The 117,846-nt window shown below is 46.8% G+C and overlaps 2 protein-coding genes across 5 annotated transcripts; both read left to right on the top strand.

The window, feature by feature from the left end:
• The first annotated feature begins 20,116 nt into the window (after window positions 1-20,116).
• PDLIM4 (PDZ and LIM domain 4) lies at window positions 20,117-34,985 on the top strand. The gene is given in 10 exon segments (XM_032625347.1): window positions 20,117-20,310; window positions 24,838-24,849; window positions 24,851-24,907; window positions 24,910-24,948; window positions 24,950-24,993; window positions 28,791-28,872; window positions 33,534-33,715; window positions 33,932-34,095; window positions 34,420-34,537; window positions 34,669-34,985. Coding segments are annotated over 10 exon segments (996 nt in total). The 5' UTR covers window positions 20,117-20,217; the 3' UTR covers window positions 34,874-34,985.
• Window positions 34,986-51,139: 16,154 nt separating this feature from the next.
• Window positions 51,140-100,798, top strand: SLC22A4 (solute carrier family 22 member 4). Of its 4 annotated transcripts, none has more exons than XM_032627781.1 (10): window positions 51,140-51,747; window positions 66,989-67,092; window positions 68,443-68,597; window positions 75,910-76,012; window positions 79,857-79,981; window positions 83,223-83,319; window positions 92,030-92,244; window positions 93,153-93,335; window positions 95,835-95,970; window positions 98,847-100,798. In XM_032627781.1, the coding sequence occupies exons 1-10, from the start codon at window positions 51,355-51,357 to the stop codon at window positions 98,920-98,922; spliced, it is 1,587 nt and encodes a 528-aa protein (XP_032483672.1). In that variant the 5' UTR covers window positions 51,140-51,354; the 3' UTR covers window positions 98,923-100,798. The 4 variants fall into 4 exon arrangements, with proteins under 4 accessions (XP_032483672.1, XP_032483671.1, XP_032483670.1 ...); XM_032627780.1 differs by having other exon boundaries at window positions 75,889-76,012; XM_032627779.1 differs by having other exon boundaries at window positions 75,841-76,012.
• The last annotated feature ends 17,048 nt before the right edge of the window (window positions 100,799-117,846 follow it).

Raw genomic sequence — 117,846 nt, 5'->3', positions numbered from 1 at the left:
AACCCTCATTAGACTCCACCAACTATTGCAGTGTCTCTCTCCTTCTCAACCACAGCAAAATTCCCCGAAAGAGCAGTCTGTCCTCACTTTGCTCCCACCCCTCAGAACCCTGCAGTGGGCCTTCTGGCCTCCCGACAAGACCAAACCAGATCTCAACAAACTCTCTATAACCTCCAAGTCTAAATTCAACAGCCACTCTTCAGTCCTCATCTGCCAAAGCCCCCAGCAGCACCTGACACCCCAGCAGTGTTTGGCCACTGTCTCCCTTGAACACTTTTTTCCCTCTGTTGCCACTAACCTCTCTGGCCACCTCTGCCCAAGCATCTTCGCCCCCAGCTCACCCGCCTTTCCCTCTCTCCCCATTAGTCGATAAAGGTTGGGGGTTCCTCAGAGTTCAGGCCTAGGCACTCTACTTTCCTCTCCTCTTTCTATAATTTCTTCCTATACACAGATGACACAAATTTCTCTCTCTACCCTTGCCCTGACTCCTGAGCTCCAGACGCGTATGAATGGCTGCTGAGTCTACATCTCCGCTGAGTGTCCACAGGCACCTCAATCACAACGTGCCCAGCACTGAGTTCATGCTCTCTCCCCTTCCCCCACCCCCATACCGCTCATATTCCCTGCTTCACTGAGGGGAGCCACCCGGCCACCTGCACCACCACCAGTTACCTAACTAGAAGCCTGGGAATCACCCTCAGCACTTCCCTCTGCCCCGTCCCCAAACCCTGTCCTTCCATATCCCACGTCCATTCAATTCTACCACCTAAATCCCTCTCTAATTCATTCCTCTCCATCCTCTTTCACTTGAATGTTTGCAACAGTTTTCCCGGCTGACTGTCCCCCCTCCATTCTTACTTCCTCCCGTCTCTCTTCCACACGGCAACCACAGTGACCTCCTCAGAATGCAGATCTGAACCCAATCACTCTCAGCTTCATAAATGCATTGTTCTTAGGAAAAGTCCTGAAAGTGGCCTATAAGGCCCGGCATGGTTTGGTCCCTGCTCACTCCTCTAGCCACACTGACATTCCCCTCCAGTCCCTCTAACTGGTCATTCTCCCTCCCCATTCCACTCCCAGGCCTTTTCACATGCTGTTCTTTCTGTCTAGGAAAATGTCCCTCCTCCCCAATTAAATCCTTCAGGTCCTCCCAGAGGGAATTTCCTCACTTCCCTGGCCAGGTCAAAATCTCCTGTAACAGCCTCTCATGTCCTACATGCTTCCTAACACTTGCCACAGTTGAATGTTCGTTTGATTCATGTCTGCCCCCCTCCCCCCACACACACCACTGGCCTGGGTGTATGTAAACAATGTGTGTTTTGTCCATCATGACATCCTCAGCAACTACGACAGAACTGGACTCAATAAATATTTCATGATTATATGAAGGGATGGGTGTCTCCTTAATGCCTTGCTCCACAAAACCATAGCCAAAGTTCTGACTAAAACTTCCACAGGGCCTCAGAGTCCTGGACCCCACTCATTCCTCAGTGTCTGCTTCTATTCCTCTTCTGTCTCTTATAAGGATACTTACTGGACTTAGGACTCACCTGGATAATCAGGATGATCTCACCTCATGATCCTTAAATTACATCTGCAAAATTCCTCTTTCTAAATAAGGTCACATCCACAGTGTCCAGGTATTAGGACATGGACATATCTTTTCAGGGCCACAATTCAACCTACACTTGACATGCCCTCATACCCTCCAGGGGCTCCTGGGCCCCTTATAAATCCTTGGCTCTTAGTTCTCCAGCCCAGGCCCACTCCAGACCCACATAGCATTTTCTTTGAGGCCACTTGATGGGTGAATTCATTATCTCCCCACATTCTACCTCACACTGCCCACACTTCCTTCCACCCCAGCATTTCCCATATCTCAGGAAGCAGAATCAACATCTCCTGGTCATTTCCATTTTCTTCCCCACCACATTCCCCCATTGTAGATCTTACCTAATAGATCGCTCAATCCATTTACTGCTCTCCATTCCTGTAGCCACAGCTCAAATTCAGGACACCACCATCTCTTACCTGGACGGTCCATCCTGGCCCACAGCTTTCACTCAGCTCCTTCCATCCTTATTTCACACCACAAGCAGAGTGATATTTTAACAGTGTGATTCTGATCATGTCATTTCCATACATAGAACCTCTCAAAGGTGTCCTTGCCACAAGGATAGACACAGATCTCACCAAGGCTGCCAATCCCCTTTATACAGCCCTGATGGCCTCTCTTATCATGTGTAGCCTCAAACTTGATGCTCCAGCACCTGAGGCGTTTTTCAGTTCCCTGACCTTTGACTGTGTCATTCTTCCTGTCTGGAATATTCCAAAAGGTTTTCCCTTTGGACCAAGCCTGAGCCAGGTCCCTGCATAGACCCCATAGCTCCTCGTGGATGAATTTCATGCAGGCTATCTGACTCTCATGTCTACTTCCTTCACCACTTTGCCTTCCTAGGAATGGGGGCTGCTTCTGTCCTGTTTACCACTATGTCTCCAGCTCTAGCATAGGGTCTGGAATCCAGGACCTAGAGAGGGAGTGGGGAAGAAAAATACATGAACGAATAAATGAATGAATGAACATCCTCCACTAATGTGGCCTCCAGCAGGCCTCACTAAGCACACCCATTTTGGGTCACTTACTAAATCAACAGCCATCTTGAGCAGCCATGTCACACTCCTTTCCCCCAAATCTACTGTGTAAATAAAGTCACACCTCCCTTCTGGTAATGGCTCTACCCTATTCATTCATGCATTCATTCCACAAACATTTGCTGGGCACCAGTTGAGGCCCTGGCTGGGGATTCAGGGACCATGAAGATCAAAGGGCTCTGTCTAGTGGGGAAAACTGGCAGGTGAACAGAGACCCACAAAGCAAACTTACCCAGGGAGGGAAACGCCCAGCCATTTCCAACTGGTGACAGAAGGTGCTACCTGCCTAGTCCCAGTCTTAGAGACCCTTCCCAAGATCAGGTATGCACTGCCACCACTGACCCCAGCCTGGTCAGGGGCATTGCCAAATGAAGCCCTAGCCCCACACTGTCCCTAAGTGACAGCCCTGGCCAATGGCTCCTCAAAGCAGGCTAGACTTGTCTGCCCACCACCCTCATCCCAGGAGAAGAACCTGGTATCTCTCCAGAAAAGGATGAAAAATATCTGTGCTGGTTGGACAGGTAACTGGATGAATGGGAGGGCAGGTGTGGTGCAGGCTTTCCCTCTAAACAGAGGCATCCTCAGCTTGCCCTGCTCCTGCCTTCGCCCACTCACCTGTGATCCCTGCCCTGGAGAAGAGGAAGGGACAGCTTCCACTGCCTGACACTGAGGCCTTCCTGACTGCTGATGGCACTTTCAGGGCCTGGCAACTACCACAGCATGTGGAAGCCTGGCCAGGGTTTATGAGCACCTGGTCCCTTCATGGGATTCCCCAGAGCAGGGCTCCCGGGATTAATGAATGCCGCAGAGGGTATTATACATACACATCTGTACCTTTCAGCATCGTCAGCAAAGAACTGTCTCACTGACCTTGGGACCAACCTCCCCTCCAGGTTCCTCCTTTAGGGACCAAGAAAAGACTGGATGTGTCCCAATTGACCAGCACTTTTGACTCAAGGCCAGTGAGAGAGGGTGCAGCTTGAGTGGGGCCACCTAGTGGTGGCCTTACTGCTTCAGAAATAGGGCCTTGCCAGGTAGTCTGGTCTTACAGCCTGGTATAGGACCCTGGGGTAGAGACAGAGAATCTGGCAGAAACCCCAGGAGCCTGCAATGCCAGCCCTGGACAGGGCCAAGTGGGTCCCCACAGAGTGCCCACCTGGTACATGCAAAAGATGAGGCAGGCCTCTTAGAATGCCAACAAGTCCCCTCCCAGCTGCCTCCCCCATGGACCCCTGCAGCCCAAGCAGAGCCAGCACAAGCTGGGCTGTCATTACAGGGTGGAGAGAGGCATCTGGCACCTCTGGGAACCATAATTATGCAGCAGGTCCAGGACAGGCCCTCAGGGTCGAGTCAGTGGGCTTTGACTTTGGCTTCCCTCCTCACCACACTCTCCCCACTTCCATCTTGAGCAAGGAGCTTCTGGGCTGGTGCAAATACCCAGAGGGCCAGGAGTTAGCTAGGTATGGTGCTTACAAATCTTGATAGTTTAATGCATACCGTGTAAATAGGTTTTTAAAAATTATTATTATTACAACACAGAAGTTCATCCCACCCCCACTCCCATCCCCGTCCCTCCTCCCCCAGCCTTGGGCTGGGTAGGGATTAGGGATGGGTGAGGATGAGGTGAGAATGGGGATAGTTATTGGACATCTGACTTAGCTACTGTTTAAAAGGCCGAAAGTTCAGTGGTTTTACTATTTTTTTCAGGCCTTGTCAAAATGTCAGGAAGCCAGTATAGCAGAGGGTAGAGAAGCGAGAGGTGATGCTGCAGAGGTCCCGGGGCAGATCATCCCTCATGGGCCCTCCAAAATGGATTTGGATGTCATGCTGAGGGCAGGGAGCAGCCACCCCAGAGTGGAAGCTAGGGAGGAGCAGGATCCCATTTGGGATCCAGGAAGAGCATCCTGCCTGCCTACTGTCGGGGAAGGGGGAGAAGGAAGAGCAGAGTCCGGAAACGACTGGGGACGGGGCTGGTGCAAAGTCTACATGACAGCTGAATGGCGATCTGAAGTAGGGAATGGCAATGCATAGAGAAAGAAGGGGGCAGATTTAAGAATTCATAAGGAGGTAAAACACGAAGGCTATGTTCATTCATTTATTCAACAAATATTTATTGAATGCTCTGCTCCCCATTCTGCACTCCCTCTTCAGGATGAGGCCCTACTTCACATCCAGAATGAGGTCTTTTCACCCTTGGCTCCCTCAGCCCTGCCGTTTCAAAGCAGGCCCTGCTAAAGGAAATCAGTGGCAGCCCTCAGAAAACACAAGAATGGGGAGCAAGTTGGTCACCCCCAGAGAACATACCAGCACCCTTTGGAGTTTTAGACTGACATGGAATCCTAATCACAGCGTCTGGTTTCCTCAGCTGTGAGGCTCCTTCTACAACAAGGTAACCACCCAGTTAATGATGGTCTTGGCACTAACTTACTAATGTCACCCTTCCTCTCCCTGTGCTTCATTTCCCCCTCCTATTTTTTAATCAATTAATTATTTATTTGGGGGGGTAAATTTATTTATTTATTTTTGGCTGCATTGGGTCTTCGTTGCTGCCCGTGGGCTTTCTCTAGTTGCAGCGAGCGGGGGCCACTCTTCGCTGTGGTGCGTGGGCTTCTCATTGCAGTGGCTTCTCTTGTTGTGGAGCACAGGCTCTACACGTGCCGGCTTCAGTAGTTGTGGCACGCAGGCTCAGTAGTTGTGTCTTGCGGGCTCTAGAGCGCAGGCTCAGTAGTTGTGCTGTATGGGCTCAGATGCTCTGCGTCATGTGGGATCTTCCCGGACCAGGGCTCAAACCCGTGTCCCCTGCATTGGCAGGTGGATTCCCAACCACTGCGCCCCCAGGGAAGTCCTCCCCCCTCCTATTTTTAAATGAATGTACTTCTGCTCTAGTGCTACGTGTTTCTAAGGAGCCTTATATCCTTTTTTAATGAGATGGATATCCATTCATGAGTGACCCTAGCCCAGTCAAGTTGTGCAAATTCTGTGCTGCACAAGCCTGGGGCTCCATCCACATCACAGACATTGTAGATTTGATTATTTATTACAACTTACCAGTAGATGGAAATAAAGTGAATTGCAAATGGGGTATTCTTTGCTGATTTGTAAAAAATCGCCATATGATTTGGTACATCTACCTCCACATAATCATAGGATCCTGAGTCACCCTTTTCGGTAAGGCCTTAAGGACCCCAACTCCTGTAGGCTGTCTCCTGTCCTCAACTATCCTGCCTGTATCAGCTCTGGTTGTGGCTCTGACTATCCCCCAGCCCCTTGAGTAGACACAGTCACCTGAACTTACTGGTGAGCCCTGTCCTCTGCCCGAGGGACACTGCCCAGGACTCTGACCCACCACAGGGAGGCCAAGGCACTCATTCCTCTGGACGCCTTGACTACCCCACACCACATCAAACACACTGCAGTACACCCACATCTCATATAAGTACATTTTATACTTCCCCAGTAAGAACATGGCTGAGTCACAGTTAACTAGTTTCCATGACATAATGTTATATTTGCTAGCATTTAGTATTTACATTTTCTTTTTTGTAGTTTTCTACATTTTTTCCTGTCTCCATCATTTGCATGAACCTGTGAGAAGCTTGATGATCCCTGTGCCTCTAGTGCTGAAAGACAGAATGACTTGGCCACAGCCTTTGGTAGGAGAATCTTTACCCACTGGACACGCAGGCACACACACACATGCACACAGGGATGTGCAGGCATGCACAAGCCTGTGGAACTTGGCCTCTCACATGAGGAGGAGGAGGTTCTGTGATCTGTACTCTGGCTCTGCCCTTAAGCTTGACTCTCTCTCACAACTTAATATTAACTTTGAAACAGAATCTGACTTATCCCTGACCTTGAACCAGTCAGCTGAAGCTTGGAAACAGAAAGATGTCCACTTCCATCATCTGCAGAAATCACACCCCCAAAGGGATCAGGGATGACTTGGACAGCGTATCTCCCTGGCTGAAGAGTGAGTGATCCAGATGGTGAAGGCACAGACATGGCTTTCCCACCGTGTCTAGCCATCAGACACTATCATGCATCAACAGTCTTGGAAGCAAGCATTATTCTCTCATCCCAACAGTCACCCAATATCTCTAGGCCAGGCTGACCCCCTGCCTTCATCAAAACCTGGGGTTTTATCTTTACTCCATCCCAGGACAATAGCAGTTATCTGTGTCCCTGGGCTAAGATGCATGGGGCCTCAAAACCCTTTGGGAGAATTCTGCTGCTCTGGTTCTGCCCAGAGAGCTGCATCTGCAAAAATGAGGATGGCCAGCAGAGGGTGCATGGAGCCCACCATGGGCCACCCAGTTAAAGGAGCAGTCTCAGCTTTGCTGAAAAAGCTCTTCAGTTCTTGATCCCATGCTCTACCCCTCCAAGCTGCCAAGGTTTAACTGGGACCCTTGCCTAGAACTGCATAATCATGAGCAACTGGGGCAGATAGAGATGTTTACCAGGCCATAAGGAATGCCTCCAATGCTGGAACCTCTAGTGGTGGGAAAGGCAGGGAGGATGTTGGGAGGGTCCCAAACCCCTTATTCAGCCATGGGTGACCAAGGTGCTTCACATCCAGTTAAGTTGACTTGCAGCCTTGGGGGAGACTCAGGCCATAGGAGCCAATAGGCCTAAAGAAAAACCAAGGGCCAGTAGTGCAGTGAAGTTAGGTAAGGAGATGGGGGAGGCCACTGACAGGACTCTGAACGTACCTAGAATATCATGGCTCCTGTTGAGATAATTCCTTTAAAGAGAGGGGCCAGAGGAGAAGGAATGGGCAATCCTCATCTGGGTTCCCCTGATGCTCCAAGTGCTTCTGTAATAGGGCAGCTAATGGAGGGAGCGTTCTCCTGGTACCAAGTGTAACCTAACACTTCTCAGACATCGTCTGTGTTGGATGGCTTCTGCTTGCTCCTTCAGATCCCTGTCTCTCTCCCTTCCCTTGCTCTGTGCTCCTGGCTGCTTACCCATATGGATGACATCAACAGGTGCTCCTGCCGTGTGACTCTTGATTAGATTCAACCAATGGGGAGTACCAAGAAATGGTCAGCCAGAGGGAGGAAATGGACTTTGGGGAAGTTGCCTGCAGCCTACACTTGAGGGCCTGGCTCAGTGACCTACTCAGCCTCAGGACTGTCTTTGAGCTGCCCTGGCTATACTGAAGGGCAGTCAGGCTCATCTGCTCTAGCAGGGCATTCACACTGGATCACTCAGCCCGAGGACTCAGAAGCCTTCTACACCCTCATTTACCCATGTCAATAAATATTTGCTGACACCTTCTCTGTGCCCAGTCCTAGGTGCCCAGGGACATAGATACAGAGATGAGTCTGACAAAGGCGTCTGACAGAGCTAAAGGTTTTTTTTTTTGTTTTTTTGTTTGTTTGTTTTGAGGAGGGTCAAGGACACAGACAGGAAACTGACAATGAATCCTAGGGGTTGAGGGAAACTGCAGAAGGGGCATCTCACCTGCTGAGTGGTCAGGTAAGGGAGTGGGGTTTGGGTCTCCCTGAGTAGTCAGCCAGGGGGAGTATTGGAGGTCTGGGGGACAGAAAGAACAAAAGCTGGGGTGGGGGTGGGGGTGAGGGAATTCCCTGGCGGTCCAGTGGTTAGGACTCTATACTCTCACTGCCGAAGGCCCAGTTCAGTCCCTGGTCAGGGAACTAAGATCCCACAAGCCACGTGGTATGGCCAAAAATTAAAAAATAAAAAGGCTGGGGCAGGGGATGACTAATTCACATGGAAGCCCGTGGTGGCCAGGCAGGGCCTCATTCCACCCACTGGAAAGCTAGTATCTCCTGCTTGAAATTCACAGACCCCTACTAGCAGGGGTGGGATGGCATGGGCAGCCAGTGCCATTTTAAACTTTTGTTTAAAAACTTCTTATTAAGACATAAGTAACATACAGAAAACTATACATATCTTAATATATAGCTCAATGTGTTTTGGATATATATAAATTCATATAAGCATCACCTAGATCAGGATATAGACTATTTCTGCAATATCAAAAGGTTCCCTTGTACCCCGTGGTAGTCAATAAAATCTCCCAAAGTTGACTACTATTCTTTCTTCTTTCTCTTTTGATTATTTTTGACAGATTTTGAATTTTATAAAAGTGAACATATACACTATATACTTTTATGTCTACTTCTTAAACTCAACATTATGGTTGTGATAGCAATCCACCTTGCTGCTTTTGGTAGTACATCATTCTATTTCATTGTTGTGTGGTATTCCAGAGTTTGAATATAACACAATTTACCCATTCTATTGTAGGTGAACATTTGGATTGTTTTTAAATAAAGCAATAAAGCTTTTAAATAAAGCTGTTCTGTATATGTTTGCACATGTATATTCTTAGCATACATTCTTATTTCTTAGTGGAAATAAACATTCATTTATGTAGACTATAAACCCAGGAGTGGAATTGATAGGTCATAGGATATGCATATATTTAGCTATAGTAGTTACTTCCAACCATTTTTCTAGGTGGTTGCACAAAATTACTCTCCCAGCAGCAATGTATGAGAGTTCCCGTTGTTCCATGCAACAATGTGGGAAATGCCCCCAGAAAAAGCCAGGGTAAGTGTGGAACTCACTACACATTATTCCCTTTCTCAAGGATCATAATCCTTCAATTCTTACCTGTATTGGTTGTTCTCCAATACCCTCAAATAGTTGTTCTTTATATTTTGTCCAATTTTCATAAATGTTTTTGGCAAGAGTATTAGTCTGATACAACCTACCACCATGGCCAGAACTGGAAGTCTTATTTAGTCCAATTCTGATGCCAGATTAGAAAATATTGGAAAGGGATAGGCCCCACTGGCCCAGCTGCTTTCAGCTCCAGCTTATATTCTTAGACACCTGTGGTATCAGATCCACATTCTGAATTAGGACTCCCTATTTTCCTTCCTCTTCCTTTCTTCTTTTAAAATTTTATTGGATTCCAAACACGGGTGAGTAATTGGTAATAGACTTACTTCTCCACCTAAACAACTATAAAGCTAGATAAAACATTTATAGCAACTGATTACAGGCACTGGACATCAAATAGACTCCGTCCTTGAGAGAAAGGAAACACATGAGGTGAATTCCACATTCACTAAGTTCTTTGCCTAGGGCATTTTCCAAACTACGCAGACGGAAGTGGAGCCCAAACAGAGCAATGGTCTCCCTGAGTAAAGGAAACAGAGATCAGAGATAGAGGATATTGAGGTGGCTGAACTTTGGGGGCAGGGTATTAAAGAGGAGGGAGCTGCATGGAGAAGGAGCTCTAGAAATCTGCATAGATGCACTCTTGAGGCTTTGTCTAAGTTGTACATGTGCAAGGAAAGAATCTTTGAGGCCTGATGGATAAAAACTCTGAGTCTGTGAACTAAATGGGGATTCCAGAGTTAACACAGTGCTGAGACCTGTTCTGGTCAGAGTGGAAAGACCTTGCTGAACACCCTGAGCATTTAATTAAAATCTTAGCAAGTCCATACCTTAGGAATAGGGCTACTCTAGCTATACAAATGCGTTAGTTTTACACCTGTTCTAACAAAGCCTCAACAGGATCAAATTAATCCTCTAGTAGATTTACTGCCTAGTGGAACAAACTCAACACTCTATAAAGAAGAGCATGGTCCAGACTCTCAACAATGTATTGTCCACAATTCCCAACATACAATCAAATATTACCAGACATATGAAGAAGCAGGAAAATATGATCTATAACCAAGAGAAACAATAATGAATAGAAACAGATTCAGAGATAACACAGATACTGGAATTAGCAGTTAAGGACTTTAAAACACCTATTATAAATATGTTCAAGAATTTTGAGTAGTAAGAGGGACATAACAAATGAACAGATGAGCCATCTCAGCAGAGAAGTGGAAACTGTAAAAAAGAACTAAATGGAAATTCTAGAACTGAAAAATATAATATATAAAATGAAAAATTTACCAGGTGGTCTTAAGAGCAGACTGGACACTGCAGAAGAAAAGTTCAGTAAACTTGAAGTTAAGTCAATAGAGACCATCTAAATGGAAACATAGAAAAAAAAAAGGACTGAAGAAATGTGAATAGAGCCTCGGTGAAGTGACCTGGAAACAATATCAAGCAGACTAGTATACATAGAACTGAAGTCCCAGAAGGAAAGGAGAGAAAGAGATTGCAGCAAAACTTCAAAAGAATAGTAACTGAAATACTAAATTTGATTTTTAAAATTATTAACTCACCATCCTCCAAAGCTTAGGATAATAAAACCCCAGGTGGGATAAACACAAAAGAAACCACGTCCAGGCACATCATAATCAAATATCTTAAAACCAAAGAGAACATCTTAAAAACAGTGAAAGAGCACAAACACGTTACATCAAGAAGAGCAATGATAAGAATGAACATTTACGAGTCATCAGAAGTAACGTAAGCCAGAAAACATGGAAACATAAGACGATATATTGCATATTAAATATGCTATTAAAAGCAACCTAGAATTCTATGTCCAGAGAAATTATCTTTAAAAAAGAAATGAGAAATAAAAATATTTTCAGGTTAAAAAAAAAAGCTGAAAGAATTCATCACCAGTGGACCTGCACTATCAGAAATGTTAAAGGAGGGGACTTCCCTGGTGGCGCAGTGGATAAGGCTCCACTTTCCAAATGTAGGGGGCCCGGGTTCGATCCCTCATCAGAGAACTAGATCCCACATGCATGCCGCAACTAAGGAGCCCACCTGCCGCAACTAAGACGCGGCGCAACCAAATAAATAAATATTAAAAAAACAAAAAGAAACGTTAAAGGAAGTTCTTAAGGCTGAGGGGAAATTATACCTGATGGAAATTTGGCTCTAAACAAGGGAACAGACTTGTAATAAGTAAATATAAAATATGTTTTCTTGTTTCCTAAATTATTTAAGAGACATCTGACTGTTTAAAGCAAGAATAACAACTCTTCATTATGGAGTTTATGACATTTGTAGAAGTAAATGTACAACAACATAGTAAAAAGGAAGGGGGGGTGGTAAATGGAAGTATATTATTGTAAGGTTTTTACATTGTCTAAGAAGCTACCCTTTTCTTCTTTATTTTTCATTTTATTATCTTCATCTTTCTAGTTATAAATACCATACAAATTTATTTATATAAAATTAAAACACTGTAGAAATACATAACCTGGAAAATGTAAATGTCACAAAACACTATCACCAGCAATAACTCTCAATAGTTTGCAGTATATTGCTTTGACTGTTTTTATCTATATATAACAGAAAGCCATATTTAAAGTATTTATCTTGATGAAAAAGACATTATAAAATATTTATCTATAATTTCTATCAGCCCTTTTCTGTGTTTAAGTATATGAATAGTTTATAAGAACACTCAGATCAGAAAAGCTGAAACATAATTTGTGAATCAGTTTGGAATTCATTTTATAGTATGGAGAAGTATATAGTATACAGGATTATAACCATACTTTTTGTATAGATAATAAATGACTCCAACATGTTTATCCTCTGAATTAAGATGTATCCTTTACCACATGCTATGAGCTGTCTTGTTCCATTGATATATTTGTCTTTTCCTATGCTGCACCGCACTCAATTACTTCAGCTTTATCACATATTTCAATGCCTGTAGGGCAAATCTCTGGTTTTTGTCCATATTTACCCTTCCTGTTGATCTTAGAATCATCTTGCCAATTCTCCTCACCCAAATAAATTTTGATTAGAATTACTTTGAATTTATCAATTAACTAAATGTAACATACTGAGTCTTCCAGGAACATGACATATGCCTCTATTTATTTTGTTTTCTTTTCTATTTATCCTAGAGCAAAACTTACATGCCTTCCATGTGCCCTAAGTCAGTTTCTAGGTATTTCTCATGTGTCACTGTTATTGTGAATGGTAAATTGTTTACATCATATTTTTTAATTAGTTGTGACTTAATACTTTTAAAAGCTATTAAAACCTGTATACATATACAAATATACCTTATTCTGCTCCATCTGACTAGATCCCTCTACTAGTCATAGTAGTTTTTCAATTGATTCTCCTGGATTTTATGAAGGCACAACCATAATAACATCTGGCAATAATGACCCTTTTGACTCTTTCCATTACTTATTTTTTTTTACTTATCCATTATTTCTTTTTTTCCACCTTATCATCCTAGTAAGGACCTCCAAAACAACACCGTACAGTAGTAGCAAAAGAGACATTATTTGGATCCTGACATTAATGGGAATTTTAGAGTCTTAAGTCCAATATTGCCTTTTGGTTTCTAGTGTATGTTATTTAAAGTGTTAACGTTTCCTTCTCTTCATGATTTTCTAACTGTTTGCTGTGAGTGGCTGGTGAATTTTATCAAATGCCTTATGAGATGATCACAGTGCTCCTTTTTTCTCTTTAATCTATTAATCAATGGATTTTATAATGTTAAATCAAGCTTGCAATCCTAGAAAAAAATCGCCAAGTTGATAACTATTTTATCATACTACGGAAGCCACTTTGTTATATTCACAAATTAGATGGATCTGCCATCTTCTCTGCAGGGGGCTGCCTGGGTGTTAGGATAATAAATAGATCTTAACAATAATTGTGGAAGCTCTCCATCTTGCACTGGCTCTGGAGCACCACCGTTCTCAGAGGGAGAATGCTTGTGTTCCTTATCTGGGCCAACAATGCTTCATGCTTGAATGCCCAACGTCACAGCTCTTTGTGGTCACTTGTTTTAATGCTAGACACAGCTACCTCTCAGGGCCTGCTGGTTCCAGAGTTCTGGGCAGGGCCCATTCCAACACTCAGTGCATGTCTAGTCCGGACCTGCCATTTTCCCTTCATCTTCCCTGAGTTGAGACGGTTCTTGCTTAACCCTCAGCACACAGAATGCTCATTATACATTCTCTGCGAGCAATCCTGGCTTCTTGTGTGGGAGAGGCAGCCCTCTACACCCCCCAGCCCCACCTCCCCTGTTCTTTGGCAAGCCTACCTTCCTGGAAATACAATGATCTCACAGGCAGCAAACAATCTGATCCAGTGTCATCTCAGCGGGGGCTCACATCACATATACACTCTTTCCACTGTGGGCGGGTATAAGAGATGTGGGGTGTGAGGAGCTCAGCCCCCAACACTGAGGGCTCTGCCCACTTCCCACTGCTGAGCCTGGGTCTGCACAGCTATGGACCTAGCCTTGGGAGGGAAAGTAAGTGGGAAAGGATTTTTTTGAAAATTCTTGGGAGGCAAAAAATAGCCACCCAGGACCTGAGGCTCACTCATGGGTCCTGCTCCAGTCCATTCACCCCATGGGCCTGGAGAAGCCTCAACCCAGCTTCACCCTTCCAGGCCTGTATTTGGCTCTTTCTGCTCTAATCCCCGTGGCCCCCCGCACCTGGTTTCCCACACACTGGGGCCAGCTGGTGACTGCTGCACTCTGCGGGCACAGCTCTGCCCCACTCTCCCAGCAACCGGGGTGGTCAGGCTCACACCAGGTGGCCACAGCTGGGGTGTCCCATTGCCAGGCCCGGAGGTGAAGTCAGCCTGAACAGTCCCTGCCAGCCCGTGACTCAGCCACTAGAGGCACCACAGGCACGACTTGGCAGAGCTGCGCTCCACGGGGCAGGGAATTTCACCAAGACCAGCCAGTGCCTAAAGTTGCTGGTGCTGTAGTGGGGTGGGTGGTCCTAGACATAGAAAGGATGCAGCTGGGAAGACAGGCTGGAAACAGGGCCATGCTTGCTGGACTCCTGAGGAAGGCTTCACGGCTTCCACCAATCTCACTGTGGTCCCCAAGACTCTTGGGTAGCCGGGGACAGAGGCCAAATCTATACCAGTAAGAAAACTACAAGGGGTAGGGGCTGTTAAGGTTCATCTCGAGGAGAAGGACTAGGAAGACTAGAATTTAAATCTCTGAAGTTATCTCCAAATGAGGCTACACATTTTTATGTGTGTTACAGACATTCAATTGTTTGATACTCAGGCTTAAAACAATGCCTGACCTATAGGAGGCTCTCAAAAATATTTGTTGAATAAATGACCAAAGCATAAATAACATATGCCATGATTCTTAAAACACTATTTTCACATTTTTTCCATTTTTATTTCACTGAGAGCTTAGAAATATGCAAGTGGCCAGGACCACTCCTGCTCTCCCTGAGTGGCCTGGGTGTCAGCTCTAATGGTCAGGAAGAGGAGGAAAGTCCTCAGCCAGGAGAACAGAGTATCCTGGCCAGGTCACTGCCAAATGTGAGTGTCTGTGGATGTGTGGACTAGGGTAGAGCTAAGCTGTGCCAGGAGTCCAGGCCCAGGGAGCAAGTCCCAAGTTGACAGACAAATAGAGGTGTGTGTCTCAGGAGCCCCAATGATTAGATTCCTGGGCTGCTTCCCATGCTTGTTTCCTCTCTGTCATGCCTGCACCTTTGGTAGAGCCTTACCTGCACCTGACAGCCATGTCTCTCCTCCTGAGCTGCAAAGGGAATAGTCCTGCTTATGCTAGAGCATGGTGATGATTGGGCCAGGGCCAAGAGCGTCCAGGGAACAAAATGAACAGTCCAGTTGCTCCCTGATCCCTCTGCTGTTCCGCCTGGAGAAGCTGATTTGTAAAAGGAGGTACTTTCTCTGCACAGGGACCAGTGTGGCTGGCTGATAGAAGCCTTCAACTCTCAGGGGAAGCTGGAAATTTGAGAACACCTGCACTGGACTTCTATTTTGGGGCTACAGGTAGAACTGAGGCATTTGGTGCTAGGAGAGGCTGGGTGATCTAGGGCAGGCTGCCTGCACCCTCTGGTCTGAATGAGAAGTAGGAGGGAGGGTAAGATGGGGGGTGTCCTTGAGGCAGGGGCTGAGACCATGGTGGCTTTGTAAGCTGCTTTCCTGAGGCCCCAGTAGCACAGCACTCAATTACATGGGCCTCACCGCCACCTCCCACAGCCTGTTCTGTCACCTCCCTGCCTGGGCTGGGCTGAGCTGCCCCTGGCTCTCCCACCTGTCTGCTGCTTCCCTCCACTCTTCCCAACACCCTCCACTCCCAGGCCTCAGGGCCAGGGCCTCCCTGGGCCCAGCTGGGTAAACCTGCCCCGCCCTGCTGCGTGGCAGTCCCTTTGTTGGGTCCCAGAGCAGATGGGTTTTCTCTGTAAAAACAGAGACAAAGCAGGTCTGACAGGGGTGCTATTGGGGATTGCAAGTATGACTGAGACACATCTAGCCCCTGGTGCAAGGGGCATGGCAATGTCACCAATGCAGCGTCTAAACCCCTGATCAACTGCTTAGAAGCTATGTGAGCTTGGGTTGGACGCTCACCCTTTCCAAGGCTCGGTTTCCTGAAGAGAATTGGTTCTGCTTTCGTGTCCGCCCTGGAATCTGGCTCTGGGCCAGTAACTAGGCTCCAATTGTTAGAATTGGCTTTCTCCCTGTTTGGACCTTCAGAGACCGGTTCTCTCTAGAGCCTCTAGCCTCTCAGCCCCCAGAGGAGGTGCAGCAGAGTGGGGAGTCCCCACCACACCTCCAAGTCTAGCGAATCAGGTCTAGCTAGACACACAGCAGGCACTCAATAAGAGTTTGTTGAGGGATCGAATGGCACAAAACTAGAGCTGGGAAACTCCCTTTGTCACAGGCATGCCCTCCCCTGTGTTCTGCTGCACCAAACGCAGCTCAAAGGCCAGCTTTGTTGCCTCCTTGACTAGCCTTGTCATCCCAGGATATGTGCGGCATCAGATCCTCAGCCAGCCCAAAAGCTACACCACCCCAGACCTTCCTTTTGGATGTCGCCTGGTGCCCATGCCCCTGGCTGCCTTCACCCCTTTCAGAGCTCCTCAAACCTTGCCTAGGCCTGCCTTGCTCCCTACCACTGTGGCGCCAAGCCCTGGTCCTGCAGAAGGCCCACGTAGCCCCTCCCCATCCAGCCCTGCCACAGACTGCTGTCCTGTCCACCCTACAGACTCACAGGTTCCTAGCCTTGACCAGCAGGCCTCTTGGAGAGCAGACCCCAAGGAGGCCAGAGGCCATGGGACCTGGGAGTTGGGCCACATTAGGCCACATTAGACCACACTGAAATGAGGGCTTCTCAGGTTCTTCTTTGGCTACCCTCTGAGCCCTGGAGTGGCCAGTACTGGGGAGTGGGCATCCCATGAAGAGGAAATGCCCCATCAAGATTCAGATCCCCTTGGAATCCAAGCTATTGACTGAAGGGAGAGAACTCGGCCTTGAAGGAAGGATGTATTGGCCTGAATGGAGCAGATTCTACCCAGAGACCTGTGGTCACGGGGCCAGGACAGGGCAGGTTAGGGTCTGAGCTCTCTGGGCAGCCCCTGGCACCTCACAGGAAGGTATCCTAAAGGGCTGCTCCATCAGCTTCATTACACACTCCACCCAGGGCTGCTTCCAACTCTGGATGGTCCCCGGGGTGGTCCTCAACCTCAGCCTGAGGTTGTTCTTGTTCTGGCCCTTCCCTCCTGCTCACCCTGGGCTCAGTCCCAAAGGCATCTTCCAAGGGCATCTGCTCCTGCTGGAGCCTGCCAGTCCATTGGGGAAAAAGCATTGTAGTTTCTCCCGACCTTGGACAGACCTGGCCACACACAGCAGACCTAGGCATAGTGCCCTGAGCTACTTGGGGCTCCCTTGAAAGACAGGGCCACTGAGTGTGCCTCCAAGACAGCAGGAACAGAAGTCTTCCCCCTCCTGGGCCCCCTCATGCCCTCCCTGCCTCTCTCTGGGCTGTGGCCTGGGGGTGAGCTGTGATAATAATTCCCGTAACGGTAATAATATTACCGTTACTAACACATGTTTTTGAACACCCTCTGTGTGCCAGGCTCTCTGTGGGTGCTGGGGAAACGTAAATAAATAAGATAGACACAGTCCTTGTCCCCATGGATGCCTCTACCACAGTGCTGGGCAGGCATAGGCCATGGCATATGGAAAGCACCCAATACGTTTGTGTTGAACGAATAAAGAATGCATGAAATGAGCAGTCTGGTTATACTCAGCCGCACAGATGCCTGGTGGGGTGTGCAGTGAACAAGTGAAGGCCACCAGGGCAGAGGTGAGGTGTGACTCAGCCACCACCATCCCCACCTTGGAGAAGGCTCCCAGACCCTGTAAATTGTCCCATGACCTGGTGCTCCAGCATGATAGAGATTCAGCAATACAGCAATCCCCCAGGAACAAGGGCATTAAGTGTGAAAAGGAAATTCTGAGAGTTTCCTGGAGGGAGTATTGGGGATACATTTGTAGCAGCTTGTCTAACCTGCTGTCCAGGATGCAGGGTATCTCAGGAATGAGCCTACAGTGTGGCCCCTAAGAAGGGCTGCTTCCAGTCTTCAGGAGCACAGCCTTGTCCAGGCCTGTGTCCTGTGGGAGGGTGCTGTCAGAAGTGGGTCTCTGATGTCCTCTCAAGACAGGGATGCCATCAAGGACCCACTGTGGGGGATGACTGGCATGGACCCTGGAACTACCCCAGAAACTGCTCAGTGAAATGGGGAAAGTTTATTCGCCTGATTCTAGAAGAGCCACTCCCCACCACACCCCTGTCTTCAACCCTCTGCGAGAAGGCTTCAGAGATGGATTACACAGCCTAGATGCTGAAGGGCTAGGAAAGTCATACTCGGGAGGACCACTTCTGCAAGGGGGTGATACGCTCCCCCACAAATGGAAGTAAACAGGAAGGTAATGAAGGGACTTCATGACGGTGGGTGGTGGGGTTGGCAGTCCCTGTGGGTGTGTAAGTTGGGAGAAGGAAGCAACGTCTAAGGAAGAGTTTCAGGAATCCACTATGGGATGCCTTGGGCAGGAACTTCCACAGACTCGTGAGGTCCCCCTCCCCACAGCAAAGCTCTGCACCATTTTCATTCACCACGGCTCTTGGAGTCCCGATGAGGTTTCTGACCACCCAGCCATGCTGTGCACTTAATCCCTGGACAGTCAGTGATAGTGATAGTTGCCCCCAATCTTCACATCATTCAATGGGGTCCAAGTCCTGGGGAGCCTCTGGCCTAAGGGTTCCCAAGAGACCATCCAGCAACCAACTCTCTTACTGGCCCTTCCACTCGGTCCCCATTGAGCCTAAGTCTGTACAGAGCTGAGCAGAAACCTTCTCCCTCACAGTATTGAGAGCCCAATGGCTGGCACTCCTTGGATATGTACACATACACACACACACACACCCATATACATCCTCCCACACACACACCACTGCCACACACACCACTCATGATTCTCTGCCAGCTGAACAGACAGTAGCACCCCGTCTCCCAGAGAGGCATCCATATTCCACCCTGAAGGGCACCCGCACTTCCTTGGACTACCCTAAGTTTGTGCCTCTCAAGCGTCCTCCTTCTTGAGGTGTTACAGATTCCATAGACACAGCTTACCCCATAACCTGTTAGCATCCCAAGGGCAGCATCCATAACAGAACTTGGACAAGAGGGCACACAGGGTTATCAAGAATGTCTAAATTAGGGGCCCCTCAGGGTCTGGAACGACAGATAGTGCCGCCCTGATGTAGCCAGACCAGAGTGTCCAGGAGGGTCTGAGAGTGGTAAGTGGGGCCCTGGCTAGGCCATGGCACCTGCAAAGGCTGTTCCTGGAGGACAATGGTTGAGAGTGGAGAGAAGACTAGCGAGGGTCCCAAGAGAAGGGCTGCCCCAAATTCCACTCCCCTCAGTACTTCACACACCTCCAACGTGGCACAGCCAAGACCCCAGCTACCCTAGCTGCTCCTTTTCTAGGTAGCCTGGGGAAACAAAGCTCCTTGCAAGGGAGGAAGGAAGGGGGTCATGTACACAGGGATAAGGCCTGGAAGGACAGGGCAGCTGGAGAAGGCCTGAGTGTCCTGGGGAAGCAATGACACCTGGAAGGACAAGACAGGGCACCTTGCTTCTAAACTCAAGTCAGCGGTCACCTCTTTCAGAGAGCCTTCCTGACCTCTCCAAATGAGGTTGGGTACTTTTTTGTTCCTGCTCCCATACTTGGCACTGCCCGCTGTCATCCTGGGTCTGTGACACTGGCCCAGGCCTGCTCAGGCCCAGGGCTCCCCATCAGTGCTCGTTCGCTGTTCAGAGGACTCCTCGCACTGAGGGGTGGGGTCGCAGGTTTGCCTGCCAGGACCTTGAGGAGGTTTCGGAGCAAGGCACGGCCCCATCCCCCATCTGGGCTGCCCCTGCCCCCCATCCTTCCCCGGGCTGGGGCGCCGCCCCGCAGAAGCGACTTCAAAGGGCCAGGCTTGAGCTTCCACAGCCGGGCTCCGGTCCGCGGCCCGCAGAGCGGAGGCCGGGGTAGGATCTCGGACGTCGGGGCCGTTCCAGTCCCGGCTCCCTGAGAACCTGGCGGGGGTGCCGGGCTGCAGGAGGCCGGGGCTGAGGGGCGGGTCCTCTGAGCCCCCCGAAGTGGGAGGGTCGGGTCGGCCGCGGGGCCAATCCCGGCGCGCGGGGAGCAGGGGCGGGGGCCGGGCGAAGGGGGGTACGGGGGCGGGCGGGCCAGGGGCGGGGCGCGGCGTCCAGGCGGCGGCGGCGGCGGCGGCGGCGGCGGCGGCGACGGCGGCGGCTCCTCAGTGTCCGGCTCAAGCTCCGGCCGCAGCTCCGGCTCGCGATGCCCCACTCGGTGACCCTGCGCGGCCCTTCGCCCTGGGGCTTCCGCCTGGTGGGCGGCCGGGACTTCAGCGTACCCCTCACCATCTCGCGGGTGAGTCCAGCGGCCACAGGGCGGCGGGGAGGTCCTGAATCTGAGACCCAGTCCTTACAGTCCGTCCACCCGGGACCCGGATCCCCGACGTCCTGGAGGCTCGAAGGCCAAGGGTTGGCCTCGGTGACCCACAGGCTGTAGAGGAGGCTTCCAGGCTGGGCAGCGTCGCCACAGACCCCTCCCCCTCCCGCTGGGCCTACCTGCCCTTATCCCTTGAAGGATTCCCCCCAGGAGTTCACAAACCAGCCTCCCTGCTGGCCTCATTCTGGGGGACTCACTGCAGGCAAAGTCATGGGCCAGAGATCTGGACTGATCTCCAGAGGCCCAGAGATGCTGCTTCGACTGAACCCAGCCCGAAAATTTCAACCGAAATGACTTGAGAGACTCCGCTTATCAAGGGTCCCTGCCAGTAGAGCTGAGTGATCCCAAGGAGGTCTGGGGTCCTCTCTGAAACTGAAGAAAGAAAGATCCATCCAGTTCCCCACTCTGGTTTTGGTCAGTCTCTCATCCATGACCTCAGTTGTCCTAAGGGGAAGTGACCAGGAGGAATTTTTGGCTTCCAGGGAAAGGGAGACTTGACTATGCAGTTGTGAGACCCCCTTGCCACAAGACACACAAGGCCAGGGGCCAGGATAACCTCCACCCAGTTCCTCAAGTTTCTGTGGCCATGCACTGCCCCAGGTTTAGGCAGAGGAGGAGGAGGAGGGGGCGCCACCCCAGGCGGTGGCTAATCTGAGGAGGACAGAGGAACAGAGGACATGACTTGGGCCCTGTCAGAGGGGGGTGACCAAACTGGGAAAGACAGGATCCTGGCCCAGCCTTGGGGTCCCATATTTGAAGGGCCAGAAGACGGGACTCAGACGCTGCCCCTGGGGGTCCCAGGCTAGGGGACAGAAGGGGAGAGAACCTAGGCCCTGCCCTTGGGGGCTCCCAGTCTGAAAGGAAGAGAGAAGGGGACCTGGGGCCATCCCTTGACCCCATACAAGCTGCTCTGGTCTTCGGGGCCCTGTATCGGGGGAACTGAGGGTACCTTCCCCCCAACCCTTCCGCCACCTCTCGCCATGGGGGCTGGACCAAGCTGGCTGGGCTTTCAGAGTCTTCTTTCCAGTTAAGGGGAAGGGGTGGGCACCTGGTGGAGCATGGAATCATGGAATCCCGTTTCTGGGGGCCAGGGTGACAGGCAGGCCCAGCTGTCCTGGGAGGATTCCCACATCTGCCCTCACCCCATGGCCACCAGGTCCTTTGGGGCTGAGTGAGGTGGGCCTTCAACACATCCAGGAGCCTTTCATCTCCCACTTCCCTGAGAGAGCCCTGCTGGGGGCCTGGGTGTGTGTGTGTGAGAGAGAGAGAGAGAGAGAGAGAGAGAGAGAGAGAGAGAGAGTGCACATCTGTGTCTGCCAGTGAGTGTCATGCTGTGTGTCCACCACCAAGGCAGGCTGTTGGGGGTGCTAGGCCAGCCGGCGGGCCAGGCACCCTGGGCGTGAGGCCGCTGACAGGCTAAGTGGCAGCGGCTGACGGCCGCAGGCAGCAGGGAGCAGAGACATCTGTTGCCCACGCGGCTGCCTGCCCGCCGAGGAAAGGCCTCCACACGTCACAGCGGCAGCAACAGCGGCGGCCTTGTTTGGAGCTAATCGGGATGCAGGCCGCTGGCAGGCAGACAGGCTGGAAAGGGTTTACCAGGAAGAACACCCCCGCCTTGTCCCCCCAAAGTCTCAGAGCAGCAGCTAAGGCCTGAGGAGCCAGGATGGCTGAGCCTGGGTTTGGGTGGGATCTGGGGAGATTTACGGGGCTGAGGAGACACAGGCCACAGCTTGCCCAGCAGGTACCTCAAGGGCAGGTCTACAGACACTGATTATATGTGGGAGTGTCCTCACCGAGGGGGTTCAAGACCGGACCCCTCCCATGCTTATGGGACTTCCCCCACCCAGTGGAGACAGCCACACTCAGACAGAGAGGAGGCTGGCTGCCTGGCAGAGCTGGGACTATGCAACCTCAGCCCACAAAGCCTCTGGGAGCCCCCCCAAACATTGCCCAGGGCTCCTTCCTCACAAACTATAGTGACTACTGGCCTTGGAATCCTAACGGGTTGTTGCTACCAGGTCCCTAGAAGCTAGTGCCTGGAATGAACACCACTAACTGTGTGCCCAGCTCCCTGTAGGGGCTTTTTGCCTCTAGGCCAGGTGGAGTGACACAGGGGCTTTAAATGTCGCTGCTCTAGGTGAAGGGGCTGGTTCACGCCCCAGCCTCCCAGCTGACTTCACCACTCCCCTCTCTCTTCCTTCTGTCTTTATCCTGCACTCAGCAGCCAGAAGGATCAGCCTGAATTCAACTCTGTCCTGCAATTTCCCTGTTTAGAATCCTCTCGCCTGGGCCTACAAGGCCTGTAGGTCTGGTCCCTGCTTTTCCCTCTGATTTCATCTCTTCCACTGTCTCCTCACCGATATTTTGGTGATATTTTTGTCACAGGAGCCTGCTTTTACTTTCACTCCCAGATGAGCCATTACACATGCTGATCCTTCTACTTGGGACACTGTCTCTCCCCTCACTCCCTTTTGCAGAAAAGCACACTGGTTAAGAGCATAGCATTTGGAATCGGTTGGTCTGGACTGAAATCCTAACTCTGCCGTTTATCAGTTGAGTGTCCTGTACTTCTCTGGACCTTGGTTTCCTCATCTAGGAAATAGGCTTGCCTTGAGGACTAATGAAACAATGCATGTAAAGGCAGTTGGAAGAGTCACGGTTTCCTGGCCTCATGCCCTCTCTGACCAGAGCTCCCAAGCTAACGGAACTGGCAGAGTCCCAGCCACCCCTGCTTTCGAGAACTTCCTCCACCCACAGGGGCCTGAATGCACCCCTTGTGCTGGCTGAGTCATCCTGCAGCTAGCCACCCCCCTGAGGAAGAAGACTCCTCTCCAGCATGGGGACTGGGGCAAAATGCCCCATCCCCAAAGCCTCTCTTTCTTCATCTGAAAATAGGAATGAGAACAGCCTCTGTCTCATCAGGTGGTTGAGAGGTTGCCATGAGCTAGTTATGGCTAAAGCACTGAGCCCAGGCCATGTCACAGAGCAGGTATCCGTGTAGGAGAGGGGGCCTAGAGCAGGGCCTTGGGGGGAGGGTGGGATGGTGCCAAGTGGGTGCCTTCCCTGGGAAGACAGGCCTGTGTAGGTGCCCATGCCCTACAAAGGAACATTAATGGTGGGCTGGTTGGCTGAGGGTAGCATGCTCCAGAAGAACGTTCCTTGGGGCAGCCTATTTCAGGGCAGGTTGCTTGGCAGTACCCACACCAGGACTCCAGCCAAGGAGCTGCCAGCACCTCAGCTTTGTCCACTCACTACAGGGAACTGGCTAAGCTGAGCCTGGCCAGGCCTCCAGGAGCTCCCACCCCCAACAGGGGACAGTGCCACTGACAGCTCTTGAGCCAACAGCTTGAGAGGCTGGGAGATGACATGAGGAGTCCCTAAAGTCTCTTTCCAAAGGCTGTGCTGGGGACCAGGGACAGGGTAAAGGATGTCCTGTTGCCTGAATTCCCTCCCGAGGCTGCTTACTTAGGCCTCCTGTGAGCTTGTTCCCAAACTCCATGTGGCACATGTCAAGGGACCGGCATTGTAGGAGGCTCCAGATGTGGACACTGCTTGACCCTCTGGGATCAACCAGTGGCACTGGGGTGGCCTTTGTGCCTGTCCTCCAGAGGAAAGGGAGGTGTAAATTGTGACCACGGGAGTGCAGGTCTGGCAGCTAAAAGTAGAATGGCCCTCGACTTGCCTGGGGATGGTGACAGCACAGAATGAAGGCACTAACAATGTTAGGGGAGAAGAGTGGTAAAGGGGGTTGCAACAGGGTACTGTGGGACCCCAGAGGAGAGGCTTCCAGGAGAAAATGGCCTCTGCTGTAGAGCCTGAGACCTGAAGGATGAGGAGGCGTAAGCTGGTAATTAGGGTTTGGGGTCAAAGGAAAAGTGTGTTCCAGGTAGAGGGAACAGAATCTGTAGAAGTGTGAAGGTGAGAGCTATCTGGTACCCGTGAGTACCCCTTGACATTCAGATGGTCTGGATAGAGTGTGGGGTTGTGGATGGTAAATGTGGAGGGGTGGGGATGAGAGGAAAAAAGGTCACTAAGGGTTTGAACATCAGGTCAAGGGGCTACTATGAGGTCTGTCTGGGTGGTGGCAATACAGCGTACATGTGGACATGTCCATGCTTTGTATCTGCTGGAGAGCACATATCCTTCTGTGTCCCTTGCATGTATGTAGGCTGCAATAGAGTGACATCCCATTTGTCCAGCCCAGATGGAAGCCCCTCTCATATGCCCTTCATACCTCACCAGACCTCCAAGTGCTGGATGTTGGGCTTGTTTAGAGCAGAGGCTTCAGCAAAGCCGTGTGGGAACTCAACTTGCCCACCCCACAGGTCACATTGGCAGCAGGGCTACACTGGCCCAGTTCTGACGTTGGAAGTGGGTCTAGAACAGAGCCCACAGCAAGGCCACATATATGACCAATGTCCAGCCATCTGGCTTGTCCATCCACAGGTCCATGCTGGCAAGCAAGGCTGCCCTGGCTGCACTGTGCCCTGGAGACCTGATCCAGGCCATCAATGGTTGATGAGCACAGAGCTCATGACACACCTGGAGGCACAGAACTCGCATCAAGGGCTGCCATGACCACCTCATACTCTCCGTGAGCAGGTACGTCACAGGGCAGGCTGGGGCCAGGATGATGCGGAGTGAATCAGGGGAGGCTCGGTTCTGGGTGGCCAACATCCTGGGTGAGCGGGCCTCACACAGCCTCTCTGCTTCAGTTCCTGGCACCCCCAACTCCTATGGAGCAGCACTTTCACAGTGAGGTTTGACAGGCACTGTTTGGAGATGTAGGTGCTTAAGAGAGGAAGAAGCCCCCATTTAACCTACTTGCTGGAACTATGTGGGGGACTTATGGCAGGGGGTAGGCAGCCCAAATCAGGTGCTGAACTAAGACCTTGAGTAGCCTCAAACCGGTGGGATGAGATGTGTGTGATTTCAGTCCTTTTCCCACCCATGAGTGACAAGCTTGAGGACCAGTTCAAAGAATTTTTATCGTTCAACACCTTGTTTAACTGTCAAACCAACTTCGATAAGGTTTAAAACCTAATATAGTCCTCCACTTTACACGTGAGACAACTGAGACTCAGAAAGTTTGGAGGGTGCTTCAAGTCACCCAGCAGAGCAATGGTGAAGCAAGATTTGACCTCAGGTCTCTCTCACTCCCAAAGACCTCCATTCCTTCTGCTTGACTGCTGACCACTTCTTACGGAGCCCCACAGCTGCCCTGCCTCAGCTGTCCCCACTATGGCCCAAACCTCTGCCCTGCTTAAATACTGGACTGCTGTGGACTGTGTAATGCTATACTGCCCATCAGGGAAGGGGAGGATTGGGGGTCACCCAAGCCATCTATAGCCCTGGACATGCTCCAGGATGGAAGGTATACCTGGGGCATCTCCAGCCTTGCTCAGGCTGATGGCAGTCGGACCTGGGTCCGGGCTGGGCGGGATCTCCATCCCCCTGTCTTGCCTAGATCCGGGTGGAAGTCAGACATAACTGCTCAGCTCTGCCACGTTCACTGTTAACAGCGACCTTTCCATGACCCCATGTGGAGTTGTGGTAGGTGAATTCCTCCCCAAACCACAACACGGCTAACCAGGCCTTAGAGCCAGCAGGGCAGGGTGTAATCCATGGGCTCAGAGCCGTTAAACATGGTGGGAAGCCTTCTGAAGTAGCCCCCCCCATTTATGTCTGGCCCAGGTCCGTGTTGAAGTCAGGACCCCTGACTCTGCTCTTGGCGCTGAGTGGGCCCAGCTGCAAGTCCAGGGCCTTGTACACTCCACCTGGCCCGCAGTGAGGAAGCTCTGTCCTGGGAGTTCAGCAGAGCTGGCCCTCTTCCAGACTTTTTGGGCTCTTAGGCTCACCAGATGACCTCTGTGAGCCTGGGTTTCCTTCTCCATAAAGCAGGATCACATTCATCACCCTCTCTGAGACCGAGGTACAGGCTGGCTGGGGGAAGCATCAGCACTGCTCTGCCCACGAGGGGCCTCTGAGGCCACCCAACTTGGCTGGGTTCCTGGGCCCTGATTCACCTCTGGCCTTGACTCTGCATGGCTGAATAAGGGAAGCCCTGATAGTAGTGGGACAAGGGGCAGGGGAGGCTCACAGGGGGCCTGATTCAGGAGGTCCACAGAGGGAATGATGTCAGGGGAGGGTAGCAGGGTCGGGGCAGGGTGGAGGTCCCCCTTGTTCCTTCCTTCCTTCCCTGGCCATTTGTTCCAAGCCAGGCATGGATGGAGCCAGGGGTCTACTGACCTGTTCCACACTGGGTATTTGAGCCCCCAGATGCTGCCTGGCCATGGAGCAGGTGAGAGCACACTCTCCTATCACAGATCTGGGTTCTAGTCCCAGCTCTGCACTTGAGAACTGTGTTGTCCTAGTGATTTAATATCAGACCCCTTAGCTTCCTCAACTTCAAAATGGGCGATCTGGGATTGAGTGAGGATGACATACAGGGTCTGCTCCGTCAGGATAAAAACCTGATGTCCTGTCCCCCAGCCCCCTATCCCTAATTCTCACACATGCAGATTCTGGGGGATCAAGACACAGGGGCCACCTTGATCTTCTGGGCCAGCATCTCTTCTCCTGGGTGCCTTCTCACCTGCAAGGCCTCTGACCCTGCTCTCTATCCTGCCTGTCATGCCAGGACTTATGCCTGAGCCTCCAAAGACAACCCCCAACATGGGGTCTGTGGAAGATTGGCCTGGTGAGCTGCTTGGAGGGAGCTACTCTGTGCCAGCACTCCCAGAGCTCTACCTAGGCCAGCTTCCCTACCTGCCCTCTTGCGTACAGAGGGCTGTACTCCTCCAGACTTCTCCACAGGATGAAAAGTGAAGTAAAGGCCCAGCTTCCCCGCTATGCTTACTTTGTCTGGAACTCAGAGCCAGGTATCCAGCAATCCAAGCTAACCCATAATTTCTGGGCATGTTCTGTAGGTCCAGGACCTTCCTTGCATCAGCTGCAACCCTGGGGCCTCTGGTGAGGTCCCTGTCACCTATTACATGGGATACAAGATGGATTTGTACAGCCCACCCTTTGGTGGGCTTAAAGATGGCAGATGGAGCTACCTGCTCAGCCTAAAGTGTGGAGACCTGGGGGTGGAGGTTGACACATGAATAAGCCTCTCATTCCAATCTTATGCCTTTGGGCCACTCTGATGGCTCTGGGTACTTTGTACCCTCTGATCTTCAGACCGCAGGCTTGTACTTCTCTTCTGGGCAGGACTTCAAGGAAGTATAAGGCCAAATAGCCACACAAGATGTCCTAGGTTTATTCCAGCAGAGTTCTGAGTGCATAGAGACCATAGTTAGAGCTGTGAGTTAGGGCAGTCAGTTGGGAGCCTGGCTGAGGGGGCTAGAACCAGATGCCAGTGGGGGGTAGAACAGCAGAGCCTTGGGGCCACAGGCCTCTGAAAGGCTGTGGAGAAGAGAGGTAGCCTGCAGGGGACCAAGGAATGGGCAATGGTGAGGAAGAGCAGAGTGAGTGTGGACTACACGTGTAATCAGATTGTTAAAATCCTCTGCTGAGTGGGGGGACAGGGGCAGGGTTGAGCTGCTAGCCCAGTGGTAAGACCCCTGAGAAGACCTAGGAGGCCCTGTGGGGCAGAGTGGGGACATTATTCCCCTTTGGTATAACCAGCCTCACTCACACCCACCTGCCAATCCGGGGTCCACACACCCTCCTGGCCTGCCTTCTCACAGGACTACTCAGTGGCAGGACTGGGCCCCAGGCCTGTAGCCTCTCGGCCCTGCCTGCCCCCACTTATGGCAGGTTTATGATGTTTTTCTCCCTCCTGAGTGGTGTTTGGCTTTTGGTTTCTATGACGAAGCAGGAATTTCCTAATGGCCTGTTTCCCATCTGGGCTGGGCAGACATTGATGATGACTCTGCCAGCGGCAGCAGTAAGGGAGGTGCACCCCTCAGAGCCTCCATTCCACTTTTCCTAGGCCCACGGATGCCTGACTCCCAGGCCTCATCAGAGGCTGTGAATGGAAGCGGGATGAGTTGATGGGCTCCTAGCTGATCAACGTGTAAGGCCTGGCTTGCTCCGCCATGAGCTTGGCCCTCTTTATGCTGAGCTTCCATAGGCCACAGAGAGGGTGGAAAGGTGGGGAAGCTGCAGGGCTTCCTTTCTAGGAACCAGACCAGAGGGGGAAGGAGCAGCTGGTGGAGAAAGGGCACACAGCCTACCCCAGGTGAGTGGCAGATCTAGAGTTGTGTCTCCTTGCCACGAAGGCCAGCATTCTGGCGCAGGGGAAAGAGTTGGGGTAGTATCCTTATCCATGCAGGGTACCAAGCCTGGTCCTGGGTGGCCCTGGGCCCAGACCCCAGCGCTTCTTGGTCCTAGTTCCCAGGCATGGTGGGCTAGTAAGCAGAGATTTCTGACAATCCTAATTCCTGCCACAGGCCTGAAGGCAGGAGCTGGCCCAATACCCCAGAGGACAGCAAGGCTCAGGCACACAGGATCCACATCAATCCCGAGGCCCAGGTATGTACATATATATACCACCTGGCCTGGCCTGGCCTGGCCTAGCTCAGAGCAAGCCCAGAACAGAGAGGCCAGGCCTTGTCCATGGGTTTAACTGCATTGGATGTCCTCACTGTGGTTCTCAGATGCCCAGGTCAGAGACTGAAGCAGAAGGCTTCTCTGGGCTCTGTCCATGCCCCATCAGGGGCTCCCAAGGTGACAGGTACCTGCTGTGGGCTCTGTCAGTACTCTAAGCAGTCCTGGATTCTGGGACAATAGTGCCTGTGGTGGGCAGGGACCGGGCCAGGCCTTGGCTCAGGGCTACCACTTACCCAGCTGTGTTTCACTCTGTCGCCCAGTGTTGCCAGATCAGGAGGAAGTCGCCAGACTTGGGGGAGGGGTGGGGGACAGCCATAGGCTGTGGAGTGACCTCAGGCTATGGGGCACTCTTCTGTCTCATCCTAGCCTTGGGCACCTACCTGGCCAGAGCCAACCTTAGCATATAAGGCACTGCCTTGCCCTCTCCAAGACTGAAGTTTTCTCCTGGCCATTCCATGATCGCAGCTAGCAGACCTCAGGCTGCAGGCCTGTCTGCTCATTCACCTTTCTGTGTATGACAAGAGTCACAGCTATGGTGCTGTCCTCAAGGAGCGTGAGGTGGAGCCAGGCTGCTTTAGGGCCTCATTTTGCCATGGGCTTGAGGGGTGGCCAAGTGGGCAAAGCTGAGGTATCCAGAGTGAACTCGTTATTTCTGGGCCACTGAGTTTGGGCAAGGTGGAGACTCGACTGGTCTATGATGGAGCCAGAACTTGGGACCCAGCATGTGGGACCATGGCCCCCAGGGCCTGCTCATATCCACTGTCTCTCCACGGAGGCTTTGCTGTACCAGAGGGAATGATTTGCCATGGCCTCTCCCTCACCCCCTATCCCAGTCCCCATCTTTCTCTGACATTTGTTCCCTACCTTGCTTTTGCTGGCATCCCTGAGGCCAGGTGCTTACCATACGCAGGGAGTGCCCGTTCTGGAAGGGGAGAGGCACCTAGCAGTTCTGGGATGGAAGGAGCCAGGGGTCAAAGGAGTCCAGAGTAGGTATCTGACTCAAGGGGTCAGAGAGGGCTCCCTGGAAGAGGGGGTATCCAAGCCAAGACCTAAGGGTCTGGAAGAATAAGGGAGGCAAAGGGGCATGGAGAGAAGTGTGCCACATACAAAGTGAAGCACATACAAAGGCCCAGAGGTGAGATTGTGCACCGTAGGTTCAGAGAAAAAAGTCCTAGGGGTGGCAGGGGGCAGAGGTGAGGGCTGAGGGCACAGAGAGGCTCTCGGTTTCCTCTACCCAGGACCTCAGCTGTTCTTGAAGAGATTTGTGGCCACATCTGGGTCTCAGAAGCTTGCTCTGGTAGTTCCATGGACCCATGGGGACAGGGGCTGGGGGGCATAGACAAATCACCCAGACTTGACATGGACGAAACAGGAATAGCGTAGTACAGGCCCCCAGCTCGTGTGTGAGCCCAGCTCTCGTGTGTAAGTACCAAGATGGATAGGACAAGGGGGCCTGAGCTTTGGAATGTGAAGCTCAAGTCTGTTGAGTCCTCCAGGAGAGGCTCTGGGCCAGTGGGGCTGGGGGCTGGAGAACAGCTCCCTCTGTCCCACACTTTCCCTCACTGACCTCCTCAAGGGCCAGGCTGTGGGGCTCAGGCTGGAAGCGGGGGGATTTTCCACAAGCAACAGGGCAGCCCCTCAGCTGCTGCCCCCCTTTCGTACTTAAAAGGTCATGAGCTCCATGGAAGGGGGGACAGAAACACCCACATCCAGCCCCTGTAGGGCCGTGTCCTCAGGAACACAGATACAGGGCCCATTGTCTCCATACTGCTCCCAAGCTCTACCTGCAGGGGGGAGGGCGGTGGGCCCAGCTGGAGCCATCACAGGAGGGGAAGACGACAGCTGGCCCTAAGACCAGCACAAGGTACCCTGGCACTCACCAACTGGCCCACCTTCCATATAGAGTCCACCTTCTAGGCCCACCATATAGGCCCACCTTCCATATAGAGTCATTGGAGTCTCCTTCTCTCAGCCCTTACGTGGGAACACAGCCCAGAGTGGAGGAAGGATGGTGATCAGAAAAGGTTTCCCGGAGAGGGTGGCATTTGAACTGAGAACCAGGTGATAGGTTAAGGCAAGCCAGGTGCAGCAGGCAGCGCAGGACTCAGCCTGTCCTCTCCAGACCAGCAGGGAGCTGGAGCTTGACCTCTGGGAGGTGCCACCTGCTCACCTGGATTTAGTGCCCACCTCTGTCCAAGTTGAGTGTCCTAGATTCTGACCACAGTCATGCTGGAGCTGATGAGCAAGCTAGCAGTTACCCCATGCTGCTGACTAGCCCACTGAGACTTCAACAACCAAATCGGCAGCTGGCGGGTACTCAGACACGGGGAACACATGGTACCAGGCACACCATGGAGAAGGGAAATCCAGGAATGGGGGCTCAGGAATGCCCATGACAGCCATTCATCCAAAAATGGATGTGTGCCAGGCACTATGCTAAGTGCTTTGTATGCAACTGTCTCAATTTTATCTCCACGAGGAACTTATGATAGAAACCATCATCCCCATTTCACAGATGAAGAAACTGAGATTCAGAGAGGTGATGTAACTTGCTCAGTGAGCGAGTGATAGAGCTGAGACTCAAACCAACACTGAGGTCACCATGTGTGTCCTAACCACTGAGTTCAGACCTAGAGAGGCTGCTGCATGTGTGGCCATGAGAGGGGCGGTGGCTCTGATGATCCTGCAATAAACTCCCACACCCTGCTGGGTGGGGGTCAGTGAGGGCTTCCTCCCTCCAGGTCCCTCCAGCTCCCCCTTCCTGTTGAAGCCTGTTCTGTACGGGGCACAGCCCTGCCCCCATGGCCCATAGCCCATCTGGTCCCCATTAGAGGCCAGGCCAGCCCCGGCCTGCCTGCCCTGCAGACACATGTGTGAGAGTGCTCAGGTTTCTCAGAGGCTAAGGCTAAAGGTTTTTGTGCTGCTGTTGCCTCGTTGATGGGGGCCCACCTGGGCAGTGAGAGACCCCCTCTCCTTTGTCTGTTGGGGTGGGAGAAGTTGGGACACCACCCCCATTCAGTCACTCAGCTGCTAGTCTGCCCATTCCTCACGCCCCTGCCCAGCTCAGAGCCTGTAGAAAGCAGCAGCTTGGGCAAAGCCCTGCAGGCTCAACTGTGCCCCAGCTGGAGGCTGACCGAGTCCAAGGCTTGCTCTTTCCCTCTAGGGTAGGCATCCTTTCCTCCCCACCTAGCATCCCTGTTCACACTGTAGAGGGGAGGAAAGATTTACATGTCACCTCCCAGACTGAGGCTGAGAACAACTTCATGGCCTGGGCTCTTGGGTCCCACCCCAAAGTCAGGCTGCTCTGGCCACCAACTGTGTCATGGAGGTCACCATGGTCATCCCCAGCATGATCAGCACTGGCTCCGAGTATATGTAACTGTGTCTGTGTGATTAGGTGTATGTAGGTGGAGGACTGGCTGGTGCCTATGTGTTGCCTTCATGCATGGGTATGTCTGTAAATGTACTTGTGAGAGTGTGCATGCCTGTTATCACACTGCTGAGGGCAGGCTTGTGTGCCTGCAAGCGAGGGGCAACATGGCCCTGCAGCGACAAAGATCTGAGGTCCCAATTCAGAAACCACGCCTGCAGAGATTCTGACCTCTTCTCATGGACTGAGGAGGCGTTTTCAGGGCATTCTTCCTCAAATGTTTCAGCCGTGGCCATCAGGCTGGCTGTGGGGTGGTGGTGTGGGGAGCTTTGAGCCCTGGCCAAGCCTTTGCCCCTATCTGCTGTGTCTACAGAAGGCCACCTATTTTGGCCTGGGAAGCAGGAAATGGGGGAAAAAATACAGGCCTGGAGGGGGCTGACCTCACAATGGTACCTTTAAACCTCAGCCTGCTCTCACTAAAGGGTCTTGGGACACAATGATTGATGACCCTTCCTGGCTGCAGAACAGGAATTCCTTTTTTGCATTCCCAGCCATGGGCCCATCCAGTACCCAGCACAGTTCTGACAGGGAAGAAGACTTGGTATCAGGACCACCTCTGCAAGGAAGCCACACACTCAGAACCAGACATGCTGGCCTTAAAAATCTTCTTGGGGGCTTCCCTGGTAGTGCGCAGTGGTTGAGAGTCCGCCTGCTGATGCAGGGGACACGGGTTCGTGCCCCAGTCCGGGAAGATCCCACATGCCGCAGAGCGGCTAGGCCCGTGAGCCATGGTCGCTGAGCCTGTGCGTCCGGAGCCTGTGCTGCGCAACGGGAGAGGCCACAACAGTGAGAGGCCCACGTTATCACAAAAAAAAAAAAAAAAATCTTCTTGGGATGGTCCTGCCCCAACACTGTCCCCCATGGGCACTGGTAGTCAGAACCACCACAGGGCTCATGAGCCAACGTTGAGTCTCAGGGACTCAGGTTTTTGTGTCTGACTTTCCATGAGCATTTCTCATTTCTGCAGGGATTGAACCAGGTCCAAGGCTCAGCCATTCCCCACAAGCCCCTTCCCTGACCGGGCACCCGAGCAAGAGTAGCCAGCCAACACCCAAGAAGGCTTGGCATAGCAGGGCAGGGGTGGGTGTACAAGGAATGGCCAGAGGGCCTACCCCAGAGGTCTCCCAGTGCCTCAGGCTCCTCTCTCTCCTAGGATGGCAGTCCAGCGACAAGCAGGTGGCCCTCAGCCACGGGGCTTGGGCCAGAAGATGGCAGGCCAGGCCTGGGATCTCCTTACGGGCAGCCACCTCGCCTCCCAGTCCCTCACAATGGCAGCAGCAGTGAGGCTACTTTACTGGCCCAGTTGGGCACCCTGCACGTGTCTCCACCCCACAGGTAGTACAGAGGCATAATCTTTGATGCCATACCCAGATCCCATTCTAATCCCCGAGCCCTTAAAACTCACACCAGGTCCCATCCTGACCCTTAACACTTGATCCTTGGGTCTCAGCTGATTGCCTTCTGACTCATGAAACCACACCAGACCCTTGAGCTGGCAGAGTGAAGACTGGTACTGCAACCCTGTCCCTTAGTGCATCTTCTTTCGCCCAGCACTGACCTGGCCAGAGGCCTTTCACGGAGCCGCGACTGCGGAGTAGACCTGGGCTCAGAGGTGTACAGGATGCTTCAGGAGTCGGCCGAGCCGACGGCTGCGGAGCCCAAGCAGTCAGGCTCCTTCCGCTACTTGCAGGGCATGCTAGAGGCCGGCGAGGGCGGTAAGATTTTACCTCACCCGCCTTCCCGATCCCTGAGGTACCGAACTCCGCGCCCCCAACCAGCCCAAGCCACGCCTTTGCGACCCCACGTCCGGCCTCCCGGCCATTAGCCCCGCCCCCCGTGTCCTCAGCGCGCTCCCACACACCTCGCTGCGCCCGGGCTTTCTCATTCCCACCCAACCCCTGTCGCCCTTCCAACCCCCATCCCAGTCTCTTTGCCGGTGGCTACGGAAGCAGGGCCCAGCCCCACACTCCGCAGAAATGAAGTTTTTCCCTTTTCTGACCTCCGCACCGGGCTCTTGCCAATCGTGCTCTGGCTTTCAGGGGAACGGCCCGGGCCTGGCGGCCCCCGGAACCTCAAGCCCACGGCGGGCAAGCTAGGCGCTCCGCTGAGCGGCCTGCAGGGGCTGCCGGAGTGCACGCGCTGCGGCCACGGCATCGTGTGAGTACCTCCCCTGTCTCCCCCACCCGCCCCCCACCCCCGTGGTCCCCTGACCCCTCCCGAGGCCCTTAGTGGGGGTGTGCTCTCGGATCGATCAGCCCCTGACGCTGTCCTCTCCGATCACCCGTCAGGGGTACCATCGTCAAGGCGCGGGACAAGCTCTACCACCCCGAGTGCTTCATGTGCAGCGACTGCGGCCTGAACCTCAAGCAGCGCGGTTACTTCTTTCTGGACGACCGGCTCTACTGCGAAAGCCACGCCAAGGCGCGCGTCAAGCCGCCCGAGGGCTACGACGTGGTGGCGGTGTACCCCAATGCCAAGGTGGAACTCGTCTGAGCCGCTCCCGGAACCTCCCGTCCCCGCCTCTGCTTTTTTTAATGTCCCCGCGCACCCGTGTAAATATGTTTACGTGCTGCCTCTCTAATAAATTCCATCTGCTTGGCCTCAACCGTGTCGGTGCCCTGGCCTGCCTCCCTCCCGCACAGGCCATGGCTCCTGAGTGCTACACCTGTTCAGGTGCCAAGCATTTTCTTAGGCACTGGGTGCAAGGGGGAGCGAGACAGGTACTGTGGTGCCCTCAAGGAAGCCACAGCCTGGGTGGATGGCAGACATGAATCACAAGGGCAGTCCTGTTAATAGGGAAGCGAGGTGTGAGGTGCTAGAAGGGGGACGTCACGCCAAAGGGTTTGACCTGGATGGAGTCAGGGAAAGTGTCAGCAGAGAACTAAGGGATGAGGGAGGGAAGAGCTCTACAGCGTGAGGAACTGTGTGCAAAGATATGTCAAAGGCGAGCACAAGCAGCAAAGGCCCTGTGTGGGCACCAGCACGAGCGCGGGCGGCCCTTAGCAGCTGCAGGAGGGACTGCCCCGCGGCGGATAGGACTGGGGAGATCAGCAGTTTAGTTGGGGGCGGTATCTGCCTCCCGGCAATCTCAGCATTTCTCTCTTCCGGGTTTCTTCCCGTCCTCTCCGATCCCCCCGCCCCCGCCCACCCCCACCCCCCCACTGTATTCTTTCCTTCTTTCTCCTTTCCCACTCTCCCCACCAGGGAGCGCGCAGGGCGTGTGTGTGTGTGTGTGTGTGTGTGTGTGTGTGTGTGTGTGTGTGTGTGTAAGTAAGATTTTAGTAGAAAGAAAAGAACACTCGCCTCCAGAGTACACGCCACTCCTTCTCCGAGGCCTGGCCTTTCACAGCTCGGTTGCACACTCCTGTAGAGACTCGCACTTTTAAAAAATATAAGTGATAGCAGAGTTGGTGAATTGTGGCTGTTCGCACTCGATGACGCATCCTGGACTCCGGGTCACGTGGATCTACCCTCTCCTTAGGCTGCTCGGAAGAGGAAGCAGCCTCGTTTATTTAGTGAGCCCCGAGTAATGGACGATTGTGCTATATTCAGTTTTGTACTATCACAGACCACAAAAGACTGTTACTGTTGCAGCAAAAATAGAAATCTTCTGATAAACAAAGAAAATAAGAAACAATGAGCAGGCTGGGGAAACAGCATAAACAGGCCTGAAAGAATTAAGCAATCTTGGTTATACTTCAGCTGTTACTACTAACAAACACTTGTCCTTCACAAAGCTAAGCAAAACCAATTACTCTCTGATTCCATATGAATTGTACCCTGCACCTGGCACTTACTCTTGCTGCATTCTCTTGTAGCAAATCACCCCTCTTAGCTGTTTACATTTCAGAAAGAAGGTCGCAGGCCGATAACCCAGAGATGAACAGACCCAATTACCAGGCTGCCTGACGCCAGCAGTAACTTTTAAAATATTGGAAGAAGAAGAATGCAAGACATTCACCACTTTGATCCTTTTCACTTACCATTTTCACTTCCCTGAACTGCGGGCACAGTTCTTGAGGCGCTGCATGCTGTCTTCCCTTGTGCATGGAAGAAAAATAAAGCCATCTCTCTCTTCCTCTAAAATCTCTGTCTCTGTATTTCTGTTCGGCATTGGTGCACAGGAAGCCGATATTTCGGCAACATTACCAATTCACACTCTCACCATCAGCACGTGACAGTGCTCATTTCCTCATGCTCTTGCAACACAGGGTATTACCAGGTTTTTATTTTTCATTTTTGCCAATCTGATAAGTAAAATGCGATATGTAATTACTTTAATTTGCATTTCTCTGATTACCAGAGATGAGCATTCATTCAACAAACATTTGTTGTGTTTGCTGGTGGGTGCTGAATGAACATGGAACAGAATGGTCTTCTCCCTCCAAGAATTCCTCTAAATCTTTCACTCATTTTTCTGAGGATTAACTTCTTAATGATAAATAGGAACTTTTCATATTTTTGCAAGAATCTTTGTTACTGGACCCTATTCCACTGAAATATTTTCTTATTATTGAAACTATCATATTGATTTAATTATTACCTCTTAAAGAGTTTAATGTGCTAATCTCTCCTCCTTGTTCTTCGTTTACAAACTTGCCAAGGTTATTCTCATACATTTCCAATTGTCCAGAGATTTAGACTCAGTATCAGGCTCTGGAAAAACAGACAACAAACCCCTTTGAACCGTGACTGGGGTTGCCCTGATTCTAGAGACTCACTTGGGGAGAACTGGCTAGAATCCTTTCCTCCCAGAGAATACTGTGATCTGTGCTTATTCTGCATTTATTCAGGTTGATGAAATAAAAATTCAGATTTTAAGGCAAGACCAAAAAAAATTTAAACATAAAACGTTTTCTCTGCCCTTTAGCCTCCTCCCTCCCCCTAGTGTGCACTGCGCAGCTTCCATGTGGGTTAACTAGACCTCCCCAATGGCAGAAATACCTCCTCAACCATAAATATCAATTTTTCTCCTGGTGCCAGCCATGTAACTCTTAGAAGGTAACATTCCTTTCTCAATCCTGTAAGGGGTCATGATGACACACCTCCACTTGCCTTGTATGTGCCTACCTCTTTGGTGAACTTTATGTACAATGCCAGTGTATAATTTCCCTTAAAGATAGTGATTGGTGCAGAATGGACTGGTCAGACGACCTGGGTAAATAAAATACTGGGCCACACCTAGTGGAAGTTCTTAGCTTAAATACTTACTTATGACCTTATTAATGTTACTCCATATATTTCTTCTTTTTTTTTTTTCTTTTTTTAACCGGTACGCGGGCCTCTCACTGTTGTGGCCTCTCCCGCTGCAGAGCACAGGCTCTGGACACGCAGAATCAGCGGCCATGGCTCACGGGCCCAGCTGCTCTGCGGCATGTGGGATCTTCCCGGACTGGGGCACGAACCCGTGTCCCCTGCATCGGCAGGCGGACTCTCAACCACTGGGCCACCAGGGAAGCCCTCGATATATTTCTTATATTCTGCCTATTTTGCCAGATTATTGTTTCTTGCATTACCAAATGTGTGACTGAGCCTCAGATAAAATTAATGATTAGGCAACTTGAAATGGCTGACTAATATATAGATCTATAAGATCAATGAGTGTGATAGTGTAACTCTAGATATGTGAAGAAGCAACAAGAGGGAACCATTTCCTGGACCATAACAGACTAGTGAGATAGGCAGTCCAGAGGTCTTTGGCTACTGTTAACAGGGCCTAGTCCAGTAATAGCACATTGAGTGGCCTATCAATGAAATCCTCGACTGACCTGGGAATGAACATTCCTAGTGTCATGGGACAAATTGGTCATGAAATGGCCCCCAGACCTCGGTTGAAATTAAGACTGAAAGGGAAGGGATTGTAAAATAAAGAATGTTGCCCACCATCCAGTTCTACAAGAATCAAGTCATTAGCCACTTCAGTCACTGACCTACAGTAGACCCTGAAAAGAATTCAAGGCAAAGATCAGGATGAGGCCCTCTGTGTTCTGGGAAAGGTGGTAGAACAGGCCTTCAGAGAGTTAGATATTTTCAGGAGAAATTTTTAAGAACCTTGATTCTTGCATCTTCTCATACTGAGAAAAGCACTAAAACCATTAACTAAGATGTCTGTTACTCATGGCTAGCAGCAACCTTCTACTGAGATGTGAGCTGGATTGCTAGTATCCACTTAAACAAAATCACATATATACTGACCTCCCCACCTACCTCTACGAACAGTTCTCAGAGCGCTCTCAGACTGTCTCCTGGGCTATAATCCTCAGTTTGGCTCAAATAAAATCTTTCATTTCTTTCTTAGGTTGACTATTGATTAACTTCTTTCATTGACAGAGTGTTGTGAAGTACTCTGGTATATTTTTATTTCCATTTTCTTCTTATAGATCTTGTGTTCCTGCTTTAATGAGTTCCTAGGAATTTCTTCCAAGGCTCCTCCCGCGGACCCCGCCCCTCCCCTCCCTCAAGGAGCACAGGGCAGTGTGCAAGTGTCCTCTGAGAATTGAGTGGCTGGAGTCTTGTGCCCTGGTCCTGCAGGCCCGTGCAGTCTGCAGACAAGGTCAGGCACCACCCGCTCATACGGTGAGCAGAGGACTGGCCCGCAGCGGGGGAAGCTATTTGGCTCAGGATCTCCAGTGAAAAAATCCTGTAGCCTCAGGCACAGGCCCTCACCCCTCTCCCAGACTCAAACCTGCTGAAACCTGGCTCCCCACTCCCAGCAGCCGCCCTTACCCGCCTTAATCCCACAGTCACCACCTCCCCACACGGGGCCTACCCACCCCAACTGAGGGGTCCTCCAGTTACCTAGGTACCATTAAGATCAAGATCAAGCAAAGCTGCAGCAACTGTTGCGGAGACTCAGCCTCTGTTCACCAGTGCTCAATAGAAACTCGGAAACAGAGTTTTGGGGTGAAGTAGAGAAGAATAGCTTTTATTGCTTTGCCAGGCAAAGAGGGCCACAGTGAGCTAATGCCCTCGAGACTGGGTGACCCACCTTGGAAGGGGTAGTGAGGAGTTTTATAGTGTTCAAGGAGCAGGGCATTATCAGCTTGTGGACAGTTCTCAGACTGGTTGGCATAAGGTGAAGTTTCAAGCACCATCAACCTCTGGCTTTAACCAGTCTAGGGTCTATGTTCTTGGGGTCAGCAGTTTCCATCTGGTGGGAGGGGGGCTGCTTCCTATAAAAACAGCTTAGTAATGTGTGTCAGGCCTTTATAGCTTTCAGGGAACTGGGAGTTCGGTGATTCTGCCATGTGACAGATTTATAGTCTAATTTTTACCATTTTCCCAGCCCAACAGCTATTCTTTGTTTCTACATCTTCTCATTTCCCAATCACTAACTCTTGAGTCAGCCTTTTACTTCAAAAGACAAGGACACAGGGGCTTGTACACGGTTTCACAACCAGATCAACCCTTGCCAAGGTAGGCATCCTGCGGGGGGGCGGGGGGCAGTAGCCAAGAGGAGTGGCGCCAGAGCTGCCAGTCTTCCCTGCTTCAAGGCCCAGGTTCTACCCAGTCCCCCAACTACCTCCTTTGCCCAGGGGCCCTGACTGACCCCAAATGTGCTGGACCATGAAAAGCTTGGGACAAGCTGTGGAACAAGGTCTTTGTGACCCAGGGTCCCAGTCCTGAGACGGGGCAGCTGAGTCTCCAGGAGGAGACACAGATCTAGGGTCCCCAATTCAGAAATCCCAGCCCACCTGCCCCAGACCGACCCCTCGTTATTGTCCCGAAACCTGCCCCTCTCTCACATCTTCACCTCAGGGGCCTTCAAACCAGAGGCTTGGACATCATTCTCTACACCTTCTCCCCAGCCATCCCATCCTACCCATCACTGTGTCTGGGGTTCTGCCTCCTAAGCATTTCTGGGGCCCATTTCAGGACAGCTGGAGAATTCTCTTATTCCCTTGCTTCATGGACCCCCTTCCCTGGCCAACATGGCCCCAGGGCCCTCAGGATAGAGCCCCTGACCGATCAATTGTAGGCCTACCATTTAAGGCCTCTTAGACTGCAGGTTGCTGACTGACCATGTGTCTTACTTCCTCTGCTACACAAGACTGTTCACCGTTCTTTGAGCAATCCTGGCTTTTCATACCCTCAGACCTTTTCTCAAGCTCGAAATGCCTTTATTCTTTCTTCTTCATTCAGCAAACTCCTACTCACTTTTTAAGGCCCAGCTCCACTGTCCCCTCCCCTAGAGCAAAGCCTTGGCCGGCCCATCCCCAGGCAAAATCAGTAGTAGTTCCCATCCACATGCCCTCCGTCCTACCCCTTCCATTCCTTCCTGATGCTTCTGACACAGCCTATGATCTCCTTGGTCAGAGCCTGGCCCAGACCTACCACCATCCTGCCCAGATCTCAGGTCAGGCATGGAGAGGTGCAGGGGCCCTGGGGCCAGCACCGACCCTCTCTCTGACACACACATACCTTGGGCCTCCCTGCCTCTTACCACTTTCCTCCTCACCTTGCTCTCCTAGTTTCTGCTGGCATACTGCCTAAACCCTCAAGAGGAGGTAAGGCCTAGAGGGCAACTGCCTCATTCCTGAATCCTCAACCTCAACCTCAACTCATTCATTCAACTAATTATTTACTAAGAATCTACTATGTTCCAGGCGTTGTGCTACATACTAGGAGACATTTTGAACAAACATATTTAAAAAGCACAGATGATAAGCAGTGGTTAATGGAAATAAATAGGATATTACAGTAGAAAATAAGGAGTAAGGGAGCATCTGTGTGGATATCTGGCAAACTGCATTTCAGGCCAAGGGAGCAGGGAACATAGAGGCCCTGGATGGGGCAGGGAGGAGGAGACATGTGCTTGCCTGTCCTAAGAACAGCGAAGAAATGTCTGGAGTAGTGTAAGTGAGGTGCCAGTAGAAGTATATGAGCTCAGAGAGACGTGGGGGTGGGAAGACTGGCCACGTTGACCTTGTAAGCCTCAGGAAGGACTTTGGCTTTTACTCGGAGAGGAGAAGCCAGAGGAGTGGCATGACCTGGGCTTTTATGTTTTAACCAGGATGACTGTGTCTGCTGTATGGAGAATAGACTGTAAGGGGCAAAGGTGGAAGCAAGGAGACCAGTTTGTAGGCATGACTGCATTCATCCCTGACTAATCCCTAACTAGCCCACTTCCCTCTGCCTCCATAGCTCCAAGCCCCAGTTCAGGCCCCTACATTCTCCTGCCTGGCCTGTAACAGCCTCCTGACTGGCCTTCCTGTCTCCCATCTGGCCCCTCAATCTTTTCTCCACCCAACAGCAAAGAGAGATTTTTTTTTTTGCGGTACACGGGCCTCTCACTGTTGTGGCCTCTTCCCCGTTACGGAGCACAAGCTCCGGACGCGCAGGCTCAGCGGCCATGGCTCACGGGCCCAGCCGCTCCGCGGCCTGTGGGATCTTCCCAGACCGGGGCACGAACCCGTGTCCCCTGCGTCGGCAGGCAGACTCTCAACCACTGCACAACCAGGGAAGCCCAAAGAGAGATTTTTAAAATGCAAATCTGACTATGCCACTCTTGTCTATTAAAGCTTCCATGGTTTCCCATTGTTCTTAGGACAAATTCTAAACTCCTGAACCCAGCCCACAAGGTCCCATGAGGCTCAGTCCCTGCTGAAATTTGCTGACAGCCCTGCCTCAGGTCCCCATAATTGCAGTTGTGCTGATCTGTAAATTCAGCTTCCTCAAGATCTTTTTCCAGACTCTTACAGGCTTCCTTGACCCTCCAAGGAGCTAGAAATGAAAACTGAGTCCTTCTTTCTGGTTCTCTGTGTGATAAGCTTTATTCTCCCACCTTGCATCTTGAGAACCAAGGAAAGGGGTGAGGGCAGGAGAAACCCAGATGCTCTTTCAAGCCAGCCCTCCCTTCCCGGCCAAGGACTCAGCCCCTCTTGGTGGCACAGAAGTCTGGCCCTGTGGTAACAGCCCATGAACAGCTGAGTTAGGGGTGTTGTGACCTGCACTGTGATGCCCAGAAGCCTGGGCTATGGGCCCAGAGAGCCCTGCTGACCACTCAGGGAGTGCCCTGCCCCCTCCTCCACCTGTGGGTCCCCCTGCCCAGCTTATCTGCACTGCAGCTCCATCCTGGGGCTCATTCTTACCCAGGGTAACAGCTTCTTGACTTTAGTCCCCATGCTAACCCCTGATTTGCTTTCTACAACTCTGGGTAATTTCCTGGTTTATCATTTTCTCACATAATGTTCAAAATTTTCCCACAAAATAGTCCTTAGCACCTCTGAAAAGAGGTGGAAGTCTAAAAAGAAATGAGGGTAGTAAAGGGGTCTGTAATAAGCAAGGACTGTTCTTCTGTGCCCCCTCTACCACAAGTAGGAAACTACTTGGAAACCAAATTTTATCTTTGCTCCTGTCTGATGTGGACCATCTGTGGCTGAAGGCAGAGGCTAGAAATCCCAGGAAAGGCTGCCAGAGGCCTTACCTGTTCCTGCAGGGTCTGGGGTTGGCCTCAGCCATGTGGGCTCAGAGACCTGACTGACCAGCCCTGTGAGCAGGTCTGTCTCCCCAGTCTGACTGGGTTAGCGAAGCTCAGAGGCTGAAGCACCACACCATACACCAGTTTCTTTACCAATATAGGCAGCAGTGGAAGGACACTCGGCTTCTCTCCAGGGTATTCTTGGCCTAAAGGCACATTTCATGGGAAGCCAGAGTGGTTACAGACTCAGAGGAAGTCTCAGAGGATGCAAATTGGGTAAGAAATATCATAGGAGCTAATATGTCCCAGGTCTTCATCTTCAAGTCCTTAGTGAACTGATATTACTCTTCTTTCATCTTCACATAAACCTGAAAGGAAGTACAGTTATTATCCTCACTTCATGGATGAGCTTAGAAAGGTTGAGAAACTTGCTGAGGTCACACGCTGGTTAGCTGATCTCCATGGCAAGAACACCCAGGGCAATCGCAAATACGCATCTTCCCTGAAGAACATTGTCTGTCCTACCAACGGCCTAGTGACTCTTGCCAGGCCACTTCTGAAGGGTGCTGGCCTATCTCTGCTTGTCAAGGTCCCTAGAACAGCCCAGAGTGCAGCTCAGATGCACCAGCTCTTCACACAGGGCCATGCTCCTCCATGGAGCATGGAATGGTGGAAGATGAGCTGAGTCAAGGTGACCCCTGAAGCTTTGGGTCTGGGTGTAGACAAGGCTGGTGCCCACAGCACCTGTTCATAAACTTTGGCTTGCACGAACCCACCCCCACACCTGCCTGACTTGGGCCTGGGGTCAGGTTCGGATCCCTGTGCTAAATGGGCTGTTCTGACTCCTCACCACCTCCCCCTCCCACTTCATGCAGTGCCTTCTCAGCCTGTGTTCCTGTCCACTCCCCTGCCTGTCCCTGAGGCACCAGCCTCCTCAAGCTTCTGGCCCAGCTTCTCCTTTCTTCTCCAAATGCTCATTCTCATTAGTGCCTTGGGTTGTTTGCGCTGCCTAATAATAGATCCCTTCCAAACTTCCCCTGCCCTCTTTTTGTAGTCTCACCCAGTCCCACTGGAATTAGTCTGGGAGGATAGAGCTCAGAGGCCCTGCCAAGGGATGGTTCTTCCCCTACAGGCTCAATCTTAAGCTGACTGTCCTACTGTGACTCCACTTAGGTTTGTACAGCAGAGGGAACTATACTCAATATTTTTTAATAACCTACAAGGGAAAAGAATCTGAAAAAAAAAAAAAATATATATATATATATAACTGAAATACATATATATTTTAAAATATAAATCTAAAAATATATAGTATATATATATATATATATATATATATGGAGATATAGATATTTATGTGTCTGGATCACCGTGCTGTACACCTGAAACTAACATAATATTGTAAATCAACTACACTTCAATAAAATTAATTAACTAATTAAATTTTTTAAATTAAGAATCTTTTAGGTCAAGTATGGTCTATCCTCTGCCAACCTTTGCAATCTCATCCGTCTGCCTTTCCCAACCACTGGTTTAGTGTTCACATGGCAGGTGTCTGGGTTGGACCAGATTGCCTGGGTGCCAGGGGGTGGCCCAGGGATCCACCCGCCCCACATAGTTGACTCCAAGCCCTTTTGGTCAGAAGGAGCAGAGGCAGGGTTTGAACCTATAAATGAGGCTGCCAGGGTCTAGCCTTCCTCGTGTTCCTGGGCAGCACCCAATGATGGGCAGCACAGGCTGCCTCCTCCATGGTCATATAAGTAGAATGACCACATAGGACTCCTCAAGCTCACAACTTCAGATATTCCAGGCACACTGTTTAGAGCAACCAGCCACTGATATAGCCACCAGCTTCTCTGGGGTATCCCAATCTCAGCTGTGCTGCTTACTTCTCACTTTCTGCTCCCGGACTCCTTGGATGCTGAGGCATGGAACACATTTAGAAACCTGCTCAACATGCATGGGTGTGCAATCTGGAAGTACTGGGGGGTTAACACCCAACAGGGCACACCTGAACCAAGAAGGGTGGGAACCTATGGATTAATGTTGCCTACTTCTGAATCTTAGACATTTCTGAGACACATTCCCCCAGGTCCCCACAGCTGTAAACAACCCTATGCTGTACCTTTGTACTTGCTTTTCTTCTTCTCTGTTTTACTCTCCACCATCCCTTACTCCTGTTCCCTTAGAGTCATTCCCAAATAGAAGGCAGTCTAGAAGGCAGACTTTCAAGGAAGGGACTCTAGAACTGGAACAGTCCCCTTTCAAACAGAGATAAGGACCCCATTACTGTTAGTAAGTAGGATGGTAATAATCCCAGCATGCAGTAGCATCATTTACCAGAACTCCTATGATTAGAGATTAGAAAGAGATGCAAGGGGAAAGTGAAGCATTGGCTTGTGTCAGCGCTTTTTAATCAGGGGCTATTTTACCCCCCAGGGGACATTTAGCAATGTCTGGAGACATTGCTAAATGCCTGGTACCACTAGGAGAGTGTACTATGGCATCTAATAGATAGAGGCCAGAGATGCTGTTAAACATCCCCAAATACATAGGACAGCCCCTCACAAGAAAGAATAATCTGGCTCAGAATTTCAATAGTGCCAAGATTGAGAAACCCTGGTTACGGCACAGAGAACATATGAGGACAATGGTGATTATAAGGATGATGGCCTTGACTGACTTTTGCTAAGTGCTTTAGAAGCCTTGAAAAAAGAAATGATAGTCCCAGGTCAGCCAACTCTAAACTCAAAGTACACTGTGAAAGCCAGGAGGCCTCCATAGAAGCTTTTAAAAAGACCTTTATCTCCTGCAGCCACAGGAGAGACTGTGTTGGAAATCAAACCCAGGGCTTATTTAATTGATTTAACTATAAGGGTAGGAGAGCTACAACAAAAGGCTGCATGCACAGCTTTGTTAGGTCTATGACAAAGTCATGGCCCTGATACAAAATACACGGAACCCTGGAACATGGAACAGGGACATTTGGGTCAGTTAATTGAGAATTTTTAATTCCTGGATTCCCCCAAACCTTCAAGGCCAGCAGCAGCAGCTCTCTTCCCCATACTACAGGAGAGTAGCCTTTCCTTGACTGGAATCCCTGCCAAGACTCCTCCTATGGCAAGTGGCTCCAGAGGTGACGCCTATCCTCCTCCGGATCCTCCCTACCTCCCCTCATGGTCTCTATAGTAGAATGAGGTTTCAGCATAACCTAAGTGGGGAAGTACAGTCCCTGATCCACAAGGAAATAGCATATATATTGAAAAAATGACAGGACCTATGTTCTGGTAGGAACAGGGGTAAAATGTGTGGGAATTTACTAATCTGGAAGCATTCTCTCATTACGCTGGCTTTAACATCCAAGCAAGGATACATAAAACCATCTTCATAAGCTTCTGAGATGGCTCTTTAGTACTTGGATACAATTATGGCCTATGGAAATGAGGTGGAAATGCCAGAGCTTTCTTGACAGTATCAAAGGAGTCAGAAGGCCCAGGGGAGTGAGAATGTTAGATTGTTTTTAACACGCAAGACCAGAGAACCTATCACCGGATTATATTCCCAAGCCAAGTTCATCAGACACTCCCTTCACTAAGGCAATACAAAATGCACAGGTGTGGATCTCTAGTGTTAGTGGGGATGGTAGGATTCTAGAATAGCAGAGGCTGGATGGTGACACTTAAACAACAGAGGCAGGGTGGATGTAATTACAGACCAAAGGGGCAACCAGAGGGCTTCAACCCATGGGATCTGTGGTGATGGCTAATACACCATGCTTTTCCTAGGAGTTAAATAAATGGGCAGATGACTATTACTTGACTTATATAACAACCTCACCCCCAAAAGGAAGAGCTAGTGATCAGAAGGCTGATGACAACTGCTACAATGGAAGATAGTGTTTCCTCATAAATTTCCCAGATCCAGGCCAGTTCACGAGCTCAGAGCCTATTAATTGAAAAGGAGTCCAAGTCTCTTTAAGGAAGAACCCTCCTATACTGCTAAAAGTATTTATGATAATTACTTCCCCAATCCTTCCCTGTAAAGGATCTGTGGCTATCTCAGACTACTCAGGCTGCTATAACAAAATACCACAGACTGGGTTGCTTAAACAATAGAAATTTATTTCTCACAATTCTGAAGGCTGGAAAGTCCAAGATCAAGTGCTGGCCAATTCAGTTCCTGTGAGAGTCTTTTTCCTGGCTTGTAGATATCTCTCTGGTGTCCCTTCTCAAAAGGGCACTATCCCATCATGAAAACCCCACCCTCATGATCTAATCTAAACCTAATTATTTCCCAAAGGCCCCATCTCCAACCATACTTCCACACTGGAGGTTAGGGCTTTAACATATGAATTTGGCAGGGGGGTAGGGGGGGGCGGGGGGGGACACAATTCAGTCCATAGCAGTGGCCTTTAACCCGAGTAACTCTGGCCTGAGGAAAGGGAAAGACCCAGAGCTGTCAAGAGCTGTTGGATACAGAGTATGAGCTGGCCCTGATACTAATGGACAGGAAGCACCATTAGGGTCCCCCAGTTATACTGGGGGCTCACAAAAGCCAGGTGGTAAATGGAGTTCTCCTGCAAGCAAGTCTAGTGGATTTAAAGATCCACACTGGATCTTTAGTAGTTCCCTGGTCCCTAAGTGCATACCTAGGAGAGATACACTTAGCAGCTGGCAAGACCCTAACATTTACTCCCTGTCCTATTAAATAAGAGAAATTATGGTAGGAAGGACCAAACAGAAGCCTCTAACACACCCACATTTTTGACCAATTTATTACATCAGAAGTAAAACCACCTCCTTGGAGGAATTACAGAGATTAGCACCAACATCAAAGGTTTTCTTCTTTATATCCCTCAGTATGGAGGATCAAAAGCTTTTTTTATGTGGGATGAATAGCAGTACATATCACTGTCTTGCCCTTAGGTTACGTTAATTCTCCGGCTCTCTGTCACAACATAGTATTTAGTGACTTTGTCTTGATATTCCATAGAACATCATGATGGCCCACTGTACTGATGACATAATGCTAATATATCATATCCTAGTGAGCAGATGTCCTAGTAAGACACATTCATACCAGAAGATGGGAGATAAAAAGTATGATTGAGGGCCTTCCATGCTGGTGAAGGTTTTTTTACCCTTTTGTTCCAGAGTGAGTTAAATGTATAGAAAAGTTGACAAAGTAGTAAAATGAAACCCTAGGACCAATATTATGGCCAATCTTATTTCATCTATATCCTCGCCCACTTCTTTCATTCCATATTATTTTGTTTTTGTTTTTGCGGTACGTGGGCCTCTCACTGCTGTGGCCCCTCCCACCACGGAGCACAGGCTCCAGACACGCAGGCTCAGCGGCCGTGGCTCCGCGGCATGTGGGATCTTCCCGGACCGGGGCACAAACCCGTGTCCCCTGCATCGGCAGGCGGACTCTCAACCGCTGCGCCACCAGGGAAGCCCCATGTTATTTTGAAGCCAACTGGTGAAGTTATTAGGGATCCAGTAGTCTGAAGCATGCCAGGCCATCCTCTGTAATGTAAAGGCAAGTTGTTGTACCCTGTACCCTCTACCACTAATAAAAAGACATAGTGCTTGGTGAGAATACTGCTCTAACCCATTTAATGGGTGCCTTGGAAGGCTCCCACCTTTGAGTGAAGCCCAGAGCAAGAGAGAGCTCTACAATGTGTCCAACTATAGTACAAGGTTCCCTGCCATTTGGTCCACATGACCCAGCAGAATCAATGTTGCTACAGATGTTCATGGTGATAAGGATGCTGGGTAGAGTCTCTGATAAGCCATAATAAAAGAGTTTCAGTAAGCTCTCTAGGGTGCCAGAGCAAGGTCATGCCTTCTGTAGCAGGGAGCTATTTGCCTTTTGAAAAGCAGCTATTTGGCTATACCTGACAATGGGACATCAAGGGTCTATGCAACTAGAAATATCCAGTAAGAGCTAGTTATTGTCAAATTCTATCAAGTCATAAGCTTAAGCAGGCACATAAGCAATCCATCATATAATAGAAATGGTAGAGTCAGGATCAGGATTGAGCAGGTCCATACAGTTCAGGTAAGTTAATGAACAGGTGGCTCAGACTCCATGACACCTACACCTCAGCTATACCAACACTTCTCCCTCAACTCAAACCTATGGTCTTATGGGGGTGGTTCTCTATAACCAACTGATAGAGGGAAAAAAGTACTCAGCCCTGTCTCACAGGTGCTACCAGCCAAAAAATGGATTGTTTACTGCAACATAGCCCCACTTAGGAGTGGCTCTAAAGGACAATGGTGAAGGGAAATCCTCCCAATGGTCCAGCTATAAGCAGTGTACTTGGGCATTCATTTTGTATGGCAGGAGAAGTAGTTCAAGGTATGGACTTACATATACTCATGGGCTATGGCAAACAGTTTTGTGAAGTAGTACCTGCTGGCTCTCACACATGTACACCCTGAAAGTGCAGGGGAGTCGACCAGTGGAGCCAGAACTAGTAAACAAATGCCTCCTCATTCTCTAAGGCTCTTTAGAAGGTCCCAGCTGGATCAAATCCCAATTACCCACAGCAATTAGGGTTGGGAAAAAGCTAAGGCAAGTAAAAAGAGTGAGGCACTTGCCTCAGGTGCAAAATTTAAGGGGGTGCCAAGAAATTCAATAATCAAGATAAATAATATTTTAACACAGTATTTTTAAAAATCAAAACCAATATAAAAATCCATGATGAACAAAACATCAAAATTTTAAGATACGATCAGTTATTACTAATTTTTTCCTTTGGTCTCAAGCTCTAATGTCACAGCACATCACTGTCGCTGATCCTGGTCAGTACCAATGACCAGTTCAATTACACAGTCTTGTGTCAGCCTTACCTCCTTCCCTGTTCACTCTACCTAGTCCTTCACTCCCTTCCTTGGGATCACTACTATAAATAAATGATCTCCACATAAATTCTTATCTCAGGCTTTGATTTTTTATTGGGGTACAGGGGAGGCTGAAATCTAAGCTAAGTAAGACAATGACCACAGGAAATATTGTTCAAAGAAGGATTCTTGTGAAAGGAAAGGGAAATGCTATTAACAATTCTACTGGACTAACAGGCATAAATCACAGCTGTCCTGGCACATCTAGACATATGGTCTTATTACACATAAGGAAACTGAGGTTCCAAGGGGGTAGGAAGCCCCTCTCCCTGTAGACTGGAGGCTACAAAAAATGAGGCAGAAACGTCTCCCACCTCTTAACCAGGGCCTGGAGGAGCAAACACACTTGTACAAAATCTCCAAAGAGATGGGACCTCAGCCTGTCAATCACATCTGCTTCAGGAACCCCAGGACTCCCACTGCAGGCCCAGGCTAGCTCACACAACAGCAGAGGGGCCTTAAGCCTGGACACGAGCAGACTGGTCCCTGCTCTGGTTACCCTGCCAGAACTGGGCAGCAAACTGGACCTTCTCCTCCTCCCTTCCTCCCTCCCTCTGTTACCGGACCATGGGGTGCCCCTTCTGCAAACTTGAGGCCTCCAGTCCAAGAAGACTCTGGCAGCCAGCCTCGATGAAGAGCCCCAGGGGATCAAAATCAGAGCCCAGGAGTAGTGACAGCTGGGCGTCCATTACCGTGCTCTCACGAAGGACCAAGCTCCGTGTAGTATGTTCTCCAGAGGCCTCAAAAGGATCCTGGAACGACCCGGTAGTCCTTGCTCCCCACCTCCCCTCAGTCCGAGCTTGTCTCTGACGCACCGCGATCTTGATCATCCCTGTTTCCCCCTTTTCCGGGCTGTCCCGAAGCCGCCGGCAGGTGACTGAATCCAGCTTGGGGGTTGATGAGCGCCGGGTGGGCGGGTGCCGGCCACTTGCGCTGCGGCGGGCCAGAGGAGAGGGCGCGCTCCTGTCGCCCCTGCGCCCGCAGAGCACAGGCCCCACGCACTCACCCGTCAGCGCACCGCCCGGGGCCCTCCCCTTCGGGCTGGAAGCGGCAGAGGACCCCTGCCGGGGATGAGGTCTGTGGCGACGCCGACAGCCAGGGTCGAGGCCCGACCTCTCAAAGACCTTGCTCTGGAGCCTCGACTCTTCCCATTCGCCCGCTCGCCCGTGAGGCCCTACCGGCAGACCGGGGCTGGGCGCTCAGCACCTAGGGGGCGCGGGGGCCGGGGATGGGGCGCGGGAACTGGGCCTATTTTCCGTACGGAGGCGGCACCGCTGACCTCCTAGCCTCAGCGGAGTGTCTGGCGGGGTCGCCGGGGGCGAGGAGCAGAGCACGGGCGGAGCTGCCCCGGAGCCCCACCCCATCCAGCCCGCTGCCTCGCCCTGCCCCGCCCCAACCGGGATCGGGGTGTGGTCCCGAGTTTCTACCGTGGCTTCCAGCTTTGCGTCCAGCTCCCAGGAACCTTCCAACGCCCGCAGTCCGTTTCCTGGGAACGGTGCAGGCCGCGCGCCTCGCTTTCCCTCAGCCGGCCTGGCCCGCGAGAACGTTCTGACACCCCCGGGGAACGCCTTCCACCGCGCGACACTGTCCGGGGAACGCTCTTATCATCCCTCGTTGCCAACTGCAGAGCAGCGGCGGGGAGCATGCAGGACTACGACGAGGTGACTGCCTTCCTGGGCGAGTGGGGGCTCTTCCAGCGCCTCATCTTCTTCCTGCTCAGCGCCAGCATCATCCCCAACGGCTTCAACGGTATGTCAGTCGTGTTCCTGGCGGGGACCCCGGAGCACCACTGTCGGGTGCCGGACACAGCGAACCTGAGCAGCGTGTGGCGCAACCACAGCCTCCCGCTGCAGCTGCAGGACGGCCGCGAGGTGCCTCACAGGTGCCGCCGCTACCGGCTCGCGACGATCGTCAACTTCTCGGCGCTCGGGCTGGAGCCGGGGCGCGACGTGGACCTGGAGCAGCTGGAGCAAGAGGGCTGCCTGGATGGCTGGGAGTTCAACCAGGACATCTACCTGTCCACCATCGTGACCGAGGTGGGTATGTGAGCGACCCGGTATCTGCATCAGTCCCCCTCGAGACACCCTGGCAGTACCTGGGTCAGCGTCCCCCACTCATCAAACCTGGCCAGCAGTCACCTGGGTTATACTTCCAGCACAGGTGTGCAGCCCAAGAGAGCAGGACTCAGGCTCATTCCCCATCGGTTTGTCTTGTAGGGAGGGGATGAAGAAGGGAGAAGGGAAGCAGTTGTCAACTGCCTTTTCCTCTGGCAGTTTCACAGAAGACGAAGTTGTTTCCCAAGAGCCTAGATACTGCCAACCCCAGGCTCCCCAGATGGACAGCCTGAGTCAAGTTCCTGTCATAGGCATGAGGAGGCAGTGTGGGGTTTGCTGCTGAGCCACGTGTAGACACAAAGAAGAGTCTTGCTGCTGGGCAGGGTATGGGCAGGTATGGTCTGTTCCCTGGCCACAGGCTTCTGGAAGCATCACGGGGTCTCCTGCTCTGCCATACAACTATGGTAAGGCTTGGGTCCTGTCCTGAGCCTCCAGTTTCTCTGAAAAGGAGCAGAAGGCCTCCTGATACGGGTGGAGTACAGGGAACTAGAGGAGGCATAACCCTGGCCCCAGGGCACTCATGAAGGGACAGACTCACAGAGACTGAGCATAGGGCCCAGTGGTGGACAGAGGCTCCGGCTTATGCCATTAGCCCCTTAGCATCCTAAGTGGTTTGGTGGCAGGATTTCTAAGTTTCAGCAGTCAGAATACACACGTACTTTGTCCTCTGCATTTCCTGCTTTGCATCTGGTAAGGGCCAGGAGATGCTATGTCAGGGCACATCTCCTTCTGAGGAGGGTATCCTCATAGACTAGTTTCCTGCTATTAATCAGGCAGGTAGGATTCCCAGTTTCTGGCCCATCCTCTGCACCATGTGAAAACCTGAGCATGGCCTCTGCTAGTCTTTTATCCCCTTCCCCAGCACTATGTGGCAATAATTAGACACCATGTCTGGCCTTGTGCTGAACACCAGGCTATACACATCTGGGGTGTGGGGTCTGCTTTTGAAGCTCAGATACCAACGGGAACACTGGCTGTGTTCGAGAGAGCTAACATCAAACCTGGTTAATAACAGGGTTCTGGAACCTGAATTCAAATACTGGCTGGCTTGTTGTGTGACCTGGGGCAAAAAAACGGCCTTCTCTGTGGGGGTAGCAGGGTGAGGAACTCCTTTAAGAAGGGATGATAAACTTGAACTGAGTCTGGAAATATGAGCAGGACTTGTCCAGGCAAAGAACATGGAAGATTCTGGGAATGAGATTTCATAGATCAGGGTGGCTTGGAGTTCAACAGATGGCAGGTGAGGCTAGAAATGCCTACAGGGGCCTGTCCACAGTGAGCCTTGTAGGAATGTTGAAGAGTTGAGTATATTCTGAGGACAGCAAGGAAATAGTAAGGGTTCCAAGGAAGGGGTAACATGGTCAGATTTGTGTTATTAGAAAGAACTGTCTCAAGCTGCTATGAAAATCAAGAAGACCAGTGAGGAAGCTGTGGGAGTTGCCTTGGCAAGAGATGGGTGGCCAGCTGGGAGTGGTGGCTCTTAAGTCTATAAGACCAGTAGAAAGTGGGCTCAGCCTATGGAGCGCCTCTGGATTCCTCCAGCATTGGTTCCATGCCTACCTTGGGCCCTGAGGTGGCCGTGCTTCTCTGGCTTTGATCCCCTAGCAGGGGCTCCTAGTGCTTACCCACCCTCTGCCCACACCTGATCCTGAGGGATCCAAAAGTAGGGGCCAGCTCACCCCACCTTAGTTCCTAGAAGTGTGGTCAGCACATGAGCTGGAGCTGGCCCTACTGGCTGCAGCCCTCCTTAACAGCTGGGTTGACCTGTCTCTTTCCCCTTCTTTACTGGTTTTGTTCACCTCAGGGTGTGAGGGGTAGGTAGCTGCTGGCTTACAAGTCCATAGCTATCCCTGTTGTACCCTGCTCACAAGGGCCTGTGGACACCTCTGGGGATGCACATCATCCGACACTCACACACATGCACCGGGATTTGCTTTTTTCAGCAGCCTTTCCCTTCCTTGCTACCTTTTTGGGTGCTGGGAGTAAAATAAAAGGCAAAGGAGCACTAGTGGTTGGGAGGAAGGAGGGGAGAAGCATGAAAGTGAGTCGGGGGGAGGTGGTTCTGCCTAGAAAGGTAGTGGCACAAGGAGGAGCTCTGGAGTCAGACAGGTGGGTCTGTTCTGACCCCACCCCCAAGCACTGGGCTGACTTAAATAGGTTGCATCACTGCTCAATCAATGCCTCAATTTCCTTATCTATAAAAGGGGACACAGCAAATGAAAAAATGCTCAACATCATTAATCATTAAGGAAATGTAAATCAAAACCACAATGAGATGTCACCTCACATCCATTAGGTTGGCTGCTATTAAAAACAAACAAAACAGAAAAATAACAAAGATGTGGAGAAGTTGGAACCCTCATGCACAAAATGTAAAATGGTGCAGCCACCATAGAAAACAGTGTGGCAGACTCAATAAATTAAAAATAGAATTATCATATGATCCAGCAATATCACTTCTGGGTGTATATTCAAAAGAATTGAAAGGAGGATCTTGAAATATTTGTATACCCATGTTCGTGGCAGTATTATTCACAATAGCCAAAGAGGTAAAAGCAACTCAAATGTCCAGCAACAGATGAATGGATAAATAAAATGTGGTATATACATACAGTGGAATATGTATTCAGCCTTAAAAGGAAGGAAATGCTGACACAATGCTACAACATGAATGAAACTTGAGAACATATGCAGGTGAAATAAGCCAGACACAAAAAGACAGAAACTGGGGCTTCCCTGGTGCGCAGTGGTTGAGAGTCCGCCTGCTGATGCAGGGGACACGGTTTGTGCCCTGGTCCGGGAAGATCCCACATGCCGTGGAGGCGGCTGGGCCCGTGAGCCATGGCCGCTGAGCCTGCGCGTCCGAGCCTGTGCTCCGCAACGGGAGAGGCCACAACAGTGAGAGGACCGCGTACCGCAAAAAAAAAAAAAAAAAAAAAAAAAAAGACAGAAACTGTGTGATTTCACTTATATGAGATGTGAAAGAGTAGTCAAGCTCATAGAAACAGAAAGTAGAATGGTAGTTGCCAAGGCTGGGAGGAGAGGAAACAGGGAGTTATTTAATAGACATAGAGTCTCATTTTGCAGATGAAAAGAGTTCTGGAGATTGGTTGCATGATAATGTGAATATTTTAACTCTACTGAACTGTACACTTAAAATTGTTGAGATGGTATATTTTATGTTGTGTGAATTTTATTACAGTTGTTAAAATGAGAATCATAAGAATGTCCAGCTATCCAAGTTGTTGGGAGGATTCGATGAGATCATGTGCCATGCTATATCCCTAGCAACCAGCAAAATGGGCATCATAGGTGGGTGGATGAGGAGTGGAAGGGCAAGACCTCATCACCTCTGGCTGCGCACCATGGGCATTGTGGGAGCTGTCGAAGGTCCAGGTTGCAGCCAGTATAATGGGTGATGAGACTTGCTGGAGGCAGAGCCCCTTTCCCAGGGTGGAATTCTAGGGCCCAGAGAATAGGACACAGGTCTGAATCTACTGTGCCAGGGGGAGAAATGGCCTCAGCTCCCCAACAAGATCAAGCGCAGGGGCCCTGAGTAAGTTTCTCCGCATCTCTCTGGCACCATACAGGTAGAGGGACCACCCTCAGATTGTCTCTGCTTTATACCTCTGAAGGGATCTCCTGATGGGCATACCCTTTGGGAAAGAGAAGCCCACCTGAGCCAACCCCCTGACCCTTTCACAGGGAAGACGGGTCAGCCAGGGACACCAAGGATGGCATTGTTTCTGCTGTGGAAATGCCTTTTAGAGAATGCCAGTAGGGCGGGAACCTGGTGTCTGAGTTGGGAACTGTGTGGGTGCGTCTGCCTATGTGTATAGGTGTAATAAGGTAGTTTCCTTCCTCTAGGAACTCATGGGTGGAGCTGCAGGCAGCTATGCCCTTCACCATGATAGAACGTCCAACAAGGGCCTGGGCCTCTGGAGGCACTAGCCTTGTGCTGTCTTTCTTGGGACCTGGGTCAGGGCTTAGACAGAACAGGACACATTGATTCTCCACCCACAACCCAAAGGTATGAAATAGGAACAAGGGAGCCTTATCCTCTACTAACAGGATGCTTATGGGGGGCACTAGGAGCAGCGAAGGCGGGAACGATGAGACAGACCGAGCTTGGCATCTGACTGACAACTACATGGGACTCCATGTGCCAGCTCATAGAGATGTACCTCTTTTGGGCCTGGGTGGGCTCTGCCAAAGGTGAAGAGTTTAGGCTGTTATCTTTCCATCAGGCCTGCAGGCTGCCCTGGAATACTGCTGGCTAGTGTGAGACTGGCAACATTGGCTGTTGGGACAGCCTGAATATTAACCAAGTTCACAACCCAGACCTGCCCTCTGGCAGATTCCAAAGGGATAAAGTGGGGACCTCTGCTCCAGCCAGTACCAACAGACTTTTATTTCCAGTCAGTGCTTCAGAAAGAGAACAAATAAAGGAGACTGAGGGGCTTTGCCTAGCTCTGGCCTGAATTCCTTCCCTGTTTATCAGCTGCCTCACGCCAAACAGTTTGCTGTTGCCTTTAAGCTCTGTTCCTCTGACAAACGCCACCAGGATCTCAGAATGTGCCTTTGTTTTGAGGCTGCTTCACCCGAACCTCCTGCCAAGTTTCTGGACAAACGGACTTTGGTCCATCTCTCCTGGTGGGCAGCAGAGCCCTCACACTTTGTCCAAGAGGTAGGGTGGTGCGTTGACAAAAAACAAGGCTTGGCAGAGCTGGTCAGAAGAGCTGCAGGTGCCTCAGGCTTCGGAAGGGACTGTTTTTCTTCTTTGTGACAGGCTATATTTGATTTATATTCAAGGCTAACGCAGGCCTGCCTTGTTATCTGAAGCCTTAGTATGGGTTTTAAGCATGTCTGTACAGTCCAAAAAAAGAAAAAACAAAAAAAAGGCAGGGATCCTCATTTGAAGTAGAGAGAATGGAGGCTCTGGGGAAAGGCTTGGCTGACTCACATGCCCTAGCGATTGGGCACGGACAGCGCAAGGCTGGTGGCTCCTGCTCTGTGTTTGCAGGACTGGAAGGCAGGTTCATAGTGGCACCTTCCAGAGTTGCCCCTTGGTGCTACGTGGCTGGCACAGACCCCCATCCTATTTGCTCTCATTTCCAGAGTGGAGCCTGGTAGAGCTGTGTTGGATCTAATGTCAGGACGCAAGTGGGGAGAGCCAGGTCCCTGAGTGCCCCTTCTTCCCTCAGGCCCCTCCATTCCATTCCCACCATCCCATTTAAACTACCTGGGTCTTCTGCTTTGGCTCCACCTCTGATGACCACAGAACTGAGGCCTCTCCACCTATGGGTGCTTTTTCTTTACCTCTAATATAAAGAAAAAAAGATACTGAGAACATTTTAGGATTTAGCCTCCCTCCATCTCCTGAGCTCCAAGTTGCAGAGGCTAATTCCTGGTGAGTACAGCCAGGAGACTTGGGGATCCCATCCTCCACTCAGCCCATATTAATATAGTGGCGCCTCTACTCCAGGTTCCACGGGCTGAGAATATTGAGGCCCTGGTTGCCCTTATCCCAGCTTATTGTAGAGTGGAGATTCCATGCCAGGAGAGGCAAGCCAAAAAAAGGGATGCTACCACCTCCAACCAGCCTCTAACTCATAAGGCAGGGGGTGTCATTCTGAGGGTACTTTCCCTTCCCCCCAGTCCTGGAGCAGGGGCTCAGAGATTTTCCCCAGGGGAAGAGTAGTCCATAACAACAGAGAGCTCTGAAGCTGTCCCCACAGGAAATAACTTCATTTGAAACAAGATGTGCAGAAGTTGAAGCCTAAGAGTGCTCTTTAAAAACAATGGAGACTGTGGTAGTAAACAATTAAGAGGAGACTGGTAGCTCCATTTGAGCAACAAGCTAACCTATAGGGCAACTAGATTACCAGAGAGAACCAGAAAAAGAGACAGCTCAGAGCAGTCAGAACAAACCTCAAAGACTTGCCTCAAAACTACTCCTTCAAAGGGGCTTGAATTTAATTGAGCTAGACTATAGAATGATTTGTGCCCCAGAGCATTGTTGAAAACAATAAAGGAATGAGCCAGTAATTGGTGGAGCCTAACAGCTAGGTGTGATATCAGCAGAGGCAAACAGCTTAATAGAAAAACTGGGAAAGAGACAGTCAAAAAGAGCCCTGCTAAAACCATTGTCATCCCAGGGTGACTGTGTACATGCCCAAGGCTGTGCCCTCTGAGGAGCAACATCAGAGGCTTCACACTGCAGGGGAAATAGTCTTCACTAAGGGTCCAGCCAAGTCATTAAACAAATAAACAAAGAAACAAAAACAAAGACAAGCACCCCCAGGGTTGGGGGGGCTGTTCAATGCTCAGAGTTTCCACAATATATTTCCTGAAATGTCCAGTTTTTAACCACAAATTACAATACATGCAAAGAAACAGGAGAATATAACCCAAACTCAGGGGAAAAAAAAGCAGGAAATAGAAATTTGCCTGAAAGGGCTTAGATGTTAGATCTAACAAAAACTTCAAAGCAGCCATTATAAATATGTTCAAAGAACTAAAGGAATTCATGTTTTAAAAAGTAAAAGAGGGGCTTCCGTGGTGGTGCAGTGGTTAAGAATCCACCTGCCAATGCAGGGGACATGGGTTCAAGCCCTGGTTTGGGAAGATCCCACATGCTGCGGAGCAACTAAGCCCATGTGCCACAACTACTGAGCCTGCACTCTAGAGCCCATGAGCCACAACTACTGAAGCCCACGTGCCTAGAGCCCATGCTCTGCAACAAGAGAAGCCCCTGCAATGAGAAGCCCACACACCACAACTAGAGAAAGCAGGTGCACAGCAACAAAAACTCAACACAGCCAAAAATAAATAAATTTATTTTTAAAAAAGCAATAAAAAAAAGTAAAAGAAGGTATGATAACAATGTCCCATCAAATACAGAATACCAATTAAGATATAAAAATAAAAGCTATAGGGCTCCCCTGGTGGCACAATGGTTGAGAGTCTGCCTGCTGATGCAGGGGACACGGGTTTGTGCCCCGGTCCGGGAAGATCCCAAGTGCCGCAGAGCGTCTGGGCCCGTGAGCCATGGCCACTGAGCCTGCGCGTCCGGAGCCTGTGCTCCACAGCAGAAGAGGCCACAACAGCGAGAGGCCCGTGTACCACAAAATAAATAAATAAATAAAATCTATAAAAAAGAGAATCAAATAGAAGTTCTAGAGTTGAAATATACAGTAACTGAAAGTTAAAAATTCACTAGAGAGCCTTAATAGTAGATTTGAACAGACAGAAGAAAGAATCAGCAAATTTGAAGACAGAGCAATATAAATTATGTAACCCAAAAAACAGAAAAAAGGAATGAAGAAAAATGAACAGGGTCTTAGAGAAATGTGAAACACTGTTAACCAGACCAACATGTGCATAATGGGAACACTAGAAGGAGAGGAGAGGAAGGAGCAGAAAAAAAAATAGTGAAAGAAATAATGGCTGAAAACTTCCCAAATTTGATGAAAAACATTAATCTACACAGCTCAGCAACTCAACTCCAAATAGAAGAAACAAAAAGAGTTTTGCACACAGACACATCATGGTAAAGTTATTTACAGTTAAACACCAAGGGGAATTTTTAAAACAGCAAGAAAAATAAGACACATACAAGGAAACCCCAATAAGATTTATATTTGGCTTCTCATAAGAAACAAGAGAGGCCAAAAGGCAGTGGGATAACATATTCAAAGTGCTGAAAGAAAAGACACATCAACCAAAAATGTTGTATCTAAGCAAAACTATCTCTTAAAATGAAATAAAGACATTCGCACACACAGACACACGCATGCATGCACACACAAACCTGAGAGAATTTCTTGCTACCAGTGTTGCCTTACAAGAAATACTAAAGGAAGTTCTTCAGGAATAATTTTTTTTTAATGCACAACTTATTCTCTGAAAACTACAAGGCATCTTTGAAAGAAATTAAATAAGATGTAAATACAGTAAGTCCCCTACATACGAACCTTCAAGTTGTGAACTTTCAAAGATGCGAAATCACATAAGGCGTGAGTGAAACTGCAGCTTGCCCTGTCTCTCATTGCTGATGATCCTTCAGCTCTACCATCTCCCACCTCCTCTCCCTCCTCCAGTCAGTAACTTTTCTTGCCTGTTCACTCCATGCCAGCCCCTGTATGCCAGCTGTTGTACTGGACTACTGTACTTTTCAAGGTACTGTACTGTAAGATTTAAAATGTTTTCTGTATTTTTTGTGTGTTTGTTTGTTATGTATTGTTTGTGTGAAAAGTATTATAAACCTGTTACAGTACAGTACTATATAGCCGATTGTGTTAGTTGGGTACCTAGGCTAACTTCGTTGGACTAGATGTGGGTCCAGGAAGATCCCACATGCCGCGGAGCGGCTGGGCCTGTGAGCCGTGGCCGCTGAGCCTGCGCGTCTGGAGCCTGTGCTCCGCGACGGGAGAGGCCACAGCAGTGAGAGGCCCACGTACCGCAAAAAAATTAAAAAATTAAAAAATAAATAAAAAACCCACAAGGAGATACATCTTAACACCCCTGGGATGGTTAAAATTAAAAAGACACACAATAGGGACTTCCCTGGTGGCGCAGTGGTTAAGGATCTGCTTGCCAATGCAGGGGACATGGGTTCGATCCCTGGTCCAGGAAGATCCCACATGTCGTGGAGCAACAAAGCCTGTGCGCCACAACTACTGAGCCTGAGCTGTAGAGCCTGTGAGCCACAGTGACTGAGCCCGCGAGCCACAACTAGTGAAGCCCACACACCTAGAGCCGGTGCTCCGCAACAAGCGAAGCCACCGCAATGAGAAGCCCGCACACCGCAACAAAGAGTAGCCCCCCTCACCGCAACTAGAGAAAGCCCACATGCAGCAACAAAGACCCAACCCAGCCAAAAATAAATAAATTAAAAAAAAATACACACAATAACAAGTGTTAATAGGAATATGGAAAAATTAAAACCCTCGTTCATTGCTGTTGGGATTGTACAATGATGCAGCCACTTTAGAAAACATTTTTCAAGTTTCTCAAAAGGTTGAACATAGATTTATCATATGACTCAGTGACTCTACTCCTCATATATACCCAAGAGAAATGAGAACATATACGCTTGCAAAGTGTTGTACACAAAAGTTTATAGCAGCTTTATTCATAATAGCCGAAAAGTGGAAACAATCCAAATGTCTATCAACTGATAAATGGCTAAATAAAAGGTGGTATATCCATACAATGGTATATTATTCAACCATAGAAAGGAATGAAGTACTGATATTTGGTACAACAACATGGATGAACCTTGAAAACATTATGCTAAGTGAAAGAAACCAGTCACAAAAGTCTATATATTGTATGATTCCACTTATATCAAATGTCCAGAGTAGGCAAATTCATAAATATATTAGTGATTGCCACAGGCTGAGGAAAGAGAATGGGAAGTGACTACTAATGGGCATGGGGTTTCTTTCAGGAGTGATGAAACCATTCTAAAATTAGATAGTGCTGATGATTGCACAATTCTGTGAATATAGTAAAAACCACTGAATTGTAAACATGAGAATGAATTTTATGGTGTGTAAATTATACCTCACTAAAGACCTTATAAACAAAAAGAATTAAGTAGCCAGCTTTTCCCCCCCAATGGTCAGGAAATTTCCAGTTTTAAGTCTGCAACTAAGTTATAAAGAAGAAATTGTGGGTGGATATATATACTATTATTAACTAACTACTACTTCCTCTTCTTCCCCCCGAATGAAAAATATAACTATAAGAGAACACATAGAAATCCATTCTTAAATGAACCATTGCTAGTTTTTCATTCACAGCTGTCTCTGAGATTGAAGTCCATTTATAAAGGGGTTTTAAACCTTGTGGTAAAAGCTTTTCTGGTTTTTAGTCATTGAATAGAAAGTTCTGTTTTCTAACAATCTCTTCTGCCTAGTCAGGTTTAAGTATAACCTGCTTTGCTTATTCATTAATGCTGTTTGTTATAAGTCATGGTTTTGGTTAGGACAAAGGCATGAGATTAGTAGAAAGGGAACTACCATTTAATGAGGCCTGTAATGTGTCACTGTCAGACACACTACTTACATCTCCTGTCCAATGCTCGTAACAACCTCAAGAGGGAGTATTATTGTCACCTCTTTGAAGATGAGAAAACAGGCTAATGGAGGTGAATGAGTGGCCCAAAGTCACACAGCTGGAAGTGGTAGAACCCAAGAGAGCCTGTGCTCTCTGCTCAACAGGAGGCTGCCTTCCAGAGTTCTCAGTTCTATGCAGGTCACAGGGATACACTTATCTTTATGATCCTTTATGGCTTTGGTAAAGGCTAAAATTGCTAGACTTTGGTTACTTGGAGAGTTCAAGGTTGAGGGTGATTTTCAAAGGACAGTGTGTGAGGGACTTCCCTGGTGACGCAGTGGTTAAAAATCTGCCTGCCAATGCAGGGGACACGGGTTTGAGACCTGCTCGGGGAAGATCCCACATGCCACGGAGCAACTAAGCCCGTGTGCCACAACTACTGAACCTGTGCTCTAGAGCCCGTGAACCACAACTACTGAGCCTGCGTGCCACAACTACTGAAGCCCACCCTCCTAGAGCCCGTGCTCTGCAACAAGAGAAGCCACAGCAATGAGAAGCCCGCACACTGCGACGAAGAGTAGCCCCCGTTTGCTGCAACTAGAGAAAGCCCGCGCGCAGCAACAAAGACCCAACGCAGCCAAAAATAAATAAATAACTGTAAATTAAAAAAAAAAAAGGACAGTGTGTGATACCACACATTTCCAAACTAATTTTCCATTACTCCTAATTGTTCAACATTCATTAATCGACAATTTGTTAAGCATCTACCACGTGCCTAGCCCTGTACATGCGTTAGTTATCTAGAATGATTATATGAACGTGTTCAGGTTTTAGAACTCTGTCCACCTGGAGAAGGTTGAGCAGGAGGTGCCTCTTTTCCTCTCTAGCCAGAGAGCACAGTGGCCCAGAACAAAGCCCACCCCACCCAGGATGGCTGGGCTTATGCATGCACATGTGCACACCTGATCTGTCCTGTAAAGTATGCTTGACCTTGAGCTTTGTGGAGGCAGTGACCATGTCTGCTTTGTGCCCCATACACAGTCTGGCCCAGAGCATGTGCTCAGTGATGGTTGAATAAATGGTTAAGCAATTCCTTTTACCAATCCACTAGAACTCAGGCTAGTCACTTCATTGCGCTATGCCTTCATTAACTCATTTGTAAAATGGGGATAAAGAGAATACCCATTTCACATGGCAACTTTGAGATCCCATGAGTAATACAAGGCACACAGTGAGCACACAATACACTGTACTTGTCCTTCCTATTATTATTACTGTTGAGGGCATGAGACGCATATTCTTCTAGGCCAGGAGTGACCTCATGTCCCCTATTACCTTGTGACGTGGTTTTTTGTTTTTTAAAGCAGAGCTGAAGGCTAGATGGCCCAGCCAAATGGAACTTATTCTGCTCTGTTAGGGAACATTGAGGATGAGACAGACACAGTAATCCTGTGAGAGCACATCCAGTGCCTCAACCCGGCACAGTTTGGGACATTCTACTCTTTGTCTATGGTGTGTGTGGGAATGTGGGTTATGTTTCAGTAATGGTGGTATTTGACCTTAAAGCACAGCTCCAGAGCAATGCCAGGCAGCTCCTCACCAGGCCATCAGCCATTAGCCTCTGAGCGGACTGTGTGTATGTATGTATGTTTGTGTGTGCGTGTGTGTACACACATGTGCAGAGACCCACGGGACAGTTCTGTCTCATCAAGGAAAAGGCTGTCTCCCACTGGTCCTGCCATGTCATTGTTAACCACAGGGAGTTCCCTGGGACCTGACTATTAAGGCCCCAAGACACACCCCTAGAAACCCCAAGGGACTGGGACAGGCAGGGCCTGGCCTCCTTAAGAATAGCCCCGTGGAGAAAACAGGCTGGCAGCTGATTTATTGGACCCCAGTTCCATAAGCCGCAGTGAAAACTTTATCTGCCGATCTTGCAGGTCTCTTGCAGCTTTCGAAAAGACTCTCTGGGTACAGTAATTCCCCAAGAGGGAACCCAGCCTTGGAACCAACCATAAGGAACCATGAGGTCCAGCTGCCTTCCCCTGCCAGTTGTGAACAGGATCTCCCTGCATGGTGTTGACAGGGCTTCTTGGGCCCCTCTTCAGGGAAGGAAGGGGGACCTAGAACCATGGCCTCATGGCCTCCAGTAGGAGAGCAATGGGGAGCTGGCCCTCACCTCACCCTTCTCAGCACCCAATACAGAACTCCTTTCCTTGCTCCATTCCCCAAAGAGACTAGGCTTGACCCACTATCAGGGCCAGCTTCATGGGCATCAACCCATGCAGTCACACAGGACCCCACACTTGGTTTTAATGCTCTGCTATTGATGTCTTGAAATTTTTTTTTATAAATCTATTTATTTCTTTTTGGCTGTGTTGGGTCTTCGTTGCTGTGCATGGGCTTTCTCTGGTTGCAGTGAGCGGGGGCTACTCTTTGTTGCGGTGCGCAGGCTTCTCATTGCGGTGGCTTCTCTCATTGCAGAACATGGGCTCTAGGCACGTGGGCTTCAGTAGTTGCAGCATGTGGGCTCTAGAGCACAGGCTCAGTAGCTGTGGCACACGGACTTAGTTGCTCCGCAGCATGTGGGATCTTCCTGGACCAGGGCTCGAACCCATGTCCCCTGCACTGGGAGATGGATTCTTAACCACTGCACCACCAGGGAAGTCCCAACGTCTTGAAATTCTTAATCATTTTTGAACAAGGGGTTCTGCATTTTCAGTTTGCACTGGGCCTGCAAATTAGGTAGCCAGTCCTGTTTACTACCTTTGCTCATGCAATGCCTGGCTCCACATCTAACAGCCTTCCTCTTTCCTTTCGTTCTCTAAGTGCTATCTATCCTGCCCAAAGGCAATGTCCTGACAGAAAAATATTTTTAAAAACACAAAGGAGAGCACATTATCTTTGGAAGAGCTTTTCTGCTTGACTGCAGATGGAATGGTGTTTGTTGATAATGGACACTTTAACACCCCTACCAAACTTGGGATTTTCTTGGCTCTGTCCAAGGCTAAAGGCGGTGGTGTGGGGGAGATCTTCTGCCACTAGTCCTGGTGTCACATTCCTTGAAGAAGTGTAGGGCGTAATAAACTCATTTTGTCTGGCCTTTGGAGTTCTTGTCCAAAGCGGGACATGGTTAAGTTCTGAGGCCCGAGTTGGTATTTACTTGCTATGACTTCAGGCAAACACCAGTCTCAGAGCCTAAGTTTACTCTTCTGCAAAATGGGTTATACTCCACATCCTGAGGCTCTGGGGCCGCAATCACTAACCTCTTTGTGTGTTGGGGCAGATCCCAAGATCTTTTCTGACACTTTGGTGAGTGAGGTTTTAGAAGTGGGTGGTCATTAATTCAGGTACATGTCTTGTCTACCCCTTCTGACCCGTGGCCTCGCAGGGCACATGAATCTGGCCATACAGTTTTGGAGGGTTTGTGCCCTTTCCCCTGAAGCCTATTCAGGTACCCCAGTTGAAGCAACACTACTCTGGGTGTGGGTTCAGACTTATCCTCAGTTGTGCCTGAGGGGTAGAGAGCAGAGTTTCTGGTCCACATTGTTTTTCTTCTGCAGAGCTGTGTTTGGGCGTCCCACCTGTAACCATCATTGTGAGAACAAGCAGAGGCAGATTTATGAATCTTGTTATTGTCTCCAGGATGGGGGTGTTCTCAAAGACATTATCCTCAACAACACAGAGTGGCCCCTTTGTGGAAGGAAGTATATAGGAGAGGCTTCTCTCAGGTCTCAGTACTCAGAAAAACTGAGCTTTTGCAGAATGAGTTTATCACTTTGCACACCATGATCCTGAGAGCTGAGCTGCTGGGATATTCAAAGCCAGATTTCAGGGCTTCCCTGGCAAGCAGACAGGCCCTTGGGCAGGACAGCCAGAGGTCAGTCTTACCACTGGCTTGCTTATTTTGTAGCCCCTCCTCCCCTGAGATTTTCATTTGCCCAGATTCCCTTAGCTTTTTGTTGTACACATTTCTCTTGTATGTATCCTTATAAATGCCTCTCTCTGCTGCAGATGGGACATGATATAAATGTGTGAACTCTTTTATAAATCTATTTCAGGGAAGTTGTGAGGATTAAGATCTAAATTGCTTTGGGAATGTCATGGGAGCAGCACCACTGCTGGGTGGGGCTGGGATTGGGTGGGAGGCAGGGGATTTTTCCTAGAGTCTGGATCATCTTGCCACACACGGCAACACCGTGACCACAGCCCCAAAATATTTATTGGCACCACCTGCTTGTTTTTTAATGAATGAAAGCTCACTGAACACACTGAATTTTCTGCAGCCTCCCCTTGAGATTTTGCTGAATTGACTTGAGAGCTGGAAACTGAAACTCTGCCTCAAACTCTCATTCTATGGGTTCACAAGCAGGGACTTGCTAGGGCTACCAGAGCCCACGGGCCCTGGGGAATGGGAGGGACCGCACTTCTGTGAGGGCTGCATGGGAAGGAGGGTAGAGGAGTGCAGAGGGGAGATAAGGAGCACTGCAGAGGGGAGATAAGGAGCACTGGAAAGGGGTGGGAACCCCACTCCTAGCACAGTGGAGCCCCAGATCAGGCCCTAGGTGTGGTCTACGGTATAAGTGGGCTAGGGAGCACAGGGTTCTCTGGAGGATTCTGTTCAGAAAATATAATCACAGGCCCCTGGGGACCACGTGCACTTTTCAACAAAGTAGAGGAATCTTTTACAACTGGATCATGTGACCATGCCCTCTACCCTGCCCTGCAGGCATTTCAAACACCTTCCCTCCATGCTGTGATGCCTTCTGAAGCAGAAATGGCATCTTTGCTTCATACTGCTTCACAGCTGAGGGGTCGCCAGTCAAAGCCGTGCCTCAGCTGACTTCTTAATACACGATGTAAGCAGGGCCAGAGGTATCACCCTCCCTTTCGGAAGAGGAGGGTGAGCCTCAGGCAGGACAGTGACTTGCCCCAGTAAATGGTAGCGTCAGGAGTCAACCCCAGGGCTGCGAAGCCTATGCACTTTGCATATAAGTGACAGCCTGGCACAGGGGAGGAGAGCCTGCCTGGCTGCCATGCTATGCCCTTGGAGCTGGGCTGGAGGATTTGGGCTCACACTTCACATTTTCCCTGGCAGTGGAGTCTGGTGTGTGAGGATGATTGGAAGACGCCCCTTACTACCTCCCTGTTCTTCGTAGGCGTGCTCCTCGGCTCCTTTGTGTCTGGGCAGCTGTCAGACAGGTAAGGGTACTGGGCGGGAGGAAGGGTGATTGTCAATTCATTGCCTGTCTTGGGGTTGGACTGAATTTAGGGTATTTTCACCCAGAGAAAGGGAGGCCCCTTAGGCCACCAAGTGAGTGATAGGAGGAACCATGATGTCTCCTCTGTCCTCTGCCCTCAGCCCCTTGCGGGGACCCATTGAAAAGTGGAGCCCTTATATCACCAAACCCCTCGAAAATGTACACTGCTGCCTCCCCACTGCCTCCCCACCCCACCCCTAGCTCTTGGATGCCTTGTGATCTATCCACAACCAGCCATCAGCCAGAGTCAGGGCCAGACTCTGGGGAGTACCCTTCCCTAACAGTGCACCCACCTCCGCTGTGGGTCAGGCCCCTGGCTGGACACTGGGGCCACAGAGCTGACCCAGGCTGGTTCTGGGCCTCCTGGGGCACAGAGTCAGGAGGAGACAGCATCGCAGCTCTGGGAGATGTGCCCTCACTGGCCCTTGAATGTTCTTGTGTATCAGAGCAGGGAGGTGGGAATGCTCAACGTCAGTCTTGGGGAAGGCTTCCCAGAGGAGTGGCTGTCCCTCCCCCAGTCATGAAGCCCAGTGGGACCCCAGACCCAACAGACTGAGAACTGAGTTTGGAAGATGGGGTGGGAGACTGTTCTGCTCATACCTGTGTTCCCTTCTAGCCATTGGACACTATCAGAAAGTCAAATTAAGACTTATAAAAAAAAAAAAAGACTTAAGCCAACTATAGTGTCATTAATGGATGTTGCTGGAAGCTACACTTTCCATAGAGCAGTGGTTCCCAATTTGGGATGCACAGTAGAGAATATTTTCAAGTCCCAATACCCAAACTGCATCCAATTGTCTACATCCGGACGATAAGCATGTTGGAAGGCAGGTGCTGGCACCGGTATTTTTTAAAGCTCTCTTGATTCCGGGCGCAGCCAAGGTTGGAAACCACTGACATAGAAGGACTCTTGGTTCTGGATTGACAGAATTCTCATGTTGTTGATGTTAGATGTATCTGCAATCTATACTCACATTCCAGAAATATGATGGCAGCTTCTACCTATGACTCATTCTAAAGAGTAGATTTCCACATGGTCCTTGCATAAGCTGCTCTGTGCTTTTGAGATACAGGAGGCTCAGAATCTCAGAAGTTACCTCCTGCGCAGATGGATGCCTGAGGCCTCACCAAGGAAGAACCTGGGAGGGTATGACAGGAAGGAAGCCTGTCACAGCCCTGAGAAAAACAAAGTCTGCAGCAATGCCTGACTCAGAGTTTCCACATGCCCTTATGACGGTGCTGCTGCTGTGAACTTCACGGGCCATGTCTTGTCCTGTGCTGTACTCTACAGGTTTGGCAGAAAGACCATCCTCTTCGCAACCATGGCTGTGCAGACTGGCTTCAGCTTCCTGCAGATTTTTTCCATCAACTGGGAGATGTTCACCATGTTATTTGTCATCGTCGGCATGGGCCAGATCTCCAACTATGTGGTGGCCTTCATACTAGGTAGGAATGGCTTCTGACCTACAGGGCTCCTTGCAACCCTCTGAGAGGCCTAGGAAGAGGGGGCCACTGGAGAGGGCACAGGGAGTGCTCTTAGCACAGAAAGGAAGCACCTCATCTCATAGGCTGTGCTTCCAAAATGTGACCAGCCTCGGGGATATATGTGCTGGTGGTGGAGGCTCTAGCCACAGGTGCTTTGATGGGTCGCAGGCAAGGCAGGCACGCACAGGGAGCCAGCTCCGTGCTGGGCCCTGAAATGTGACAATGAAGAAGAGCTGCAGCTGGTAAGAACCAGCCAGGTAATAACTGAGACACATTTCAAGAACACAGGGCTCGGGAGAGGGACAGACGAGGGGATCTTGAGGGAGAGACAGCCTAGGGGTGTCTTTGATCTGAAGCTTATGAAAGCTTGAGGTTTCTGCCTGGGCTGGGGCTAAAGGGTGTTCCTGGCAGCTGGGCATGGCCCATGGAGGTACTCAGGGTAGTTGGTGTGCCCAGTACACAGGTGGAGGAGGCACGTGCAGACAGGAGTCCAGTGCCAGCCAGCCATCATTAGGCAGATCTGGCCTCACCCCTAAGTCAGAGTCCACCCCCAGAGCATATCAGCTGCATGCAGGAACAAGCCTTACTGCTGAGAGCAGTCCTATCTCCTAGCAGCACCCTTGCTTCTGGAATATCAGGCTGCATGAGGGGGACTCACAAGCTAAAGGTCGTGAGGAGGACCCCAGGGCCTTTACCAGCTTTTCCTGGGAGGCAGCAGGGTGAGCTCCGGGCAGGGTGATAAGGGTCATCCGCAGGAGTGAGAGTCCCCAGCAGGCTCTCTGAGCCCACCTGCTCCCTCTGAGCAGGTGAGAGAAAGGGAGATTGGGGGCACATCTGGGATAATAGACACCAATTCCCATAATCTCCAGTGTGATCATATTTCCTTGTTGGCTGTCCCAGTTTGTCCCTATTGTCACAGCGTAATTACCAATAGTGCCCCTTTAATGTAAGTCTAATGATTCTTCTTGTCTCAAAAGTCTGCATCTAGTAAGATGATCTGGTCGCTTATGGATTCTGGATGACTCGTTGGCTTTTGAGATCCTGTGTTCTCTTAGTTGAGGGTGTGTACACCCTGTCACATTGCCAAGATGGAACTGTTCAAATTCTACTCCTTTAATTATTTGTGAAAGAGCCCCTCTCCACAGCCCAGCCTCAGTGTCCTGAAGAGGGAGAAGGGGAGGGTATGCTGAAGCCACACGGTCCCCGCAGAAGCACCCTCTTCAGCAGGCCCCAGCAGGATGAAGGCCTCCTCTCCTCCCTGCAGAGGGAAAGGAGGGGAGCAAGATTTTCTTAAAGAGGGTCATTTGAGGACAGGACCCAGAAAGCTTCCAGCCAGTGGTACTGGAAACTTGAGATTGGAGGAATTCAGGACAGAAGTTAATACCTCCTGATGCCTGATGGCCCAAGGACACAGGGCTCTTGGACACAGCAGAGCCTGTTGTTCTCATGGTTTAAACCCTGCAGATTCCTTGTTCCTTTTGATGACCGCCCTATACCTGGAAAGCCCAATGGGTAGCTTTGCTGGGCCAGAACATACCAGAGACTAAACAGAGGAATCTGCTGATGCCAGCAGAGCCCTTTAGGAGGACCTAAAGAGTCACCTGAAATGGAAGGGCACAAGGTCATAGTGAAGCCAGAGAAGCCCTGTCATTGGGATCAGGAGCCAGGTGGCGTCTGTGCCATGCACGGCATCCCCCAGGTCCTGCGGAATGGCAGCATTGAGACCTGCCTTTTCCAGGGGCAAAGGGTGTTTCTGGAGCCATGGAGCCTCCCCTGTGTGAGTGGATGCGGCCAGGAGAGCCCACCCCAGGCCTCCTGCAAGAAAGTCCCTGCCCCAGCTGACCTTGACACTACAACCAACTTCCCTCCCTGCTCCCCATGATGAGACGAGTGAGAAGGCCAAGGGGAAAGTAAGATCTTGTAGATCAGTCAGAACCTAGAGGTACAAGCCAGAAATCGGTGGGACGCTGGGTATAGCAGGCTCCCCATCAGCCTGGTCCAGGCTGTGGTAGGGTGCTCTGGGAGCCTCCCTGGCTATAGTGTTACTCTACTGTGCTCTGCAGGAAACTGCTGACTTTGTGCACCGGTATGAGCCCTCTTTATACTGGGTTCTCAGGCCTGAACGTTTCAGAGTGTCGCTGAGAACCAACCTGCCCCCTGGAGAAGGCAGACTCGCTCATCAGCGCCTGGGTAGGGTGGGTGGGGCAGACTCGGCGGAGGCTGACTTCTGGCAGTGCAGCAGCGCTCTCTGGTGTTCCAGACCTAGCATAGTCAAATTCTGGGTTTTATTTAAACTAAAAGAAACCTAAGCTTTGGATCCGGTCTGCGTTTTGTCTGGGCCTTCCCTTTTGCCCTCTAGCCCTAGGGAAGGGTTGGCAAGAGGCTGTGATGATAATCTCCTGTTTTAGGATTCTTCACATTAATTCAAGGAAGCTGAATTACTCCCACTCTGAAAGCAATGCAAAAATGCATCCTCTCCTCGCTCTGCTTTTTAACAATTATAAAGCCTGCCAGAGTCACAGGAGACAAGAAAAAGAAAGGAAGGAACGGTGCTACTTAAAGGAACAGAACGTGGATACACCTGGAAGTGAGGGAGCTGCCAGAATGATGCTTGTTCAGGAGGAAGTGACCACTCAGGACCAAGGACACTGGCCCTACCCACAATCTAGCTCCCCCTCACAATCTCCTACTGTTTTCCCAGAAACAACGCCTTTGACCTGTCCACAGCCTCTGGGTGAAATGCCAGCGGCATCCTCCTTTATCTCTCATAACCAGCTGCTTGAATTTTATTTTGTCTCCTGTCTTGACTGATCCATTAATTCAGTATTTTCCCAGTACTCCTAACATCAACCTCCTCTGCAATATTTGTTCCAGCATGCTGAACTATTTAAAGTTCTGCTTCCTTTGAGGTCTAAATGTATTCTTCCTTTTTGATAAGTACATAACTGATGGCATCTTCCTTTATAACTTTGGCTACCCGGAAGCTCAGGCTGTATCAACTATGCAGCCTTTATCAGCCACAGAGTTTTTTAATGGAGATATCGTTTGCATACCATAATGCTAACTCCTTTAAAGGTGTATAATTCAGTGGGTATCAGTGTATTCACAAAGTTGTACGATCATCAACTCTACCTAACTCCAGAACATTGTCCTCACCTGCCATTAGCAGTCACTCCCCCACACTCCTCTCTCCCCAGCCCCTGGCAGCCACTAATCTACTTCCTGTCTGTGTGGATTTGTCAATTCTGGAATGTTTCTGATAAATGGAATCATACAATATGTGGCCTTTGTGACTGACTTCCTTCACTTAATGTTTTCAAGGTTGGTCCATGTGGTAGCATGACTTCAGTATTCCATTGTATGGAGATGCCACATTTTGTTCATCTCTTCATCAGCTGATGGACAACTGGGTTGTTTCCACTCTCTGACCAATTTGGAGAATGTTGCTATCAACATTTGAGTACAAGTTTTTTGTGGATCTGTTTTCAGTTCTCTTGGGTATGTACCTAGGAGTGGACTTGCTGGGTCAGGTGGGAATTTTATGTTTTACCATTTAAGGAACTGCCAGACCGTTTGCCAAAGTGATCCATTACATATTTTTGTTCTTTTCTCCAAGGCATAGCTTTTCACCTTTCTTTGTATTTTACTTTAACGTTACCATTATTTTATTTTATTCAAATTATAAGCTACCTCAAAACCTTCAAGGGATGAGGTGGGATATAAATACATTAAAAAGGTGCTGAAATTTGCTGGCAGCCCTCGTTTGCACTGAACTGTGTGAGGGAAGAACCGGGGGGACCCAGGGAGGAGGAAGGACTCACTCCTGTCTGTCGTCAAGGGGCTCACATCTGGTCGGCAGAGGCAGCCATTGCAGTTGTTATAGAGAACGCGGGTCATGGCCTAGGAGTGTTGGGAGGAGCTCCTATAAATTTTCTGGGTATATGCAGAAATAGGAAAGGTTACTTTTAACTAGAATGATCTGTGAAAGTTTGTAGAGGAGAGAGAGGAAGCAAGGGAATATCTGCTGTTTTGATGAGAATTCGGAGTATTTTCCGGGGAGCAAAGAGAGCTTCTGCTGTCTTCCACCGGGTCTCTTGGTCAAAGGCACTGTACTTTCCAACATTCCCCTGACATCTGGCACATGTCAACTGTTTGAGCAGGATGAAAGAATTAATTATTCCTGAGTACCTACCACATGCCAGACACTTGACTAGGCCCTTTATCTACATTATCTCAGGCCTCATAACCATAGCTCCATGAAGTAGGACTTGTCAAAGTCACTCTAGTAGCAAATGAGCATCAAGGAGCCCAGGCTCTGCACATGACTAATGGAGGCCACTCCTATCCTAGGGCCCTTAGGTCCTACCCCATATCCTGGCAACTGCACCACAGTCTTGTTTCTTGAGCTGGGGTCTGCAGACCTCTGTTTGTCATTCATGGAGTGGCAGGTCCTGCCTCCAAGTGAAATGGATCCAGTGGTTCCTGGGCTGACTGCCACAGAAGGGCCCTGATCAACATGGTAGTAAGCCTGGCACTCTCTGAGTCACTCCCTCTTGGAGAAAGTGCTCAGATTCTGGTGGCAGTGACGGGCAGTGGGCAAACACTCCTGGCCAAGACATGCCTCTTTGGCTTAGATGTCAGAGTCTCACTCCCAAGTGGTACTCAGAGGCCCAACTAGACCAAGACTAAGTGGGCTTTGTCCTAGGAGTAAAAACCTAGGGGGTAAAGGAGGCCAGGACAAGGATCCCCAGTCAGCGGAGCCAGAAGTCACCAGTCACCTATCTCACTGCCATGGAGTTTCTGGCACCTGCAGGCCGTGAAACGTGTGCAGGAAACAGGACTCCTCTCCCAGTGTCCCTCAGAGGGGGCTGGTTGGCCTCTAGTGAGTTCAAAAACCAGCCCAGGTGGGGAAAACACAAATCCTAACTTCTAAAAGGCAGGTGTGGCCTCACCCATCTCCCACACGTCTCCACTAGGACCTCAGTTGAAGGACTGCTTGACAGGGCCAAGGCTTTGCTCCCAGGTAATTTTTTTTCCTGGACAGTATCCACAGGTCAAACTGATCAGGCTTAAAACCTGGCTGTCCCACTTAGTACATATGTGTGAATTTAGGCAATTTGCTTCAACTCTTTAAGTCTCAGCTGATAATGTATAAAATAGAAGTAGTATTAGTTCTTATATAATTGTTGTGAAGATTCAAAGAGATAATATATGTAAACACTCAGTCTGGAACCTGGCTCGAAGTGCCTCCTCAAAACACTGCTAGCTATGAAAATGATGATGATGGTGTTCAAGGCAGGGTGATTGTCTGAAAGGTCAGTGAGCAGGAAGTCGTGCTAACAAGGAACTATTCAGGTTTGTGCAGAGGGGTAGATTTATGAAGCTTCTGTCCCCCATGGGTACTCTGCAAAGTTAGAACAACTCTGTTCTGGCCTGAGATCCAAGCTTAGAGGGGGAGATTATCCAAGAATCCAGAGGTGTAACTTCTCTCTCTTCTCTCATCAGGGTCATGGAAGTGTGAGGGAGCTCCCTTGGTCTCATGAGTCTACAAGATTCTCACTTGGTCCTGGGCACTTTCTCTTTTCCACAGTCACATCCTCTGCTGCTTCACCTCTGGATCTCTGCTTAGGAATAAATCACCCCCTATTCATTCTCATGTCATAATAATCACAGCTGAAGTGTTTAGAAACCATGGCATGGTGAGTCTTCTTATGGAGTGGTAGGAAGGTCATTAATGAGGTAAGAAAATATCTGGAAACAACAGTCACGATCCTGAAAGAAGTCTGGCCCTATTCCTGGAAATGAGCTTAGAGGCTGAGAAATGCCCTGGGTGGTTAGGGCTGTTGTCTGCAGTCCAGGTTGTGAGGGGTACACAATCCTGGCCATTTCTATCAGTCTGGCTTTTAGAAATGGCTGTTCAAGAGGGAACCACTGAGGTACATCTTCAGTTATGCTGAGTGAAGAAGAAGAAGAGAGGTGAGGACAGGAACAGGTAGGAGGTGAGAAAGGAAAACCAACAGAAGTAGTAATTTTACTGCTTCTCTGGAATTAGCCCTTAATTCCTTAGCCTGGGTTCAGGGCATCTAAACACGATTGAAAAACTCTCTCTTGAAAGCTAAGCCTGAATGACCTTCGAATGATCTATTTTGTAATTTCTGGGCTGCTTCTCGGTAGTGGTGGGCAGATCTCAAACAAAAGACGGAGCTGTTGCCATTGGCCAGATCTCCGCCCTGGGGCAGAAGACCAAGAGTGAACTCTGGGTAAAGGGCCTGGAGTTTTGTGACAACAGAAGGAGCTTGTTCTTGGACTCCCTGTCTCAAATCAAGCACTCCAAGGAGCAGGCAACATCTCTGGAAGAAGTGGGGCTGAGCGATCCAGTGTGGTGCTGAGCAGAGCAGGAGCCTTTCCCAGAACAGGGCCGGATGCCAAGTAGTCTTGGACCTTTGTGGTGTTCTGGAAAAGCTCTGCGAGCTCCTTCTGTGTGTGGACAGCTCCAGGGCTGCCGCCTGCCAGGCGGGAAGAGCAGCTTCTTCTTGTCTTTCATTGGGCTGTATGGACTGTGACTGCCTGGGGCTGAGCCCTGGGCACAGTGTAGCTGCAGCAGAATTCAGTTCTGGGCGCTGGGGCCCTGCTCTGTGCACCTCCAGAGCCAGCTGGATCCTCTTTATCATTTCTCAGGGCTCAAGGGTGGCTAAGGGTGTCCTAACACAACTCAGTGACTGAACTCTCCACTGTTTCCGAGAGACCCGTGTCTGCTTATTTACAGTGGAGAATTGTGGGAAAGGCTGAATGCCCCATAATCCACTCGCCCTCAGAAGAGCCCCCCCCCACCCGCCTCGCCCCGGTCTCCTGGGACACCCTTTCTGCTCCTTACCCCGGGGCTCTTACTTTGGAAATGTGGCATCCTCAGAAGAGGTTACCTCTTAGGGCTGGGAGTGATGTTCCTATGACATGAGGAAGCCTTTAAAAAAAAAATCTGTGGCTCCTTTAAAATCTCATGAAAACTCATCCTTCTATGCGGTGGTAAGTCTTGGGTCACATCCCACCTTCCTCCACCCTGACCGCTCCTGCTCTGGGCCATGAGGCAAACACCTTTTCCCTTTTCTAAGTGGTTATGTTTTAAACTCTAACTGCCAGGTAATGATGTAAAGAGCAAATATTAAAGTGAGTTAAAATGCTAATACTCCTCCCTTGTTTTGAACAGGAACAGAAATTCTTGGCAAGTCAGTTCGTATTCTATTCTCTACGTTAGGCGTGTGCACATGTTTTGCAGTTGGCTACATGCTGCTGCCGCTGTTTGCTTACTTCATCAGAGACTGGCGGATGCTTCTGCTGGCGCTGACGGTGCCGGGGGTGCTGTGCTTCCCGCTGTGGTGGTGAGTGTGGCTCAGTCCCAGACAGCCCCCTGCTGCGAGCCAGCAGCCTGGAGCCCAGAGCCTGGGGCTGACCGTGGCGTGGGCTTGCTGGTCTCACTGGAACAGGCTGGGGCCTTGAAGCCCAGAGACCGTTTGGCTCTTTGGGGTGGGCCTATGTGCTGGGGTTTGATTCCCCACCATCCCACAAAGCACCATTCTCAGGAAACCCAGTCCCCCTGAGGCTCTCCCCGCCCCCCTTATCTGTTACTGGTGGTGATTGTTTGTGGAGATGGTCTGTTGGCTTTTGTTATTTTTAACTCTGCCCCCCTGCTCTTCTGACACTTTTCTCTCGCTAGGAAATCTTGTTCTCCTCATGGCTACAACTAATGTAACTTCCTCAAACTTCCCTGTCGCGTGATGATTAGCGTCTGAGATGTCACTGTTTATCTGCTTTGTCTTGAAGGGCGAGAGAACTCCTTCTGTTTAATGAGTTGTTAGAGAAAATGTTCTCTTCTCTCCTCCCACTACCCTTCAACCAAATTTTGGCACGTCAGTGTGGGAATAACAAAGTGTTGAGACACTGGCCCCAGTTTCACCCAGTATGGCTATGGGGAAGATTTTAGGTGAGAGAACAAATTAAGAATGATGGAATAAGGTCGCAGCCATACCCTTTTTGGGGAGGGATTCCCCATTTCTTTGATTTTTCCATATTTAAGCAAAAGGAAAGGGGATTTTTCCCATTATGGGGTGTGGTGCTCTCTCTCTCTCTCTCTCTCTCTCTCTCTCTCTCTCTCTCTCTCTCTGTTATTAATTAGTCCTGGTTTGGTTTCATGATGTCAAAATCAAATCTCCCAGCAGTGACTGGTTTTACTGAACTGCTTTATCTCTACTGGCTCACACACAATGAAAGTTTCTCTGATCATTTTTTAGAGCTCAGAGGTTAGACTAGCCCTCGTGGTTGCCCTGTCCTGTGGACACACTGCCTGAGGAAGTTTTCCTAGAAGGGCCTTCATCTTGCTGCGACTGGTTAGGCAGCCGTAGAGGCTGACAGGTAGTACATCATGACCTTGTTGGACCAGATGGCTCTTGTTAGACCACTCCAAACTACTGTCCTTTTATGACCTCTAAGACTGCTATGATTTACCAGTGCAGATTCTTGGCATGGGTGAGTATGGGGGAGAGAGAACACTTTTTTTTCTTACTTCCCTAGAATTTGAGAGACAGTGTGTTAGAGGTCAGATACTCTTCTGATTTCCTGACCCAGTCTGAGAGCCGGGCAAGTTTCTGGAATGAGAATCAGCCCAGCAGCATCATTACCATCATCATTACCCTCCATCCCTCTCTCCACAACCCCCCTGCTCACTGAATTTATTTTAAAAGATGTCTTGTCTTGAGTCTCTCAAGACACAAGACAAGATTATTCAAAGGTTAGTTTCTGCCTCTTCCAATGAATGATTTTAGTAATCTGTGTTCTTGGCTCTAGTTGTCACTTTGGCATAAGAGACCAGTACTTTTAAAATAGTTATAGTCAACTTTATACTGTATGATTCTACCAGAGAGTGAGAGAGAAAGAGCAAAAATAGAAGGGCCCTGACTGACCATAAGGGATTAGTAGGGATTTTTAGTTTGTGGGGCTTGGATCTTTGCCTCAGAACCAAATATCACAGCAAGGAACAGCTCTGATGGGTCAGCCTCTTGAATTTCTAGCACAGAAGGTCCATCCCACAAGGAGCTGCCTTACTCTTTCCCTGAGAAGAGTTGTTCCTCTATTGCCCATGGGGCTGGTTGGTAAGTGTTCCTAGCTGTGGGCACATTGTACCAGGGACAGGACTGCCCCAGAGAGAGGGCAACCCGGGGCCAGGACAAACATGCTAAGTGCTTGTCCTGAAAGTTTAACAAGAGTTTTACCATTTTCCTGTAAAATAAAATAGCTTCTTTTTGAACATCTTGTCCTTGAAGGTGGGACTTCCTGAAGCAATGCCCATCCATCCGGGTGGGCTGGGTTGATGTGGGGATTGCTTTGAGCTACTGTGACCTCTGCTGCCTACTTAATATGTATTATAGACTCTCCAGCAACACCCTTCCCCTGTTCAATTTGAATTAAATCTACCGAGAGGCTATAGTGTACAACCTTATTTGGCCCTCCACTAAACTTGAAATGATCAGCTAGACTTAATTCTTTATGCACCAAGAAACCATGGCAATTCAGAAGTAGAGATCGCAGCAATCCTGAGTACAGTGGGCTGAAAATGGAGCCACTGCAGGTGGTTTGGGGATTTTTTATGTCTCAAATTTCCTTTAAAAGGCTTGGCAGTAAGTGATCACAGGTACAAATGGACTATGTGTGTAGTGGGTGGGGAAGGAGCCCATAGGTGCAACATGGGAAAGCTTTGCAACATCTAGCTGACTAAACATTAGGAACCTGAGGACCAGCGATGGCACTCTGAGCTTGTAGTAAGAAAGGTAGGATATTTCTAAGAACAACCTGGTTGGGGAAAGATACCTCTCAGAAAGTAGAAGTGCCCATGCTGTATATAGTGGCTGTGGGGTAAGACCTCTAATTCTTCACTAATACAGTTGCCAGTAGCCACATGCAACGATTTAAATTAAAATTAATTAAAAGTACATAAAATATAAATTCGTTTCTTCAGTCACACTAGTCACACCAGCTCAATAACCACATGTGGTTAGCGGTTGCTGTATTGGATAGCACAGATACAGAACACCAGTGGAAGTTCTCTTGGACAGCACAAGCTCTAGTTACTAAAACGGAGTGGCCTAACATCATCACAGTTGCTACAGGGACCAACCAAGGGATATATTCCCAAAAATGCAGACTGGGTTCATTTTTTCAACCCCATGTGCTTGTAGTAGGCTAGGGACAGAAGCTGGCGGTTGGGTCTATTCGATATGTTGTGTTTTGCTCTGAGATAATTCCTATTGAGGCTTTGGAGGGCCTATTAATTATAGGAGGACTATATCTGCTACCTATAATTTATTTCTAGGAATAACTTAATACTGACAAATAAGTAAGGAAAACAAGAGCTGGCAGAAGATTGGCTAAGCAATTCTGAGAAATAAGATTAGGAAAAAATAGAAAAATTAAAGTATAATTAAAAATAAATAAGAAATAGAAAAATTAGGAAGATAGAAGTCAACCATGTGTTTGAGCATCAAGTTTAAAAATTGTGGATAGATTGTGTAATAAAAAAATATGTTCTAACTAACACAACATTGTTAATCTACTATACTCCAATATAAAAAATTTTTTTTAATGTTTCTAGGCATTAAAAAATAAGACCACATTGGCTGTGTCTGGTTTGGGTACTCACTGAGCTGAGAATCTGTTGAGAGCCATGCGGCAGCCCACAGGAAGGTGTCAGTGCACTTAACCTCCTCCTCTGACTGCAGAAAAGACTCTGAGAAACACAGATGCCCTCTTTTACCCAATAAACTTGTGAGCATCCACCAGCTGGGCACCAGGTGATTCTCCTAGGGATAGACACACTGAAAAAGATACTAGACTGTGTTTCTTTTATGAGCCACACCGTCTATGAAGTTGTGGGATGGTGTTCTCCAGGTGCCCTGGCTTAAACATACCCAGTTTAATGTTACCCCTTATAGTGTGGCTCTGGCTTCAAGTACAACTAATGATTCTGTCTTTTGATTTGATCATAACTTTGAAACTTGAAGGTGATTTTATTATTCCTACAAATAATGGAAATCTTATGAGGCCTCCCTCTTGATGTTCTTTAAAAAGACAAACTAGAATTTTACAAAATAAAAATTATTCGGGGGCAACTTACAGTTGATAGCATCACCTTGCTTACTGTGAAAAATTATAAAACATTCAAATGAATTTTAGGTTTATTCCTGAATCTCCCCGGTGGCTGATATCCCAGAGAAGATTTAGAGAAGCTGAAGATATCATTCCAAAAAGCTGCAAAAATGAACAATGTAGCTGCCCAGTGGTGGTTTTTGATCCTGTGGGAGGTAAGGATTTGCACATGTTTTCCTCCTGAGATCAGTTATGCATTCTTCTTCTTTCAAAGTCTTCTTTATTTTTTTTAAAATTTATTTATTTGTTTGTTTGTTTTTGGCTGCGTTGGTCTTCGTTGCTTGCCACACGGGCTTTCTCTAGTTGCAGCGAGTGGGGGCTGCTCTTCATTGGCAGTGCGTGGGCTTCTCATTGCAGTGGCTTCTCTTGTTGCAGAGCACGGTCCTCTAGGCACGCGGGCTTTCAGTAGTTGTGGCACATGGGCTCAGTAGTTGTGGCTCGCGGGCTCTAGAGGCGCAGGCTCAGTAGTTGTGGCGCACGGGGCTTAGTTGCTCCATGGCATGTGGGATCCTTCCCGGGACCAGGGGCTCGAACCCATGTCACGTGCATTGGCAGGCGATTCTTAACCACTGTACCACCAGGGAAGCCCCAGTTATGCATTCTTGATTATGGAATTTAATTTGATTCAATAGGTTTTGAGTGCCTATTATGTACCAGGCACTGTTCAAGGCCTTAGAGACACAATGATGATGAAGTTCTGAGCCCTCCCCAAAGGGCTGTGGACCAATTAAGTGCAATAATATATGTAAACTGCTTAGCATATAGCAAGTGTTGATTAAATATTAGTTTCCTTCCCTTTTGCAAGTTTATCTCCAACTTTTTATTGGTCTTGCTCCACACCATTGATGCAGCTACATACTGGTGATTTTTGAATGTCCAGATTAAGAGGGGAAAATGTGTTTGAGGGGGTATTCCACCCATGGGCTCCCCACTGTACTCTGAATCTCACCAAAGTCTGCTGGGAAGCTGTTACATGTCTTTAGTCTTGCCTATGTTGTGTCTAGAACCTTAAGGCCTGAGAGCACAGGCTGGAGGATTTCACCCCTGCAGGCAGGAGGCCACGAGGAAAAAGCAGATATTCAGTGGAAGCAGATTCGCTTCCTGCCAGTCAGTGAGGATTCACAGTGATCCTTGGCCATGCCTCGTGCCAGCTCCTAGAGAAAACAAGAAAAATTAGAGACATAAGGAGCACAGAATGTAACCAAGAGTGTTAAGAGGATTAGATGGAAGGTAAGTGATGACATGAAGGAGGAAGTCCCCTAGGAGTGGACACTGTGAGCCAGCAGAGAAAGAGAGTAGAGTGACTCAGGGCTGAAGAGGCAGGTCCAAACAAGGGAGGACACTTAGATGGATGGAGAGGATGGGGCAATGGCACTCCTGGCCAGAGGGTCAGGAACTGCTCAGGACACCTCAAGAAGACTATATGCTTCTTAATCTTTATGCTTGCCCCACCCAGGACTTTGGAGGGTGGCAAGCACGCCAGTGCTCCACCCTGAGGGCTTCCTCCATTCCTGGCCTTTGCGACCTCTGACAGAAACAGATACCCTGGTGATGGCTGGAGGATTAATTACAGTGGCTATGAGCCCAAGCTCTCAGAAGGCTGCCAGAACAAATATGTCTTAATCCTTTGCTCTTCAGATCAAGAATTCCATTCCCAGCCTTGGTCAATATAACCTGGATGCCTGATCCACAGGTCCTGTCTGTGCCTGGTACCACTCCCAGAACCTTCCAGGAGGACTGCTAGTTCCCAGTAGTTTATGCAGGGGCTTTCTTTGTTGGGATAACAGGGTTATACTGCCAGGGGCATGTTCTAGAGTTGTACACTCCACGTAGTGCAGAAGCAAAAAGGTAACATGGCTGTGAGCTGAATGAGGAGGTGTCTGTTTTCGGAAAGAAGGATGCTAATATTTGGGAAGCACCTGCTACAAGGGCAGGTCCTGGCACTCTTCCTTCCTTTGTAGTAAAAATTCCTTCCTCAGGCCTCTTACTGAACACACATAATAGGGCCACAGAGTCATTGTACTTTATCCTGAGGAGATAAAAAGGCTCCACCTCAGAGCCCTGTAACTTTTTAGTTTCAATTCTTTTTTTTAAATTGAAGCATAGTTTGATTTACAATATTGTGTTAGTTTCAGGTGTACAGGAAAGTGATTCAGTTTATATATACATATGTTTTTCAGATTATTTTCCACTATAGGTTATTAAAAGTTATTGACTGTAGTTCCCTATGCTATATAGTAAATCCTTGTTGCTTACCTATTTCATGTATAGTAGTTTGTATCTGTTAATCCCATAACTCCTAATTTATCCCTCCCACCCTCCTTCCTTTTGCCGTTGGTAATCATAAGTTTGTTTTCTATGTCTGTGAGTCTGTTTCTGTTTTGTATGTAGATTCATTTGTATTATTTTTTTGATTCCACATATAAGTTATATAATATTTGTCTTTCTCTGTTTGACTTATTTCACTAAGTGTCATATTCTTTAGATCCATCCATGTTGCTGCATATGACAATATTTCATTCTTTCTTATGACTAGTATTCTATTGTACATATATACCACATCATCTTGAGCCAGTCATCTGTTAATGGGCACTTGAGTTGTCTCCGTGTCTTGGCTATTGTAAATAGTGTATTGATAGTTTCAATTCTAATAAGCTTGATTATCTAGATTCCTAACACATGGCAAGTTAACTTCAGGAAATTAAAAGTAAAGGAAGGAAGCCCATCAACAGCGGTATGAAATTGCCACCAACCACTGACAGCTCACATCTTTTCCTTCAATGGTGCAGTAATTATAGTAATAGTTAAAATGTATGGGGCATCTACCATGGTTCAAGTACTATGCTAAGATTATATATATGATCTCATTTAATCTTCTCAACTCTTGATTATTTATACCCATTTACAGAGAGGTAAACTGAGGCTCATAGAGGATAAATAGTAACTTGCCCAAGGTCCCCCTAGTTAACCCATGTGTGTTCTGACACTGAAACAACAACAGGACAAGTATTAAAAGCAGATATGGACCTCAAGGCAGTTTGGGGCTATATGGCGCTACCCACTCAACAGGTCCTAAGGCTCAGTGTGATTAAGGTCACCCATAATGATGCCCATGAGTCAAGGCAAGGCTGTGTTAGCAGTCAGGCTTTATATAAAGAGACAGTGAAGCCAATGTTATATATTTTAAAGGCTTCTGTCTAAAATGGGCCACAAACATTTTTAAACGTTATAATAAGCATCATATATTTAGATGCCCTTATTCCCTGCAAATTCCAGACTTCTGAGCATATTGAAAGTGATGTGAGACATACATGCATAAGAATATATTGTCATAGCCAAAGATACTTCCTCACCACCTCTCAATCTCATGGTTATGTGCATTACTTTAACAACAGGAGCTATCCCCCGTGAAGCAGCAGAAAGTTTTCATTCTGGACCTGTTCAGGACTCGGAATATTGGCACAATAACAATTATGTTCTTGCTGCTATGGTAAGTAATAAGAGATCTGGAAATGAGACATACAGAATGTAAATATACAATTGATTTTCTTTAATTCAGGGGACAAGGTCAAGGCCTGGGTCTTCCTGAGGCAAAATTAAAATTTTAGAATTCTAAGTTATTTGGAAAGGCTTCAATTTAATTCATGGAACTGGATACTGAAAAAAAATGTCACAGGGAACAATATTTAGGTCTGCAATACTGTGACCCACTGGGAAATCATTCCCTGCTCCTCCTAGAGTTACTGGGATTAAAACTAATGATGTTCCTGATGCCTGAAGCTGAGACGCTAATTCAGCTCCTGCTTCCAGAAGCTATACTGAAAATTAATCAGTGAAGTTAGAATACCCTGAATCCCCACTGCCTGCATTGGAGTTTTGACAAGCTTTTTATACTTGCTCATAGGAATCTACCAAGTGATTTTAAGGCCTAGAAATAACGAACTGACTTTGTAGGCAAGATTTAATAATGTATCTGCCAAGAAATTAGGAAGAAGACAAAAAGAACATGCCTACCCCATGATGCAGCACAAAAAAATGACGGTAATCAGAACAGGTAGAAGATGGTGGTGTGGAAAGATGCAGAGTTCGCGTATCCTCACAACTAGGGTGTCTGCCAGATGCTGGTGGGGAACCCCAACACCCAAGGAGATGGGAAGAACCCCCAAGTGCACCAGTAGAACATGGGAGGACTGAGCGGGGGAAGGAGAAGTGGAGGCCAGACAGGACTGGCACCCCTGAGGGGTGGCTCAGAGTGGGGGAGAGGTTCCCACGCCTGGAGGGACCCTCGGGGGCTTGGATCAGGGGGAGCACACCCAGCGTTTCCCCTGCTGAATCGGCTGGGGAAGTCTGCCCAGCTCTCGAGCCAGGTCCTATGCTCTCAGAGGTCCCCTCCAGGCTGGGTTGGTCCTGGGGGTGTAGGAGGGAGGCTGGAAGAGAACAGGAGAGGCAGCTGGGAGGGGCCCTCCAGGATGGGAGGAGCAAGAGAGGAGCAGAGGGTATTTGCCCTACCCACTCAAGCCCAGGAAGCCTGCTGGGCTCCCAGGTGGGTTCCCCCATCCTCTGAGACCAGAGGCGATGGGCATGCCTGAGCCCCACCCCCAGTGCCCCCCAGGGCCTTTTCCAGCCCTGTGGGTCCTAAGCATAGGCCCTGCCCACTGCCCAAACCTTGCCCCTGCTTAGGCCCTGCCCTCCACAGCCAAGGCCTTTTCCACCTTTTTTTTTTTTTTTCCATCTCTTTTTTAATATCATGGCTCTGTTTTACCTTCCAGTTGTTGTTTCACCTATATTTTTATTTTTATATTTTTTCTAACATATCTGTCAGTTTCCTAGTCTAATTTTATTTTCTACTTTGTTATAGTTGTTTTTTGGGGTTTTTTTGCCACACCACGCAGCTTGTGGGATCTTGGTTCATGACCCAGGGGTTGGGCCAAAGCTCCTGTGGTGGGAGCTCCAAATCCGAACCACTGGACAAACAGAGAACCTCAGACCCCAGGGTATATTTATTGCAGTGAGGTCTCCTGGAGGTCCTCATCTCAGCACCAAGACCCAGCTCTACCCAACAGCCTACAAACTCCAGTATTGGAAGCCTCAGGCCAAACAACCAGTAAGACAGGAACACAATCCCAGTCATAAAAAAAAGGAAAAAAAATGAGACAGCAGAAAAATATGTCACAGACAAAGGAGCAAGGTAAAAACCTACAAGACCAAATAAATGAAGAGGAAATAGGCAATCTACCTGAAAAAGAATTCAGAGTAATGATAGTAAAGATGATTCAGAATCTCGGAAATAGAATGGAGGCACAGATTGAGAAAATACAAGAAATGTTTAACAAAGATCTAGAAGAACTAAAGAACAAACAAACAGATGAGCAACACAATAACTGAAATGAAAAGTACACTAGAAGGAATCAATAGCAGAATAACTGAGGCAGAAGAACGAATAAGTGAGCTGGAAGACAAAATGGTGGAAGTAACTGCTGAGAAGCAGAATAAAGAAAAAAGAATGAAAAGAATTGAAGACAATCTCAGAGACCTCTGGGACAACACTAAACGCACCAACATTCTAATTATAGGGGTCCCAGAAGAAGAAGAGAAAAAGAAAGGATCTGAGAAAATATTTGAAGAGATTATAGTGGAAAACTTCCCTAACATGGGAAAAGAAATAGTCACCCGAGTCCAGTAAGTACAGAGTCCCATACAGGATAAACCCTAGGAGAAACACACCAAGACACATATTAATCAAACTAACAAAAATTAAATTCAAAGAAAATATATTAAAAGCAGCATGGGAAAAACAAAAAATAACATACAAAGGAATCCCCATGAGGTTATCAGCTGATTTTTCAGCAGAAACTGCAGGTCAGAAGGGAGTGGCAGGATATACTTAATGTGATGAAAGAGAAGAACCTACAACCAAGATTACTCTATCTGGCAAGGATCTCATTCAGATTCGATGGAGAAATCAAAAGCTTTTCAGACAAGCAAAAGCTAAGAGAATTTAGCACCACCAAACCAGCTTTACAACAAATGCTAAAGAAACTTCTCTAGGCAGGAAGCACAACAAAGAAAAAGACCCACAAAAACAAACTCAGGGGCTTCCCCGGTGGCACAGTGGTTGAGAGTCCGCCTGCCAATGCAGGGGATGCGGGTTAGTGCCCCGGTCCGGGAAGATCCCACATGCCGCGAAGCGGCTGGGCCCGTGAACCATGGCCACTGAGCCTGCGCATCCGGAGCCTGTGCTCCGCAATGGGAGAGGCCACAACAGTGAGAGGCCCACGTACCGAAAAAAAAAAAAAAGAAACAAACTCAAAACAATTAAGAAAATGGTAATAGGAACATACATATCGATAATAACCTTGAATGTAAATGGATTAAATGCCCCAACCAAAAGACACAGACTGGCTGAATGGATACAAAAACAACACCCATATATAAGCTGTCTACAAGAGACCCACTTCAGACCTAGGGACACATAAAGGCTGAAAGCGAAGGGATGGAAAAAGATATTCCACGCAAATGGAAATCAAAAGAAAGCTGGAGTAGCAATACTCATATCAGATAAAATAGACTTTAAAATAGACTGTTACAAGAGATAAGGAAGGACACTACATAATGATCAATGGATCAATCCAAGAAGAAGATATAAAAATTATAAATGTTTATGCACCCAACATAGGAGCACCTCAATAAATAAGGCAAATGCTAACAACCATGAAAGGGGAAATCAACAGTAACACAATAATAGTAGGGGACTTTAACACCCCATTTACACCAATGGACAGATCATCCAAACAGAAAATAAATAAGGAAACACAAGCTTTAAATGACACAATAGACCAGATAGATTTAATTGATACTTATAGAACATTCAACCCAAAAGTGGCAGAATACACTTTCTTCTCAAGAGCACATGGAACATTCTCCAGGGTAGATCACATCTTGGCTCGCAAATCAAGCCTTGGAAAATTTAAGAAAACTGAAATCATATCAAGCATCTTTTCTGACCACAGTGCTATGACATTGAAAATCAATTACAGGAAAAAAACTGTAAAAAACACAAATACATGGAGGCTAAACAGTACACTACTAAATGACCAAGAGATCACTGAAGAAATCAAAGAAGAAATTTTTAAAAATACATAGAAACAAATGACAATGAAAACACAACGACCCAAAACCTATGGGACGCAGCAAAAGCAGTTCTAAGAGGGAAGTTTATAGCAATTCAATCTCACCTCAAGAAACAAGAAAAATCTTGTTTAATAAGATTTAATAAGATAGATTTAATAAGATTTAATAAGATAATAATAATAAGATTTAATAATTGGCATAAACAATCTAACCCTACACCTAAAGCAACTAGAGAAAGAAGAACAAAGAAAACGCAAAGTCAGTGGAAGGAAAGAAATCATAAAGATCACAGCAGAAATAAATGAAATAGAAATGAAGAAAACAATAGCAAAGATCAATAAAACTAAAAGCTGAAGCTGGTTCTTTTTTTTTTTTTTTTGCGGTAGGCGGGCCTCTCACTGCTGTGGCCTCTCCTGTTGAGGAGCACAGGCTCCGGACGCGCAGGCCCAGCAGCCATGGCTCACGGGCCCAGCCGCTCCGCAGCATGTGGGATCCTCCCAGACTGGGGCACGAACCCGTGTCGCCTGCATCGGCAGGCGGACTCTCAACCACTGCGCCACCAGGGAAGCCCTAAAAGCTGGTTCTTTGAGAAGATAAACAAAATTGATAAACCCCTAGCCAGCCTCATCAAGAAAAAAAGGGAGAGGACACAAATTAATAAAATTAGAAATGAAAAAGGAGAAATCACAACTGACACCGCAGAAGTACAAAGAATTATAAGAGACTACTACAAACAACTATATGCCAATAAAATGGACAACCACAAAGAAATGGACAAATTCTTGGAAAGGTACAATTTTCCAAGACTGAACCAGGAAAAATTAGAAAATATACACAGACCTATCACAAGTAATTAAATTGAAACTATAATTAAAAGTCTTCGAACAAACAAAAGTCCAGGGCCAGATGGCTTCACAGGCGAATTGTATTAAACATTTAGAGAAGAGCTAACACCGATCCTTCTCAAACTCTTCCAAAAAATTGCAGAGGGAGGAACACTCCCAAATTCATTCTACGAAGCCACCATACCCTGATATCAAAACCAGAAAAATATATCACAAAAAAAGAAAATTATACACCAATATCACTGATGAACATAGATGCAAAAATCCTGAACAAAATACTAGCCAACAGAATCCAACAACATATTAAAGGGATCATACACCATGATCAAGTGGGATTTATCCCAGGGATGCAAGGATTCTTCAATATATGCAAATCAATCAATGTGATACACCATATCAACAAATTAAGGAGTAAAAACCATATGATCATCTCAACAGATGCAGAAAAAGCTTTTGACAAAATTCAACACCATTTATGATAAAAACTCTCCAGAAAATGGGCATAGAGGGAACCTACCTCAACATAATAAAGGCCACATATGTCAAACCCACAGCAAACATCATACTCCATGGTGAAAAACTGAAAGCATTTCCACTAAGATCAGGAACAAGACAAGGATGTCCACTCTCACCACTCTTATTCAACATGGTTTTGGAAGTCCTAGCCGTGGCAATCAGAGAAGAAAAAGAAATAAACGGAATACAAATTGGAAAAGAAAAAGTAAAACTGTCACTGTTTGCAGATGACATGATACTATACATAGAAAATCCTAAAGATGCCACCAGAAAACTACTAGAGCTAATCAATGAATTTGGTAAGGTTGCAGAATGCAAAATTAATGCATAGAAATCTCTGGCATTCCTATATACTAACAATGAAAAATCAGAAAGAGAAATTAAGGAAACAATCCCATTTACCATCACAACAAAAAGAATAAAATACCTAGGAATAAACCTGCCTAAGGAGGCGAAAGACTTGTACTTAGAAAACTATAAAACTCTGATGAAAGAAATCAAAGATGACATAAACAGATGGAGAAATATACCATGTTCTTGGATTGGAAGAATCAATATTATGAAAATGACTATGCTACCCAAAGCAATCTACAGATTCAATGCAATTCCTATCAAACTACCAATGGCATTCTTCACAGAATTAGAGCAAAAATCTTACAATTCGTATGGAAACACAAAAGACCCTGAAAAGCCAAAGCAATCTTGAGAAAGAAAAACAGAGCTGGAGGAATCAGGCTCCCTGACTTCAAACTATACTACAAAGCTACAGTAATCAAGGCAGTATGGTACTGGCACAAAAACAGAAATATAGATCAATGGTACAGGATAGAAAGCCCAGAGATAAACCCATGCACATGTGGTCACCTAATTTACAACAAAGGCAGCAAGAACATAAAATGTAGAAAAGAGAGCCTCTTCAATAAGTGGTGCTGGGAAAACTGGACAACTATAGTAAAAGAATGAAATTAGAACACTACCTAACGCCATACACAAAAATAAACTCCAAATGGATTAAAGACCTAAATGTAAGACCAGACACTATAAAACCCTTAGTGGAAAACATAGGAAAAACACTCTTTGACATAAACCACAGCAAGATCTTTTTTGACCCACCTCCTAGATTAATGGAATGAAAAACAAAAATAAACAGATGGGACCTAATGAAACTTAAAAGCTTTTGCACAGCAAAGGAAACCATAAACAAGATGAAAAGACAACCCTCAAAATGGGAGAAAATATTTGCAAATTAAATGACAGACAAAGGATTAACCTCCAATATATACAAACAGCTTATGGAGCTCAATATCAAAAAAACAAACAACCCAATTAAAAAATGGACAGAAGACCTAAATAGACATTTCACCAAAGAAGACATACAGATAGCCAAGAGGCACGTGAAAAGATGCTCAACATCACTAATTATTAGAGAAATGCAAATCAAAACTGCAATGAGTTATCACCTCACACCAGTCAGAATAGCCATCATCAAAAAATCTAGAAACAATAAATGCTGGAAAGGGTGTGGTGAAAAGGGAACCCTCCTGCACTGTTGGTGGGAATGTAAATTGATACAACCACTATGGAGAATAGTATGGAGGTTCCATAAAAATCTAAAAATAGAACTACCACATGACCCAGCAATCCCACTACTGGGCATATACCCTGAGAAAACCATAATTCAAAAAGAGACATGCACCACAATGTTCATTGCAGCACTATTTACAATAGCCAGGACATGGAACCAACCTAAGTGTCCACCATTGGATGAATGGATAAAGAAGATGTGGCACATATATACAGTGGAATATTACTCAGCCATAAAAAGAAACGCAATTGAGTTATTTGTAGTGAGGTGGATGGACATAGAGTCTGTCGTACAGAGTGAAGTAAGTCAGAAAGAGAAAAACGAATACCGTATGGTAACACATATATATGGAATCTAAAAAAAAAAATGGTACTGATGAACCTAATGGCAGGGCAGGAATAATGATGTAGACATGGAGAATGGACTTAAGGACATGGGGTGGGGAAGGGGAAGCTGGGGAGAAGTGAGAGTAGCATCAACATATATACACTACCAAATGTAAAATATGTAGCTAGTGGGAAGCAGCTGCATAGCACAGGGAGATCAGCTCCATGCTTTGCGATGACCTAGAGGGGTGGGATAGGGAGGGTGGGAGGGAGGCTCAAGAGGGAGGGGATATGGGGATATACGTATGCATATGGCTGATTCACTTTGTTGTACAACAGAAACTAACACAGTATTGTGAAGCAGTTATACTCCAGTAAAGATCTATTTAAAAAAAAAAAGATTACATAACATTAAAAAAAAAAAAGAACTAGTAGGCTCCTGCTGCAGCTAGTCTAATTTTAGAGCCATCTTGTATTGCAATTAGAAGTTATCAATGACAGAGTTTATGCCCCTGAATTAAGCAAGTGTGTCCTGGGCATGTGGCTTTCCTCACAGTAGATCTCCTTAGTTCTTACATGTCAGCAGGTATCACTGATGCAAATGTACCTTGAGCAGTGGCACTACTGAGCCAATAATAAACTAATCACTAGTTTTATCTAACCTGCTCTTATTACCAAATGTGGAAAATCACTAAGATCCCAGAGCAATAAAGTTTCATTTTTTGTTTTGTTTTGGATTAGCCCTTGTGCTACCCAACCTAGTAGAGTATATGTAAAAAGATCCGACATTGTTCCTGAAAACATTTTTCAGGTGTCCTCTGCTTTTCAGTCATGTTGATAATAAGTGCATTTCTGCACAGGGGAGTTTGCATAGTGTAGTGTTTTTTCCACAGAGAAACTTTTATGTGGCCGTTAACTATAATGACAGGATATGCAGTGTGCACTCTGTGATACCTTTTATGGGACTTTCACTTTCTTCCCTACTAAAGTGAGTTTTACTAAATCAATTGGAATTTACTATAAGTGGATCCCACAGTATTACCTATATTTCTTCTTCTCCTCCTCCTCCTCCCCCTCCCCTTTGCCTTCCTCTCCTTCTCCTCCTTATTCTTTGGGGGGGGAAATGACATATGGATTTTATGTTCACTGATGTGACTGACATTCTTTCTTCAAATAATAGCTCTGAAGGAATGAGAATATACAAACTCTCCTATTGAAACTTGAAATTAACTAGATTAGGATAGGTATTCTTGAATATTGGTATATCTAGACTAGTGCTGTCCAATAGAACTTTCTGCAATGATGAAAATGTTTTATATCTTTTTTGTCCCTTATGGTAGCCACTAACTGCATGTGGCCACTAAACAATTGATGAGTGGCTAGTGCCAAAGTGAGGGACGAAATTTTAAATTTTATTTAATTTTAATTTATTTACTTTTTCTTTCTTTTTTTTTTTTTTTTTTGGCCACGCTGGGTCTTAGTTGCAGCACGCGGGATCTTTGTTGCTGTGTGCGGGATCTTCAGTTGCAGCATGTGGGCTCTTAGTTGCGGCATGAGGGCTCTTAGTTGCAGCATTCGGGATCTAGTTCCCTGACCAGGGATTGAACCCTGGCCCCCTGCATTGAGAGCACAGGGTCTTAACCACTGGGCCACCAGGGAAATCCCTGATTTATTTACTTTTAAATAGCCATATGTGGCTATTTGTAAGACAGCAACATCTAGACAATTTCCTGACCATCATGAAATTGTAAAGAGACTCAAGCCATCCTTTTGTCATTTTTGTCTTTTGTCTTTCAGGATGCTCACCTCAGTAGGTTACTTTGCTCTGTCTCTCAACACTCCTAATTTACATGGAGATGCCTACCTGAACTGTTTCTTCTCTGCCTTGATTGAAGTTCCAGCTTACATTACAGCCTGGCTGCTACTTCGAACCCTACCCAGGCGTTATATCATATCTGGAGTACTGTTCTTGGGAGGAGGTGTGCTTCTCTTAATTCAACTGGTGCCTGCAGGTAAGAAGTTATCCAATATTAACAGCTTACCAGAAAAGATCCACACCTTGACAGGGCTAATTATTAGTCCCTGTTCCCTACTTATGTAGCCTTTACATCATAAGTCATTCTTAAGTCAGTTATACAAGTGATAACTAACTCTGTGATTTCCCATGTTCAAAATTACTCCCTTCAAATAGTTAAGAGTTAACCTTAGAGAATCAGAAATCACCACCTGAGAAGGAAGAGTAATGCTCCCAGTCATCCCCTTCACAGAAACATTCACCTAAACCCTCAAACCTCTTTCTGAGTCATAATCCCAATTCCCAATTTCTTGGTACTTTCTTGGTATTTTCAAACCTTCTCTCTGATGTGTATATTCAAGTGTTAGAGTCGGTAGTACATGCCAGTTCCAGTATAAATTCAGTGATTTTTATGGTCTGTAATCTTTAAGTAGTTAGAGAGCACATGAAAAGATATATGCTTCTCTTTTCCCCTTATGTCTAACTTTCTCATATTGTTAAAATGTTAAGTCAACAGATTTTTGATATATAGTACTATGCATAGAAATATATATTTCTTAATAATAATAAACAGGATAAAAATGATTGGGCCTTCTCTTCGAAGATTAAACTTAACTGTATTAACATGCTAACAACTGACTATGAAACTGTTGTAATAAATAAAGGTGAACAAGGTCACAGAATGCATAAATGATCTAGAATAACAGAAGAGCGAAGCTCAAAGCAACCCTTCACGCTCCATCTTTGTCCATGTCCAATTAGTAAGGCTTTGAAGAGACTGTATAATTTGGGGAATATCTTTAGATTATAAAACATTTCTATACAAGCAAAAAGGACAATACAAGCAACTGTTAAGAAAGTATCACTTCTAAAAGCACCTCTGTTTACACTGGGTCTCTTTTCCAGATTACAACTTCTTGTCCATTGGTCTGGCCATGTTAGGAAAATTCGGGATCACCTCTGCCTTCTCCATGCTGTACGTCTTCACTGCAGAGCTCTACCCAACCCTGGTCAGGAACATGGCTGTGGGGGTCACATCCATGGCCTCCAGAGTGGGCAGCATCATTGCTCCCTACTTTGTTTACCTTGGTGAGATGCTTCTTATAAGTCTATTCTTTTTTTAAATATAAAAGTAATAGGTTTTCATTATGAAAAATGCAAACAGCATAGAAAGTACTAGAAAAAGTACAAGTTCACCTCTACTCTCTTAGTTCCCCAAATCACAGCCCTCAGAGGAACTACTGTTAACAGTTTGGTGAGTAGCCCTTCAGACATTTCATTTTGCACAACATATATATATATATATATATATATATATATATTTATATTTATATATATATATATTTAAACACACAAAATGATATCATAAATATTGTTTCACAACTTTTTTTAAACTTAACATTGTATCAGAATATTTTGCCATATCCGTATATATAGCTTTTTTAGTTAGTACATAGACTTCCAATGTATGTATACACATTATTTATTTAACCAGGTTCATGGATGAACATTTAGGCCATTTCAAAGTTTTTGTTACCATACATAACACTGCAATGAACATTCCTCTACGGCCCCCACAGCCTTTGTATATTTGGATCAATAGATTGCTGGAGCAATTTAAAAATTTCATAGATATCGCCAAATTGACCTCTAAATACTATACCAGTTTACAATCCAACTATCAATATATGAGAGTGCCTGTTTCTCCATATCCTTACCAACAATGGGGATTATCCAATTTTTTAATCATTGATAGTCTGTTATATGAAAAACGGATATCATTGTTGCTTTCATTTCCTTTTCTTCAATTATGAATGAGGTTGAGCATTTTTTCATATATTTATTGAAATTCTATTTATTTTTAAGAGATCTGACTGTTCATGTCTTTTCCCATCTTTCTAATGGTTTGTATCAAGTTTAGATATTTGATTTTGGGAGCTCTTTGTAATTGAAAAATTAGCCCTTTGTATATATATTATAAATATTTTTCCTAGTTTATTATTTCCACTTTGACTTCATGACTTTATTTGCATTGCTGGCAATTTTAGCTTTTATATGATCGAATTTATCAATCTGGAATAACACCACAGAGGGGCTTTAGTGGGATGTTCAGTGGATCTAGGATCTGGCACTCCAAGCTAAACCTCATCAAGAACTCTACTGGTGAGAGATGTAGACACAGCTCCTTATTCTTCCTAGTCATCCATTGGTTACCTACTAGTTCAAACACACACACACATACACATCCCCAAAGACATATGTGAATTCTCAGAAAAGGTATACTCTAAATCCTTACAGAGAAAGAGAGACATTTTCCACACAGCTGCCCTGAACACCTGAGAAAGTACATTATTATATAGAATGGTGTCGTTTCCCCTTTGTTCTTCCCTATACTTTCAAACCATGCTAATGTGGTCTAATGGTGGACCACTGGTACATAAGAAATGGAGAAGTCTGAGAAAGAACTTTGTATTCCACAGTAGTGGCTCCTGTTGGTGACACAGAGGCCTCAGAGAAGCTTCAAGATTGATATTTTTGGGCTTCCCTGGTGGCACAGTGGTTGCGAGTCTGCCTGCTGATGCAGGGGACGCGGGTTCGAGCCCTGGTCTGGGAGGATCCCACATGCCGCGGAGCAGCTGGGCCCGTGAGCCACAAATACTGAGCCTGCGCGTCTGGAGCCTGTGCTCCGCAGCAAGAGAGGCCGCGATAGTGAGAGGCCCGCGCACCGCGATGAAGAGTGGCCCCCGCTCACCACAACTAGAGAAAGCCCTCGCACAGAAACGAAGACCCAACACAGCCAAAAATAAATAAATTAATTAATAAACTCCTACCCCCAACATCTAAAAAAAAAAAAAAAAAGATTGATATTTTTTTGTCAAATAAAATTCTTGGGTGTGTTATTCCTCTGTAATCTCTGTATACAGAAGGGAAGCAAGATGAGGATCTATTATTCCCCTGTCTGAGTAACACCACATAAAGAAGAGGTGGAGTAGTTCTTCCAATTACATGTAAAACCGAGACATATAAATGCTGCAAAAAGAAACCACAGTGCCTGACATTTATTGATTTAAATTGGATTGAATATATTAATTAGGTTCTTTTAAGAGTCTCACAGCTCTGTGGACCAAGATTTCCACAGGAGCCTACTGGTTTGGGCAAAAGCAAAGGTCATATCAGTCATAACAGCCAGTAGGTGTCCCTGCAACATCCTGGTCAACCTCTTTCCCCTTGGTGTCCTCCCACCCCCCATCTCCAATGACCTCTACCTTAAGAGGAGAACTTTGGTAGGCAAAAATGTCTATCAAAGGAACATTTACCACACATGATTAAGTAGTAGCTTAGAGAATGCAGTTGACGTGAAAGACCTTATGATAATGCAAAACTGAGTAGGTGAATGATTATGGAAATTCGGAGGCAATGACATCTGCCAAACAGAAACTGTGGTATTTTGCACACTTTTTTTCTTCTGTAAATATTCAGGTTTAAAACTGCTCTCAAATACTGTTTGCCACCTTTACAAAATGATTCTCAAGAACATCTGGAGAAACCCTGTATCTAATTGATGTTCTTATGTCCTGTGCCTTACAGGTGCTTACAACAGAGTTCTGCCCTACATCCTCATGGGAAGCCTGACTGTCCTGATTGGAATCATCACTCTTCTCTTCCCTGAAAGTTTTGGAATGACTCTACCAGAGACCTTAGAGCAGATGCAGAAAATGAAATGGTAAGTGGAACTTTTAAAAATGATATCAGAATTCCTCAGAATGAATAAACATGAAAGAATAAATAGGAAAATTCTGAAAAGAAAGTGTAATAAGTGGAAAGTAGCTCTATCAGATAATAAAGGATATTATTAAGCAATGGTAATTAAAACAGTATGATGGTGGTAGAAGAAAAGAAATCACTGGAATGGAATAGAGTTCAGAATTAAATGAAGAAAATATGAGAATTCAGTGTGTGATAACAAGTAGCAATTCAAAATCAGTGGGGAAAATTTAGATTATTCAGTAAAAGGTGTTAGAACATTCAACTAGCCATTTTGGCTAAATAAAAAGCTTAACTCTTACTTCAAAATACATCAGGATAGGGCTTCCCTGATGGCGCAGTGGTTGAGAGTCCGCCTGCTGATGCAGGGGACGCGGGTTCGTGCCCTGGTCCAGGAAGATCCCACATGCCGCGGAGCGGCTGGGCCCGTGAGCCATGGCTGCTGAGCCTGCGCATCCGGAGCCTGTGCTCCGCAGCGGGAGAGGCCACGACAGTGAGAGGCCCGCATACCACACACACACACACACAAAACACATCAGGATAAATTCCAGAAAGATTAAAAATTGAGAACTGAAAATATAAAGTGATAAATGTAGCAGAAGAAAACATAAATATTTTTATAACCTTAGAGAAGGCCTTTCTGAGCATATTATGAAAAGCAAAGAGCCATAAAGGAGAAGATTGATATATCTGATTATGTAATTTTAGAAATTGTTGGTACAGCAAAAACGAAACCATAAATTAGAACAAAGGTCAACAAACCAGGGGAAAAATATTTGCAACACACAATGTAGACATAGAGTTAATAAATTTAAGATGCAAGAAGCTCTTAGAGATCAGTGGGAAAAAGACAAACAACTCAGAAAGAAAACTGGCAAAGGTCATGAACAAACAGTTTATAGAAAAGGAAATTTCAGTGGCAAATATATACATAAAAAAGAAATACTTATCCATATTAATTAAAGCTTAAAAAATGTCAATGTCATTTTTTGGCCTATGAGATTGTGCAAGGGTTTTCCTTCTGATATCAACCAATTCTGACACCAAATAGGTGTCCTATAATTTCATCCAATTTTGACTCTAATTACTCAGGGCTAGCATCAGACTCTACAGGTTAAAGGCTCACTCCCACAAGATAGCCTTCTCTTCAGATGCCAGCCACAAGCAATGGTTCCCCAAGGTTATCCACATTTCTGGCTATTGGGGAGGGGGAAATTTACCCTTTTACCCCTTTAAGGTCTTGTGGCTAAACTAATCATAAAATTGACACCAGTCAACAGGAGAAAAATAAACAAATTTTAATTCATTACACAGAGATCTCTCAGAAATAGGACCTAAGAAATGGCCAAAGCAGGAAGCTTTTACACGTTTTAGACAAAGAAACAATAAATTTGAGAGGAATTGACAGGACAAAGAAACTTAGGTTTGAGTGCTTAATTAGTAAGGAATTTAAGCAGAGTTTGGGCTTGTGTAGTAAATTAGTAAAGAAGTAACTAGGTTTGTTTATAGAGATTTCTTGGCCCAGCCCTGGAATTCCCTGTCTTTGGTAATAAGGATGTCCTTCTACCTCCATATGCAGGGATTGCACCTTTCACATGAGGGATTTATTCCCTGCTTTCAGGGGCACAGAGGAGGCCAGAGTTTCCTTTTGCATCAGCTGCTTCACAAGCAACTTCAATTCAAAATAATCAATATGCCATTGTGGCAAATTTTGGGGCAGCCTGCCCTGAGCTCCATCATGTCCAACTTGGCTACAAAGTCTGGTATTTCCACAACCCTCCTCTTCACATTCAGGAATTTGCTAGAATGACTCACAGAACTCAGGAAAACATTTTACTTACTATTACTGGTTTGTTCTAAACAATACAAATGAACAGCCAGGGGGAGATGTACACAGGGTGAGGTCCAGAAGGGTCCAGAGCACAGGAGTCTCCGTTCCTGTGGAGTTGGGGAGCATCGCCATCCTGGCCCATGGATGTGTTGGCCAATTCAGAAGCTCTCTGAACCCCAGTGTTTAGGGGATTTTATGGAAGTTTCATCACATAGGCATGATCAATATTGATTTGACCTCAGTCCCTCTCCCCTCCCTGGAGGCTGGAGGATGGGCTTCTAGTCAAGGCTTGGTCTTTCTAGCAACCAGCCTCCATCGTGAAGCTATCTAGGGACCCACTGAGTCACCTCATTAGAATAAGAGGCAAGACACTATTACCCTTGTCACTCAGAAAATTACAAGGGATTTAGAAGCTCTATGTCAGGAACCAGGGAAAAAAATCAAACATCTTTCTATGACATCATAGATTGGAAAACATTTAAAAGACTAATGGTATGGTAGGAGAAGTTTAGATTCTAGCGTGAAACTGAATGGCCTCAAATCCCAAATCTACTGAATAAACTTGGGAAATTTGCTTACTTTTCACTAAACCTTAGTATTCCCATCTGTTATATGGAAATAGTTTATATGGCTTTTGTGATGTTATATAAGATAAAGTGTTTTTAGTGTGTAGCCATGATAAAAGTCTATATGTGAGTGGATTCTGATCCCAAACTGAACATGTATAGCGAAAGATGCCCATTTTTTATAAGTTGTTTCTTCTAATGATAAAACTACTTCAATATCAACTTTAACTTACCAAGAACTTCATGCTTACCACTCTATTCTTTCCTCAGGAAAACTATAAAATCATAGAATACTAGCTCTAGACTCATGAGGTTCTTATTAGAGTTAAAATAATTACCTGTTCATTGACTGGAGAAATGTTTTTCAGTGTCAGTTTGGCATTTTGAGGAGGGGAGTCTTAAATATTTAATTTTCTTTAGCACTTATCTTATTTTCAGGTTCAGATATGGGAAAAAAACAAAAGATTCAATGGAGAAAGAAGAAAATCCCAAAGTTCTAATAACTTCATTCTGATAAAATTCCCACCCTATTTGGTGAACTGAAAAACGGATCCTAAGACTATGAAGACACTAAAGCCTTTCCTGATGAAATGGACTGCCTATGAAGATTAACACTAAAATGGACCTTGCTATTAAGAAATGCTTGTCATATGGCAAACTCTGGACCACGCTTACAGATAAGCTCCTTATTTTAAAAAACAAACCATTTCCAGAAAGTCCTCCGTACTAATTAATTCGATGAAATGGGTTTGCAGGATTTTTACAAAACGTGTTGGTCAAGGACTGGTAAATCCATATAAAGATTAACATGCATTTCCAAATACAAATACTATCCAAATTTTTAAAGAAGTCATTGAATTAACACAACTATCAGGCTTGGGTGTGTGTGTGTGAGTGAGTAAACCAGCAAGTTCAAAATTACAGTAGTTTTTGAAGTGAACTCATACACTGCTGTAGCCAAATGATTATAAGGAGTATTCCTATCCAGGAAATTTTATATACTACTTTGAGAGGAATTGATGGCAGATATTAATAGCATTTTACAAGTGAAATGCAGCAAGAGATCAAGTAGCCTGGCTTAGATGGCCTGTCAGCCTTTAAGAAGGGAACCAAGGCAGTTCCTAGCTGCAATTTCAGCAGCTATGGCTCACAGCCTATTGAATGGTCCACATTTGTGCTCTCTGTGAACACTTAACTAAGCTTTCTGTTCACTAAGACTGGCTTGAGAGACCTTTTTTTGGTAAATAGAGAATCAGGAAAACTGCAAACTAGTTAGATTGGTAGAGGTGGTTTGTGTGCCCCATAGCCAAGAGGGGTCAGCACCCAGGAAGAAGGCTGTCCAAGCCAAGAATCTGAAGAGCCTTTTAAAACAGTTCTTTCCCTTAATACATCCCTTCCTAAATCTGGTATGCAGTTGTATCCTCTTCAACCAGGGGTGCATCTGGTTCCAGGAATGAGCAAGGTAAAAGGTAAAAGCCACTAATGGGATAATGTATCAGCATAAACTCAGAAGATGAGTGTCAGCTCTGTGTCTCACCACATTTTAGGCATGCTGACATGGTAACAAAGCAAGAAGTTCGTCCTGGAGACCTGGGCAGCATGCTTTCACCAAGGGCGGCTCCTTTTGGAGCAGCACGTGACAAGCTACTGACCCTTTAACATATCAGTGCAACGGTGCACCTGTAGAATAGGCAGCCACTAGTTTTTAATATGCTGCTTGGTGGCATCATCTCCTAAAATTAATTATCCCCAAATGTAAATATTCACTATCTAAATATTTTTCAAAGGAACCTTTGATGTAACATCTTGGTAAACAATCCTTATTTCTTTAAGATCTTTATCTGGAACTTTTCTGATTAACTCAGAATTTTTCTTTATATTGCCATATTTCTAACACATATTTTATATCCTACTGACACATTGATCCCACCTTTTGATTGTTACTTTAAAATCCAGTAGAATATCTTAGAATAGTTTATGCTTTGTCATTGGGGACTCAGGTGCACAGCTTCATCCACCCAGTGCCTTTATCTTCCCCACTGATGCGGCCTGTCTGGATCACCTTTCCACCTACCCTGCCAGACAGTAGTAGCTGCCTGTCCTGCAAAGAACAGGCCCTGCTGCCTTTCAGGAAGCGCTCCTTGAACTTCCTTCCCACCAGCAGCGACTGTTCACTCCTCTGTGCTCTTCTGGTACTTGTTACCTTCACTCAGTTGGGCTCTTGTCTAGTTGTCCCCCCCGACACACAACATGTCTATAAGCCTCCAGGAGGCCAGGGACCTAACTTTGCTTATCTTTTTATCCGTTGCAGTGCTGCTTACTGTAGTGCTTTCTTGCATGTAACAGGCATTTGAGGATATTCATTTTAATTAAAATATTTTGTAACACTAGCGTGGTGAAAATGTTATGTTTGAAACATAGACACTTGAATTTTTAAACACCAAAGTATAAAATGCTCTTAAATTTTTTCTAAATATAAAAAGTAAGGATGTGGACTTCCCTGGTGGCACGGTGGTTAAGAATCCACCTGCCAGTGCAGGGGACATGGGTTCCATCCCTGGTTCAGGAAGATCTCACATGCCACAGAGCAACTAAGCCCATGCGCCACAACTACTGAGCCTGCACTCCAGAGCCTGCGAGCTACAACTACAGAGCCTGCGTGCCACAACTACTGAAGGCTGTGCACCTAGAGCCCATGCTCTGCAACAAGAGAAGCCACTGCAATGAGAAGCCCGCGCACCACAACAAAGAGTAGCCCCCGTTCACCGCAACTAGAGAAAGCCCACGCACAGCAATGAAGACCCAACGCAGTCAAAATTTTTAAAAATTAAACTAAATTTTTTAAAAAAGTAAGGATGTGATAATTGCCTTTTACTGCTGTTTGTATGGGTGTTTTATATTTTATAATAGTAAGAGATGACTTTTTAAAATCTGTTTATAAAAAGGCAACAAGTATACAAATGAATTACCTCTTTGGTAGTTCAAAGACCAAGTAGATGAATACATGCCAAAATAGTATTCGATTAATTTCAAGATATATTCCTGATTTTTATAAACTACTTTTAAAATTAGGTCTACAAGGCAACTACCTGAACTTGCTTATGAATATCAGTCTCAGACTGACAGCCAATATTACACTGCATGTTAGAGTGTAACATGAAACACTGGAAGCATCCCATTAACAGTAGTTTTATGGATACATGTTTTAACATCTTTTCAACATTTTTGGCTAAGTTTTAGTAACTATAATCATAATATAAAATATAGATAAGAAGTAAAACTATTAGAAAATAGATAAAATTATCAATATTACAAGGAACATATAATGATATTCTATTTTTAAAATCCAAGAGAATTAATTAAATCTAGTACCTAAGAGTTTCAATTTAAGTGGAGTCATATAAGAAGTGTCCCTAAATCAGCAACTTTCTATATACTAAAAATAACCAGCTAGAAAACATACTGGAAAAAGCCAGGTTCCATTCCTAATAATCATAAGAACATAAAATACCTAGAAGTAATCTCTAAACAGATGTATAAAACCTAAGTGAAAAAGTTATTCCATTTAATTAAGAGTTGAGTGGAGACATGCTGTTTTTTTGTTTTGTATTTTTATTAGGTTTTTATTTTTGGCTGCATTGGGTCTTCATAGCTGTGCACTGGCTTTCTCTAGTTAGAGACATGCCATTCTTTTTTTTTTTTGTGGTACGTGGGCCTTTCACTGTTGTGGCCTCTCCCGTTGCGGAGCACAGGCTCCGGATGCACAGGCTCAGTGGCCATGGCTCACGGGCCCAGCCGCTCCGCGGCATGTGGGATCCTCCTGGACCAGGGCACGAACCCGTGTCCCCTGCATCGGTAAGCGGACTCTCAACCACTGTGCCACCAGGGAAGCCCAAGACATGCCATTCTTGAATGTGTAGAATGAATTCTGTGAACCTGCATTCTTACCAAATTAATTCACTATTTTAGTATAATTAAAATTAATATTTCAATGATGTATTTTAGGAACTTAAAAAATAATTCTAAAGGGCATCTGAAAGAACAAATAGGCAAGATTGTCTAAGAAATTTTTGGAAAAGAAGAGTTGTAAGGTAAAATGTTCCCTCAGATTTAGAAATACAAAGATAAACAGGAAGGCCAGAAACAGACCCAAATGTTTATAAAATTGTAACATATGATAAAGTGTATTACAAATTATCAAGAAAAGGATAAAATTTTCAAAACTAGTGCTGGGACAATTGATAAGCTGGGGAAAAATAGCATCTCACCATAAAACACATACCAAGGGCTTCCCTGGTGGCGCAGTGGTTGAGAATCTGCCTGCCAATGCAGGGGACATGGGTTCGAGCCCTAGGCTGGGAAGATCCCACATGCCGCGGAGCAACTAGGCCCGTGAGCCACAACTACTGATCCTGCACGTCTGGAGCCTGTGCTCTGCAACAAGAGAGGCTGCGACAGTGAGAGGCCCGCAATGAAGAGAGGCCGCACAGCAATGAAGACCCAACACGGCCAAATAAATAAATAAATAAAAATAAGTAAATTAAAAAAAAACAAAAACACATACCAAATTCTAAATGGATTAAAGATTCAAAAGTAATAGATAAATAAGCTGAAAGAAAATACAGGTGATTGTTTAATCTAAGGATGGATAGGGAATTAAAGATAAGGTAAAATAGATTTTGCTATAAACTTTAAAAATTTTCTGTACACCAAAAATCTTAAAATTAACACAAATTGGAAAAATATATTGGACACAGCGTCCTTTCTGTTTATGCATCAATTTAAAAGTACCAGCTAATACTCCAGTTAAGGCAAATAATAAGACGGTTAAGTGCATCTTTGGAGATCATTGTTCCTGGGCCTAATTCTGGGTCTGTCATTTATCAGCTGTGTAGCCTTGAGCAAGTTATACAGGCATACCTTGTTTTATTGTGCTTTGCTTTATTTGTGCTTCACTGATACTGCATTTTTTACAAATTGAGGTTTGTGGCAACCTTACATTTTCGGATGATGTTTAGCATTTTTTAGCAATAAAGTATTTTTAAATAAATTTATTTATTTTATTTTTGGCTGCATTGGGTCTTCGTTGCTGCGTGCGGGCTTTCTCTAGTTGCACAAGCGGGGGCTAGGGGCTACTCTTCGTTGCGGTGCGTGGGCTTCTCATCGCAGTGGCTTCTCTTGTTGCAGAGCACGGGCTCTAGGCACGTGGACTTCAGTAGCTGTGGCTCACGGGCTCTAGACTGCAGGCTCAGTAGTTGTGGTGTAGGGGCTTAGTTGCTCCGTGGCATGTGGGATCTTCCCAGACCAAGGCTCGAACCCTTGCCCCCTGCATTAGCAGGCAGATTCTCAACCACTGCACCACCACGGAAGCCCCAGCAATAAAGTATTTTTAAATTAAGGTTTGTACATTGGTTTTCTTTTTTTTTTTTTTAAGACACAATGCTATTGCACACTTAACAGAATGCAGTATAGTGTAAACATAATTTTTATATGCACTGGGAAACCAAAAAATTCCTGTGGCTCGCTTTACTGTGATATTACGGTGGTCTGGAACTGGACCCGCAATATCTCCGGGATATGCCTGAGTCTTCCTAAATCTCAGCCTCTTCATCCATAAAAGGAGGCTAAGCAGTTCCATGGCATGATTGTGGGGAGATAATGCATATATTTAGTCTAAGTGCCTAGCAGACTTAGATGTTTTCCTCTATCTCACATCTCACTGAACTCAAAAGTTAATCATTATAGGGCTTCCCTGGTGGCGCAGTGGTTGAGAGTACGCCTGCCGATGCAGGGGACACGGGTTTGTGCCCCGGCCCAGGAAGATCCCACATGCCGCGGAGCGGCTGGGCCCGTGAGCCATGGCCGCTGAGCCTGCGCGTCCGGAGCCTGTGCTCTACAACGGGAGAGGCCACCACAGTGAGAGGCCCGCGTACCGCAAAAAAAAAAAAAAAAAAAAAAAAAAAAGTTAATCATTATAATCAACTTCCTTGCCCCCTTCCTTAATCCACCTTACTCTATCAGGCAAACTGCAAGGCTGGTTAAATACAGCCCCCCTCCTACTTCTACCGGTACCTGCACAGCTAGATGTAGCTGGGAAAAAAATATGCAAAACATGCTGACTGGTTTCATTTAAAATTAATCATCAGTCATCAAGAGGAACCTTACTGCTGACTGACAGTCATGCTCCACTGCCCTGGTCCATTCTCTATCCTTAATGACCTTTTTCTTCAGAACTCTAATATCTCCTCCCCCACGCTCACCCTCAGCTGTGCCTTTGCTTCCTATTTCACGTAAGCTCTTACCATCTTAATCCACCAACCTAACTGCATTTGTACCCATACACTCTGTCTTTTCTCTTATTACTTGAGATAAATGGTCTCTGTTCCTAGCACAAAATTCTGTCTCTGTGTGTGTGTGTGTGTGTTTCTGCACTTGGTGCCCTCACCCCCTTCCTTACCTACTCAAGGACATTGCTCCAGCAATTAATTCTCTTGTCTGCCCCATGATCAATCTATCAATCTTTTCTCTCTCTACTGGATCTTTTTCATTCAGCATGCAGACATGCTGGTATTTCTACAATGCTGAAAAAGCTCTCCCTTGACCCCACTTCTGCCTTCAACTACTGCCCCATCTTTCCCTATCCCTTTACAGCAAAACTCCTCAAAAGAGAGCTCTATATTTGCTACTGCTAGTTTTTTTCTTCCAATTTTCTCTTGAGCCAACTACAATTAAGTTTTAGCCTCTGCCTCTTCACCAGAGCAGCGTTTATCAAGGTCCCCGATGGCTTGCATGTTTTTAACTGAATGGTCAATTCGTGGGCTTCCCTGGTGGCGCAGTGGTTGAGAGTCCACCTGCCGATGCAGGGGACACGGGTTCGTGCCCCGGTCCGGAAAGATCCCACATGCCACGGAGCAGCTGGGCCCATAAACCATGGCCGCTGAGCCTGCGCGTCCGGAGCCTGTGCTCCGCAACGGGAGAGGCCACAGCGGTGAGAGACCCGCGTACCCCCAAAAACAAAAAACAAAAAAACAATGGAGAAAGGACAGTCTCTTCAAAAAATGTTTTTTTTTAAACTGGATATTCACATGCAAAAGAATGAAATTGGACCCATACCTTATACCATATACAAAAATTAACTCAAAACAGACCTAAGCGTAAGACCTAAAACTATAAAACTCTGAGAAGAAAAGCTTCCGAACATTGAATTTGGCAATAATTTCTTGGCTATGACACCAAAGCACTGGCGACAAAAGCGAAAACAGACAAATAAGACTACATCAAACTTAAAAACTTTTGAGGGTCAAAGGAAACACCAAAACAAAAAGCAACCTATGGAATGAGAGAAAATATTTGCAAATCATATTATCTGATAAAGGGTTAATATCCAGAATACAAAAAGAACTTTTACAACAAAAACCAAATAACCTGATTTTAAAAGGGGCAAAGGAATTGAATAGACAATTCTCCAAAGAAGATGTAAAAATGGCCAGCATGCATATGTGAGGCTCATCATCACTAATCATTAAAGAAATGCAAATCAAAACCACAATGAGGTACCACCTCATGCCCATTAGGATGGCTGCTATCAAAAGAACAGAAAACACATATTGGTAAGGATGTGGAGAAATTGGAATCCTTGTGCACCTTTCGTGAAAATGTAAGATTGTACAGCCATTATGGAAAACAGTACAGAGGTTCCTCAAAAAATTAAAAAATAGAATTATCATATGATCCATCAATCCCACTTCTGGGTATACATCCAAAATAATTCAAAGCAGGATTTCAAAGAGCTATTTGCACACCCACGTTCATTACAGCATTATTCACAATAGCAAAGAGCTGGAATTACCCCAAATGTCCATCTACAGATGAGTGGACAAATAAAGTGTGGTTTATACATACAATGGAATGTTGTGAAGCCTTAAAAAAGGAGGAACCTCAAGGACATTATGCTAAGTGAAATAAGCCAGTCACAAAAGGACAAATTTTGTACGATTCCACTAATAGGAAGTATCTAAAACAGTCAAAATCATAGAAACAGAAATTAGAAAGATGGTTACCAAGGGTGAGGGGAGAGGGGAAAAGGGAGGAGGAGGAGTTAGTGCTTAGTGCATTTTGGTTTTGCAAGATGAAAAAGTTCTAGAGATCTGTACACAACAATGTAAATATATTTAATACTATGGGACTGTACATTTAAAAACTGGTAAGATGGGGACTTCCCTGGAGGCGTAGTGGTTAGGACTCTGAGCTCCCAATGCAGGGGGCCTGGGTTCCATACCTGGTCAGGGAACTAGATCCCACATGCATGCTGCAACTAAGAATTCGTATGCCACAACTAAGGAACAGGCAAGCTGCAACTAAGGAGCCTGTGAGCTGCAACTAAGGAGCCTGCCTGCCACAACTAAGACCCAGTGCAACCAAATAAATTTTTTAAAAATTGGTAAGATGGTAAAATTTATTTTTTTATCACAATTTTAAAAGCTGTATGGAAATAGTTAAATAAATAACGGTGTGTTTTTATGAAAGAATATTATTCAGCCTTTAAAAACAGAGTTTAAGAATTATTTTTAATAACACGATACAATACTTGTGATATAATGCAAGTATTTTTAAAAGTATACAATAGTATTGACCAAATAATGAATGCATGCATGAATAAACTGTTTAAAAGGCATGAAAAAAAAAAACTAGAAGGAAACCTCTCAAGGTATTAATAGTAGATATGTTTGGATGGGGGATTATAAATGACTTCTATTTTAGTTTCTTTTCTGTAGTTTTCCATACTTTATAATTGTTTCACAAATAACATAGTTTTATAATCATATAGAAGTTAAAATATTAAAAATTTTTATTTTTTATTTTAATTTTATTCAGTGTCAACTCAATAAAAGTTTTTCTTTTTAAACTTCTATGTGATTATCAAGTGCAAAGTCCTGGGAAGCAAAGATGAAGAACATGAAGAATGTAAAATTGGAGCTCTCCATGGGCTCAGTCTGGCCAGATTATAAACTCCTTCCTTTGTGGCCTCAGCAACTAGCTCAGTGCCCCGACCTGGAGCTGAGCTCTGTGGAGGTGATAGCCAGGTCAAAGTCATTTTCTCCCATCTGGACCTGGGCATTTTTATCTCTCCTCTCACTCTGCTTGAACAGCAGTTACCTCTACGCTTATTTAGACCAAGTCAAACTTGCTCTGCTGAGGTGAATTACCTTACCACGAGGTTATATTTAACAGACTGCTGAATGGGTCATAAAAAAATTATGAGGATTTGAACTATCATCAGCCGGTGCCTCTGCATTGGCACAGAAACATCTGAAACCTGATTTTGAGAACCTGGAAACCATCTCTCTCCAACACGGCAAATTTAATCCCTTTTGTCAAATACTTGCATTCTGACTCCCCTCTGTGCTCCCTGTCCCTGCATAGCCCACTGTCTCACCCTCCCACTGTTTACTTCCCTGCTACTGTGTCCTCTGAAACCTCCACTCCATTGTGAACAGACAGCTTTCCTCCATCAAGAATATCCCTGGGGCTTCCCTGGTGGCGCAGTGGTTGAGAATCTGCCTGCTAATGCAGGGGACACGGGTTCGAGCCCTGGGCTGGGAAGATCCCACATGCCGCGGAGTAACTAGGCCCGTGAGCCACAACTACTGAGCCTGCTCATCTGGAGCCTGCGCTTCGCAACGAGAGGCCACGATAGTGAGAGGCCTGCGTACCGCGATGAAGAGTGGCCCCTGCTTGCCGCACCTAGAGAAAGCCCTCGCACAGAAACGAAGACCCAACACAGCCATAAATAAATAAATAAGTAAATAAATAAATAAGTGCCAAAAAAAAAAAAAGAATATCCCTGGTTGCTCTCTCCATGCCCTCGCTTTGACAGAGATCCAGCTTCCCCCCCGCCGAGCACTCCACTTCCTCATGGTCCTGTCTCTCAAAGGGAGGCTCTTTCTTTTCCACTTCCTATGAACTTCAAAGCCAGGTAAGGTCTCAGGATTTTCTTTGTTCCCCACCGTTAACTTCTTCACTTTCACATAGATAAAATGTCTCCACTGAGGTTTATGCTGTGCCCTTCTGGTTGCTGTTACCAGCAATCTGCCAGTTGTTTATCCACATTCTGTGAGTTCTCTGGAATCTGACCTGAGGTATTGATGACTTTTATGCTCAGGGTGATGAGTAATCCTATACCACATCCTCATAGTACTTGACCTTTACCAGTTCTATAATCCCTCCCTGTCAAGGACACACCCTGGGCCCCGTCATCAGTCACAACAACTCCACTTCATTCCAGAACCTTTTATTTTCCTCACAACCCTTTATCTCTGACCTTGACATCCTTTCCTTTCCCTTCCAGTTTATACCTCACAATCCCCTCGATTCACTCACACCACTACCCTAGTCCTTTTGTTTACCAATCTTGCAAAATCTAAGCCCAAGATAAGTCAAACCATTTTACTTTTCACTCTCAATCTGCTCCTGAATTAAGATAGAAGGGAAGGAGGATCATTGACGGATTGGAGGAACATGTGGGTTGGGAGAGTGACAAGTGGGGTGAAAGTCCAGCTGTGATTGAAAAGGTAAATTTGTAGAGACAACAATTCACATGGTTGTGTGATCTTCTCTAGTGTTGCAGGACAGGAGTGAAATGCACAGACGGTTGGATTTTAGGATTTGCAGTACAGGTGAGCAGAATGACAAGACAATGGAGGAAATGAGATTGAAGCAAAGGACTGTAATATCTAGATTGAAGATGAAAGGGAATAAAAACATGACTTTTTTTTTTTTTTTTTTTGGCTGCGTTAGGTCTTCGTTGCTGTGTGCAGGCTTTCTCTTCTCTCTCTGTGGAGAGCAGGGGCTACTCTTCGTTGCAGTGCACGGGCTTCTCATTGTGGTGGCTTCTCTGGTTGCAGAGCACGGGCTCTAGGCGTGTGCACTTCAGTAGTTGCAGCACACAGGCTCAGTAGTTGTGGTGCACGGGCTTAGTTGCTCTGCGGCATGTGGGATCTTCCCAGACCAGGGATCGAACCCGTGTCCCCTTCACTGGTAGGTGGATTCTTAACCACTGTGCCACCAGGGAAGTCCCCAAAACATGACAACTTCTGTTGATTCTAGTATGCCATGTCCATCAACCTTCTTTCCCTTTTTTTGGTGTATGAGAACCTGGCACAGTGTTAAGATTCAGAGTGTTCAAAAGAAGAAACTGGCAGATCAGCCTACCTAACGTGGTAGGATCAGGACCATCTTTCTTGGACCATTCACCGCTAACAAAGACGTGACCATGGTGATATGAAACCTAAAGAGACTGAATGTAGTCAGTTGGTAAGGGCTGAGGGCTAGATTTCATTTTTCAGAATAATGAGACTAATAATTAATAGTGTAGACCACTATTGAGGCAGACCAACCAGAGTTTTAATTTGGCCCTGCCACATACTTACTATAATCACTGGGTAAATTACTTCCTTCGGTTTCCTTATCTGTAAAGTGAGGACAATAAGAATATCTTATACAGCTGTTGTGAGGACTAAATGAGGTCTTGGGCTATTGCTAGTATTATTATTGTAATAATACAATGGCAGAGAGGGTGATACTTTCCCAGGAATTTCTCTTTTTTTTTTTTTTTTTGCGGTACGCGGGCCTCTCACTGTGGTGGCCTCTCCCGTTGCAGAGCACAGGCTCCGGACGCGCAGGCTCAGAGGCCATGGCTCACGGGCCCAGCCGCTCTGCGGCACGTGGGATCTTCCCGGACCGGGGCACGAACCCGCGTCCCCCGCATCTGCAGGCGGACTCCCAACCACTGCGCCACCAGGGAAGCCCAGGAATTTCTAATTTCTAACCTGGCATCTAGCTCAGAAGATTAAGATCTTCAATAACTTATATTATCCAAATTTAACTCAGTCAAAACCTTCTGATATTCTCCTATGGCATCTTACTCCAGTATGACTGTATCCCATAAGGAGACCTATGTGTTCCTATGCATCTTCTCTCTTGGTTGATCTCATCCAGACCTGTGGTTACGAATACCATCTACATGTGGATAACTCTCTAACTTATATCTCATTCTGACCTCTGCTATGATCTTCAGACTCATATGTCCAACTGTCTCCAAAATTATATTTAAATTTAGGTTTAAAATATTAATATATTTAAATATCAGTTTATTTTTATATTTAAAATAAAACTCGTTTGCACAGGCAACAACAACAAAAGAATAGATAAAACTGAACTACATCAGAACTAAAAACTTCTGTACATAAAAGGATCCAATCAACAGAGTAAAAAAAGGCAACCTATGGAATGGGAGAAAATATTTGGAAACCATATATATTTATATTTTTTAATATCTTTATTGGAGTATAATTGCTTTACATTCTTGTGTTAGTTGCTGCTGTATAACGAAGTATATCAGCTATACATATACATATATCCCCATATCCCCTCCTTCTTGTGTCTCCCTCTCACCCTCCCTATCCCACCCCTCTAGGTGGTCACAAACCACCTAGCTGATCTCCCTGTGCTATGCGGCTGCTTCCCACTAGCTATCTATTTTACAATTTGGTATTGTATATATGTCAATGCCACTCTCTCACTTCGTCTTAGCTTACCCTGAGTTCTCAAGTCCATTCTCTACGTCTGCGTCTTTATTCCTGTCCTGCCCCTAGGTTCATCAGAACCTTTTTTTTTTCCTTAGATTCCATATGTGTTAGCATATGGTATTTGTTTTTCTCTTTCTGACTTACTTCACTCTGTATGACAGACTCTAGGTCCATCCAACTCACTACAAAAACTCAATTTCATTTCTTTTTATGGCTGAGTAATATTCCATTGTATTCATGTGCCACATCTTCTTTATCCATTCATCTGTCGACAGACACTTAAGTTGCTTCCATGTCCTGCCTATCGTAAATAGTGTTGCAATGAACATTGTGGTCCATGACTCTTTTTGTTTTTTTAATTATTTATTTTTATTTTTGGCTGCCTTGGGTCTTCATTGCTGCGCGTGGACCTCTCTCTAGTTGCGGCGAGTGGGGGCTACTCTTCGCCGTGGTTCCCGGGCTTCTCATTGGGTGGCTTCTTTTGTTGCAGGGCACGGGCTCCAGGCGTATGGGCCTCAGCAGTTGCGGCACTCAGGCTCAGTAGTTGTGGCTCACGGGCTCTAGAGTGTAGGCTCAGTAGTTGTGGCGCATGGGCCTAGTTCCGCGGCATGTGGGATCCTCCCGGACCAGGGCTTGAACCCGTGTCCCCTGCACTGGCAGGCGGACTCCCAACCACTGCGCCACCAGGGAAGTCCCTCTTTTTGAATTATGGTTTTCTTGGGGTATATGCCCAGTAGTGGGATTGCTGGGTCATGTGGTAGTTCTATTTTTAGTTTTTTAAGGAACCTCCATACTGTTCTCCATAGTGGCTGTAACAACTTACATTCCTACCAACAGTGCAACAGGGTTCCCTTTTCTCCACACCCTCTCCAGCATTTATTGTTTGTAAATTTTTTGATAATGGCCAGTCTGACCAGTGTGAGGTGATACCTCATTGTAGTTTTGATTTGCATTTCTCTAATGGTTAGTGATGTTGAGCATCTGTTCATGTGTTTGTTGGCAATCTGTATATCTTCTCTGGAGAAATGTCTATTTAGGTCTTCTGCCCATTTTTGGATTGGTTTGTTTGGTTTTTTTGATATTGAGCTGCACGAGCTGTTTGTATATTTTGGAGATTAACCCTTGGTCAGTAGCTTCGTTTGCAAATATTTTCTCCCATTCTGAGGGTTGTCTTTTTTATCTTGTTTAAGGGAAACCGTATATCTTATAAGGGGTTAATATCCAGAACATAAAAAGAACTCCTACAACACAACAACAAAAAAATGAAAAACCCAATTAAAATGGGCCAAGGACTTGAATAGACATTTCTTCAAAGATACAAATGACTGATAAGCACATGAAAGGGTGCTCAACAGCACTAATCATCAGAGAAATACAAATCAAAATCGCAATGAGATATCACCTCACACCTTATTAGGATAGCTACTATAAAAAAGAGAAAATAACAAGTGTCAGGGAGGACGTGGAAAAATTGGGACCTTTGTGCACTGTTGGTGGAAATGTAAAATGGTGCAGTCCCTATGGAAAATAGCATGGCAGTTCCCAAAAAAATTAAAAATAGAATTACCATATAATCCAGAAATTCCATTTCTGGGTATATACTCAAAGACTTGCAAGCATGGACTTGAAGAGATATTTATACACCTATGTTCACATTATTCACAATAGCCAAAAGATGGAAGCAACCCAAGTGTCCATTGACAGATGAATGGAAAAACAAACTGTGGAATACTACTCATACATACAGTGGAATATGATTCAGCCTTAAAAAGGAAGAAAATTTGGGCTTCCCTGGTGGCGCAGTGGTTGAGAGTCCGCCTGCTGATGCAGGGGACACGGGTTCGTGCCCCGGTCCGGGAAGATCCCACATGCCGCAGAGCGGCTAGGCCCGTGAGCCATGGCCTCTGAGCCTGTGCGTCCAGAGCCTGTGCTCCACAACGGGAGAGGCCACGACAGTGAGAGGCCCGCGTACCACTAAAAAAAAAAAAAAAAAAAGGAAGAAAATTCTTTCACATGCCACAGCACAGATGAACCTTGAGGACATTATGCTGACTGAAATAAGCAGTCACAAAAGGACAAATACTGTATGATTCCATTTATATGAGGTACGTAGAACAGTCAAATTCATAGAGACAGAAAGTACAAGGGTGGTTGCTAGGGGCTGGGGGGAGTGAGGAGTGCGCAGTTATTGTTTAATGAACACAGAGTTTCAATTTTGCAAGATGAAAAGAGTTCTAGAAATGGATAATGGTGATAGTTGTAAAACAATGTGAACATACTTAATGCCACTGAACCATACACTTAAAAAGAGGATGATAAATTTTATGTGTATTTTACCATGATAAAAAATGTTTTAATTAAAATAAAGCAAAACTCTTAATTTCCTAAACCCCCTATCCCACCCAATTTCCTCATTCCAAAAACTGGCACCAAATTGCTTAAGCCAAAAATCCAGGAGTCATCCTTAATTTCTTCTCTCATGCCCATATCCAATAATAAGTCATGTTACCTTTTGCTTGCAAAATGTATTCTGAATTCATCCATGTATCTCTTCCACAGATACCACTCTACTTCAGGCCATCCAAGGCTCTTGCCTGGGACGCTGCAATAGCTTCCTAACCAGTTGACCTGTTTTCATGCTTGTCCTCTACAGTCAATTATCTATATAGAGGCAGAGCACTCTTTTAATGATAGAAATCACACCTTATCCTTTCTCTGCTTAAAAATGCTCTGATGGGGGCTTCCCTGGTGGTGCAGTGGTTGAGAGTCCGCCTGCCGATGCGGGGGACGCGGGTTCGTGCCCCGGTCTGGGAAGATCCCACGTGCCGCGGAGTGGCTGGGCCCGTGAGCCATGGCCGCTGAGCCTGCGCATCCGGAGCCTGTGCTCTGCAATGGGAGAGGCCACAACAGTGAGAGGCCCGCATAACGCAAAAAAAAAAAAAAAATGCTCTGATGGTTTCTCATTGCACCAAGTATGAAATTCAGACTCCTTGCCACTGTCTACAAGGCACTAGATGATCTGGCCACTTGCCAACATCTCTGACCTTATGTCCCACCACTACTCACTTTGATCACTATGTTCCAGTCACGCTGGTCTTCTCTCTGTTGCTCCAACACCCCAAGCGCATGCCCTCACTTCACAGCCTTTGCACTTGCTGCTCCTCTGCTTGGAACACTGTCTTCCCAATTCCTCACATGATAGTTTCCTTCTCACCCTTGTGTCTCAGCTCAGATATCACCTTCTCAGAAAAATATTCACTCACCAGTCTAAAGTAGCCACCCACTGACTGTCACTCTTTACACCATCATGCTCTTTTATCTCTACTTGTCACTTAACCACTATTTGAAATTCTTATTTATCTTCACAAGTTTATTGTCAGTAGCACCATCCCACAACTAAAATGTGAACTCCGTGAGAACAGAAATCTTGTTTCTTTTCTCAATTCCCAGAAAAGGGTTGGGCACATAACAACCTTTTCAAATATTTGCTGAATGAACGAAGAAGTAAATAACATTAATCAACCCATTTTCCTTCTGTGTCACATACATACATAAAAGCCTTTGGGGAAAACTTGTATTTCTAACATTAGCTGTCTCCAATGTCTTTTCCATCTATTCTAGAATGTGATAACCAGCCTTTAAAATAGAAGCAGCCTATTTCACATCTCACTTTATGTAGGTATACCTGAAGGGAACAAGTTTACATTCCTACTCCCACTCAAGTTTGTGGCAGTGAGTAATTATTTATATGGGATTTAAAAACTCGCATGTGTCTCTTGAAGCCAAATTGTGGGTTTTCACATTGGAAATTATACTCATTCAAAGGAAAAGTCTGGACATCTAAGTCCTTAAAAAATTGTTCAAAGTATTTGATTATATAATTTTCTAGTCTGCAGAATATTTCAAGGCCCATTCTCTTCATGATTAGTTACCTATCTGTCCAGGCCAAAATAGACTAGCATTAAAACGTAGAATCATAATAACAGTACAAATGTGATTTCTCTGGCCCTTCTGTTTGTGCAACTCCAATCTCCTTCAAAGTCAAACCTCCAACCACAGTTGGGCTCATGAACAAAGACTTTTATCTTTTTTTTTTCTGAGATGTATCTGTAGTGGACCCCTGGAGAAGAGCACAAAAGTGCTGCATACCCACTGACACCTGAAGTCTCGCTATGCCAAGCTCAGATGCAGCTGCTCTATTGTAACCAAAATGCTGATATGCATAGGTAATGACATGCCACCTGGGGTGTTGTCTGATGAGGTGGACAGATTTCTGCTCCTTCACTCTTGGGTCACACTCGGATGTTATGAGGCCAACGCAAACAATGTCTCATAGAGAGCTTGGCAAAAATAGCTATTTCAGATTTTACTCGAGGTCCCTTTTCTATAAAATCCATACACGACCTGTGGGGTCAACAGCAGAGGCTGGACAGACCCTCTGAATCCTCCTCCATTCTGATGCAGAAGCTCTAATACTGGACTAAGCCTGGACCCTCTACTCTTTTTTTTCTCAAAGGAGTTCTTTCTTTGGAGGCTTCCTCTTCCTCAGGCAAGTAAGTACTGACTACTTCATCCCACACAACCTACAGACACGTCCAGAGGTGCTTCTTTAGAGTCAGTAATCAAAATAAAACTATTAATTATGGCTAATACTTATTTCACACTTAATGTGTCCTAGGCACTGAGCTAAGCACTATCATCTGGGAATTTGAGGCTTGGAAAGCTTTAAAAACTGGCCAAGGGACTTCCCTGGTGGTCCAGTGGTAAAGAATATGCCTTACAATGCAGGGGACGCGGGTTCAATCCCTGGTCAGGGGACTAAGATCCCACATGCCGTGGGGCCACTAAGCCCACGTACCATAACTACTGAGCTCACGCGCCCCAACGAGAGAGCCCACATGCTGCAAATTACAGAGTCCACACACTCTGGAGCCCGCGTGCCACAACGAGAGAGAGAAAACCCACAAGCCACAACTAGAGAGAAGCCTGTGCGCTGCAAGGAAGAGCACGCGCACCGCAACAAAAGATCCCGCATGCCTCAATGAAGATCCCGCGTGCCGCAACTAAGACCCAACACAGCCAAAAAATAAATTAAATAAATAAATAAATAAAAACTTGCCAAGCTAGGACTTGAAGGAGTCAGCAATTGAATACTGATCTTTGTACAGAGGTTATGCTACACTATGCTGTCTCTTGTCAGGGAAATAAATTAAAAATTCTGTTGAATAGAAGGTAAAACAAATCAAGGAGTTATAGATGTTTATTCTTCTGTATTTTAATTCAACATATTGTTCAATAATCTGTGCATTAGTTATATATTGCTGCATAACAAAGTACCCCAAAATTTAGCAGCTTAAGACAATGAACATTTATCTCTCACAATTGATAAAGTTCAGGAATCTGGGAGCTACCTTAGCTGGGTGGTTCTGGTTCACGGTTTCTCATGAGTTTGCAGTCAAGCTATTGGCTAGGTCTTCAGTCATCTAAAGACTCAACTAATGCTGAAGTTGTCGCTTACAAGCTCACTCACATCAGGTCAGAGCACCTCAGTTCCTCATTGGCTGTTGGCAGAAGTCTTCATTCTTTGCCATCACCTGGGACACTCAAAGGGCTGCTTACAACATGGCAGGCAGATTGCTTCTCCCAAAGAAAGAGATAGAGAGAGAGAGGGAGGGAAAACATCTAAGAGGGAAGTCACTTTGTAATGTAATCACTGAAGTGAAGAAACATCACTTGTGCTATATGTTGTTGGTCACACAGACCAATCCTGGTATGAAGTGGGAGGAGCCTACACAAGGATATGAATACTGTCAACCAAAAAAAAAAAAAATGCAGGAGGCTGTAAGGAAGAAAAGAGTTTACTTGGGGTCTTAAGAATTGCAATTTGGGGGACTTCCCTGGCGGTCCAGTGGTTAAGACTTCACCTTCCAATGCAGGAGGGTGCAGGTTCAACCCCTGGTTGGGGAGCTAAGATCCCACATCCAAAAAACCAAAACAGAAGCAATACTGTAAGAAATTCAAAAAAGACTTTTTAAAAATGGTCCACATAAAAAAATATATTTAAAAAATAAAAATAAATTTTTAAAAAAAGAATTGCAATTCGGGTGACACAGATTAGGGTAACCCTGAAGGAGTGTTCCGTGGAAGAGAAAGAGTCAGGGGCTTATACAGACAAAAAGTCACGAAGGTTGTTAAAAGCTGCCTGGCAAGAATTATAATTGACTCTGATGCATGTCAGAAAATAATTGTCCTTAAGGAATCATGAGTTGTTTTAGGGTAGGAGTCTGATAAGTAGATAGACTATCACAAGTTAATTTAGGGTAAGGGTCCCAGTAATTAGCTTGAGTTTCTGGTAGGTGTTCTGGATGACTGCATCAGGTCAAAACGTCAGATTCCATCCAGACTGAGATGTCCATAAATCATACTTCTTTAATGGCCTCTGCCTCCATTTTATAAAGCTCTCTTAGCAATACTGACTCCATTTTGATTTTTGTTACATAATACCAGGATTCAAGGATCATAGGGTGCTGGCTTGGAGACCAACTACCACATCTGCTAACATTTTAATTCCTTTAATCTAGGGTTCTAACCCTGAATCTGCTATCTACCATATAAATCAGTTTTATTTTCTCTTATTTATAAAATAGGAACATCCCAATTCAGAATTTTGAGGGTTAAAGGGCCTCAGGTAACTGATTCTCTCAGATTCTGAGTTCAACCTCTCTTTTAAAAGATACAATTCAGGGCTTTCCTGGTGGCGCAGTGGTTAAGAATCCACCTGCCAATGCAGGGGACACGGGTTCGATCCCTGGTCCGGGAAGATCCCACATGCCGCGGAGTAACTAAGCCCG

The sequence above is a fragment of the Phocoena sinus genome, chromosome 3, assembly GCF_008692025.1.
Source record: "Phocoena sinus isolate mPhoSin1 chromosome 3, mPhoSin1.pri, whole genome shotgun sequence".
NCBI lineage: Eukaryota > Metazoa > Chordata > Mammalia > Artiodactyla > Phocoenidae > Phocoena > Phocoena sinus.
Note: the sequence above shows the minus strand (reverse complement) of the source record. Positions and strands in the feature narration are given on the sequence as shown.

Bases quoted from the DNA above. Each gene is read 5' to 3' on its own strand.
- SLC22A4 (XM_032627779.1), top strand. From the start codon at position 51,355: ATGCAGGACTACGACGAGGTGACTGCCTTCCTGGGCGAGTGGGGGCTC. The intron at 79,982-83,222 runs GAGGTAAGGATT...TACTTTAACAAC, and splicing joins GGTGGTTTTTGATCCTGTGG to AGGAGCTATCCCCCGTGAAG. The intron at 95,971-98,846 runs GTAAGTGGAACT...TCTTATTTTCAG, and splicing joins CAGATGCAGAAAATGAAATG to GTTCAGATATGGGAAAAAAA.